The following is a 114,734-nucleotide window of genomic DNA, read 5'->3' as shown; positions in this document are numbered from 1 at the left end:
CCTCCCCCTCCCTCCAGCAGGTGCAGCAGAGAGAATGGTGATTTTTTTAAACTTCAAGCCAAAGCTCCCAAGCCACCATTTGCAGTAAGTAGTGCATTTTGAACTTTAAACCAAAGCTCCCAAGCCACCATTTGCAGTAAATAGTGCATTTCAACTTCAAGCCAAAGCACCCAAGCCACCATTTGCAGTAAGTAGTGCCTTTCAACTTCAAGCAAAGCACCCAAGCCACCATTTGCAGTAAGTAGTGCCTTTCAACCTCAAGCCAAAGCACCCAAGCCACCATTTGCAGTAAGTAGTGCCTTTCAACTTCATGCCACCATTTGCTGTAAGTAGTGCCTTTCAACTTCAAGCCAAAGCATCCAAACAACCATTTGCAGGCAGTGCCTTTTTACTTCAAACAAACCATATTTTCATTTTCAAACCACATTAAGGGTACTCACAGTTGTGTAGACATTTGTTCAGTGTCATTCAGAGCTCGGAGAGACGTGACCCTTGGCTTCATCCATCTTGCAGAGAGTGAGTGAGGCACACCACTTCCTGGTTTTATAGTCCCTCCCCCTCCCTCCAGCAGGGGCAGCAGAGAGAATGGTGATTTAAAAAAAAACATTAATATCTCTCTGATTTATCATCGATGGGAAAAATCCTCCGCACCCGTCAGGCGGAGGGGGGCTCTGTGCGAGGTGGCCAAAAATGATGGCCGTAGGTGGCGGCATTCTGTCGGAAATCGCAGCACAGTAGGCCAAAAGCGGTCAAGATCAGAGATTTAGTAATATAGATAGATAAGGTATGAGGTGTGATTAACCTGCATCATTTAATCTGGTGTCCCTGCATTCAATTCTTGCTTCTTATTCATTATGGTTTCTGTGACCAGCTAGTATAAACTGCAATGTTCATTGCATCATCAAGGAGTTCAATGTTGTGAGGGGGCTAGATTCAGTTCAAACCATCTGGCATTGATAGCTTTATGGCCATAAAATGTATTGGAATCAATGGTGAAAGCCATTCCAGAATGATAGTAGTGTGCTTCAAGCCATGGCTGAGCAAGGGTAGATAAAGTACTGGAAACCTAAATGGATGGGGTGAAATGGAGAGTAGCTCCTCAACAACAGGTCAATGGAAAGCCTACCAATGGAAAGGTACATACTCGAGCGGCATTGGGAGATAGCTGCGGTCAAGGCCATTATGAGGAATTGTGATCTGGATGTTCTGCCACAACATTGGATGTCCTCATGTATATTTTCCAAGCCAATTAATGCATTCCCCAGCATTGAGAATGACTTGTTTCTGCTGGAGCTCAGAAGTGTGAGAGGTGATGTGCATTGAATTATGGACATGGATAATGTGTATGGTCCTGGTCTTTTTCCAGTGTAAGAGTCCAAAACCAGAGGGCATGAATTTACGATGAGAGTGGAAAGATTAAAAGGGGACCCAATTGGCAAAACATTTAAGAGACACATGAACTGGTACAAAACACTAAGGAGGAATTCTGGCGGAATTCTGCAGGTCAGGCAGCATCTATGGAGAGATTGGACAGATGACATTTCGGGCCATGATCCCGATAAGGTGGGATAATAATCCTATCCTGAAACGTTGCCTACCCATTATCTCCACAGATGCAACCTGACCCGCTGAGTTCCTTTCATGCTTTGTTCTGCTTGGATTCCAGCATCTGTAATTTCTTATCTCCATTTGGAAAGGTGCATGGATAGGAATGGTCTTGAGGAATATTGGATCAAATGTAGACAAATGGGACTAACTCAGGTAGGCAAGGGCAAGATGAAGCAGAGGGGCCTGCTTCTGTTTTGTATAACTCTATGATTGACTCTACTCTGGTTTCTGAAATGAATGAGGCTGATATGGGAACTGTAGACGGCTCCACAGATGGAACAGGAGTTGCCTAACATGGATAGCTTTATGTGGTGATGCACCCTTTTGTCATTTTATGGAGACTTCTGTTTGCTCCTGAACTTCTACATATAAATGGGTACGTCATTTTTGAGCATCTCCTTCATTCTACTCTGCATGGTAATCTCCTTCCATGTCAAAGTTTGGAATGCAATGCCAGTAAGAAACTCTGAGAAGTGTTTACAATCAGGGGGCAGACATTTAAGGTAAAGGACAGGAGGTTGAGAACCATCTGAGGAGGATTTGTTTTTCACTCAGGATATTTAGACCCTGGACATGTTGCTCGAGAGGGTGGTGAAAGAAGAGGCTCTTCCAACATGCAAATAGTATCCAGATGAACATTTTAATTACAAAATACGTCAAAGGCTACAGGCCAAGTGCTGGAAAATTGAATTGGAATAGATGGGCAGTTGATACTTCGCATAGGCAAGAAGGGCCAAATGATCTTTCTCTGTTGTGTTTGCCTCTTGACTCTATGACCTTGAACTTTTAGTCCATGCATCTAATTAACTGGTCTGAATATTTAATCACTGCATCATCATTACCAATGATTCATTTGCAGATTATTGCTCTGGATGTCTCTAATGCGCTCCAGTCGAGATACAAGAGTATCTTCTAGATGGTGAGCTGTGAACATGATAATGACCTGGGAGCAGATTAACATTTGAAGCATAAAAGCCATTATCTCCCATACCGATCTGCAGTGCTAGTTAATGGGGATGGGAATGAGAATTATTTAGAGACCTGTGCTGCATTACTGCATTCAGGTGCATATTTATATATATTTTTAGATTATTGACTGCTTAATGCCCCACAGGGTCTGACTAGTTTAGCTAGTCTTTCTGTGCATTTCATGGCCAATTAAATTCTTGAAACAAGCTGGTTTCAAACATTGTTTGGTCTTCCAGGGCTTCCACTGGGAATTCTACATGAGTGAAGATGGACTGCAATGTGCAGAGCATGATGCTGGAAGTGGGGAGGGCCATCGTAGACATCAAATCTGCCAAAGAGCAATTTCAACTGAATTTTTCCAACTCCTGGAGCCATGAGAACAGACTCAAAACTGAGCAAGGATTGCTTTACCTTTGACTGCCTAGGTTGACTGTTGGTGATACAAGGCATGCAGTAATGTCAAGTATTTACGGATAGGAATTGCAGTGTTGAATATTGGTTAATATAGATTATCAGTAGATAATGAACTGTAGTAAACAGAGCAGCAGATAAGGTTGGCAAGGTCTCTTTTGACTCCCATTTCATTTGGGAATATTGTGCTCCCTTCTGCAAGAATGAGAATCCTTCAGTGGTGTTGTGTGAAATGGCTGCTGTGTTTGAATAGCTAAAAATGCAGGTGAATTGCAATGTTAATTCAGCAGTAAATGCTTCATTTTTATGTGTTTACATAGCCAGGTGCTGTGTCTCTGCTGCCAATCCTTTCTACAATGTTCCACAAACTGCACAATGACTTCAAACAGTGGATTTAGTGCTTACCTCCCCGTTAACAAATAGTTGCGTAATGTCAGTCAGTATTGGTTAGTTTGAGCAAATGCATATGATCCATGAAATTATTCCTACTCAGGCATGCTAAAGGGAAAAAGGAACTAACTGCATGCACAGTGAAGCAAGAAAATTACATGGTAATGGCAGCAGGACAAATTGGAATATGTTGCAGTTTAAGTAAATCTGTGATTTATTGTTTTAAAACTTTCAGAAGCTCATACCTCCCCCAATGTTCTTTACAACTAATTTTGATAGAATCATTGTTATCGTGAAAATGTGATAAATTAACTTTTGCACAGAACTCACATAAAAAGCAAAATGATAATGACCAGTGGACCCATTTTTAGGGAGTGGCTGAAGGATAAATATTGGTTGGATCTACCCACAGAATGGGATCTTTTATCTACACTTAGAGTAAAAGAATAGATGGGGCTTTGGTTTAACAGGATCACATTTCCCACAGCAAAGAACACACAACAATTTGGAATATAAACTTAATCGTTTTTGTAAAATGTGACCTCGAATTCATTGTTTTTAGCAAAAATAATTTTGTAAAGTACATTTATTGAGAAAAGTGAGATGAATGTAGACAAATTCTGAACAACAATGTCACCCAGTGTTCAAAACACTGAACTACAGAGACATGGGCTTCAAAATCAAGTGATCATCCAGGCCAGGTGAAAAAAATAACACACAAATGTAAAGGGGAAGGCAATTTCAGATTGAAGACCTTTTGACCTTTTGCAGCATTCTGAGGTGCGGTCGCACATGCTTGCATCACATCCAATGGTTACATAATTCGTTTCTTAGCCGCTTCTACTACATTCTCCAGCAGGGTGGAAGCAGAAAGCAATTCCTGAAGAATTCCCAGTGATGAGGTAATCACCTGAAGATCTTTGATCAACCTGTGGCAATCAATAACCTCATTCAATCCTGATACTTTCAAAACTATATGCACATTTGAAAGACAAAGATCTTATTTTTTAAATTACTACTAGACCCATTGGGCCCGCTCCCCCAACGCAATATTCCACCAAACTGCGCAAGCATGGCTACCACGTTCAAAGTTGTGCCGCTGTCAGCTGAAATTAAGTTAAAGTTAATAAACTGAATAGAGGACCCGTGGAGGCGTTTGTAAAGTAGAAGGAAACTTACCCATGGTTGGGTCTCCGTTGTGCGGCCAGGCAAGTACACGCGAGAAAAAAAAACATGGTGATTTCAAAAAAATTTGGGATCCCATTGTGACGTAATTGGGACGTCGTATGCGGCAAACGAGCTGGGCAAGTGGAAAAGTGATTTTTGTAAAAGTAATTTTTGTAAAGTTTAAAGTGTGAATAACTTGTAAAATATACCATCAATCTGAATGAAACTCGTTTCATTTACATCACAGGACAATGGTAAGGTGGGCCAAAAATTGTAGCGCTATCATGTACCATTTTGGCAGTATTTTGGAGACACGCACAAATATATATATTTGTATATATGTATACACACACACATATATATATAATAATAATAATAATGGATGGGATTTATATAGCGCCTTTCTAATACTCAAGGCGCTTTACATCGCATTATTCATTCACTCCTCAGTCACACTCTGTGGTGGTAAGCTACTTCTGTAGCCACAGCTGCCCTGGGGCAGACTGACGGAAGCGTGGCTGCCATTCTGCGCCTACGGCCCCTCCGACCACCACCAATCACTCACACACATTCACACACATTCACACACAGGCAAAGGTGGGTGAAGTGTCTTGCCCAAGGACACAACGACAGTATGCACTCCAAGCGGGATTCGAACCGGCCACCTTCCGGTCGCCAGCCGAACACTTAGCCCATTGTGCCATCTGTCGTCCTAAATATATATACACACATATATATATATATACAAACAAGATGAGAGTTTTAGTAATATTTTTTTTTAATTTCCAATTGCACTACCCCTGCATGTTGCAATGGCAATTCACCCTCCCCCTCCTGTGAGGTGAAAGGTTGCAACATTGTATAGAAGTGTGTTGGAAGCTGTGAGGAATGATTTAAAGTAAAACTCTTGTGAAAGTTGGCATTGTTAAAGCTTTAATCGCGAATAACTTGTGAAATTTAGGATCAAATCTTAAGTGAACCTGTTCACTGATTAGAGGGGGGGAAATGTGAATCAGAATATGTAAAAATCTTATTGTTACCGCAGGGCCTAGAGTTTTTGCGAAAAAATCTAAAGACACACACACATACAAGATGAGTTTTAGTATATACTAGATCAAGTGGGACCCACACACACACTATCCACCCCCCACACACACTAACCCCCTCTTGATATATTAATATTATTCATTCGCTCCTTTTCCCCCATCTCCTGCCCTATCCACTCACGTCACAGGGGAGGGCTGGTTCCCAAATGCAATACTGCACCACTCATCCCTAGGTCCTAATACTCACCACTCCGTAGAGAGGGGGGGGGGGGGGGGGTAGATAGGGTGTGGTGGTGGAGAGGGAGGGGGGATTAGAGAGGGAGAGGGGATTAGAGAGGGAGAGGGGGCAGGGAGGGGGGGGGGAAGAGAGGGAGGGGAACAGAGAGGAAGGTGGGTAGACAGGGAGATGGAGGGGGTAGAGAGGGAGGGGAGGGGGTATAGAGGGAGGGGGAGGGGTAGAGAGCAATGGGGAGGGGGTGGAGAGAGAGGGGGTATGGAGGGAGGGGAGGTGGAGAGGGAGGGGGGATTAGAGAGGGAGAGGGGGCAGAGAGGGAGGAGGTAGGGAAGGAGAGGCGGGGGTAGAGAGGGAGGAGGCAGGGGGTAGGGGGGTAGAGAGGGACGGGGAGGGGTAGGGAGGGAGGGGGTGGAGAGGGAGGGGAGGGGTGGAGAGGGAGGGGAGGGGTAGAGAGGAAGGGGGAAGGGGTTAGGGGGGTAGAGAGGGACGGGGAGGGGTAGAGTGGGAGGGGATGCAGAGGGAGGGAGGGGGTGGAGAGGGAGGGGAGGGGGAGGGGGTGGAGAGTGAGTGGGAGGGGGTAGAGAGGAAGGGGGAGCACTCCCCTGCCTCCCTCAGCAGTTCCAATTGCAATAGCAATTCGCCTTCCCCCTCTTGTGAGGTGAAAAATTCAGTGTTCCTGTGTCGCAACATTGTAATGAAGTATGTTGGAAGCTGGTAGGAATGATTTTAACAGTAAAAATCTTGTGAAAGTTGGCATTTTTAAAGCTTTAATTATGAATAACGTGAAATATAGGATCAAATCTTAAGTAAACCTGCTCACTGCTTAGAGGGGAAAAATGTGAATTAGAATATGTAAAAATGTACGATCAACGTACGACATACTCTCATCCAATTCAAAACATTACATAGACTATATTATTCAAAAACTAAAATAAATAAACTCTTCCCTAATGTCTCACCCATCTGTGATAAATGTCTGTGTCAAGAAGCTACCATAGCGCATTCTTTTGTTTTTTGTACAAAAATCCCAAAATTCTGGTATGAAATATTTGATATCTTTACATAATTAATCAAAATAAAACTGGTACCAAAACCAGAATGGATCATTTTTGGAATATCGGAAGGTAACCCTGAACTAAACGTGTTTCAGAAGAATTTACTCAATTACGGGCTAATAATGGGAAAAAAGCTCATACTTAAATTCTGGAAAAATGCGCCCACAGCAACAATAAAAATGTGGATATCAAATATGTTTGAAACACTACATCTGGAAGAGATGAGATTCCTCTTAGCAGGCAAAGCAGACCAATTCCAAAAGACGTGGTCTACGTTTTTGGAACTATTACAAGCATGAGGTGCAATAGTAATTAAATAAATAAATAAATAAATAAATGGTACCAGGATCTGGCAACGGGGGGTAAAACAACAAAAACAGACTTGGTTGGTAGTCCCCTTTCTGCGGAGTTTAATGTTATAATAGAGCGATTGTTTCTCCTTTCTTTTTCCTTCTTTTCTAGGGTCTACTTTCTTTCTTTACTTCCTTCTCTAACTTCTTTTCTAAGGGGCTTTCTTTTCTCAACACTCTTGCACCTTCACGACTCTTGCGCACTTTCCTTCCTTTACTTCTATCTTTTTCTTAAAGCTCAAAAAATGAAGCGGTACAAAAAATGTATTAAGACATATGTGTTGTGTATTATTGTAACTTACCGTACTTCTAATAAAAAATAAAAAATTAAAAAAAGAATATGTAAAAATGTTATCATTATCACGTAGTGTTTTTGCGAAACTAAAGACACACACACCCACACACACGGATAAAATGAAAGTTTTAGTATATAGGTCTGTTCCCCCAACGTGCGGTTGTGGGGGGGGGGAGGCGGCATGCAGCGTCACACCCTAACTACCCCCCCCCCCCCCGCCGCACTTACACTAATGGAGGGGAGAGAGAGAGAGAGGGGGGGGGGGAGGAGAGGGGGGAGAGGAGAGGGGGGAGAGGAGAGGGGGGAGAGGAGAGGGGGGGAGGAGAGGGGGGAGAGGAGAGGGGGGAGAGGAGAGGGGGGAGGGGAGAGGAGAGGGGGGAGAGGTGGGGAGCAGGGAGGGAAGGGGGTAGGGGTGTGTGGAGGGGAGGGGGGTTTAGGGGAGGGTCGGTGGGGGAGTGGATGAAGGGGAGAAGAGGGGGGGAGAGGAGCGGGGGGGGAGGAGAGAGGGGGGGAGAGGAGAGGGGAGGGGGAGAGGAGAGGGGGGAGAGGAGAGGGGGGAGAGGAGGGGGGAGAGAGAGAGGAGAGGAGGAGGGGGGGAGGAGGAGGAGGGGGGAGGAGGAGGGGGGTAAGAGGAGGAGGGGGGGAGAGGAGGGGGTGGAGAGGAGGAGAGGAGGAGAGGAGAGGAGGGGGAGGAGAGGAGGGGGGGGAGAGGAGGGGGGAGGAGAGGAGGGGGGGAGGAGAGGAGGGGGGAGAGAGGAGGTGGGGGGAGAGAGGAGGGGGAGAGGAGAGGGGGAGAGGAGAGGGGAGGAGAGAGGGGGAAAGGAGAGTGGGGGGAAAGGAGGGGGGGGAGAGGAGAGAAGAGAGGGGAGAGGAGAGGGGGGAGGGGAGAGGGGAGAGGAGAGGGGGGGGGGGAGTGGAGAAGGGGGGGGGGGGAAGAGGAGAAGGGGGTAGAGAGAGTGCCTTTTTATTTCAACCCAAGCCTCCCAAACAACCATTTGCAGGCAGTGCTTTTTTTACTTTAACCATATTTTCATTTTCAAACCACATTAAGGGTACTTACTCACAGTTGTGTGAACATGTGTTCAGTGTTATTCACAGCTCAGAGAAACGTGACCCTCTGCCTTCCTCCAGCTTGCAGACTAATTGAGGCACACCACTTCCTGGTTTTATAGTCCATCTCCCCTGCCGCCAGCGGGGGCAGCAGAGAGAATGGGGAATTTTGTAAAATCATTGATATCTCTGTCATTTTTCATCGACTGGAAAAATCCTCGGCACACATGCGACGGAGGGGGGCTCTGAGCGAGGTGGCTAAAAATGACGGCCGTAGGTGGCGGCGTTCTCTCGGAAATCGCAGCACAAATCGCCAAAACCGGTCAAGAACAGACTTTTAGTAATATAGTAGATATATAGATAGATTAGACCAAGTGCAGAACCGTTGGGTCTGCTGCCCGCAATCAACAGGAGGCATGGTCCTCCAACTCAAGCCGTTCTGGAACGTAAGATTCCAGCATAGACAGGGGTACATGCCCCTGCCCCCCCCCCCCCCCATGTTTTGAGATGTGGGTGACAATCATGTTCTGTTATCCGGATTTTGAAATTCGGTGAATAAAAAAATCTATTAAAAATCTCAATTTTCCGCGAGACAGTGGGGGTGGGACTGAAGATTGAGTGGGTCGATTAGAGAGAGATGTCAGTCAGCAAGTTGTAGGGGTGAGCGGGACATGATGATTCAGCGCGATGATTGGAGGAGGGAGGTGTCAGTCAAAGTCAGAAATAAGGGGGTGGGACTGTGGATAGAGCACGGAGATTGGAGGAGGGAGACGTCCTGGTGGAGCAAAGATCATAGAGTGGAGCTTGAATCGGCCCATTCGCTGAGCCTTTTATCGCCCGGTGCGGCGTAAAATAGGTCGCGGGATTTTTCCATCGCTCAGCAGTCAAATTGCTGCATCGAGGCGATTGAGGCTCCGATGTTGAAGCCCATGCCGGGCGATGAAAGGTCCCGTGAACGGGCCGATTGATGCCCCACGATTCGGGGCAGACGAAGCTGCTATTGCTGGAGTTCGGTCACCAACCAGGTCAGCCCCCGATGTTACCATCCACAGGGCCCACGGCTGAAGCCTCCAAAGCATCGTGTGTGTGTGTGTGTGTGTGTGTGTGTGTGTGTGTTTGCACATACGGCGCCATGAAATTGTGTCCCCCGCATGGTTTGATAGTGATTTCCGCCCCTGGATTCCAGCACTCCCCTGCCTCCCTCAGCAGTGGGCTTAAAATAAATTCCAATTGCACTTCCACTGCGTGTTGCAATAGCAATTCGCCCTCCCCTCTTGTGAGGTGAAAAGTTCCTGTGTTGCAACATTGTATCAGTGTGTTGGAAGCTGGCAGGAATGATTTTAATGATAAATGTGTATCAGAATATGTCTGCTACCCCAACGGTGTGGTCACCCAACGCAATATTCCACCACTCAGCCGTTCCCCCAATGCAACTTAACCCGTTCCCAAATGTAAGATTCCAGCACTCCCCTGCAGTGGACTTAAAAAAAAATTCCAATTGCACTTCCCTTGCCTGCCGCAGAAGTTCCAACTGCAATACCAATTGGCCCTTCCCCTCCTGTTGTTAAATCCCATTGAAGTGAAGGGTTCAGAGTGTTTCTTTCTTGCAACTTTGTATCAAAGTGTGTTGGAAGCTGTGAGGAAGGATTTTCATAGTAAAATTCTTGTTAACTTTAATTGCGAATAACTTGTGAAATATAGGATGAAATGTTTAGTGAAGCTGATCACTGCTAGCCGAGCCCTTGTAATATCATCAGTTGAAGCTGGTCTTCAGTGAAGCTGATCACTGCTAGCCGAACCAATGTGACATCATCAGTTAAAGCTGGACGTTTTAAATTCAGTCTTTTGATTTTTTAAAAAACTTTAATCAGTAATAAGATTGCAACCTTCACATTGTCCGCCTTGTTTCAACAAATTCAATCAACCTGGCATGCACAATCAAATAAGATCAAATAGAACAAGTCCTACAACGTTAGGCTGTGCATGCCATATGCAAGAAGAAGAAGTAATAAGTCGAGAAATAAAGCATTAAAATGTTCAGTGAAGGTGATCTCTGCCTAGAGGGGAAAAATATCAATCAGAATATGTAAAAATGTAATCGTTGCCGCGTAGTGTTTGTGCGAAGATTTAAAGACAATCACATACACATATACACACATACATATATACACACACAAACAAGATCAGAGTTTTAATGTACTAGACCAAGTGAAACCCATTCCCTAACGCAATATTCCACCACTCACCTGTTCCCCCAACGCAGGATGCAGGATAAACGCAGGCTGCAGGAGTAGGCCATTCGGCCCTTCGAACCAGCACCGCCATTCAATGTGATCATGGCTGATCATCCCCAATCAGTACCCCGTTCCTGCCTTCTCCCCATATCCCCTGACTCCGCTATCTTTAAGAGCCCTATGTAGCTCTCTCTTGAAAGTATCCAGAGAACTGGCCACCACTGCCTCTCAGACAGAGAATTCCACAGACTCACAACTCTCTGTGTGAAAAAGTGTTTCCTCGTCTCCATTCTAAAAGGCTTACCCCTTATTCTTAAACTGTGGCCTCTGGTTCTGGACTCCCCCAACATCTGGAACATGTTTCCTGTCTCTAGTGGATCCAAACCTGCCTCTAGTGTGTCTCATCATTCTAAACTCCAGAGTGTACAAGCCCAGCCGCTCCATTCTCTCAGCATATAACAGTCCCGCCATCCCGGGAATTAACCCTGTAAACCTACGCTGCACTCCCTCAATAGCAAGAATGTCCTTCCTCAAATTAGGGGACCAAAACTGCACACAATACTCCAGGCGTGGTCTCACTAGGGCAATGTACGACTGCAGAAGGACCTCTTTGCTCCTATACTTGACTCTTGTTATAAAGGCCAACATGCCATTCGCTTTCTTCACTGCCTGCTGTACCTACATGCTTACTTTCATAGACTGATGAACAAGGACCCCCAGATCCCGTTGTACTTCCCCTTTTCCCAACGACGCCATTTAGATAGTAATTTGCCTTCTTGTTTTTGATACCAAAGTGGATAGCCTCACATTTATCCACATTAAACTTAATCTGACATGCATCTGCCCACTCCCCCAACCTGTCCACGTCACCCTGCATTCTCATAGCATCCTCCTCACAGTTCACACTGCCACCCAGCTTTGTGTCATCTGCAAATTTGCTAATGTTACTTTGAATCCTTTCATCCAAATCATTGATGTATATTGTAAATAGCTGCGGTCCCAGCACCGAGATTTGCGGTCAGGGCCGGCCTTAAGCCAATTGGACCAATTGCTCCAATTTGGGCCCCGTGCCTAAGGGGGGGCATGCGCTAGAGTAATCTACTCTCGGCTTGGGTAAATTTACCCCAGGTGGAGGGGGGAAGAGAGGAGTGGAGAGAGAGTGGAGGGGGGAGAAAGGGGTGGACAGGGAGGGGGGTGTGAGGGGTGAATGGAGAGGGGGAGGTGGGTCGTTCCCTCATGGTCCCGGGGCAGCGCTCCCGCCCCTCCAGTCGCCATGCTTCACGCACACAGCCCCGGCTCCACCCCTTTCTCTCCCCGGGGAGACGCGGTGAACAATACAGGGAGGGCTAGGCCGGGGGTTGGAGGAACGTTTACAAACCTCGGCCTCAGCTCACATCCGTCCGCCCGGACCCCGGCATCCGCTCCCGCCGCCGGCCCTCTCCCTCCCTCTCTTCCCTTCTTCCCTCCCTCCCACACACACAACACAGACAACTAACCCACACCACACAGACAACTAACACACCACGCACACATCACGCACAAACAACACACTACACACACACAAACACCCCCCCCCCCCCCCCCCAAGTTAGGATGCGGTAGAAGATGGTGGAAAGTGTCAAGAGCTTCAATTTCCTGGACGGGCACATCTCTGAAGATCTCTCCTGGTCCAAAAATACTGATGCTATTATAAAGAAAGCACATCAGCGCCTCTACTTCCTGAGAAGATTACGGAGAGTTGGTATGTCAAGGAGGTTTCTCTCTAACTTCTACAGGTGCACAGTAGAGAACATGCTGACCGGTTGCATCGTGGCTTGGTTCGGCAACTTGAGTGCCCAGGAGCGAAAAAGACTACAAAAAGTAGTAAACACTGTCCAGTCCAACATCGGCTCTGACCTCCCTAATATCGAGGGGATCTATCACAGTCGCTGCCTCAAAAAGGCTGGCAGTATCATCAAGCACCCACATCATCCTGGCCACACTCATCTCCCCGCTACCTTCAGGTAGAAGGTACAGGAGCCTGAAGATTGCAACGACCAGGTTCAGGAACAGCTGCTTCCCCATTGAACTCAACTCAAACAAAACTCTGAACATTAATAGCCCATTATCAGTTTATTTGCACTTTATCTGTTTTATTTATTCATGTGTGTATATATTTATATAATGGTATATGGACACACTGATCTGTTCTGTATTCATGCCTTCTATATTCTGTTGTGCTGAAGCAAAGCAAGAATTTCATTGTCCTCTCTGGGACACATGACAATAAACTCTCTTGAATCTAATGGGTAAGACAGATGACCTCTGGGTGTGGATAGGTACATGCAACTGGGATGTTGTAGCCATTACAGAACCTGGCTAAGAAAGGAATAGGATTGGCAGCTCAATATTACAGGTCCCACAGGAGAGAGATAGGTGGGGGGGGGGGGGGGGGTGCTACATTGAATAAAGAGAATATCATGACAATATTCTGAGATGACATTATTCATGGTTTGTCCAGTAGGGCTATATAGGTGCTGAGAAATTTAAAAAAAGATGGTCACCTTGTTGGGAGTGTACTATAGGCCCCCAATAGTCAACGGGAATTAGAAGAATATGCCAGGAGAGCAATATATGACTATTATTAACACAATTAAATATGCGTGAGTTGTGGGAACATCCAAAATAATAGGTAGGTATTTAGACTTTGTGAAAGATAACTCATAGAGCATATAAACAGGCCCTTCGACCCACTTGCCCAAGATGCCCCATCTACACGAGTCCCACGCCTGCATTTGGCTCTTAACCCTCTAACCTTTCCCAGCCACGTACCTGCCCAAATGTTTTTTATAAAATAAATCTACGATATAAATAACGATACTGAACCAAACGTTGGTCATTGCAAAGGCTCTCGATCCTAGAACCGACTTGACAACAGGAGAGATTGCAGATGCTAGAATCTTGACATATAAACAAACTGCTGGGGGGAAAATACGATTTGGAATCCCGTCCTTCGAAACCTTTTGTTGGACAAACAGTTGTCGTCTTCCCTGATTGCTCGCTGCTTTTCTCCGTGACATTAACACTGAACGTGTCGTTGTGAAGACTCGCAAACGCCCTGCCGCCTCCCTCCCTCCTCATCCCAAAAACCAAGTCCAAAGTTGGAGGGAGAGGTCCCGCCCCCCCCCCCCCCGGATCCAACGATTGGTTGTTTCCGCCTCTCTGCCGGGGCTCCAGGAGGTGAGCAGATGAGCCCATTGGTCGCTATCGCTGTCAATCAGCGGCGCCCTACTTGCCGCCGAGGTCTGGCTCCGCTCCTGCAGTTGGTGAGGCGGCGGCGGCGGCGGCGGCGTCTGCGTCTGCGCGGTGACGCACCTGAGTGCTGCGGCACTGGAGCAACCATGGCACTGAGACGGTGACAGATTGTCGGCAAACACCCCTCCAGACTCACGGTTAGCTCGCTTTAAATCCCCACTCGAAGAGGACTGTCAGCTCCTCTTCGTTTATCATTGTTTACTTTAAAAAAAACTTTTGCATTTTCTTCCAGCGGATGCGCGAGGTACGTAAATAAAGTCCAGCCCGCCCTTGGTGAGGCTGCGGCCTTTCCGGCTAATTCATTAGCGGCAGCTCCGGCATGGATGGACCGCGCACTTTCCCTCTGTCGCTGCGATGGTCGGCAGCTCCACTGCCTCGCTGTTGCTGCAACAGAATCGCTGAAATACAGTGGCTGCACGTTTCGCTGCGGAGTTCCTTAAGTGTTTATCCACGAACCCCTCCCCCTTCGATCAATTGAAGTTAAGAGCGCTAAGTTACAGCAGTTAGTAACACCTTTGCTCTGCAATAATATATTTTGGTTGCATGCCCCTTTTGTACCCCGCACCTACTTCACTCTCATCGATCTATATTTAGTAAAAAAAGGTTTAAATTATGGAGATAATGTGTCTTTAGGTTTATTTTATGTATGTTCCAAGTTAACATTTTTAACATGAAAACACACGAGACTGCAGATAATGGAATCACGAACAAAAAATAAACTGCTGGATGAACTCAGTGGGGCAGGCAGTTTTGTGAAGGGAGACATAAATGCTGGGGTAACTCAGCAGGTCAGGCAGTATATCTAGAGAAAATAAATATGTGAAGTTTCGGCTCAAAACTCTTCTTCAGACCAATTAATTATTATGGGCATGGAGAGTACTTTTGTAATGGGAAATTAATGGATATCTAAGTTAACAAAACCAACATCTATATATATATATATGATCAACAAATTTTGCTTGAGTAACTATGAGCAAATATGGTCCCCATATCTGAGGAAGGATGTGCTGGCTCTGGAGAGGGTCCAGAGGAGGTTTACAAGAATGATTCCAGGAATGAATGGGTTTGCATATGAGCGTTTGACAGCAGTCGCTGGAAGGTTGAGGGCGACCTAATTGAAACTCACAGAATAATGAAAGGTATAAATAAAGTGATTGTGGAAAGGATGTTTCCACTGGTGGGAGAGTCTAGGACCAGAGGTGAAAGCTTCAGAATTAAAGGGCGCTCTTTCAGAAAGGAGGTGAGGAGGAACTCTTTAGTTAGAGGATAGTAAATCTGTGGAACTCATTGCCACAGAGAACTGTGGAGGCCAAGTCAGTGGATATTTTTAAAGCTGAGATAGCCAATTTCTTGATTAGAACAGGTGTCAAGGGTTATGGGGCGAAGGCGGGAAAATGGGGTCAGGAGGTAGAGATCAGCCACGATTGAATGTCGGAGTAGACTCGATGGACCGAATGGCTTAATTCTACTCCTATAACTTGTGAACGTAATTTTAAAGGGAACAATATGTAGTGCGATTTAAAGAAAAAAAAATCCCCTCTCTGTTTAGCAATCTATAGTATTAATTTTCCAGTAACTTTTTATAATGGGAAATTGTGTGTTTTGGTTGAATAGCTTTCACTTTTAATCTTTGGAAAGCTTTATTCAGGCCTCTATAAGCTAGTCTGAGCTAAAGTAACTGCCTTCATCAAAGACTGCATTTTTTTTAGAAAAGTTCCAGGTTATGGATGGGAAAAGGAAGAAATCCAGGTCTAGGATGAAATTATTTGAGAATTATAGCTGTTGACTATTAAAGGGGAAATTACACCCAACTGTCTTCAGATTTATGTTTATCATTATGTATTGATCGTAGAAAAATTACAACACAAGTTATTTCACTTGTGTCCATGCCAATCAAAAGGATACACTCAAGTCAAGTGTTTAATGGTCCTATGTACTGACAATGAAATTCTTATATATAGCACCCTTATGAGTTCCCCACCACCATGAAGCGTTGTCAAATTTGTATGGTCATGGCATCTTGGATGTAATGTTTACGTATAATCAGATGACCTTTTTTTACATTCATGATTTTCTGTTCATAAGAGTGAATCCTTTGCATTTTTATTATCTTACTGTATATATTTTGAATGAATATTGAAATCCATATAAAACACGTATTTGGAGATTGTTAGCGGAGTTGAAAAATATATTCACGTTGTGAGGAAAGATAAAAATTACTGATTTTTTTAGTGCATTTGTATTTCATGTTTTTGGGAGATTATTTTCACTGGCTACTATTATTTTGTGATACGGTTCGTTTTCATGCAAGGATACTTTGTCAAAGTGATTTGAGAGCAATTTTAATGATATTTAAGAATACTTGTATAAATGTTTGGAAAGAGTTGAGAAATATTTGAAACTGCAACTGCAGGACAATTTTAATACTAAAATGCCACACAGCTAAATAGAATCAGCACCATAATGTTTTGTGCTTTTTCTCTGTTTAATTTGAAGGAAACAAAATAAAAGAGCACCAGTTATTTGAGAAGTGCGTGAAGGGAATAAACGTACAGATGATCCTGGATCAACAGGTAACCAAAAACCTGAAAGAGTACTGGGAAAACATCATGGGGAAATTATTGATGTGCATTGCTTCTCAGACTGGTTTTGGTGAATTACAGCACAATTACTTGATCTATTTTTTTTTTTTTTGTTCTATTGACTTGGGTATCCCTTCACCATTGATTAGAAAAGACTCCAGGCCTGTAATAATTTGGTGGAAACTGAACTATTCAGTGTTAACATAATTTTGAACCACACACCAGCAACAGGTTATGATGTGCCAGAATATTCAATTAAAAAATAATTTTAATTTAAGATAGTAATATTTTTATTTCATTAAATGGAGTAAGATTCTCTAGAGATACAGTGCGGAAAAGGGCCCTTTGGGCCTCTAAGTCCGATCACCTCGTACACTAGCACTATCCTACACATTAGAAAAGATGTACAATATTTACCAAAGCCAATTACATACAAACCTGTACGTCTTTGGAGTGGGGGCGGTAACTGGAGCACCCAGAGAAAACCCACATGGTCACAGGGAGAACATACAAACTCCGTACAGACAGCACCCATAATCAAGATCGAACCTTTGACTGGCGCTGTAAGGCAGCAGCTCTACCGTTGCGCCACTGTTCCACCATCTTGCTTAGTTTAAAACGTTCTTATTTGAGGTTGCTGTAATCACAAAAAAAAATGATAAAATTGTTATGTCGCATGTTATAGCAAATTCAGTGGCACGATCCACTGAATTTGTACCAGTTCTTTGTGGAACAGACTTGCCAATACCAATTTACCTCATTTACTCCAGGTATTCCCTCAAGTGCCTATCCAATTTCCTTTTGAAACCACTGACACTGTTTCCTTCCTTCTAGGCAATGAATTCCAGTGTCTAACCTGTCTATGTAAGATAGATGTTCTTTATATTTCTCTTATCCCCAACCCCCATACCATTAGTCCATCATTGTAAATGTCTTTTGTTTCATAATCTGTCTACTGATGGGAACTGCTTCTCTTTATTTCCCATCCAAGTCTGTCATATCTTAAATTGGATTTCTGAAATCTGATGATTATAGCATAGATTTTTGGATTGCTTGGTGCAAATCAAATTTAAATATTGTTTATGCAGCAAAGCTATTAACCATTTAAATTTAATGGAGACATTTACAAAGAGCAAATATCTTGGATTTTAAAAATGATTGAAAATAATATATATACTGTATAACTATGCTGTTTTTTGAACTAAACCACAATCATTTGAAGTAAAATGGAAAAATGCAGTGTTAACTACCTGGCTACCAAGTTTAGATTTTAGTAGCATTTTGCATGTGGCATAATATATGCATTCAAATTAATAAATTGAGAATAAAGCAAAAGCCCATAAATTTATACTGGGATGTAAATGTTGAGAGAGAGATTGATTTTGGGAGATTTGGGTAAGGGCGAACAATAATGCAGCAAAGCGTACAGCTTTAAATTTGTATATATTTTTTCTATACAGGCACTTGTTTATTTTGCTGCTACAGGTCCTTCCCAGAAAGCTTGACATATGTACAACCTGTACAGATGAATAAGCATTTGGGAGACCGGTGGGAGAAATTTGCATCTTCAGTCATGTCGGTCCTCAGTTTGCAGAAATAGCTGGATTATTGAGTTAATTGCGCCCTAGTTTAACACGTTGACCTTGATTGGCCGATGTTTTATCTAAATATATTGCCTGGTAGCTGCTTTTCCCACATTCAAAATATTTCATGTTATGAACAGTTCTCCCGAATACATAATCTTTGGAAGCCATACATAATCTGGGGAGTATCTATTTATTCAGTTCTTTTGTGAATACTCTAGACAAAACTGGTTCAGGGTTTTGCGACCTGTCAAAGATTTCACTGGGCAGCACTTCTCCAGCATGCAATTGTTGGCCTTAAGTCCTAGTGTCTGGGATACTTCAGAACGGCAACGCAGCCCACCACATTCTGATCAGGTGTGTGTGATTCTAGATGGGCCAGTGAGATTTGTCCCCATATTTTTGCATAGTTTGATTTAACATGAAGTACATAATAATGATTTAGTATGATTTTTGCCAGACCAAATGATACTTTATCTTTGAACTGTTTAATGGGGTGAAAGTTTTCATAGATGATAGAACATAGAGAGGAGATGATGTTGCTCTGACGTTCATTCAGCTTTTACTCTGGATATATTTATTCATCACATCAGTGGTCTTTATGTCCTCTTAGTTGATTTTTTAAAATTGATTGATGACAGATTTGTGTACATAATTGTCAGCCAGGATGTTTATTTATTGCTGGTTGGTTTTGTTTCTCAAGTTTATGTGAATCCACTGTCATCTGGCATTTTAACTTGAGATACCATGATATTATTTTGCAATCTTGTACAGGACAGAGGCACGTGAGAGGCTAGAAGTTGGTATGGTGGGTGGTGTGGGAAAGGTTAGCGGACAGGATAGGCAGGTGAAAGGAGGAGAGCGAGGAAGGAGGGTTAGTTTAAACTGCACAAATTTTAATGCAAGGAGCCTGACGGGTAAGGCAGATGAGCTTAGGGCATGGATAGGTACGAGCGACTGGGACGTTGTAGCCATGACTGAAACCTGGTTAAGGGAGGGGCAGGATTGGTAGCTCGATGTTCCGGGGTACAGGACAGACGAGTGAGGGAAAAAGAGGAGGGAGGGGGGGGGGGGGTTGCATTGTTGGTTCTGGAGTATGTCATGGCAGTGGTCAGAGGTGACATTATGGGCGGTTTGTCTTGTGAGGCTATATGGGTGGAGCTGAGGGATGATCACCTTGTTGGGGGTGTACTATAGACCCCCAGAATAGTAAACGAGAATTAGACGAACAAATATGCCAGGAGATTGCAGACAGCTGCAGGTCAAATAAGGTTGTTGTAGTAGGGGATTTTAACTTTCCCAATATAGACTGGAAAAATCAGAATGTGAAGGTATAGGCAGCTCTGTATTTACCGAGGAGAAAGAGTAGGATGGAGGAAATTGGAGCAGTCACTGGAAGAGTTTTGAAGCAGTCCGTGTTACTGTCGAAGAAGTACTGAAAGTACTATCGTGCATCAAGGTAGACAAATCTCCAGGGCCTGATCAGATATATTCAAGGACATTGCGGGAAACTAGCAAGGAAATTGCGGGAGCCCTGGTTGAAATTTATGAGTTGTCCTTAAATACAGGAGAGGTGCCGGAAGACTGGAGGGTGGCAAATGTTGTGCGTCTTTTCACAAAGGGCTACAGGAAAATGCTGGGAACTATACGCCGGTGAGCTTAACATCTGTAGTTGGAAAGTTACTCTAGAGTATTCTGAGGAATAGGTTGTACAGGCATTTGGATGGGCAAGGGCTGATTAGGGACAATCAGCATGGTTTTCTTACGTGGGAGGTCATGTCTCACGAATCTGATTGATTTTTTTGAAGACGTGACCAAAAAGGTCTTTGAGGGCAGAGTTGATGTTGTGCACATGGATTTCAGTAAGGCATTTGACAAGGTTCCGCATGGTAGGCTGCTCTGGAAGGTTAGATCGCATGGGATCCAAGGAGAGATAGCTGAATGGATAGCAAATTGGCTCCATGGAAGGAAGGGTGATGATGGAAGGTTGCTTCTCAGACTGGAGGCCTGTGACTAGTGGTGTGCCTCAGAGTTCGGTACTGGGCCCGTTACTGTTTGTCATCGACATCAATGATTTGGAAGAGAACATACAGGGCAAGATTAGCAAGTTTGCTGATGATACAAAAGTGAGTGGTTTTTGCGGGTAGCCCAGTCAAGAGTGTTTTATTGTCATATGTCCCAGGTAGAACAAGATAGAAAAATGTGGTTAAAATGCACTTGGTCAGATTTTAATAAAGGCCATTTTTATATACTTTGGTTTCATCATGTAGAAATTACTGCATTGTTTATTCACAGCCCCCCCCCCCCCATTTCAGGGCACCATAATGTTTGGGACACAGCAATGTCATGTAAATGAAAGTAATCATGTTTAGTATTTTGGTGCAAATGTGTATTTTTACAATACTGGAGAGATTTTGAGGAACAAGATTATTATTGGGTTTTTTACACCAATACACTGTTTTAACAAAAATCTACCCATCATGTGAAACCTTATAAATAACAGATATAAATTAGATAACTTCAAGATTGATAGTCAAAAACTTTTTTAATGACATCGTTTTATCACCAATTTGGATACAAAAATGACATTAAAAACGGTCACAACGACTGTTATCGGGGTCGGTACCTCCATAAGTTAAACCACGGAGGCTCCAAACCTCTAATGCTTTTCAAAAACCCAACGAGGTATCCTATGGTAGTAGCAGTTTTTGGACGAGATAATTATTTTTTCTTATTTTCCAATTTAATATATCAAAAACATCGTGGTGTCAAAAACGCAACGACCGTTTACGATATATTTTCCAACTTTTTTAAATCAATGAAAAAAATTAGTTGGACATAAACATAGAAACATAGAAATTAGGTGCAGGAGTAGGCCATTCGGCCCTTCGAGCCTGCACCGCCATTCAATATGATCATGGCTGATCATCCAACTCAGTATCCTGTACCTGCCTTCTCTCCATACCCTCTGATCCCCTTAGCCACAAGGGCCACATCCAACTCCCTCTTAAATATAGCCAATGAACTGGCCTCGACTACCCTCTGTGGCAGAGAGTTCCAGAGATTCACCACTCTCTGTGTGAAAAAAGTTCTTCTCATCTCGGTTTTAAAGGATTTCCCCCTTATCCTCAAGCTGTGACCCCTTGTCCTGGACTTCCCCAACATCGGGAGCAATCTTCCTGCATCTAGCCTGTCCAACCCCTTAAGAATTTTATAAGTTTCTATAAGATCCCCTCTCAATCTCCTAAATTCTAGAGAGTATAAACCAAGTCTATCCAGTCTTTCTTCATAAGACAGTCCTGACATCCTAGGAATCAGTCTGGTGAACCTTCTCTGCACTCCCTCTATGGCAATAATGTCCTTCCTCAGATTTGGAGACCAAAACTGTACGCAATACTCCAGGTGTGGTCTCACCAAGACCCTGTACAACTGCAGTAGAACCTCCCTGCTCCTATACTCAAATCCTTTTGCTATGAAAGCTAACATACCATTCGCTTTCTTCACTGCCTGCTGCACCTGCATGCCTACTTTCAATGACTGGTGTACCATGACACCCAGGTCTCGCTGCATCTCCCCTTTTCCTAGTCGGCCACCATTTAGATAATAGTCTGCTTTCCTGTTTTTGCCACCAAAATGGATAACCTCACATTTATCCACATTATACTGCATCTGCCAAACATTTGCCCACTCACCCAGCCTATCCAAGTCACCTTGCAGTCTCCTAGCATCCTCCTCACAGCTAACACTGCCCCCCAGCTTAGTGTCATCCGCAAACTTGGAGATATTGCCTTCAATTCCCTCATCCAGATCATTAATATATATTGTAAATAGCTGGGGTCCCAGCACTGAGCCTTGCGGTACCCCACTAGTCACTGCCTGCATTGTGAAAAGGACCCGTTTACTCCTACTCTTTGCTTCCTGTTTGCCAGCCAGTTCTCTATCCACATCAATACTGAACCCCCAATGCCGTGTGCTTTAAGTTTGTATACTAATCTCTTATGTGGGACCTTGTCGAAAGCCTTCTGGAAGTCCAGATACACCACATCCACTGGTTCTCCCCTATCCACGCTACTAGTTACATCCTCGAAAAATTCTATAAGATTCGTCAGACATGATTTACCTTTTGTAAATCCATGCTGACTTTGTCCAATGATTTCACCACTTTCCAAATGTGCTGCTATCCCATCTTTAATAACTGACTCTAGCAGTTTCCCCACTACCGATGTTAGACTAACTGGTCTGTAATTCCCCGTTTTCTCTCTCCCTCCCTTCTTAAAAAGTGGGGTTACGTTTGCTACCCGCCAATCCTCAGGAACTACTCCAGAATCTAAAGAGTTTTGAAAGATTATTACTAATGCATCCACTATTTCTGGAGCTACTTCCTTAAGTACTCTGGGATGCAGCGTATCTGGCCCTGGGGATTTATCGGCCTTTAATCCATTTAATTTACCCAACACCACTTCCCGGCTAACCTGGATTTCACTCAATTCCTCCAACTCCTTTGACCCGCGGTCCCCTGCTATTTCCGGCAGTATATTTATGTCTTCCTAAGTGAAGACGGAACCAAAGTAGTTATTCAATTGGTCCGCCATATCCTTGTTCCCCATGATCAACTCACCTGTTTCTGACTGCAAGGGACCTACATTTGTTTTAACTAATCTCTTTTCACATATCTATAAAAACTTTTGCAGTCAGTTTTTATGTTCCCTGCCAGTTTTCTTTCATAATCTATTTTCCCTTTCCTAATTAAGCCCTTTGTCCTCCTCTGCTGGTCTCTGAATTTCTCCCAGTCCTCCGGTATGCTGCTTTTTCTGGCTAATTTGTACGCATCATCCTTCGCTTTGATACTATCCCTGATTTCCCTTGTTATCCACGGATGTACTACCTTCCCTGATTTATTATTTTGCCAAACTGGGATGAACAATTTTTGTAGTTCATGCATGCAGTCTTTAAATGTCTTCCATTGCATATCCACCGTCAACCCTTTTAGAATTAATTGCCAGTCAATCTTGGCCAAACTGGTCATCAAAACTAAGAACTGAGCCAAGCTTCAATTTGGCAACACACTGTCTCTTGTTTACCTTTCGTACGGACCAAGTCGCTAACTTCATTCCTTCGTGTCATCTTCGGGTAACTCCCGAACGACCGTTACGGAGACATTGTACTTACTAAAAAATCAGCCCAAATCAAACGTTCTGATGAATCATTGGCCATTGATATAGCTCAAATCCATAAGGTACCGTTTAGATCACATTGGTGAAAATGTTTGCTTTTCACTAATAATGTAACATTCGTTTTCTGGGACGTACGTTTGTGTATGATGTGTAATGCGCATTGCAGTGTTCACTCAGATGGATGCAGTATTCTACTACATGATCAGGTGAATGAAGTGGAAATGGTGTTTGCAATTTTATTGTTCCATGTGGTATTCATAAACATAGAAAGGAATAAGAAATACCTGCACTTACTGTGCCAACCAGGTGGACACCACGTGACAACCGTAACACAAAATGAATTTGTGTATTCTGATGCCATTTTCGGAAACATGCCATCAATATGCTATCTTTTCTTACATTTTTGTTGATACCATGTTAGTCATGAATCCAATAATGTGCTTGTCAACCTTTTTGAAGGAATTTGATATTTGACCCCCTTTCGTTGGACATTTTTGTGTGTAGTATTGTAAAAAGACACATATCCTTTTAGTTTAGATAGAGCATCTTGTCGGCATGGATGGAATGGCCTGTCCCACTTACTCGACTCCCGTCATAGGTCGTTGCAGGTCGCCGAAAATTTTCAACATGCGACCAGAACAAGGTACGAATCTTTGGGCGACTACTCACGACCATACAGGCTTCACCCCGGTGTCGCCTGTCTGGTCGTGAGTTGTCGTCTCAGTCGCCCAAAGAGTCGTAGCGTCTTTCTGGTCGCCGCTGAATTTTCAACATGTTGAAAATTTTTGGCGACCTGCAACGACCTATGACGGGTACTGACATTTGGCATAAAAGTCACGCAAGTGGGACAGGCCCATAAGGCTGAAAGGCCTGTTTCCGTGCCATGTGACTCTAGGTCTGTATTGAAGACACTTCATTAATAACACCAACGGATTACACAGTACTCATAAAATGAGAGGATTTTTCTTTTGATTTGGGATGTGAAAACGTGATCCAATGCCTTGACTGAGGTTTCGGCAAAAGTCTGCTCTGTCTAGGCAAGACCTCCTTGCTTTTCTACTCTAACCCCTTTGCAACAAAGTCGGTAATGACCATCATTTTATTAGTTTAAAAAACAGTTATAGAAAGAGATCGGACTGTCCACAAGTTAGTCCTGAATCCTAAACTAAGAAAATAATAACTCACTTAAGTTGGGTGAGTTCTTTAATGAATATTTCTCACCAGTATTTTTTGGGGATAAAGTCAGGAAAGCTGGGAATACAAGAATGAAAACAATGATGTTGTGAAATATCCTGAGCTTATGAAAAGGAAGGTGTTGATTGTGTTGAGTCATGAAAGTAGATAAGTCTTCCAAGCGTGATCAAGTCTCTCCTAAGATGTTGTGAGAAGTAAGAAGAAATTGCAGGTGCCCAGGCAGAGTTGTTTTAATCTTTAATTTAATCTTAATTTAGTGCCCAACTAAGTAACTGAGAAGTGGGCAGTGAGCCACTTTCTTGAAACATTGTAGTAATTTGCTTGAAAGCACCCCTACAGTGGTGCAGGGTGGGGAGTTCTTGTATTGGTCCCAGTGGTCAATTGATTTCCAAGTCAGGGGGACATGCAACTTGCAGGGTGATCTGCAGATAGTGGTTTTCCATGCACCTACTACCTATATATCCTTCGGACTAAAGGTTGCAGGTTTGAGGGGGTGTGTTGGACTACCTTGGTGAGTAATGGCAGTGCATGTCAAATTGTCTGATACCCTAATGCTGGTAGTGAAGGGACAAATACATAAAATGGTGAAAAGGTTCTTTTTCACGCTGGTGTCAAGTTCTTAAACATTGTTGGAATCCTCCTCAACCAGGCAAGTGATGCAGCATCTCTGCATAAAAGGAATAGGTGACATTTTGTGTCAGAGCCCATCTTTAGACTGAAAGATCTGTTGGGGTTCGGGGGGTGTTGACTGTAGGTGAGAAACGACCATAACAAAACAAGGCTGGTAATAGATAACCTCGGGAAGGGTGGATTCAATAATGGCCCCTTTGTTGGATGTGCCAAGGGCAGATGTGCCAAGGGCAGGGATACTGAAATGCGAACAGTGGAACCAGTAGGATGACCTGGTGATGAGGGGGGGGGGGGGGGGGGGGGGGGTAGGGGGGGGGGGAGGAAGAAATACAGGAGTTACTTAAAATTGGAGACATCAATATTCATACTGCTGGGTTGTAAGCTGTCCAAGCGAATGGTGTTCCTCGAATTAGTTCATTAATGTCATGCCTTCTTCACCACCCTATCTACTTGTCAGGCCACTTTCAGGGCACTGAGGTCTTGAACCCCAAGGTCTCTGTGTTCATCAGAATTCCTTAGCTCCTTGGCTGAGAAATTTGAATTATGACTTAAAATTTTTCCTTTTGTTTTGAAAGTCTTTATTGTTTCTGTTTCATGAGCCATGCAGCAATTGAGTTTCACATCTTACATCATCGTAGAGTTGAACGAAATATTCCTGTACGGATCTTTACAAATTCTCACCACTTCTATGCTGTAATGTTTTGATATCTTCCAATATCTCCACACTGCACAACTTTGTAATTCTGTGCTTCCCCTGCAGATTTTTTGCTTTATCTCCTCTTGATGATGTATTGAATCTCCTGCAGGAGTATGACAACGTCCTTCTTTCTTGAATTAAATGGATTATATCCTTAATAGGGCAGCACAGTGGTACAGCAGTAGAGTTTCTGCCTTATAATGCCAGAGACTTGGGTTCATAAATTCATAAGTGATAGGAGCAGAATTAGGCCATTCGGCCCCATCAAGTCTACTCCGCCATTCAATCATGGCTGATCTATCTCTCCTCCTCAATCCCATTCTCCTGCCTTCTCCCCATAACCCCTGACACCTGTACTAATCAAGAATCTATCTATCTATGCCTTAAAAATATCCATTGACTGTCTGTGGCAAAGAATACTACAGATTCACCACACTCTGACTAAAGACATTCCCCCTGCTCTCCGTCCTAAAGGAACATCCTTTATTCCTCTGGTTCTTTTAAAGTTTTTTTTTAAAGACAGTTAAATAATCTTAGAATATTTGAGTATGATTTGGAAATCATGGTTTGTGCAATATGGAAGTTAAAATCTCAAGGACACAATATGGATAGATGACGAGAAAAGGATTTCAAAGGCACAACTTTCATTGGCTTGTTTTTATAAAAAGGTATCTGTTGCTTATGCCAAGCATTAACAGTTTCAAATATTTGTGCTCCTCTTTGCTTAAACTTTGTGTGGAAATGTTGACATTTTTCTTTAAGTGACAAAACGTTCCCAATGCATAATCCCATGCATAAGTTGCCAATTTCCTCCCAGCCATTGCTGGTGTTTCGTTGCCTGCACTCCTCTGCTGGAGTCCTTGTGGTCCAGCATGGGAGAGTGCAATTGCAGAAATTCCACACACCTTATGGTGAAAAATATATTTTGGTAACCGGGATCATATTGGACGGATCACGGTAGTCTTTATTTTAATTGATGTTAACAATTGAAGGTGAATGTTTATATTTTTAGTGTTTTTAATGTTTGTGTCAATTTGTTGTTAAACAACAACTAAACAGGGTTGTTTAGCTATTTTAAATACTTTGGGATGTGGATATGGATCCATTTAGATTTTAGCAGGTGTTTAATTCCCTCAATCTCGGCTCCTAACGCTATTTTTAACAAAGCATTTCTTACGATTCTTTTATGAAGACAGCCCCAGTTTGTCATGTTCCCAATGTAATGTTGAATTGAATCACCTTTGCATCATCTAAGGCTTTGATAATGTTCTTGAATCAGGGTCATCTAACTGAGGCTTAATTTGTAATTCATGCTGCTTTTGCAATTCCGCTTTTTGAGCTTTTATTGTGTAGATACGGTTTGGGATTCCATATGATTTTAACGTGCTTTACATTTTTGGTGATTGAGGATTTGAACCATTGGTGTCTCCCATCCTTTACTCTTTGAGACTCATGTTGGGAATTCAAGCCCTTCAAATAATTCATCAGTGGATTCTAGCTATTGCCATCTGTGCATTCAAAAGCTATTAAAGGACTATGGGCCAAGGCCTGATGCAGACCATAATATTCTGTCAGCATATATTTTAAGAATGATCAAAGCAAGATATATGGGATAATTTGCTTGAGCCATTTATGGGATCCTATCGTGGTAGTTACATTGTTAAAACAGTTAAAAATTTTATTTTCAGGGTGGAATGTATTCATGTTTCAGTTTTCATAAATGTATGAGCTTTGCCAAATATGAAATTTAATGACAGACGTGTTTGTATTACTCCTCCGCACCTGCCTGAAGTTATCTGCAAACTCAGTTTGCCTCCACGTGGTTTATGCATGAAGTACTAAATTTCAGACATGCACCTATAAAAGTGAACAATTGGCGGGTTTGGGCCACTTACAGTTTAGAGGAAGATTATGCTGGGGGGGTGGGGGGGTGGGGTGGGGGGAGAAGGGGAGAGGGGGAGGCAGTTGAGAATTCAGATGAATAAGCAATTTGAAGGTTTGAACCATGCACGTTGGGAAATCGGGTAGGTACTATTTGGTAGTGAGTTAATCTGCTGCTTGGGCTGAAAATCATAGATGAGCATGAAAGGACTGTCTGCGTAAGATTTATTTTTCATCCTTTATAACATGAGATCATAATTGTAGAGAACATACATTTTAACCCAGCTGTTTGACTGCTGAAGCCTTCTGCAAAAAGTGAAGACTACTGAAAGATATAAAACAGTTTAATAAAGATAGGTGGTTCCTCAAGCTTTCTGTGACAGTAAATCCTATCCTTTCATCCATAATACATAGCTGAGGTAAAAAGGTGGAAAATTCCTGTCTTTTTAGTAATTTGTTTTTCCTTTTTGCCCAGTAATTGTATGTCTGACAATACAATGTCTGGCAATCACTCCCGTTGTGCCAGAATTGATTTCCTTTATCCCTCATTTAGCTGCCTGCAATTTATTAGTAAGTAATCTACAATGGAAATGTGACACCGTCGTGTGACATGTGAAATGAAGTGACATTCCTGGTACATTTCTAAGTATAGGCTGTTGGAAAACCATGCTTTGGCGTGGAAAAAATAATTGGGTCCAATGAATTCCCCTGTTGTGCTTAAGTTATGAGAACTATAAATACATTAGCTATTTTTACTTATATGTGTAATCTTTACATTTTCAACCTTTATATTTGTGAGTGCGGTACATCAATTCCAAGTTAGCGATGGATACCTGGCATTTAGCAGTTGCATTTGCACATTACCAGTAATAATTTCAGTTGAACATGAATAAAAATGAGGAGACAATTTAACTCCTCTGAGAAGCATCTCATGATTTGTCTTGCTACCAGCCAGAAATAGCTTTTGCTAAACCTAAGACATTTTTAACATGGTCGCATGTCGTATTTCAACAACTTCCTGGAAAATGTTTCTTCCTTAAACTTCACAACTGTACAACCATTTTTTCCCCCTTCTTTATTCTCTAGGTGTGAGCAGTGCTGGCAAGATGCATTTATTGCTTCTGCTGCATGCCTAATAGTTTGCTGGCATGGGATAAGCTGTCACATGGGCTTGAAGAATGTCAGTGAACCCATTTTATGGTTTGTCACAATAAAATAACTTTAATAGAAACATAGAAACATAGAAAATAGGTGCAGAAGTAGGCCATTCGGCCCTTCGAGCCTGCACCGCCATTCAATATGATCATGGCTGATCATCCAACTCAGTATCCTGTACCTGCCATCTCTTCATACCTCCTGATCCCTTTAGCCACATCTAACTCCCTCTTAAATATAGCCAATGCTCGAATGCTCTAGCATTTTTGGTACTGCACATAGGAAATACATCTTGTGCTTTTTATTTACTTTTACGTAAACATTGGAAGAATACATTTTATTCCATATCATAAATTTTTGAGTTGGGATTTGTGAATTTGAAAGGAAGAATTTCAGTCATAACACAGGTATACTGTATAAGATAACTATGCCCTTCCGGTTGCTCTAACCAGTTCTGTGAAGTTTTCCTGCAGCATCAAGCTTTTCTCCTCGCCATCAAATGAAAAATAAATTGTTTCAAAATTCAAGATAAAAACAGCAGTGCACTCGGTTATGATGTTTTGAAGTTAACTCCGTTAAGTATCCGGGGAGATAAAGGGAATGCGGAGGAAAATATACTTTTAGCTGACTATATGAGAAATATAATAGAGGATGCGGTAGGGTGATAATTCATCTTGCAATTGTATCTTGTCCAACCAAGCTTTTTCAGGAAGGACCTTCTCAATTTATTTTATTTGAATCAGATAACTGTTCTTCCATTGCTATGAATACTTGTTTCTCCTCCCAAATGGTAAACATTGGATTCAAACTGTAAGATTATTGGCATTTAATCCTTCTTACTTAAATTTACATAGAGAGCCAGCACAGAAATTGGTCATTCAGCTGAACTAGCCCCCCCCCCCCCCCCCAGATATTTATTCATTATCTGACTTTGTCAAATGATAGCCCAGCCATAAATATAGCTGTGCCATTTGCTGCAACGGTTTCATAGTAATTTCACATTGTGAGTAAACAATGGTTTGTCTTTCTCATTTGATTTGGGGATTCTATTGATGCTTTCTACTTTCTCCAAAAATAGGAACATATTCTCCAACTGCTCCTTGATAGGAAAGGCCACCCCTTGTGCCCCTCTTGTCAAAAAAAGGAAAAGGGCATTATCTTTCGTTCCTGACAACTGTTGCCTGTATTTCTGGTACCATACTTGTATCTAGCTTTTTTTCTCCCAGATGATCAAAATTGTATAGGATACCAAGAGTGCTATAACCAGGACCAGATGAAAAGAAAATGATGGTAGTTTGCGCTCTTTCCAGAATCTGAAATTAATATATCATAAGTTTAATAGATATGAATGAAGACTGATTTCTTCCCCAGTATGTTTTCACTACAAAATCATGAAAAAGTGGGGGGAAAATTGTGATTGTATCATTTACTATATATACAGAAGTTAAAGAAAATAAATATCATAGCTGAGTTTTGTCCTTTTTCTTTCCAGAACTTATCAATAAAGATTCTTCTCCGGAAAACACTACACCATGAGTGAAATAAATAGTGAAACTGGATTCTACAGTGTACAAGTTGGTGATTCCACCTTCACGGTTCTTAAGCGATACCAGTCATTGAAACCCATAGGATCGGGGGCACAGGGGATTGTTTGGTAAGTATATTGCCAGCTACTATATATGAAGGTCTCAGAACATAATTAGGTCCCATAGTATGAAAATATTTCAATCAGTATAAATTCCTGAACATCATTGTTGCGCATAATTCTCTCTGCTCTCTCCCCCCAACCCCTTATTTTTATGCATGCTCTGACGATTCACTTTTACTTGTATTCTGTCATGGCTTGTGTCTGTCCTCTTTACCTTATCCCCTCCCTTTTTCCTAAATGTTCATTCACTCTTTATACTTCACCTTTTCCTATTTTGGTAATCCCCAGCCCTTTCATTTCCGTTAACTTGCATTTCAGTTCATCTTTCTTGTGGATGATTTGAAATTGGTTCATGTTCAGCGAAGTACCATTATAATGGAAATACAGTTTTTCAATGCTGTTCTTTCATACTATTTTGCAATGCCTAATTGCATTGAATCACAGCACAGGATGGGCCCTTCGACCCACAACATTTGCGCTGAACATGATGCCAAATTAAACCGATATCATTTGCCGGTACATGGTCCATATCCCTCTCTTCCTTGCATTTCCACGTCCCTATCCAAAAGCTACTTAAATGCCACTATCGGCAAAGATCTTATAGCGGAGCAAGATAGGCTACTCCTGCGAAATGCAATGGGCTGACGTGTAGTACGCTATGGAGGGGATCCTGGGCATTTTTCCACGCCCATTTTAGTAACCTGAGCCTACCTGACCCGACCCGACTCGCAGTGTAATCAATGTTGCGGGGCAACAGTTTATGTGGGTTAGATTCATAAATCTGTCAGTTCATACTGGTAATTGTCTTTTTTAATGTTTTTTAAATCATTTCTTTTTAAATGGCTCACAAGCAGTGTTTGAGTTGATTTTGTAGTAACCGGAACCGACCCGACTCACAGGGTAATTGACATTGCGGGGGAACTTTTTGTGTGTGATATAGGGTTAGATTCATAATTCTGTTAATTCTTGTTAAAGAATAAAATGTTTATAAACACACATACATGAAAATTATATAAATGTATATAATCATATAACACACACAATTATATTTCTTCTGATCCAATAATGAACTTTATTTCTGACTAGACAAGGGACATTAAATAAGAAACATTGTAAATAAGAAACATTGTAAACCTCGACGCAACTTCACACACACTAGGCCTTATCCCCCCCCCCGGCACTCCCTCGCCTGCCCCCTCATTACAATGTCTCCCCCCCCTCCTATCCCCCTCTCCCCGCTGCCCTGCACTTCCTCTCCCGCTGCCCCGGGCCCCGCACTCCCTCTCCCGCTGCCCCGGCCCCCACACTCCCTCTCCCCGGGCCCCACACTCCCTCTCCTCGCTGCCCCGGGCCACGCACTCCCTCTCCTCGCTGCCCCGGACCCCACACTCCCTCTCCCCGGACCCCACACTCCCTCTCTCCTGGCCCCGCTCTCCCGCTGCCCCGGGCCCCGCATTCCCTCTCCCGTTGCCCCGGGCCGCGCACTCCCTCTCCCGCTGCCCCGGGCCGCGCACTCTCTCTCCTCGCTGCCCCGGACCCCACACTCCCTCTCCCGCTGCCCCGGACCCCGCACTCCCTCTCCCGCTGCCCCTGGCCCCGCACTCCCTCTCCCGCTGCCCCTGGCCCCGCACTCCCTCTCCCCGCTGAGGATCCAATCTTTGGCCGGCATGATGGCGGAACAAGATGGCGGGGGCAGGTTGCTATTATGAGTCATATAATCACCCATGAATCCGCCCATGAGCGTACTACACGTTTGCGTGAGAGTAACCCATCTTGCTCTGCTATAAGATCTTTGCTATCGGGGAATGGGCAGGGAAGCTGCTAACTGTTTCCTCTATCTATGCCTCTCATAAATGTATATACTTCTCTCAGTTCCCTTCAACCTCTGCTGTTCCAGAGAAAACAATCATGTTTATCCCACCTCTCTAAAACCCTCTAATCTAATTTAGATGTTGCAATTTTTTTTCCTCTCAGCTTCTCTATATAATTATTTTATGTCTAGATTTTCAGTAATTGGTTTGTTTTGACATTTGCACCGCATATCATCAAAACAATCTTGAAAATGATGGATCCACTGGAAAGAACATGCACCTTATTCCGGGGGTTTTCAGAACATATTGCTGATATTATAATTTAAAAAAATTATATTGTTAATTCAGTAAGCTATTCAGGAAAGGTTCTGATTTTTTTGACAGATAGAAGATTTATTTCATTTTTTTTTAAATTACAGTGCTGCATTTGATTGTATACTTGATGGAAGTGTTGCTGTTAAGAAACTCAGCAGACCTTTTCAGAACCAAACTCATGCCAAGAGAGCTTACAGGGAACTTGTTCTTCTAAAATGTGTAAATCATAAAAATGTGAGTAACTTTTTTGTGTTCCAGTGTCTTGAGAAGATTAAACATGTTGAACATTTAAACTGGATTAAAGCAGTATTGAATGTTAGGCATTTTGTCCCACTGTTTTGAAATGTATCACTTTTAAATACTAGCATTGTGTTTTATATGGTTCAATTGTCACTGATGCAAAGATAATCTGGTTAAATGAAATAGAGTAAATTCACTTTATATGGATATAAATAGGTGCAGGAGTAGGCCATACAGCCCTTCGAGCCAGCTCTGCCATTCAATATGATCATGGTTGATCATCCACAATCAGTACCACGTTCCTGCCTTCTCCCCATACCCCTTGATTCCGCTGGCCCTAAAAGTTCTATCTAACTCTCTTGATTGCATCCAGTGAATCGGCCTCCACTGCCTTCTGAGGCGGAGAATTCCACAATTTCACAACTCTCTGCGTGATAAAGTTTTTCCTAATCTCTGTTCTAAATGGCCTACCCCTTATTCTTAAACTGTGGCCCCTGATTCTGGGCTCCACCAACATCGGGAACATGTTTCTTACATCTAGTGTGTCCAATAATTTTATATAATTTTATAAAATATACTCTCATCCTTCTAAATTCCAGTGAATACAAGCCCAGTCGCTCCATTCTTTAATTATATGACAGTCCCGCCATCCCGGGAATTAACCTCGTGAATATATGCATATATGAAAATTTAGCACAGAGCATCAAGGACAATTGCCATTTCTGTTTGATACTTTTTTACTTAAACTGGGTGCAAGTGAAATAATGCTTTTAGTATTATAGTTTTGTGGTGATACATATACACACACACACACATATATATATATATATATACACACACACACACACACACACACACACACACACATATACTAGACCAAGTGCAGACCGTTGGGTCTGTTCCCCCAACGTGCGGTTGTGGGGGGGGGGGGGGAGGAGGCATGCAGCGTCACACACACTAACTATCCCCCCGCACTCACGCTAATTACCCCCCTTGATATTATATTAATATTATTAATTTGCTCCTTTTACCCCATAACCGCACTATCTACTGACGCATAGCCCCCAACTTGCAGTCACATCTAGAGGGGGCGGGGCGGGGGGGGGGCGGGGGTAGAGAGAGAAGGGGCAGAGACAGAGAGAGAGAGAGAGAGAGACAGAAACACAGAGAGAGGGGCAAGAGGGAGAGGAGGAGAAGAGGAAGGGTGGGTGACAGGGGAAAGGTGGGGAAGGAGGGGAGGAGAGAGAGAGGGTGAGAGTGAGGGGGAGAGAGAGGGGGTGCTGAGAGGGGGGTGAGGGAGAGGTGGGGGGGTGGAGGGAAGAGGGTGGGGGTGTGGAGGGGAGGGAGGGAGGATGGGAGGGGATGGAGGAGAGAGAGAGAGGGGGAGGGGGAGAGAGGGTGTGCTGAGAGGGGGGGTGAGGTGAGGGGACGGAGAGAGGTGGGGAGTAGGGAGGGTGGAGGGAAGGGGGTAGGGGTGTGTGGAGGGGAGGAGGGTTTAGGGGAGGGACGGTGGGGGAGGGGATGGAGGGGAGGAGGGGGAGAAAAGAGGGGAGAGAGAGGGGGGAGGGGAGAGGCGGGGGGAGAGGAGAAGCGGGGGGAGGGGGGAGGAGAGAGGAGGGGGGAGAGGAGAGGCTGGGGGGGAGGAGAGACGAGGGGGGGAGAGGAGAGACGAGGGGGGGAGAGAGAGAGAGAGAGAAAGGGAGAGAGACAGGGGGGGGGCAGAGAGAGAAAGAGAGAGGGATAGGGAGAGAGAGAGGTGGGGAGAGAGAAAGAGAGTGCCTTTTTACTTCAACCCAAACCCCCCAAACAACCATTTGCAGGCAGTGCTTTTTTATTTCAAACTAACCTTATTTTCATTTTCAAACCACATTAAGGGTACTTACTCACAGATGTGAAGAAATTTGTTCAGTGTCATTCAGAGCTCAGAGTGACAGAGACTAATTGACAGAGCTCCATCTTGATGAGAGACTGATTGAGGCACACCACTTCCTGGTTTTATAGTCCCTCCCCCTCCCTCCAGCAGGGGCAGCAGAGAGAATGGTGAATTTTGTAAAAACATTAATATCTCCGTCATTTTACATCAACGGGAAAAATCCTCGGCACACATGCGGCGGAGGGGGGCTCTGAGCAAGGTGGCCAAAAATGACTGCCGTAGGTGGTGGCGTTCTCTCGGAAATCGCAGCACAGAAGGCCAAAACCGGTCAAGAACAGAGATTTAGTAATATAGATACATACACACATATATATATATGTGTGTGTGTATGTGTGTGTATGTATATGTATCACCACAAAACTATAATACTAAAAGCATAATTTCACTTGCACCCAGTTTAAGTAAAAAAGTATCAAACAGAAATGGCAATTGTCCTTGATGCTCTGTGCTAAATTTTCACAGGTAGTACTTGTGCACGATACTCCACCTTGAATATTGAAGTCCATTGATTTCAATGTAATTAAATTTTAAATTTGTAAAGAAGTTATATTGTGCCGCTGCTCTCCAATGGTCCATTCTAAAATTATGATGTGCCATGTATTTTGCGGTATAAAATTTCTGCAAAAATGTAATTCAATAAGCTTTAAAAAATAGTGCATAAAAACTTTCAATTTGGACTAAACACAGTTTTGCATCTCAAACAGTGGAATACTTTGAGAGACAAAGTTGTGCTGTAATGTTTACTTAATGCAGCAGCGAGAAACTATCTGTTAATGCTTGGTTTAACAACAAATTAAAATAATGTATAGATTTAAAAAAAATCCCATATCTACAAAATTGATAACTTAATTTTTCTTGCAGATTATTAGTTTGTTGAATGTATTTACACCGCAGAAGTCTTTAGAAGAATTCCAAGATGTGTAAGTATTTGAGTAAAGTTTAACAAAAGTAATAGATTGTAAATATTGGTTGTGGAGAAACAGTTTCTCGTGAAGTTCGTAAAGGTGTATTTTTAATTCTGTGTCCTGTAGTTACTTGGTTATGGAGTTGATGGATGCCAACTTATGCCAGGTTATCCATATGGAGCTAGACCATGAGAGAATGTCCTACCTTCTTTACCAGATGTTATGCGGTATTAAGCACCTTCACTCAGCTGGCATTATCCACAGAGTAGGTACTCGGGGTTTTAATTTATTCCACTTCTGAATTGTGTTTTAGAAGAAGTATTGTTTTGAAAACAAAGAAAATCATAATTCTATTTTCTAAATTGTAATTTGGGTTTTGTGCATCTTTTGTAAACACCTTATAATCTATTAATGATGCAGGAAGCCAGTTTGTAGTATGACACAATGTTCTTAAACATACTATTAAAGGTTTGAATTGGTTACATTTTATATGCCATTTGAAGTTGGTGAATTCCTGTATATTATCTTTTTAAATGTTTTAGGTGTTTTCTCTTGTTTACAATAGGATTTGAAACCCAGCAACATAGTAGTAAAATCAGACTGCACTCTGAAAATTCTAGATTTTGGGCTGGCAAGGACAGCCTGTACTAATTTTATGATGACGCCATATGTCGTGACGCGATATTATAGAGCACCAGAAGTTATCCTAGGAATGGGATACAAAGAAAATGGTAAGGTATTCCTGCAAGATGTGTTACTTAGAGGACACAAAATGTAGTTGGCATGAATTCCTGAGGTGTTCTTTTGTCAGTTTCTTCCCCCTTTTAGTTCTTTTTGAATTATTGGGCACCCAATTGCCAAGAGTGTTACAAAAAAATCACCCCAGTTTCCATTCTCAATGTGTTGACAATTGGATCTGTGATTTCTAGTAGAAATCACAGCAAAGCCTGATCTATTCACTTAACAAACTCCCACATATTTTTTAACAAGGACGTTCACTAACGATCATTCCAGCCATAGCTTTCCTGTATACCAAATTTGCATGTAGCATTTAAGTTCTGGTCTGTTTATGGCGGGCTTATTCATCTGAAACCGACAATAAATTTTATCATCTGTATGGCTTGTTTTTGTTTAATTCCACATGAAGATAAGGATGTAGGAATAAACATAATTGGCATTGGAAAAAATGAAAATCAAGCCCAATAATCTTATGCCCAGGCAACAGTTTGAGGTTCTGTTCCATGGTCGCTTGGATTGGCAGGGATTTCTCTTGGATTTTCGTCTAGAATTTGCGTTACATAAAGTTTTATTCTCCTCCGTATTTGTTCATATTGGACATTTCCAACATACTCAATTGAAATGACATGTTAACAATTACTAATTAGTCAAAATTAAATAGCATTACAGAACAAAAATGAATGCAAAAATCATAGGTGATAGTTACACCAATTCTGCTGTACTCTGAATTGGGACAGTGGCGTTTCAAAGTTAGGAGTGCTTGTTAGGATGTGCACTTTCTCTTAAGTCCAAAAAAATGGATTGTGTACATTTGATTCAGCTGAATTGCTATTTTACTATCAGTTTGACTCTATGATGTATATTGGTGCTTGATTATCTACTATAATTATATGGAGTGATAGCATAATTTAAGATTGCTGAAAATGTCAATCTTTGTAGGGCCAAAAAGTCACAGGAATAATGCAGACTCGAGTGTCCCATATTTCCCCACCACAATAAGCCCAATCTCCCTTGATTCTGGGCAGGTCAGAACCAGTATGCCTGAAATTGCAGAGGCCTTAAACTTGACATGCTGATGCAAGTCTTAACATTTAATGCCCACGAAAGTGACAGCAAATGAGTTCCAGCCCTGAGTGGGATATTCAGCAGTGCTATTGAGTAGTTGGCTAGTAGGATTGCTTAAATAGTTCAGACCCACACTTTCTCAGGCTGTTTTTTATTTAAACAGTGGGGTGCAGATGATGTGCCTACAACTCTTAATTTAACGAAGCAAAGACAATATGGATGTTGTAGCATTTCTTTAGGAAGCCATATAAGCGATTTCTTCAAGCAGTGGGAAGGGAAGTAGGGTTGATGTGTATTGCACCAAGAGATCTACAGTGTTTGGTATCTGATTCATCTGTGTAAATACAGAAATTGACCGTAATGGTATATTTTCAAAAAGGATTAGCCGTTATAGAATAGTCATTCAAAAAATAATGGTTTTAATGATTGTCAAAATGGCTATGGACTTGAATAAACGTTTCCACACAAGTGATTTAGCATGATGCATTTTTAATATGCCTGATCCTGGTAAAATGTCTTGCCTATATTATTCAGTTCCTTGCAGCTGCATTAGTTTTTAAATTGCAGCTGAATAGGAATTACACTTTTTTATTTTCTTCAAAAACGTAACTTGCAAGATAAGTAGACACGATGTAAATAGCATAGCATCTGGTTCAAAATATCCAGGTAGATACAAGTAAATCAGGAAATTCTTAACTTATTTCTGAAATTAAAATCACAACCTTTGCTATAAAATTCTACCCAATGATCAATTTATTTTAAAAATATTTGATTTTTACTTTAAGATTTGTAAATGCATGAAGCTTATTGCTCAAATAACAAAAACGAGGATAAAGAACATAATTGAGGTTCTCTGGGCTTTTCAGGACCGATGAATTGTGCCATTGTTGCACTTTTAATTGCATTTTGTGCAGTTGCTCAGTGACGTGTTAAATAGAATTTTATTTTCCTTTTTCTGGGTAAACTCCCCCTACGTATACCATACAGTGGATTTATGGTCTGTCGGTTGCATTATGGCAGAAATGGTGATTCACAAAATCCTGTTCCCTGGAAGGGATTGTATCCTTACACATGCAAAAATACATTTGTCCATCCACATTAATGGAAGTGTGTTTATATATATATATATATATATGTGTGTGTGTGTGTGTGTATAAAGATATAAAGATAATAATAAATACATATTGAAACAGCGAGCTTGCTGTCATGCATTTCCCAGGCCCCGCAAGTTGTTAATTGTTCCAATTAATATTCTTTGTCATTGTCACATTATGTAAATTTCAATACATTTTTTATTGTTGCATTTTATTTTCTGAAAGGCATGTTAATTATCCATCATTTCATTTTATTTTCAGTTGATATCTGGTCAGTGGGGTGCATCATGGGAGAAATGCTGAAAGGTTCTGTGCTATTCCAAGGCACTGATCGTATCCTTCCCCAGCCATTTCCGAATCCAGAGTCATAAATGTTGAGGCAAAAAGATCATTACTTTCCCCTCAATTTGAGGACCACAAATATGTTTTAAGGTGAAATAGAGGTTATTTTAGTTTTTATTATTTTCAATGCTTGCCATTCTTGAATGTTTTCTTGTGACGCTCTGTGTACATATTTTTCTTTAAACTGTTCACATACTTGACATTGATACTTTCTCATATACCATATAACCATATAACCATATAACAATTACAGCACGGAAACAGGCCATCTCGACCCTTCTAGTCCGTGCCGAACACGTATTCTCCCCTAGTCCCATATACCTGTTTCAGACCATAACCCTCCATTCCTTTCCCGTCCATATAACTATCCAATTTATTTTTAAATGATAAAAACGAACCTGCCTCCACCACCTTCACTGGAAGCTCATTCCACACAGCCACCACTCTCTGAGTAAAGAAGTTCCCCCTCATGTTACCCCTAAACTTCAGTCCCTTAATTCTCAAGTCATGTCCCCTTGTTTGAATCTTCCCTACTTCCATATACATGAGACATTCTCCTTCCCCACATGGTGTAACTCATAACTTTTGCTGTTTCAACATGTTTTTGCCCAACAAGAGAGCAAGCAATAATTTCTGTATCTAATTGAACCCCACAAAAAAAACTTGATTTAGAAAAATGTTATATTAGCTTAACTCATTAAAGAAAATTAGTTTCTAGGAATTGTTTATAATGTATAAATTATTACATTTAAGATTGTAAAAGGTTTGTGATGCTATTATTTTGCTATTTGAAGGCTTTGCATGCTAATTTAATTTTGTAAGGATGTAAACTAAGTTTCCTGGTTGAGTTCAATAAGATTTTGCAATTTACCCTTAGAGGTGACAAGTGACAGCAATAAAAAAAAGTGATACCTTAAGATTTTAACTAAAAATATAAGTATGTGAAGACCTTTTCTAAATCTTGGATTTGGTGTGCTTTTATTCATCTGGCTTTACTGCTTGTATGCACCTTTTCATATAAAATTATCCACAATCATTTCTAATAGAAATGCTGAGATCTGTTTCATTTTCAATTTTTATTTTAGCATGCATGCATGTCACTGATTGTGCAGAGCTTAGAATATTGATTCCATACCACTTCTAAAATGCAGATGTATCTTAATTAAGCTTTATACTGTTGTTTGACATCAATATTGTTAAGGGCCTGTCCCACTTGCATGCGATTGCATGCGTTTGGCGCGACCAAACGGAAGCAAAGTTCGCGCTAAGTACGCGCGTGACATCATCTGCGTCATACTTACCAATCAGCTGGGCAGGAGGCGGGCCGACTGAATTTGGGCGACGGGCGGTGACGTCATCACGCAACGCCATGCCGGGCGGTGACGTCCTCGCGCTAGGCGTACGCCATCAAGATGCTGCGTACGACCGCAATGCGCCTGCATGCCGACAGCGCGCACAACTCGGCTCTTCTAAGTGGGACCGCATGCAAGTGGGACAGGCCCTTAACTCTATATCATTGGCAATTGCCTGACATGTGATTTGTTGGAAGAAATCACAAGTATTTAGGAACTGCAAGAAAAAAGTCAATCTGGATTGCAACTGATAACATGATGGCATTATATAATGGCAATGGCAGTAAATTTCCAACGTTTACAGTTTTGAGTTTTGTGATCTGTTTAGATTACTGGTGGCTACTAAATGAGTTGTGCAGTACTTATGCAGTATTTTCTCTGTCACTGAAATATTCTCACTTGCTGATGCATATTATTTTATTTGCCCTACCTCAAACATTGGCTTAAATAAGTAATGCAGATAGAATATTTAGACACTATCTTTATTGTCTCGAACTATTTGACCTTTGTTTTATGTGATGCCATGATGTAATAATCCACTAATTAGAGAATTTGAAAGATCAAAACTGATTTATTTATACTGTCATCAGGGAAGAGATGAGAGAAAGATGATCTGTGTAGTGTCTCTGATGCTCTGAAATGTAATAATTAGTTTTTACTGCACTCCTTGAGGGCTTAAAATGATTGTGTAATGCAATCACTGTGGCCTCCTCCCACGAGCAATTAAAACAAGATTACTCAGTTTTTGGGAGAGTTTTAATTGCAAAATTTCCAACTCGGCTGTTAAAGGAAGCAGACAAATCCATCCTTTGACCCCTCCATCTCAAATCAATTTTTTTTTAACCAGAAAATATTTTCCATATCATAAAGTGAAAAAATAATTGTAATTGAACATTTTCCTTAGTGAAGGTACAATACATATCTATCATGCCATAGTAATATATAGTCGTAGAGCGTGAAAACAGGTCCTTTGTGCCAACTTGCCCATGCTGACCAACATGCCCCATCTACATCTGACTACAATTGGCTCATATCCCTCGAAACCTATCCCATCCATGTACCTGCCTAAATGTTTCTTATTGCACAAATCTTACTCGTGTGTAAAATAAAAAATCTCTTCCATCCTATTTTCTTGCTCAGAATAGCCCTATCTATGATCTTGATTCAAAGAGGTACAGAACTGATCATATCCACTTTTTTTTATAGCAGATGTGCTATCTGGGATAAGATTGCAAGAGGCTCTTATTTATCTCTTAAGCATCTCCTGTAGAAAAGCAAATGCTGAAAATCTGAAATAATGCCGTAAAACACTGCAGACAGCAAGTCAGGCCAAATCTGTCGGAAGCTCATTTCATAGTCATAGAGTGATACAGTGTGGAAACAGGCTCTTTGGCCCAGCTTGCCCACACTGGCCAACATGTCCCAACTACACTAGTCCCACCTGCCCGCATTTGGTCCTTATCCCTCCAAACCTAACCTATCCATGTAGTCCATAAATGGTGCCTGGAACTGAACACAATACTCAAAATTCATGATTTTTATTAAAAGAAAAAAGAGTGGAGGACAATGGGAATGCCTGTGATGAGCTGGAGTGCGCCTTAAAACATGCTTGCTATCCAACTTTTCCTCATCCAAATGAATCATCATCAACCAGAAACAAAAATGATGTTTCTTTCTCCTGCTTAACATAAGTATTTCAAGCATTTCCTGTTTTTGCATCCTTAACTTTAACCTGCTTGAACATGTCTGGCTTGATAGTTCCTTTGGGGCAGCTTCCACTTTGGCTCAAATATTGCTATGAATTACTTTGGAATGTCTGATGTATTAAAGACACTTTAAACAGTTGAACTGTTGCAGAAAGTAGTCAGTGTGAGTAGTAGACCTGTGAACCATGGTCGTTTAACTTATTTTTAAATGAGCATGAATCACAGGCACTGTCTTATTTCCAGTGTTTCATTGCATTGAAATCAAAGCTAATCTCATAGAAGCAGTCTATAAAATCTTTCTCCTTCAAAGCTAAAATATAGAAACTAAATATTTTCACTTCTTTTGCAATTTTAAGGTTAATTTTTACTTAAACAGTGTTGACATTTAAAGTAGATTTCTGTTGTGTAGATTAAAATCTAATAAAGAGACATGGTTGAAGTAAAAGGAATATTTTAAACTTTTCAAATATTAGGTAAACTAATAGATCATGAATTGAAATTAAAAGTTACACTGAAAGTTAACATTGATTTATTAATTGCTTTATCCATTTGCCATTTTCTGTAACTTACATTCAGTCCTGCCTTTTCTATATAAAATAAAATGTATTTTGTCCATGTCTCAATATCGGCAAGATCTATTGCTTTTCGAAGCTTTAAATGTTTGCTGAAGGAAATGTTGCTACTTATCTCTCAAATGTTTTATCCCACTTAAGTGATTGGGCTGTGAAATATATTCATCTCCCTGCCAAAAGAATACAAACAAATAATACATATAGGTAGACTATATCATTCAAAAATATTTTCTGTAAATATTTTGTTTGAAAGTTGAAATTCCAAACAGAAAGCAAGATAAGTTTGAGGTAATTTTAAAGTGATTACATTACAAATAATTTTTTTTTAAATCCTTGTGGGCATGAAATCCTGTTAAGCTGTTTTCCTGAGCCAGTTGGCCACAGATATTGATCAATGGAATAAAGTCATTGAACAGCTAGGAACGCCATCGGCGGAATTCATGAAGAAATTGCAGCCAACTGTACGGAATTATGTAGAAAATAGGCCAAAATATCCAGGGCTTGGTTTTGAAACATTATTTCCAGATTGGGTTTTTCCAGCAGATTCTGAACGTGACAAGTTAAAAGGTATGGTTTGCTTTATAAAATAGTATTTGAATCAATTTCAACAATGCTTGTGTTTTAAGACTTCACAAAAGCATCTGTAATAAAATAATTTGTAAACCAGTTGGTGAATATACAGTGTAGCATTATCTGCAATATACCAGTAAAACAAGAAAACATTGTGTTGAAAATCTTGGTTATATCAAATTGATGACATTGACACTATTAACATAGCTCAATTAACTTCGTTATTTCTTGTTTCTTCTGGAATTTTGTAACCAAAATATAATGTAAAAATGAGGCATTGTATTTTGCACACTTTTGTATATGAATAAATTAGTTTCTTTAGGAAACTTTCAGCTCTGGTCACTGTGTTAACATTGTGTAGATTTATTGAAGATTTGGTATGAAATAATCCTTCCTGCAGTATTTAATTGAAGCACATAAAAAAGTAATGCTTTCTAAAATGATGGAATTCTTTTTTTTAAATGCCCGTTTAAAAAATGTTTTTACATTTTTTTTTTTTTTTAAATGCCAGTAAGTCAGGCCAGAGATCTTCTCTCGAAGATGCTAGTGATTGATCCTGACAAGAGAATTTCTGTGGATGATGCCTTACAGCATCCATATATTTCCGTCTGGTATGATCCTTCTGAAGTAGAAGCAGTAAGTAAACTATTTTCAACCATAACTTTTTAAATGAATGATGTCTTCTGATTTATGTTACTTCTTTACTCAAGTACAGTGAAATGAAATTTGAAGTGTTCTTTTCCGGATGACAAAATGTTGTACCCATTCAACAAGACAGGCTTTTCACCACAAGCAACAATGCTAATTAGCATGCTAGCATCCACATGTAACTGATCAGAACGAATCTGTAAACTACTTATTGGGACTATCTTGTTACATTATAAATATGAATTTATATTGGCAATTTTTACCAGTACTTTTTTCATACAACAGTAAAGCTTACTGTAAAATAACATAAATGCTGTAAAATAACATAAAAGTGTAGTATGTGAAGATAGATGACTTCCAAGACATAATAAGTAATCCTGCCTGTTTGGAGGTTAGAGGTGTCAAATTTATTCTTTCCACCAATTTGCCGGTTAATCAGTTTAATTAATTAGCCAATATAACGGAGGTTAACTAAATTCGTGTAATGTTTGTGGTAAATTTAAAAACCACAAAGTCTGAACATGAAGCAAAAGCTCTAGAATTGAAAACTTAAAAAATCATGAAGGTTGCTTCATTTCAACTGCTTGTAATGGTTGTCTGTGACCCCGCCAATGGTCATAACATTTCTAATAAATTTCAACTGTACTTTTCAAACAATGATAAATTTGGAAAGTTATGGAATGCACCAATCCTTATCAAACATTATGTTTGAGAAACACTACAAAAAGTACACATTGACAAAAACTATAATAACTGCTGATAAAACTAAATACATATTTAATCCTATGGTAAAGTCTTTAAAATAAAAATGTTTCTCAATCCACCATTGGCAACTCTTCCTTGTGTCTTTGTAGTTTCTAGTTTCCAACTAAATTGTGTAATTTTCTCTACAAATCTATGTAGAATCTATGATCACTATTCCCTTAAGGCCCCTTAACTAACTGATCGTTTGGCTCCGTTACACATTACCAGACCTAAAATAGTGTGTTCCCTTGTTGATTTCTAACAAATGATCACTTACACAATTCATCTTCCATAGTATTATTGATTTTGTTTTGTTCAGTCTGCATACAAATTAAAGTCACTCATGATTATTCCATTATCCTTACTATAAGCACCTCAAATTGTCTGATTTATGCTGTGCTTTGCTTTACCGCTGTTTTGAGGCTATAATACAATTCCAACCATTATTTTCTGCACTTGCTATTTCTGGGCTCCAAAACCGACACGTCCCTACCATTCCTTGACCTCACCATCTCCATCGCAGGGGACAGACTCCTGAACGACATACATTACAAACCCACTGACTCACATGGCTATCTGGACTACACGTCTTCCCACCCTGCCCCCTGTAAAGACTCCATCCCCTACTCCCAATTCCTCCGCCTACGCCGCATCTGTTCCCAGGATGAGACATTTCATACCAAGGCATCGGAAATGTCCTCGTTCTTCAGGGAACGGGGATTCCCCTCCGCCACCATAGATGAGACTCACACCAGGGTCTCATCCATACCCCGTAACACTGCTCTCTCTCCCCATCCCCGCACATGCAACAAGGGCAGAGTCCCTCTGGTCCTCACCTTTCACCCAACCAGCCGGCAAATACAACACATAATCTTCCGCCATTTCCGCCACCTCCAACGTGACCCCACCACTCGCCACATCTTCCCATCTCCCCCCATGTCTGCCTTCCGCAAAGACCGCTCCCTCCGCAACTCCCTCGTCAATTCTTCCCTTCCCTCCCGCACCACCCCCTCCCCGGGCACTTTCCGTTGCAACCGCAAGAAATGCAACACCTGTCCCTTCACCTCCCCCCTCGACTCCATCCAAGGTCCCAAGCAGTCATTCCAGGTGCGACAAAGGTTCACCTGTATCTCCTCCAACCTCATCTACTGCATCCGCTGCTCTAGATGTCAGCTGATTTACATCGGTGAGACCAAGCGTAGGTTGGGCGATCGTTTCGCCGAACACCTCCGCTCAGTCCGCAATAACCTACCTGACCTCCCGGTGGCTCAGCACTTCAACTCCCCCTCCCATTCCCAATCCGACCTCTCTGTCCTGGGTCTCCTCCATTGCCAGAGTGAGCAACAGCGGAAATTGGAGGAACAGCACCTCATATTCCGTCTGGGGACCTTGCGTCCTTATGGCATTAACATAGAATTCTCCCAATTTGGCTAGCCCTTGCTGTCTCCTCCCCTTCCTTAACCCTCTAGCTGTCTCCTCCCACCGTCCCATCCGCCCGCCCTCGGGCTCCTCCTCCTCCTCCCCTTTTCCTTCTTTCTTTCCCCCACCCCCCATCAGTCTGAAGAAGGGTTTCGGCCCGAAACGTCGCCTATTTCCTTCGCTCCATAGATGCTGCTGCACCCGCTGAGTTTCCCCAGCAATTTTGTGTACCTTCCAAGTGCAGACCTGTTGGGTCTGCTCCCCCAACGCACCCGTTCCCTACCCGTAGCCCCCTCGGGAGTCGTGGTCCTCCAACTAAAGCCGTTCCCGAACATAAGATTCCAGCACTCCCCTTGCCTTCCTCAGCAGTGATCATTTAAAAAAAATCCAGTTGTACTTGCCCTGCGTGTTGCAATAACAATAGCCCTCCCCCTGCTAGTCAAGCCATTGTGACATAAAAAAATTCCAATTGCACTTGCTCTGTGGGTTGCAATAGCAATTCGCCCTCCCCCTTCTACTCGAGCCATTGTGACGTCATCAGTTGAAGCTGGTCGGTTTAAAATTCAAAGTATTTTAATTTTTTTAAACTTTAATCAGTAATAAGTCGAGAAATAAAGCATAAAATGTTTAGTGAAAGTGATCTCTGCCTAGAGGGGAAAAATGTGAATCAGAATATGTAAAAATCTTGTGAAAGTTGGCATTATTAAAGCTTTAATCGCAAATAACGTGTCAAATATAGGATGAAATCTTCATTGAGGCTGGTCTCTGCTAGCTGAGCCATTGTGACGTCATCAGTTGAAGCTGGTGGTTTTAATTTCAAAGTCTTTTCACTGTTTTAGACTTTTAATCAGTAATGATCGCGAATAAGTCGAGAAATAAAGCATAAAATGTTCAGATAAGGTGTGTTCCGGCCCTGACGGGAAAAATGTCAATCGGAATATGTAACAATGTAATCGTTACCGCATAGTGTTTTTGCGAAGATGTAAAGACAACCATATATACACGTAAAAGATCAGACTTTTAATAAGTATATGATAAGACTTGGCCTCTCCATTTTAATCGCATTCTTTGATGTCAGGTTTACCCATTCTATTTTGCCTTCTTCAAAAGTGAATGAAATCTTGGTCAAATTGTAACCCTGTCGCTGTAATGACAATTAGATGATTCTCATTTATTTTCTTGTGCCAATAATCCATGATCTTGTTATTGGTGCAGCACAAGTTGATAGTTGTGTCTGCTATTGTAAAGCAATAAGGCCTTGAGTAGATTGCATCAGGCTGCTCAGTTCGGGATGTTTGTGCTCCGATTGTGGTGTTAATTCCAGTAGCAGAGCACGAGATTAATTGTGCTGGCAAGTTCACTATGGAACTTCAACAAGATTTGGCTCGGTGCGTAAGATAGTTAATATTTTTCATTAATAAAACACATCACATTCAGCATATCTCAACCTAACTAGACCAGTTACAAGCAATAATCTCTTGTAATCTGTGAACATCCTTCTGTAGTTTTGGAGTAGTTACATAACTAATAATATCAGAAGTCCAGTATTGTTTTAAACAGTTAAGCTATAATTCCAATCGAGTGATACACATGTGTACAATTTGTTTTAGTACATAGTATTATAGTTGTTATAAACCTGTGTATCTCAATTATTCTAATAAAGTTTTGTTTTGTGAATTAGCCCCCTCCACAGATCTATGATAAACAATTGGAGGAAAGGGAGCACACTATAGATGAATGGAAAGGTAAGTATTCAGTGGTGTACTTCAGCATTGCAATAAAAATGTCATTTGTTTTATTAAAAGACTGTTTGAAAATGTATTTAAACCAAGCTGGGTCGGCATCGTTAACAATAAAATTCTAGCATGAAGTAGCTGAAGAATTACAATGTATAATTTTCAATTTGTGGGTAATGACTAATTATTTGTTTAAAAGTAGTTGCTGCCACTGTTGCAATGATACAGTTAAAAAAATAGCTGAAGTGCTGGTAGTTCCCTCAAGAGCGCTTAATTGTGATTTTGTCCACAATCATCCAGTTATCCATTGACATTTTTTCCGTGCCTTTCTACCCCAGCACTTAGCATCTATTGCCCTAAAACCAGCATTTGGAACTTATTTCTCTTTCTGTTCTTGCTTCATCTTGTGTTATTTTTTATCTTATTGCTCTTAATACAGATTTTCAGACTGTTGATCCACACCACTCTGCCAACATTGTGACATTTACTCTAGAACGTGTTAGGGTTTTTTTCCCCACATTGTTATTTAGTAGTAGGAAGGGTAGCATAATTTGGACAAAATAAATTCTCAGTTATGGCATACAATTGAGTACTTCTGACAGAATTCATAGGTGGTACATGCTAATTTTTTATTTGACAATATTCTGATAATTAGCAAAGCTGTGCCTAATGGGCCTGTCCCACTTAGGCGACTGCTGGGGACTAATTTTAATGGAATTCACTTACAACGCCTGGCGAGAAACTTGACAGCACCTACGACAGCAAAAATTGTCGCCGAAAATTTTTCAACATGTTGAAAATTTTGTGTCAGTCGCCTGTAGTCGCCCAAAAAATCGCCTAAGTGGGACAGGCCCATTAAATTACTTACTACCATTTTGGAACAGCGCAGCAACAGGCTCTTCAGCCCACAATGCCCATGCCAAACATGATTTCAAGTTAAAACTAATCTTCTCTGCTGTCACGTGATCCAAAGGTTGTTCCCTAAAAGCCTTTTCCCTTCTGTGCAAACTTATTCTCCAGTTAAATGTACCATCGTGATCCATGTTAATGTAGACTCCTCTGCTTGGTTAACAGATATCATGCTTTGTTAGCACTGGTTTTGACTCTCTTAGAGGAAAAGACTGTTGCCCTTATATTTCAATAACTTAATATGCCTGATAGGTGAACTTTGCCTTCGAGTGGCACATCTTCTAGTTTGCTACATTTTTTGCACTACTTTCTTGTTAACTTGATGTGACCAAAATCATATCTATTAGAATCTTGTTTCTGCATTGGATGCCTTGTCCTGGCCTTTCAATTTGAATATTTAAGCCTTCTGGGCTGCTCCAGCAAATGACACATCCCTTCCTCAGATAATTATGATTTTATTCAAAAGTCAGGATTTGATGCTCACAGGATTTGATGCACACTATTCCCCTACCTTAAAATAAATATAATTCTATCCAGATATTCTCTTGGAAGCAAAGGAAACATCTTAAACCCTTTATTAAACTGTAATTATAAGATAACCTTTGACAAAATGCAGGTGGATATCCAGGGAATGGAGGGATGTGGATCACATGCAGGCAGAGATGATTTGTTTAACTTGGCATCATGGTCAGTGTGGACATTGTGGGCCAAAGGCCCTGTTCCTGCACTGGACTACTCTACATTCTAAAATGGAAGCAAGTAATTTAAGGCACAGCTTTAACACCCATTCAAGTAAAACAAGGCAACTGAACTTGGGTTTCGGCCCGAAACGTTTTCTATTTCCTTCGCTCCATAGATGCTGCCGCACCCGCTGAGTTTCTCCAGCACTTTTGTCTACCTTCGATTTTCCAACATCTGCATCCTTCTTAAACAACTGAACTTAACTGTTTTGTCAGTCTATACATTTGTTTCATTTCCAGTGTTCCACTTCTGCTTAACATATAAGATTTGTTTCAGAATTAAAAGAAATAAGCATAGTTTGGGGCTGGAGTGGGGTGGTACTGTATTTAATTTGACGTTTCTTTAATTTCTATTGTTTGAGACACATTTGGAGATTTAACCCGAAATCATGTCTTTAAATGTTTTATTAACAATGGTACAGGAAAAACATGAAATTTATCTGTTGTAGAGATTCAACTTTCCATTTTTCTTCTGAATTTGTAAATAATACAATCTTCAAATTACAATGTTTTGGCAAAATATTGGCTCCAACTTCAATTAACACGTGAACTACGATTTGACTCGCAGGAAATAATTTTAAGTTAATTTATGTGCCATCTGTTGCATCAGTTAACATTTCAATGAACATTAAAGTTTCCACCGTCATAATCACTTGGCATTTAAGGATTATCATTGTTAACTATTATTGTTTCAGAATTGATCTATAAAGAAGTTGTGGACTGGGAGGAAAGGAATAAAAATGGTGTTATTAAGGAACAGCCCTTACCTTCAGGTTGGTGGTTACTTTTGGTTTTTAGTTTTATTTAATCTCTTTGGTGAAGATGTTGGCAAGACCATATTTATTAGCCCTTATTGATTTGAGAAGGAGTTGCAAGTCACTTAGCAATGTTACAAAATTTTGAGATTTTAAAAATCAAGTCTGCAATTTATCCCATCAGATAAAGCATGAAAAGAAGTTTAATTTGACACCCAATTCACTTTCATATCTTCAGTATTAAAAAAGTTATGGCCATTTTCATACTCGGAAATTAGTATCTTGTTCCCTATTGCTTTTCTATTGACTTAACACAAAAGCTGTGATCAAGGACAGTCAAATGGCCATAACTTTATTAAAAATTAAGAGAACCAAAAGAAATTTTCAGTTATTATAGATTGAAGCATCCTGAAACAAATATTAAACAATCTTACTTGGATGACCTGAAATTAAAGCATATAATTAGTTAGTTACCCAATTGTAGCTAATTTCAAAATTCAATTACTAGATCTAAACATCTATCCATTTGTTAAGAAAAGATTTACATTTTTAAATAGCCTAAATGTCCAAATAACATTCACACAAGAATTCACAATATAACATGATTTTAAAATCTCATTGTCATAAATTTATAGGCCAAATGGAAGGAATTTAGTGTTTAATTGCTGTAAATTAATGGCCATTTTAATCATCTTGCGAGTGGGATTTTGTGGAATGCGCTGGTTTGGAACGTTGCGGTTGCAGTGAATTTGAGCCCCATGTCGGCATGAAAAATACTGCCGGTTCGGATGGGCTCCGTCACCTTCTCGCTATTTAAAATTTTGATTAAAGGCATCTTAAGAAGTACTTTTTTAATGTAAAAATAAACAGCCTACCTTGACTTGTCCCCTACGTGAGATCCATCCCGTTGTCGGCGTTCATGGCTTTAGAAGTTAACAATTAAATTATCCAGCGCTAATTTTAATAAACTTAATAAAACGGCAGTCGAAGCGATTTTTCTTTAGCAACTAAGCAGCCTAACAGTGATCGATTTGAATAGGCTGCAGAAAAATCGCATTTTAAACCCGCTCCCCCCTCAAAGGCGCCAAAGTCGCGCACACGGGCAGCGGCAGAACTGCAGCGCCACTGAAGGTAAATTTTGCAACATACCTAAGTCACTGACATCCAAGACTAAACTGGATAGGTACAGAAATGAGATTTATGGGATTCATATGTGCAAAGCCAATGTTGGCAAAATCCAGTTAACTGCAAGGCTTTGTTCTATTTCACAATTTGTAGAGAAGAATCAGCAATTTTGTGTGATGTTGAACTCGTTTACGTTTAGAAATAAGGAACAAAAAAAGTACACAAAGTGCTAGAGTAACTCAGCGGGTCAGGCAGCACCCCTCGAGAACATGGATAGGTGTTGTTTTGGGTTGGGTCCCCTTCTTCAGACAGAAGGGTCCTGACCCAAAGGGTTACCTGTTCGTGTTCTCCAGGAATGCTGCCTGACCTGCTGAGTTACTCCAGCACTTCCTATCCATTTTCAAAATACGTGGAATGGGTACATTACTGGCTATTTTTGCAGAGGACGATGTGTTCTGTAAAAAGAAAAAAAAAGAAGAGACATTTATTCTTACTTCAACTTAGATCTTGTTGTAGTTCCTACTTTGTGGGGTTATGATAATGTTCTTTCTCTCTGCAAATAAAATAATTTTGCTTTGTCAAATTTGGAACCTCCTGACAACATGTCCCAATCTGTGGGACATGAGTGGTTTCAGTAAAGGAGTCATTTAGAATTGTCTTTTTATAGTATTTTCTCTTTTATAGTATTTTATTGGCTGCAACGCTCATTCTACTGTATATACTCATTTTTCATTTAGTGTTATGTCATCCATCTTTGATTTTTATAAGGAAATATGAAATCCCTATAGATGTAGACTACTCGGCTCCTCAAACCAGCATGCTAGATCAAAACTAACCTGATCTTGGGCTCAACTCCAATTTCCTGGCAAGTTTTCATAATTCCTGACTCTTACAGAATCCAAAAATCTATCTGCCTTGGCCATGACTGCCTCCATAGTATTCTGGGATAGAGAATTCCAAAATGCCTCAATACTGTGATTTGAATTACACAATTAACAGTCTGCTATCTTCTCAGGTTTTATTACTTCCTTTGTTTACTTAGAACAGATGCAGCAGTGAATAACAACAACAGTCCCTCTCAGTCTTCCTCCATCAATGACATATCATCCATGTCAACAGAGCAGACTTTGGCTTCCGATACCGACAGCAGCCTCGATGCTTCAACAGGACCACTTGATGGTTGCAGGTGATCAGCCTCCTGACTTCAAACATGAGCATTATCAGAAAGCAACTACTTGGTTTGAGTTGCTTTTAAATTAATGAAACCACATTATGATATATATATATATGTGTTGCATGTACCACAAACACAATGCCTATGGTTTACTGTATGATTGCCTGGCTTTGACACTCATAAAATTTGAAAAGGAAATTTATAATGGAATATGTATTTGTGCAAACTGCTCCCCCCAGCCCCTGATTCAGGTGAGCAGGATGTGGAAAATCTGAAGAATGTGTCCATGAAATGCACCAAACATTTTGTTCTCAGTACTCACCTATTTTTCTTCATTGAAGATTTTAACTACATTCCAAAAATTCTTAACATAATCGTCTGACAGCACTTTTAAAATTTCTAGTAATTATTTTCTTAGCATTTTCAGTATGCTATTGGTAAATGAATGAGATCTAAAGATGCAGTATTGTGGATTTTAGATTGTCTCTACACACATTATTAAAAGTCAATTATTTCTGAAATAATAATTGATAATATCAAGCAAGATAAACTTTTTTATTTGTATGTAGTTGGCGTGAGTTTTTAAATTTTAATGATCTGGATTAGCATGACGATCTAGTTTGAGACCTTGTGAAATGGATTTTCTGATTCGTAGAATGATCTACCTGTAATTTGTTATGCAAAACTGATTTTTGCTCAGCTGACCAAAAAGGACGGAACCCAGCTTAATCTGCATTTTAAAGAAGGGAACAAAGACAAATGGGTTTTAAAGTTACTTGATTGTTAGAGTTTGCATGGAGTTGGGATAAGGATGTCAGTGTTGTTGAGGAACAGTGCTAAAACGTTTTGAGGATGTTGAAACAAAGGATTTTAATGCAAGTTATTTTGGGCCAGCATTTTGGCATTTTTCAAACTTTGTTGCATTTGAACTAAGAAGCCAATATTAACACTTCATGTGCCTTGTAAAGATTTAAATACTTGCAGAATAAGCCAAAGGTTATCCCCAAAAAAACGTTTGTTTAGAAAACTGTCACAGTGTGTATCCCACTAGAGTAAACCCATTAAATCCAGTGTAAATTGCAGTAAAATCCATTGCCTTAAGCTTGTGTGACAATGACAAGCCCGTATGCCTCATGAAAAATACACTGGAGGCAGGAATTTCATCTTGCTGTAAAACTGGATTCTTCAAACCAAAAATGAATTATTTATTATGGAATGTACAGGCAAAATTTCCTCTGATCTGCAGTAAAATTATACACTAAACGTAATGAATTTATTGTAACATTGTACATATAATAGACAGAGGAAATCGTCCCTGACTCTTGTTGGGTTTTCTTTTGAATCAGAAACGTCTGCTTACAGCATTCTGTTATTTAAGGTGAGGTCTGCCTTTATAAGTTACTTGAACAAAATTGTGATTTACGAGACTAACTGCAATCTGTGGAAAGGTGAAATCGTTTTTTTTTATTCGAGAGTTTGTCATGAAGACATTTTTGATTTTCAGCTATTATTACAAAGCCGCTTTTGTCAGTTGGAAGATAAAGGTTTTTAAACAAAAACTACAAGAATTTCAATGCACACATCAAATAGAATTAATCATAATTCAAAGAATATCTGACTCTTTGTACTAGGAGGTGGAGACAGTATTTGAATTATTTAATGTATTCTGCTTTGCTCAGAAATGACTAGTTAAGCATTTGGGAAGCGGAGAATGAAAACTTGCAAATGCACCCTTTAGAACTGTGCTTTGTCGTTTGAATAGCCTGTTTAGGATATTTTGGGTTGAAGGGATGATGCTGTAATGAGTTTCCTGCTTAATTAAAGGAGTTGGAGTATAGATCAATAAACTAATCTGGTGCTGACCTTAGTCACCTGGCTTTTAATAAATAGTGCTATCATTGAATTAAGTGAACAAGTCACCCTTTGAATGGTGAAAATCCATTTCATCTGCCACCCTGCTAAATTCTACTGTGGCAGGATGTCTGAAACGTAGGTAGATAACATTTGATAGAATAAATGAGGTTAATGTATTTTCTTGATGGACATCAGGATAACAGAATACGGGTGGCCTGTACATTTGTGGGCATTATTCTATCCCATAAATTGTTATGGAATTCACAAACGGTTTTAACTTTTCCAGATTCAGGGGCAGCACGGTGGCGCAGCAGTAGAGTTGCTGCCTTACAACGCCAGAGACCCGGGTTCGATCCTGACTACGGGTGCTATCTGTATGGAGTTTGTTCTCCCCGTGACCTGCATGGGTTTTTCCTAGGTGCTCCAGTTTCCTCCTACACTCCAAGGATGTACAAGTTTGTAGGTTAATTGGTTTGGTATAAATATAAATTGTCCCCAGTGTGTAGGATAGTGCTAGTATACTGAGATTGCTGGTTGGTGCACACTCATTGGGCCGCAGGGTCTGTTTCCGCGCTGTATCTCGAAACTAAACTATAAAACAGATCCAGATTCCCCCCCCCCCCTCTTTTGCTGTGTCACTAAGGTATCAAAATCAAGTGTTTAAAATTCAGTTTGCTATATTTTGCAATTAAAGCCTAGATTTGTAAAGTAATCCCCACAATACTATATGCTCATTTGAGATCTTTATCTTGGATAATTTTCTATTAGCTATCAAAAATAGAATTCTAGAAGTTAAAGAAGATTAAGGAGCTTGTTTTGCTTCTTTCAGATTTCATCATGATATACAATTTTAGCACTTTTCCATAATATTAGTTGAGAGTTGGGAAATTTAGATTTTATTGTGTATTCTCAAGACAAAAAATGATGGGAAATATTATGTAACTGTTGGGTACATAAGGGAGAGTTAAAAGATGCAAGTGCAACATTGAAGAAGCGATTAGACAGGTACATGGACACAAAATACTGGAGTAACTCAGTAGGTCAGGCAGCATCTCTGAAGAAAAGGAATGTGACATTTTGGGTCGAGACCCTTTATCAGACCTGAAATGTCACCTATTCCTTTTCTCCAGAGATGCTGCCTGACCCACTTAGTTACTCCAGCATTTTGTGTCTATCTTCAGTGTAAACCGGCATCTGCAGTTCCTTCTTACACACGGGTACATGGATTGAACAGGTTTAGAGGGAAATGGGCCAATATCAGGCAAGTGGGCCTAGTGTAGATGGGACATGTTGGTCAGTGTGGACAAATTGGGCTGAAGGGCCTGTTTCCACACTGTATGACTGCAAAAGCTTGGATTGAATTAAAGATCTAAATTAGTTGCAAGACATTAAGGTCTGAGCAAAATGTAGCTCATAAATTGTAAAATAAAGTAAATTGTTTGAATTAAAGGTGGAGCAGTAAATTAATGTGATCTGTAACTCCAAACCATAGTAGTTTTCAGTTATCTCACAAATCAACTTGCAAATGAATTTCACAATGATTACAATCAATGTTTAAGACTTTGCTTCCTTGCAAAACAGAATGAACTTGAACTGCGGCTTATTTAATATTTAATTTACTAAAATTTATATAATCTATTCCTGTAAAAATATTTTAATTTTAAATCTTAATCTGTGCATAACTAATATTTCTCAGTATTACCAATAGCAACAAAATCATATCCAGAAATGTTTGCTGTGATAAAGTCTCATTCCTACTATGCATATATGTCTGCAAATTTGCTGACATTAATTTAAGCCAGGTTCACTTTTTGATCACTTTAGGAAAAAGTTTACCCTCCCTTTGATAAATTTCTTGTTTCATGGAGAGAATTTAATTTTTCCATGATGCACAAATACCTTTGAAGGGGAGAGATTTAAGAAGGACATTGGGCAACTTTTTCATTCGGAAAGTAATCGGTATCTGGTACGAGCTGCCAGTGGAAGCTACAGAAGTGAACACAATTATGAATTTGAAAACATTTGGACAGATCTATGGATAGGAAGGGTGTAGGGGCCTCTGGGCCAAGTGTGGGCAAATGGGACTAGCCATTATGCCAACTAGGTCAGCACGATCAAGCTTGGCTGAAGGACTTATTTCCATGTTGTATAGCTCCATGACCACTCGTGTTTTGTGATCTAGTTTTAGTTCCAAGGTGATATTGAAACAAGAAAATGAGAACAAAGTCTCAGTAAGTTGTATTGAAATAGTGCCTTGTTTTATCAAAAAGGTTAAAATTGTTTCATTAATTTATTTTTTGAGTAGAGATATTTAGACAAATGATTATTTTGCCATAATTTTAGGTGATCTTTGTTTACCTCTGTTCAGTTGACAGCAGATTAAATCTGGCATAAGTGATCTATCAACTGAAATTTACCACAACGTGCAGAATGAAATGACAAATTTAAAGATGGTGTGGGAAATGTAACATTTTTGCTGTAAAGTATCGATGTTGATTTGTCACAAGGTCTGACTTGTGATGCATGTTCATTTGTTAATTTGCTAGTCTTCTGTAGAAGCTTGCTGTAAAATGCTGAATTCTTCTTTTGCAAATTTCAATTTCTAGCTTTTGCTGCAAAACCATGTGTCATATTTTTCTCTTGTTTCCATTTGAAATATATTTAATTTAGTGAAACTCAACTGCTCACCTGGAATAATTATGGGGCTTTACAATTTGGTGTCATTTTTAAAACATTCGATCTTTGAGAAGTAATGTGGCTTTGAGGCAATGCTATGATAAATTCAAGTGATTGCATCTTTCAGCATGTTTAATATATTCGTTGTGTGCCTAAGCCTCACGCTAGATTGCACAAACTGCACATTAAGGTGGTTTGCACAGAAACTTGATTTGAAAATGTCCTTAAATTGTTTAGAATGATTGTATTAAGAGTGGAAAAAAGATAGGTGTAAAGCTTTTAACTGTTTGTAGCCACTGTAGGTGAATATGTATATGTTTGGTCTCTGTGTGCATCAGGGCTTGACACTAAATCAGAGCTAAATTACATAAGTATCAATGTTTTGTCAATTTCAGGCCCAGTGCTACATAATACTGTGTACCAATTGAATTGTGAATTCTGTGGTACTACCATGCTTATTTTGTGTCACGGTTGTCAAATAATAGCAGCGTCAAGGCCTGATATTTGCAAAGTGTTTTTCTGTTAATGCTCTGAGTCATTTCCATTGAGTAAGCATAATGTTGATAGAAAGGGCTGCTGTTAAGTACTGGTATCCTGAAGCTGTTAATGTTACAAGTGCTTTTAAAGTACTTACTTGAAAATGTACTTGCAACCTAACCAGCTATGTTCCATCATCTGCCTGTTACACGGTGTTTGTGCAATAAGAGATCTTGTATATAAAGATTGTTGCCAATTGACATTCATGCTGGATTTTTTATTTTGATTTCAAGTTTGACATTAGATGGAGCTTTTTTTGTACTGACAAGAATCCTGCTTTGTGTTTTTTTTTAAAAGAAAATATTTTATAGATTACTTTGTTTTTAAAGGAACTATTATGATCAGCTAACGTCAACTGCTCCAGGATATAGAACGGATTAAGATAAATCTGAAGGTTTTTCCAAAAGCAATTTTACCTAAGAGCCTCACTACAGAGGATACACATGTGAATGCAAATAAAACTGTGGTCTTCAAAAACATAAAGGCTTTGAATTTTGATATTTTCTCTTAAGCCATATCCAAAATGTAATATGCATTGTAGAAACCTGCAGATGCTGGTTAATACACAGAAGGATACAAAGTACTGAAGTAACTCAACAGGTCAGACAACGTCACTGGAGAACGTGGAGAGATGACGTTTCCAGTCGAGACCCATCTTCAGACTTGAAATGTGCATTTACATTTACATCTCTGCATTTAAATTTACATTACATTAATATATTTGCATTACATTTAAATATGCATTTACATCTCAATAGTCATTGTATGTTATATTCATTACATTCACATAAGTGTCTCCTCATAAGTATTTCTGAATTCAATTATTTCAGCATTAATCTACATTATTTCTGGATATTTAAATGTAAGACAATTTTCATATAAAGATTATAAAGTCATGTAACTATTACAACTTTGAAATCTGAATCACATGACATGGGTGGACAGAGAGAAAAGGCAAGTCTCTATAGAATATACATAGAAACATAGAAATTAGGTGCAGGAGTAGGCCATTCGGCCCTTCGAGCCTGCACCGCCATTCAATATGATCATGGCTGATCATCCAACTCAGTATCCCGTACCTGCCTTCTCTCCATACCCTCTGATCCCCTTAGCCACAAGGGCCACATCTAACTCCCTCTTAAATATAGCCAATGAACTGGCCTCAACTACCCTCTGCGGCAGAGAGTTCCAGAGATTCACCACTCTCTGTGTGAAAAAAGTTTTTCTCATCTCGGTTTTAAAGGATTTCCCCCTTATCCTTAAGCTGTGACCCCCTTGTCCTGGACTTCCCCAACATCGGGAACAATCTTCCTGCATCTAGCCTTTCCAACCCCTTAAGAATTTTGTAAGTTTCTATAAGATCCCCTCACAATCTCCTAAATTCTAGAGAGTATAAACCAAGTCTATCCAGTCTTTCTTCATAAGACAGTCCTGACATCCCAGGAGTCTGGTGAACCTTCTCTGCACTCCCTCTATGGCAATAATGTCCTTCCTCAGATTTGGAGACCAAAACTGTACGCAATACTCCAGGTGTGGTCTCACCAAGACCCTGTACAACTGCAGTAGAACCTCCCTGCTCCTATACTCAAATCCTTTTGCTATGAAAGCTAACATACCATTCGCTTTCTTCACTGCCTGCTGTACCTGCATGCCTACTTTCAATGACTGGTGTACCATGACAGCCAGGTCTCGCTGCATCTCCCCTTTTCCTAATCGGCCACCATTTAGATAATAGTCTGCTTTCCTGTTTTTGCCACCAAAATGGATAACCTCACATTTATCCACATTATACATTTATATCATGAACATAAACTACAGCACAGGAACAGGAACATCGGCCCACAATATTTGTGCCGTACATGATGCCAAGATAAACAAATCTTATCTGCCTGCACTTGATCCATGCCCTTCCCCTCCCTGTTCCCTGCTTATCCGTTACCATACACTACCATATCTGCCTCTACCACCATGCCCGGCAGTGTGCTTCAGGCACACATCAGCCTGTGTTTTTTTTTAAACTTTCCACACATTTCCATTTAAAACCTTTGGGTTATCTAAAATTGAATTTTACGATGTTCATCCACTGGGTTGTAGACTACTCAGGATGAATGAGGTGGTGTTTTAGTTTGCTTTTGGCCTCCTGTTATTGGGGAAGGCTGAGGACATGGGTTGGAACAGGAAGCAGAGTTGAAATGGCATGCATCTGGGCGCTCAAATTGGTCGCCTCGTCTGCACTTGGTCTCGCCCATGTGGCCTCTACGTTATCACTGAATGCGGTGCGAAAAGTTGGAGGAGGTGCACATGAATCTTTACCTCACTTGGAAGGACAGTTTAGGTCCCTGGATGGTGGTGAGGGAGGTGCTGTAGGGACAAGTGTTGCACAGCCTACAGTTGCAAGGGAAAGTGCCAAATGGGATGGAATAAGGGGATTTGGGTATTGTAGAGAGAGTGGTACCTGTAGAAGATGTGACTAGTGATGGGATCCCATTGAAAGCTGGTGGATAAAAAGGGTGGTAGACAAAATGCTGGAGTAACTCTGCGGTACAGGCAGCATCCCTGGAGAGAAGGAATGGGTGACGTTTTCGGGTCGAGACCCCTCAGACTGATGTCTGAATAATATCTGGATAATGTCTGAAAAATGTCTGGATAAAAAGGATGATGTGCCAGATGCAGAGTGAACGGCCGGACCAAACCAACTCTTTCTGTTCTGCTTTGTCGGGAGGGCACAAGTCTGGAAATGACAGTTGGGGTTCCGTCAATCGGAACAGAAAAGAAGCCACGTTTCCTGAAGGAGGAGGACATTTCAAATGTCCTGAAATGAAAAACCTCATCTTTAGAACAAATGGCAAAAGCGGAGAAACTGAGAGGAAGGGATGGCATCCTTGCAAAACACCACGTTGGAGGAGATGTAAACAAGGTATCTGTGGGAGTTGGTGGAGGTTGAGGGATCCAGAAAAGACCGTACTGTCAGAAATGGTCCAACTGAGTTTGAGAGTAGAGTAAATGCTTGTAGCAACTATATTAAAATCCTAAAAGTTCCACATGAATGCAGAGGTCAACGCCAATGCAATTATCGACATAGCAGAGAAAAAGGTGGGAAGTGTTGCCAGAGTAGGTTTGGAACAAGGACTGTTCCACATAGCCAATGAAAAGACATGCATCCCCTCAACCCCTCCTTATCTGATTCTTCCTATCGCCTGCCAGCTCCTGCCTCGCCCCTCAACTATTTGTTCTGGCTATCTCACCTCCACACTCAATTGTCTTGACTTGAAAGATTGACCATCCCCCTGCCTACATTGCTACTGCCTGATCAACTGAGTTCTTCCAACAGTTTATTTTTGTTCCAAATTAAAAGATCCATACTAACGTATCAATATTTCTGAGAGTACTACCTTCAAAATGAGATGTTAAACCTAGCCCCTGCCTGCCACTTAAAATAGACATAAAAAGGTTCTGGTGCAGTATTTTTTTAACATTGAACAGTATAATTTTTTTTAGGGATAGAAGCCTCATCTGGCAACCTCGGCCAGGATCTCGCCCAGTTTCTTTGCAAGGTTTTTGCAAAATTAGAACCTAGAACTGTACAGCACAGGAACCGTCGCATAAGCCCACCATATTTGTGCCGAACATGATGCCCAGCTGAACCGATCTCATCTGCCTGCACATAATCCATATCCCTCTATTCCCTGATTAGTTTGCAACGTGTTTTTGTTTTCGAAAATAATTTCCCCTCATTTAACCTAATTCTGTGCTCATGATAGGAGTTAATTCTAGTATTCACCTTCTTAAGCACTTCATCTCGGGAATAGTCTTCTTTGGACCAAAAGATCTGAATTCTGGTTGTGTGAATAACTGCCGTTGATGTCAAGGCAGCATTTATCTAGGTGTGATATCGAGGACCCCTAGAAAAACTGAAGTCAATGGGTATTGAGAGGAAGACAGAGGAAGAACGGAGGCTGCTCTCCGATAAATGGAGAGCAGCCTCACACAAAGGATGCTGGGGCGGTGTTTAAGTTTGTCATCCCAACTTCGGGCCGTCACTCGAGTTCCTCAGGATAATGCTGATTTATGTGACCTGTCTTCTGTCATAAGTAGTGGGGATAATGGCTGATGGTTGCACAATATTCCATTTTGTTTATAATCCTCAGAAAATGAAACAATCCATGCCTTCATGCAGCAAATCGAGACTACACAGAAAAAGAGGTAAGCAATTATTATGGCACAGAAGTACTGAGAAATTGTTGGCTCCAACAGTGTCTAATCACTTCTTGAAATCCAAAGGCATAACTATCACTGTCGTAGTTTCAGATGTATCAACATCTTGGGATAACAATTGAGAGAAATCACAGTGACTCAATTCAACCAGCCACATAGACAGATTGGAGGTTGGGTATTATGCATTGCGTGATTCACCTGAGACCCCAAAGGCTCACTGGACAAGTCGGGAGTGTAATGAAATAATTTTCCAGCTTGCCTGAATGTGTGCCACTTCTCAATAATATGCTCAATACCATCTAGGATAATGCAGCCTGCTTGATGGACATCTCCTTCCTTCACTTCCTTCAGTACTGACACACTGCAGCTGTATCTACGAAAGCACTGCAGTTACTGTCAAGGATTATTCCAACAACATCTAAAACTGGAACTTCTACCACAAAAAAGGATAAGGTTGGTAGGAATAGGACAGCACCTGTTCCAAGTCCCTCTTCATGTTGCATGTCCTTCCTTGCCTGAATACCGCCCTCCTTTTCCTAGCGCTCCTAGTTTCACTGATACTCGTGACCTTCCTCTGTTCTTCCTCAGCATCCCTCTTCCAAAACTGTACCTTTCTTCTGTGCCCACAAGAATCACCATCCTAACATCAAATATTGCTTCTCTTTTATATTCCCTATTTTATCAATGTGTTCTTGCTCACCTTAAATCCTACCTGCCTGTTTAACCAACATAAAGTCAGCATAATGCTTCAATTTTGCAATATGACCCCTTGCCTCTGAATGATGAAGTGTGGACAATCCACAAAAATATTGATCTCAGGTCAACATGGGCAATAGATACAAATCTGAAATGCCTGGTATTTATAGATTGTGAGAAAAGTAATGATTCATATTTATGAATACATTTGAACTATAAATGGCATAAGATGTGTCATCAATGACTCTACATCTTTAGGGCAGGTAATTATCAGGCATTAGCTGATAATTGTGTCATTTTCAATTATTTTTGCAGCTCTTCAGATAATGAAGTAGACGATGCCTCAGCAACACAGATTCAATTACAGGAATCTAATGGCAAATAGCAGTTGTGCCACAAAAGCGTCAGGCAAGTGCTACATATGAGGTACTGGACGACTGGAGGGTGCAAAGAAAACCAAGGGCACTATAGGCCAGTGAACCAAACATCAATGGAGGGGATTCTGAGAGACAGAATGTACTTGTATTTGGAAAGACAAGGGTTATTTCAGATTAGTCAATATGGCTTTCTGCGAGTTGCACCAATCTGACTGAGATTTTTTGAAGAGACGACCAAGAAGGCTGATTACATTGACTAAGCCAAGGTTTTTGTCAAGGTCTTGCATGGGAGGTTGGTCTGGAAGGTTAGATTACTTGGGATCTAGGATGAGCTAGCTAATTGGATTGATGGAAAGCGAGGGTGGTAGTAGGGGGTTGTTTTTCAGATTGGAGGCCTGTGACCAGTGGTGTGCTGCCGAGATTGGTGCTGCGTCCACTGTCATATTAATGATTTGGATGAGAATATAGTGGCATGATTAGTAAGTTTGTAGATGGCACCAAAATTGGTGGTGGTAGACAGTAATGGTTGTCTAAAGCTGTCACAGGATCGAGATCAACTGGGAATGTGAGCCAAGGAATGGCAGATTTAACTTTGATAACTGTGATGGGATGTATTTTGGGAATTTGAACAAGGGCAGGACTAACATAATGAATGACAGTGCCTGGGACAGTGTTACAGAACAGAAAAACCTGGGGGTGTAGTTATATTGTTTCCTGAAGATGGTGATATAGGTAGATAAGTTGATGAAGGCGTATGGCCACGACTCAACGCTGGCCAACGATTACCCGTACACTAGTTCTATGGTATCCCAATTTTTCATCTGACATACTAGGGGCAATTTACAGAAGCCAATTAACGTACAAAACCGCATGTCTTTGGAATGTGGGAGGCAACCAGAGCACCTGGAGAAAATCCACATGGTCACAGGTAGAATGTACAAACTCCATACAGACAACACCTATAGTCTGGATCGAACCTGGGTCCTTGGTGCTGTAATGTAGTAACTCTACTGCTGCGCCACTGTGCTATCCTTAAGCCCCTGTCCCACTTAGGAAACCTGAACGGAAACCTCTGGAGACTTTGTGCTCCACCGAAGGTTTTGTGCGGTTCCCGGAGGTTGCAGGTGGTTGCCAGAGGTTGCAGGTAGTGGAAGCAGGTAGGGAGACTGACAAAAACCTCCGGGAACCGCACGGAAACCTTGGGTGGGGCGCAAAGTCTCCACAGGTTTCCGTTCAGGTTTCCTAAGTGGGACAGGGGCATTAGTCTCCCAATAGTCTCCCATTCCAGCTTTAAACCCAGAGACCGGTGTCTCCCACACTGCCAATAAACTCACACAGCCTCGTTCTCTTGTGCCACCTTTTAAAATACTCATTAGTTCACTGTAATGTACTTTGAACAATTCCCCTTATTTAATGACCAATCTCAGGCAATGCATGCTCTATAGCTGTCCAGTATCGCACGTAAATGAAAGCATTGATTGCCTTTTACTGTTCCCACTGATAAAAAAAATTGAGTAATATAACCATTTACATTGTCATCATCAAAGTTGTGTGTGTGTGTGTGTGTTGTAACAAGTATCATGATTAAGCAGCACTATTTCAGCAATTTGACACCAATTATTGACATTTATTAATTTTCATGTGTCTGGTCACTGGTGTTCAAAGTCTATATCATGCTCGATGGATCATTTACATTCCCTGTATTTCCTTACGGAAGTTATTTTGGATTGCAATTTCCCCCTTCAGCTATAGAGGAACAAAGCCAATATTATCTTCCGAAGACTAGCTTTTGCTCTGTCATATGTTATTTTTAGGTGTTTTATTTGTGCTTTATTGAGTGAGTCGGTATTTGCTTTTGGATTGTAGCAAATGCTCAAAGTTTAAACTAAGCTGACAAAATTTGTCTTCCATTGGATGCTACCGAATTTCAGCCAAAATACTTTTACCCCCCATGTCCCCATTTCATATTGTTAGGTCTCATTTATGTTGGAGGCAGTTATACTTGCTTCACCTGTGAAGTTTGGGCGAAGAGTGTAGTGTCACCCTCTTGAAGGATGTTCTGATGTCGGTCGCAGAGATTGAGATCAGAGGGTCGTCAGGGTTTGATGGAGGTCATGTAGATGTGTTATTGTTCTCCTTTTCCAATGTTCATAAAAGTTATTGAGCTCATTTGAAAGTGACGGTTCGATGCTACTTAAGCTACCCGGTATTGCCAAGTAGAAGATGATAGCGTGCAAGCCCTGCCGCACCTGTCGCGTGTCCATCGCCTTAGTTGGGAATTGTCTCTTCACAAGGTCTTTGAACCTTCAGAAGGTCACACCTGAACTTCTTGTCTGGATTGCCAATTCAAACCATCGCTGTGCTGCATCGTTGGATCCCGAGCAGGTGAAAGTAACTTAAATTTCTTACTGAAGACTTGTATCACTGACGTTGCTGTATGACCATTGAAGTGGTATACCAGGCTGGTCCTTCACAGCTGACCTTTATCTTTGCTCCCACGTTTTGCAGTATGGGCCATTGTTTCCAGAGTTTCATGGTGAAATCACATGTCCGATGTTTTTGTACAATTGGGCCAGATTGTTTGAGATCCTTGTTTTGAGATGTTAAATGTAAGACACCTTTTCTAAAATGCCTTAGTAAATGAGTCATTAGTGACATGGGCCTAAGTCTCCAATCGCGCATGTGTGCAAGTATTGTCTGTATATGGAACACATTAACTGAAGTTGGGGTGCCCTTGGTTCCAGAGTGGAATTGAAGCACTGTGCCTGCTGCAACACAGCTCCAGTGGCCAATGTTTGATCCTGATCTCTGGTGCAGTCAGTTCGGAGTTTACGCAGTTTCTGCGTGGCAACATGGATTTCTCTAGGTGCTGCGGTTTCCTCCCATATCTCAAAGACAGGCTGGTTAGGAGGTTAATTGGCTTGTATAAATTACCCCTGGTGTAGGTTGACGGTAGGAGAATCCATGTGGGTTAATGGGAAACGGGTGAGGGGATGAGACTGATGGGATTACTCTGGGAACTGGCAGTGATTTGATGGGCCATTAGATTCCTATGTTGTAACAAAATGTTGATCGAATTGTTTCCCTTTTATCCTGTATATTAGCTCCATTTCAGTGGGAAGTTGTTGGAGGTGGGGCAAGAAGTATCCAAGTCCTATCCAAGTACGTCCAAATGTCTTTTAAACACTACGATAGTATCTGGCAGCTCATCTTTTTGTGCGAAGAAACTTGTACCTCAAAATTCCTTTATATATCTTTCCTCCCACCTTAAACCTGTGCCTTTTAGTTTTGGACTCTTCACACTGACTAGCTGCACCCTCTTAATTTTATTGACCTCAGTAAGATCACCGCTCAGCCTCAGCATTCCATACAATTATACAATTCGATTTATTGTCATTTGGACCCCTTGAGGTCCAAACGAAATGTCGTTTCTGCAGCCATACATTACAAACAAATAGACCCAAGACACAACATAATTTACATAAACATCCATCACATTGCTGTGATGGAAGGCCAAAAAAACTTATCTCTCCACTGCACTCTCCCCCCCGATGTCAGAGTCAAAGTCAAAGTCAAAGCCCCCGGCTGGCGATGGCGAATTGTCCCGCAGCCATTAAAGCCCCGCCGGGTGATGCAAGGCCGCACACCGGGTTCTAGATGTTAGAGCCCCCGGCGCGCGCTCGCAGTCCCGCAGCCATTCCAAGCCGCGCGGGGCAGTGCTGTAAAGCCCCTCTCTAGGAGCTCTTCAACCCCGCAACTCGGGCGGGAGAAGTCGCCGTTGCAGAAGCCCTGAAAAGCGGTCTCCCTCCAGGGACCCGCGGGCTCCCGGTGCCGCCCGCCAAACCCGCAGTTGCAGCCTCCGAATCTCCGGGGGTCGGGTCGCAGCAGTGTCCACCACAGCTCCACCCGCTCTGGACTCGGCCAGCTCCGCGACGGTGAGGTGAGTAGTCGGCACCACAGCCCCCGGTCTTCCTGTTGGAGGCCGCTCCTCGTTGCAGCCCCAACGACAACGGAGACCCGACAAAGAAAAGGTCGGGTCTCCCGTGCAGGGAGAGATTTAAAAGTTACCCCCACCCCCCCCCCCACACCACCCCCACCCCCCCCACACACATACCCCAACAAAAAATAACAAAAACTACATAAAAACATAAGACATAAAATAATAAAAACGCAGACGGACTGCAGAGGCCGCTGCTGACGAGAGTCGCGCCGCCCACCAGTGAGAATAACCCAACGTATCCAATCTCTCCTTGTAAGTAAAGTCCTCCATTCCAGACAACACCCTGGTGAATCTTCACTGTGCTCTTTCCAATGCTACCGCATCCTATAGTGTGCCAACCAAAACTCCCAAGTGCAGCCTGACCAATGTTTTGTAAAGTTGACATCCCAACTCTTATACTCACTGCCTCAGTTTATAGAAACATAGAAAATAGGTGCAGGCGGAGGCCATTTGAACCTTCGAGCCAGCACCACCATTCATTGTGATCATGGCTGATCGTCCCCTATCAATAACCCATGCCTGCCTTCTCCCCATATCCCTTGACTCCACTAGCCCCTAGAGCTCTATCTAACTCTCTCTTAAATCCATCCAGTGATTTGGCTTCCACTGCCATCTGTGGCAGGGAATTCCATAAATTCACAACTCTCTGGGTGAAAAAGTTTTTTCTCACCTCAGTCTTAAATGACCTCCCCTTTATTCTAAGACTGTGGCCCCTGGTTCTGGACTCGCCCAACATTGGGAACATTTTTCCTGCATCTAGCTTGTCCAGTCCTTTTATAATTTTATATGTTTCTATAAGATCCCTCCTCATCCTTCTAAACTCCAGTGAATACAAGCCTAGTCTTTTCAATCTTTCCTCATATGACCGTCCCGCCATCCCAGGGATCAATCTCGTGAACCTACGCCGCACTGCCTCAATCACAAGGATGTCCTTCCTCAAATTAGGAGACCAAAACTGTACACAATACTCCAGATGTGGTCTTACCAGAGCCCTATACAACTGCAGAAGAACCTCTTTACTACTATACTGAAATCCTCTTGTTATGAAGGCCAACATTATGAAGGCATGCACACTTAATGGCTTCATTCTCATTAAAATATCCTGGTGCTTGTTGCTTGAGATATCAAGAGTCTCTCTGCAGGGGATTCCGGCAGTGCATGCTCTGAGAACAACAGCTTGTAAAGGCTGGGAGTGACCTGGTTGTCCGTGAAGTGCTGGCAGAGAATAGCTTTTTGCAGGGCCCTTGAACTTTAAATTTATTGCAGCAACTTTTCCAGCTTTGATCTTCCTTTTATTCAAGGGATGTGGGTATCACTGGATTATATTTAGAGGGATATGGGCCAAACACAGGTAGGTGGAACTAGTGTAGATAGGGCATGTTGGTCGGCGTGGGCAATTTGAGCCGAAGGGCCTGTTTCCACGTTGTATGACTCTGACACTGACAAAGCCAGCATTAATTCAGCATGGGTTTTCTCCGGGTGCTCCGGTTTCCTCATACATTCCAAATTTGTGCAGGTTTCGAGGTTAATTGGCTTCTGTAAATTGTCTCTAATATGTAGGATAGAATGAGTGTACAGGTGATCGCTGGTCGACGTGGTCTCTGTGGGCTTAAGACCCTTTTTCCCACGCTGTATCTCTGGTCTAAGCTATCTAAACTAAAATAATTGTTATTCTTAAACTGCAGAGGCAGTTCTGGAATTTTCTGGAATTATTCTGTGATGAAGATCTTGTCCAGCGTGCCTTTGCATGGCTAGAAGCTACACCGATGCAAAGCATTTAGTCATACTGCAGAGGCAGTTTGGCATCATACACCAGTGTGTCTGGATCACCTACTGGCCAGACCGAGTAAGGACGTAAGATTTCTGAACCAAATGGATTTGGTTAGTGGAACGATAGTGGAAAGGTTTGTGCCGGAGGAGGACGGACCACATGGAAGTGAGGACGCCGCTGCCGGGGGAAGGAACAAAGGAGGACCCGGTGTGGTAGGACTGCCGTAGGGAGGGGGGTGAACAATGGAGGACTCGTCGTGGGGGGACCGCCGTGAGGTGGGGGCGGGGGGGAGAGAACAAAGGGGAACCTGGTGCGGGGGTACTTTGTAAGCGACCTTTGTGGACGACAGTTTGCATACCTTGGGTATGCAGGTAAAGAATTTCACTGTGACATGTCACGTGACAATAAAGCATTTATTTATTCATTCATTCATTAAATAATATGTTAGGAAGAAACTGCAGATAGACATAAAATACTGGAGTATCAGCGGGACAGGCAGCATCTCTGGAGAGAAGGAATGGGAGATATTTCGGGTCAGAAGAAGGGCCTCGACCCGAAACATCACCCATGCGTTCTCTCCAGAGACGTTTCTGTCCTGCTGAGTTACTCCAGCATTGTGTGACTATCTTTGGATTTAAATAATAATCAGGTCTAGTGATTTCAGGATGAACATTACTTCTGTAAACTCCAGGTTTATTTAATTACCAGAATTTAAGTTACCAGCAGTTAGGATTTGATATGATTAAGAAATAACAGCAGATGCTGGTAAATTAAAGGTAGATACAAAATGCTGGAGAAACTCAGCAGGTGAGGCAGCATCTATGGAGAGAAGGAATTGGTGACGTTTCGGGTCGAGACCCTTCTTCAGATGTGATATGAGCTCAGTTCATGGATGCTAGTAATGAATGTAACTATATACCTTCTGCACAAATAAAGAAGAGCATATTAAGAAGCAACAATTTTCCGTCCATGGTGAATAAAGTGAATTCGACCCTGTAATGAACTGCTTCCCATTGAATAGTTGTGTGCTAAATAGAATGGAACTAAGGATAAATTTGCAACATGTCTTTCACCAGCCCAATCAGAAATTAAAATTTCCAGAGGATAAATATAGAAATAGATTCTAATTGAAAATGCTTGGTTATTGCATTAAATTACCTACAATCTCAAAAACTAGTGCTTTCTGATGTAGTCCATTGAACAAAGCAGCCAATTGTAAATGTTCAGGACTTGCTCTGAATGAAGGTTGACAACCTGCCCATTTTAAATGAAGATTTGAAAGTAATCATAATACCCAAAATTTTGAAGGAAATAATTTCCTGTTTGAGAATTGACATTGAGAAATATTGATCTTTCTCCTAAGTAAGAACATTAAATCATACTTTAAATCAACTGGCAAAACAACATGGCCATTAGTCAGGTCACAGACTACCCGCAATCAAGGTCATAGTAATTTAATTAATGTATCTACCTGAATGTTCTGGCTGCTATCCAAGAAGTGGATCTGTTCAGGTCATTGTTCATTCCCATAAACAGATGTTGCATTCCTGATGATCTATAGTGCACATTTTCTGCACAATTTGTTACCCAGGGATCATTTCACTGCAACCTTAATTTGGACTTTAACAATTAAACTATGCTGTTTGCCACCCTTCATGGAGTGCAAACCAAATGAACTGTCTATAGGGGAAAGTTATTGATATCATAGGTTATTAAATAATGGCTTGTCTTGTCGCAGATATGCTAAAAATCTACAGCATAAGATCGCGATATATTCCTCTGTACAACATATCAAAAATTTATCTTGAATCTTTTTTTTCAAAAAATGGGTCATGAATGAAGAGCACTTAAACAATCCTAACTCTGATGTTATGCAGATATAGGGGTTGGGTACCGAACTCTCAGTGTAGTGAAGTAACCATTTCCTCCTTGGGTCCAGAGGAGGAATTCTGCTGAAAATCTATGATATGATACCAAATTATATTAACACTTTTTCTATTGATTTCAGTGACTGAGCTCTCTGAAGTGGTGAATGTATTTGATGGATAGTTCCAAAGAGCTATTTGCTCTGCTGCCAGTGCAAATATGAAATTAGTTAAGTTTAGTGACATAGCATGGAAACAGGCTCTTCAGCCCACTGAGTCCGTGATGATCAGTGATTACCCATATACTAGGTCTATCCTACACACAAGGGACAATTTACAGAAGCCAATTAACCTACAAACCTGCACATCTTTGGAATGTGGGAAGAAACCAGAGCACCTGGAGAAAACCCATGCGGTCACAGGGAAGATGCGCAAACTCCGTACAGACAGCAGCCGTAGTCAGGATCGAGCCTGGGTCTCTGGCGTAAGGCAGCAGCTCTACCACTGTGCCATTTGCCACCCAACGTAGCACTTATTATTGCACAAATCTGAAATTCTCTCGCCAAGAGACTTGAATGCTGGATCACTTGAAATTTCCAAGACCAAGTTCAACATTTTTGTCCAACCCATCCAGTCTTACTTGAGAGTTCATGTGCCTGGATCAATAGTCTAGAACTGTGTCGGGTCCAGTTCAGTCAAGTTTATTGTTGTATGCCCGAGTACAGTGAGGTACAGGTACAGTGGAAAATCTTGCACCAGCAACATCACAGGCTCATTGGCTCAGATAGCAGAAGAAACACAAACTATACATAAATTACACAAATTCTACAAGATTGAAAAAAAATACTATGCTAGAAATGAAGACATCAGTGCAAAAATGCATAACTAGAAAACGAGTCCAGGCCTGGCAAAGTAATATTGTCAAATATGCTTCCCAGTTATCCAATCGTCATTTTAAGATTATTATGTGCTTGGGTGTGACATTTGCATTATGATGTTGGTGTGTGCTAAGGTATCATTAGGTAAAATATAATTCCCTGCCCAAATAGTAAACTTGATGACTCATACAATTACAGTTTTATTTACTACTGCTAACCAATTTGCATCGCCTCTGTGCATTTGCCATTGCTGTAGCCGAAGCAGACAAGGTCATGACTATACAATTTAGAGAGTCTTTTGCGTTTAGTTTAGTTTAGAGATACAGCATGGAAACAGACCCTTCCGCCCATTAAGATGGCTCCAATCAGCGATCAACCATACACTCCTACACACTGAAAGACAGCAACTCTACTGCTGCGCCACTGTGTCACTCCTGTGGGAGAAATCCAAATCAGACGTCCTTTTGCTTTTGATGCATTTTGTCTATTTGTTGTACAAATCATATTTGTAACTCTTGAGATTAAAATTGAGGTTTTCCTGATATTTCATTTAATCCATTCAGCATTGCTTCCCTAAAACCTTCTCCATTGATTCCAGTCAAGCAGAATTGAAGAATCATCCCACAAATGCTTGTTAGATAAACTCCCTTGTTCACAGCTCCTCAAAGGTTAATAGTGTAATGTTGCCTTCTATGTGCTCACAAGATGCAAATAAAAAGCCCTACCAACTGAATATAAGTCTTAGCTGTCTCAAGTGTAATACTGTTTAGTTCCTTCATACATTTAATTATTCTACTTAGTTCTGGTGTCATTCAGCCATTTAAATTCTTCAGCCTGGGTCCAAGCTTAGTTTATTATAGATAAGGGGCCTGTACAGTTTTGAATATTGGAAGTTAATTAATTCACTGCCTGCATTACCTAACATGCCTTTGCTTCACTCCGAGTCAAACATTCTCGGTTCCCAATACAGTTTTCCACCTAAATCCAACAATTGTACATGTGCATTAATTATCCAGTACAATTTAAAAAAACTGCATGGTACAGAGGTAGTACAAATCCGTTCTCCTACTATACATTTTATGCAATAGTATAAATGAAAATGATTATATTCCAAAGTTGCACATTTTGATGGAAATTACCGAATCCATTTTTTTGAAAAATTTCTGAAAATATTCTTAACAAAGAAAAGAAGAAAATTCCCTCCTGCCAACTATTTTATTTAGATGATGGTAACTATAATGCTCTAATCTGGTTCTAATAATCATTTTGTCTTGATAATCATTGTGACATCGTAGATCTGCTCTACACATCTGAGGTACAAAGGAGGCTTTACCCATTTTTAAATGAACGGAGGAGCCAACAGGATTCACCTGAAATCAAGGGCGGAAATCACTATCAAAACATGGGGGGAGGCACAATTTATTCGTGGCCACATGCGCGCGCACACACACACACTCGCAACACACACACTCGCAACACACACACACACACACACACACACACACACACACACACACACACACACATGGCTTTGACCGACTCCGAACTCCAGCAACAGCAGCTTCGTCCGCCCCGAATCGTGGGGCTTGAATTGGCCGTTCACGGCTCCATCGCCCAGCGGGGGCTTCAACATCGGGAGCGTCGATCACCTCAATGCAGCAATTTGACCGCGGGGTGGTGGAAGATCCCGCGGTGATGAAAGGCCCCGCGAACGGGCCGATTCATGCTCCGCTCTATGATCTTTGCTCCAACAGGACGTCTCCCTCCTCCAATCACTGCGCTATATCCTCAGTCCCACCCCCCTTCCGCCTCTGACCGACACCTCCCTCCTCCAATCATCGCGCTGAATCATCATGTCCTGCCCCCCCCTCATTGCCTGTTGACCGACGTCTCTCGTCCAATCGGCGCCGTCGATCGTCAGTCCCACCCCCACTGTCTCGCGGAAAGTGGAGATTTTTAATACATTTCACCGAATTTCAAAATCTGGATTACAAAACATGGGGAGGGGGGGGGGATTGCCCCCCACCTCTCAAAACATGGAGGGGTCGTGTCCCCCCCCCGGGATTTCCGCCCATGCCTGAAATGACATGCACCAGAGTAAAACGAGTTACTAGATTTTTATGTCAGGTACTCTACAGGGCAGGGACGATTGATTTCTTCCAGACTAACCTTTTCTAGTACATTTCTGCAGAGATGGCATGATATAAAACTTTGTTACCGGGATAATTTATTAATCACTTCAACCATTTTGTAGAAAAGCAGTGAACCTTAGCTTGAATACGGATAAATGCTCATTTGCTTCCAACAGGATAATTCAGATTACAGCAGCAGAAAATGAATTCACTTTCTTCTCTCCCAAGGGTCATGTAAAGCCCATATTTAAAAGTGAAACTGTATAGCAACATCTGGCTGAACAAGATTTATAATGCATTAACTAAGAGCATTTCCTTCGGGGATACATATCAATGAGTGATAGAGTATAGCCAAAGTCCAAAAGAAATCTGTATCATACATATTCCTGAAATAAATTTGCTTGCTCATTACTTTTTCAGCCATTTAATTTCAAACACCTCAACATTCATCTGAAGAAAAAAGCTTTTTACTACATCTATTCATCGACATCATGGCTGATCTGTGACCTAACCACATGTATTTGCCTTTTCTCCAAAACCCTCGATTCCATTAATGTTATCTCCGTGGCTGCAGATAAATTGGCCATTTTCACTCCACCAGGACAAAGTATCCACTACTCAGAATTGAAAGCAGCTACTTAAAATCGCCCATTCCAGTTTCAGTCAGAACTGGCTAATTCTGATAGAAACATAGACACATAGAAATTAGGTGCAGGAGTAGGCCATTCGGCCCTTCGAGCCTGCACCGCCATTCAATATGATCATGGCTGATCATCCAACTCAGTATCCCGTGCCTGCCTTGTCTCCATACCCTCTGATCCCCTTAGCCACAAGGGCCACATCTAACTCCCTCTTAAATATAGCCAATGAACTGGCCTCGACTACCCTCTGTGGCAGAGAGTTCCAGAGATTCGTCACTCTCTGTGTGAAAAAAGTTCTTCTCATCTCGGTTTTAAAGGATTTCCCCCTTATCCTTAAGCTGTGACCCCTTGTCCTGGACTTCCCCAACATCGGGAGCAATCTTCCTGCATCTAGCCTGTCCAACCCCTTAAGAATTTTATAAGTTTCTATAAGATCCCCTCTCAATCTCCTAAATTCTAGAGAGTATAAACCAAGTCTATCCAGTCTTTTTCATAAGACAGTCCTGACATCCCAGGAATCAGTCTGGTGAACCTTCTCTGCACTCCCTCTATGGCAATAATGTCCTTCCTCAGATTTGGAGACCAAAACTGTACGCAATACTCCAGGTGTGATCTCACCAAGACCCTGTACAACTGCAGTAGAACCTCCCTGCTCCTATACTCAAATCCTTTTGCTATGAAAGCTAACATACCATTCGCTTTCTTCACTGCCTGCTGCACCTGCATGCCTACTTTCAATGACTGGTGTACCATGACACCCAGGTCTCGCTGCATCTCCCCTTTTCCTAGTCGGCCACCATTTAGATAATAGTCTGCTTTCCTGTTTTTGCCACCAAAATGGATAACCTCACATTTATCCACATTATACTGCATCTGCCAAACATTTGCCCACTCACCCAGCCTATCCAAGTCACCTTGCAGTCTCCTAGCATCCTCCTCACAGCTAACACTGCCCCCCAGCTTAGTGTCATCCGCAAACTTGGAGATATTGCCTTCAATTCCCTCATCCAGATCATTAATATATATTGTAAATAGCTGGGGTCCCAACACTGAGCCTTGCGGTACCCCACTAGTCACTGCCTGCCATTGTGAATAGGACCCGTTTACTCCTACTCTTTGCTTCCTGTTTGCCAGCCAGTTCTCTATCCACATCAATACTGAACCCCCAATGCCGTGTGCTTTAAGTTTGTATACTAATCTCTTATGTGGGACCTTGTCGAAAGCCTTCTGGAAGTCCAGATACACCACATCCACTGGTTCTCCCCTATACACGCTACTAGTTACATCCTCGAAAAATTCTATAAGATTCGTCAGACATGATTTACCTTTCGTAAATCCATGCTGACTTTGTCCAATGATTTCACCACTTTCCAAATGTGCTGCTATCCCATCTTTAATAACTGACTCTAGCAGTTTCCCCACTACCGATGTTAGACTAACTGGTCTGTAATTCCCCGTTTTCTCTCTCCCTCCCTTCTTAAAAAGTGGGGTTACGTTTGCTACCCGCCAATCCTCAGGAACTACTCCAGAATCTAAAGAGGTTTGAAAGATTATTACTAATGCATCCACTATTTCTGGAGCTACTTCCTTAAGTACTCTGGGATGCAGCCTATCTGGCCCTGGGGATTTATCGGCCTATAATCCATTCAATTTACCCAACACCACTTCCCGGCTAACCTGGATTTCACTCAATTCCTCCAACTCCTTTGACCCGCGGTCCCCTGCTATTTCCGGCAGATTATTTATGTCTTCCTTAGTGAAGACGGAACCAAAGTAGTTATTCAATTGATCCGCCATATCCTTGTTCCCCATGATCAACTCACCTGTTTCTGACTGCAAGGGACCTACATTTGTTTTAACTAATCTCTTTCTTTTCACACATCAAACATAAATTCTGATGTAAGGTCAGAACCTATAATGTTAACTTTATTTTTCTCTCCACAGATTCTGCCTGACCTGCCGAGTATTTCAAGCATTCTCTTTTATTTCATAGTTTGACCATATGCAGTGTATTGTATGTTGCAGTTCCACCAATGCTCTCTCTCTGACCCTCTCTCGCTCTCACGCTCTCTTTCTCTTCCTTGCTTAATGATTTACATCGCTTCCCATGGGATCATTTACAGTTAACAAGTCTTTGCCACTTTCTCTCAGCTAACAGCACCATCAATCTCTCTTGGTCTCCAGTCATCTCAGATATATCTGTATTCCCACCCCTCTCCACTTCTATCTTCCCTGCAAATTAAAACATGATTATATATTTTTCTAGTTCTGTTGGAAAATCATTGACCCCAAATATCAACCCCGTTCTCCCCCCATGGTTGATGACTGACACGCTGAACATTTCCAGAAGTTTTTTTAATTCAGATTTCCAGTATCTGCAATTTTTTTTTCTGCTTCTGGACTGTATGATGAATCTCAAAAGATAGGTCCTTAAATTCCTTGTGTGGAAAACACAAATTTCACTATAGCGATATCAAGGCTAAATACTGGTAACGTTTGCCAAATGCTAGGATATGTTTTGGACTCACTTTTATTTTTAAATACGCTATTGTAAGATTTCAAACAACCAGTGCTAAATTAGATGAGGTGATATTGAATAAATTAAACAGTGGGAGTGATTTTCAACTTTGGTTTCCAATTCAGTATCAGAAATCATTCTGATGTACCAGTGATATCAAGAGATTTGCTGTTGTGATTTCTGTATGGATATGCAAAATAGTGAGCAATGCTGCCAATTGTTCCTCGAAAGAAGTTGTTGAAAAGTTGAATCCACTTTCTGTCTTCAGCATTTAACATTTCAGCAGCCCACTAAAATGCCTTGCCAGCAATTCTAAAAGTGTCCACTGATGTTAACAAACACCAAGAGAGTCCAAAATGCCTTGAGAAATCTTGTAAATCTAGGAGCAACAAAAATATTTTACGGAATTTAAATTTTCCTCAGATCTCAGGTGGTATTCTAATAGGCACTGACTTCCAAAACATGTTTCAGAGAGTTCATAGAACATGGAACATAGAGCAGTACAGCATCCAGTAGTATAATTAAGAGATCTGATATTCCACAGGTTTATGTAGAAGTAAACTGAAAATATTTTGGTGATGATTTAAATACGATGTAAATAAAAAGCCCCTCCATTTGCAGTTTAAGCTGTGAGGGATATGATGAAAACTGCTTTAAAATATTGCATTTGTGAATGAAGAATAGAGTTTGGAGAGGGACTAAGAAGATTTAATACTTGAAAATGAGGTAGTTGGAAGAATTATACTCAGATTTGTTTGGGTGCATCCATTTTCTTATATTTATTTGTGGAAGAAAAAAATGGCATTTGGCAGCTGTCATATCACGCCACAATTTTGTCGGCTCTCGGCTTGTAGCTAATAAAATATTTAAGACTTAATGAAGAGGGCTAAGCTCCAATTAAAATTAAATTCAATCACACATTTCAATCAAAGACTTTATTGTAATTCAAAAATGCACCAACAAATGCAAATCTGAACAAAATGTTGTTGCATCTGGCTCAACGTGCAACATAAAATAACAAAAGGATAAAATAGATAATAGTGGCGGCACATTATATCAAGAGTCTGATGGCTCGGGGGAAGAAGCTGTTGCAAAACCTGGCCGTTCTGCGATACCTTTTGCCCGAGGGCAGCAGAGTGAACAGTCCGTGATGGAGATGCGTGGAGTCTTTTATAATGCTGTTGGCCTTGCACGCAATGTCCCGGATTGAAGGAAGAGAAGTCCCGATGGTTTTTTCAGCCGTCCTCACCACTCTGCACGGATTTCCAGTTGGAGACTTTGCAGTCCCCAAACCAGACAGAGATGCTGCTGGTCAAAATGCTCTCTATGGTGCCCCTGTAGAAAGTGGTGAGGACGGGATGGGGGAGGTGGGCTCTTCTCATCCGGTGCAAAAAGTGCAAATGCAGCTGCGCTCTCTTAACTAGTGATGCGATGTTTTGTGACCAGGTCAGACTGTTCGTGATCTGCACCCCCAGGAACTTAGTGCTACTGACCAACTCCACATCGATGTCATTAATGTGTAGTGGTGTATGACTGTGCCGGTTTCTCCTGAAGTCAACGATGACCTCCTTTGTTTTGTCAACATTCAGGATCAGATTGTTTGTGTTGCACCAGTCCACCAGTTGTTTCACCTCCTCCCTGTAAGCCAGTTCATTGTCGTCCCGAATAAGGCCCACCACTGTTGTGTCATCTGCGTACTTCATGATGTGGTTTGTACTAAACCTGGCACAACAGTCGTGGGTCATCAGGGTAAACAGCAGTGGACTCAGGACACAGCCCTGAGGGGAACCGGTGCTCAGAGAGATGATGTTGGAGGTGTTGTTTCCAACCCGCACTGACGGGTCTGTCAGTGAGGAAGTCCAGTAACCAGTTACATAAGGGGGTGCTGAGGCCCAATGAACCCAATTTGCTTACCAAACGCTGAGGGATGATTGTATTGAACGCTGAACTAAAGTCCACGAACAGCATTCGCACATGTGTGTTCTCCTCTAGATGTTACAGGCTCAGGCGGAGTACGGAGGATATGGCGTCCTCTGTGGAGCGGTTTGGCCTGTAAGCAAACTGGAACGGGTCAAGTGTGGAGGGGAGTCTGGAGGTAATATGGTCCCTGACCAGCCTCTCGAAGCACTTCATAATTATGGGAGTGAGTGCTACAGGGCGTTAATCATTGAGACATGTTATTGCGGATTTTTTTGGCACTGGTATGATGGTGGCAGTCTTGAAACACGATGGGACAACAGCCTGGTTCAGCGAGGTGTTGAAGATGTCAGTAAGGACATGTGCCAGCTGATCAGCACATTCCCTGAGCACCCGACCTGGTATGTTATCAGGGCCTGCCGCCTTCCGTGTGTTCACTCCTTTTCGGGTCCTCCGGACATCCACTGTATCAAGACTGAGTGCCTGTTCTTCATAGTGAGGAATTCCTTTTCTCGCAGGTGTGTTGTTGAAAGCCTTGAACCATCCAAAATATTTATTGAGTGATTTCCTAAGTTATCACTGCCTTCACATAGCCAAAAAATATAGCATCTGATGTGTAAGAAGAAACTGCAGTTGCTGGTTTAAACCGAAGATAGACACAAAAAGCTGGAGTGCTTCTGGAGAGAAGAAATGGGTGACGTTTCGGGTCGAGACCCTTCTTCAGACTGGTTAGGGATAATAAGGGAAACTAGAGATATAGACGGTGATGTGGAGAGATAAAGAACAATGAATGAAAGATGCAGAAAAGTAACAATGATAAAGGAAACAGGCCGTTGTAAGCTGTTTGTAGGGTGAAAATGAGAAGCTGGTGCGACTTGGGTGGGGGAGGGGAAATTGAGAGAGAGGGAAATGTGCAGGGCTAGGGGCCAGCGGTAACGTTTTTGAAAGTGGGGATGGTTGGGGGGCTGAGCGATCACTGATCAACCGGCCTTGGCGGTACTTCGTTGAGGAATCGGAGCGACCGAGGGGGGTGGAGGTGTGGCACAATTATTGTTTTTTGTTGTTGCTCGACCTCCAAAAACTGGGGGATACTACAGGCCATCCCCCAACTCAAAAAGTGGGGGGGATATATAATCTCTCTCTCTCTCTCTCTCTCTCTCCCTCTCCCTCTCCCTCTCCCTCTCCCTCTCCCTCTCCCTCTCTCACTCCCTCCCTCCCTCCCTCTTCTTCTCCCTCTCTCCCTCTCTCCCCCTCTCTCTCTCTCTCTCCTCTCTCCTCTCTCTCCTGACTCTCTCTCTCTCTCTTAGGGCCGACTCTCTCTCTCGGGGCCGTCTCTCTCGGGGCCATCTCTCTCTCTCTCACTCTCTCTCTCTCTCTGCCCTCCCTCTCTTCCGCTCGGCAGCTAATCACAGCGCTTCGTTCACTGCCCCAAATCCCGACTGTGAACTGCGCTGTGACCGTTGAGCTGAGGGGAGGGAAGGTTTTGGGGGGGGGGGGGGGGGGCAGTCGGTTTCCGCCATGGCTGGTCGTGGTTTTGCCCAAAGATCCTGGTTTTGCCGCACTCACTGTGCGCTTGTTCTGAGATTCTGGATGTCGGTGGTCCTCAGAAGAAGAGAACAATGCGGGCCCGATAATTTCGGGTTATGGAGCATGTCTCGCCCAAAAAGTGATGGGGCTGCAGCCCCCCACCCCCCCCCCCCCCCGGTTCCGCGGCTCATCGAGGCTACCTAAAGTGAGAGACATCAATATTCGTACCATTCAGCTGTTAGCTGCCCAAGCAAAATATGAGATGCTGTTCCTCCAATTTGCATTTAGCCTCGCTCTGACAATGGAGGAGACCGAGGACACAAAGCTCTGTGTAGGAATGGGAAGGAGAATTAAAGTGTCCAGCAACCGGGAGATCAGGTTGGTTCACGCGGGCTGTGTGAAGGTGTACAGCGAAACGAGCGCCCACCCATGTCGCACTAGCTTCTCATTTACACCCTACTAACCAAAGCTCTGGTATCTTTGCTACTAACAGCTTACAATGGCCGGTTTCCTTTATCATCGTTACTTTTTTGCATATCTTTCATTCATTGTTTTTTATCTCAACACATCACCGTCTATATCTCTTTTCCCTTATCCCTAACCAGTCTGAAGAAGGGTCTCGAGCCGAAATGTCACCCAGTCTGAAGAAGGGTCTCGAGCCGAAATGTCACCCATTCCTTCTCTCCAGAGATGCTGCCTGGCCCGCTGAGTTACTCTAGCTTTTTGTGTCTATTATAGCATCTGATGACTGGCTGTGGTTAAATTAATGATCTACAGGATCCATCATCTTACAATTATCCAAATAAACCTGGAAGAAATTTCCATAGCTACCTGATCATGAGATTTACAATAACTTAATTACCAAGGTGATGGAGTCATCATTTTATTAATAAGATGCTTTAATGATTGCAATTCTAATTTATTGCATGTGTCTGTGACAGTTCACATCACACAAAAAGTTATCCAATTTTCTATTAAACTGGAATCATTAATTGAATGAAAATTACCATCTTCATGTTGGCATTACTCTTCAAATTTGTTCCTTCTGTCCATAAACTGCAGAGGGCGAACAGTCTGTGGTGAGAACTGATTTACAGTTGTCAATGGACCCATAACCTCACTGATAACAGTATGAGCATTACTGGATGGATGGATAGCTACTACTTTACAAAGGAAATTCACTTTGATTTATATTATCTCTTTGGAAATAAGGCTTCAAATATTCTGAATGCTGTGCAAATCGTTATGTTAGAATGGTTCTACACTTCACTTTGGCAGTAAATAAATCAGCATGTAACACTGACCTTGCTACGCATCTAGTATGTGGCTAAAACAGACTGCGCCGCAAACAAGACAAACACACTGTTTCGGAGGATGAAAGAAGAGTAATGGACACTGGGAATTTATTTGTCCGTGATATGATCAGCGGAATGTAAATCATTTTTTTATGGTTTGGCAACTGCTACAAGGCTCATTGAAACCGTTCCAAATAATCAAAGCTCCTGAAATTCATCTTCTGAAAACAGCTGAGTAGCCAGCTTTGCAATCAGCAATATTTCACAAACTGCATCATGATACATAATGCTCTGCAGCCTTCATTTAACATATATATGGTGCCAGAAAAAAGCAAGAATTATGAAAAAGGCGCACCTTTTCAAAAGTGTACATGTCAGTGATACTTAACGTTTGAGCAACCCAGTGTTTTTGAAGAATTAAGTTACAAACATGTCAAAGCTCGTACATATCTTTACAAAGGTGATCATTTGCTTTATCAATTCAGCCATCAGTCCTGGTTTAACTCGGAAGCCTACAATATCACACTGCAGAATTGATAAGGATGTCGTGACTGTCACTTAACAAACTGGAATCATAGATCATCGGATTCATGGTTTCGGATGGAACTTTTGCTGAGACGAGTTGATTTATAGCTTGGAACCAGGATCTAGAAAAAGTGAAAGGGAATTGAATATTGATGTAACATTAGAAATCCTGGCCATGGGACTAAATACCTCTTGTGAACAGTGGGTGGCACTCAAGTGTTGCACTGGAGGTCACCTGCTGACTCGGATGTTAACAAGCCCGACCGTGCAGCTCAAAATGCCCAGCTGAAGAATCACAGCTCCTGCATAGATATCTATTTATATAGATAGATCTACATCTACATCTACATCTACATCTACATCTACATATCTATCTACCTATCTATCTACCTATCTATCTACCTATCTATCTATCTATCTATCTATCTATCTATCTATCTATATCTATATAGATATATAGATATATATAGATATATATAGATATATATAGATATATATAGATATATATAGATATATATATAGATATATATATAGATATATATATAGATATATAGATATATATATATAGATATATAGATATATATATATATATACTAGACTAAGTGGGACCCGTTGGGTCCCAGCATCACACAGGAGGGCTGGTCATCCAACGCAATATTCCACCTCTCCACCAATTCTAATATTGGTGGCCAGTTGGGGGGGAGGGGGGGCTTTCTGGAGCGCTAGTATGGGTGTTATGGGCTGAAGGGACTGGTTTCCAGAAGGCTAGTATGTAAATTGTGTGCCAAATGGATTCTTGGGCTGGCGTCTCAGTCAATCAAGCCTGTTGTGCTGGCAACTCATTCACTCACGGCTGGTGGGCTGGTAGTTGACTCACGGCTAATCCTTGAAATTCTATTTCAAGCAGGGTATAAGGCCACCAAATTCAAGTGCAGTTTCTTACCACTTCTAGCAGGGTGCAAGGCCACCAAATTCAAGTGCAGTTTCATACCATTTGAAGTAGGGTGCAAAGCCACTAAAGACAGCGAGTCGTGACCTCTCCCTCCTCCATCTTGCAGCGACTGAGCCACACCCACATTTCCGGGTTTTATAACCCCTCCCACTGGAAAAGGTGTGGCTTTCATGGAGTGATTGACAGGAGAGAGATTCTCAACATTTAAAAAAAAAACTAATAACACTTTTATTTTTCATTGATGGGAAGAATTCTCTGCACCTGCTCAGCGGAGGGGGACTGAGTAAGATGGCCAAAAATCACAGCCGTAAGTGGTAGCGTTTTATCTAAAATCAATATACAGTGCAAACAGGAAGTGCATTTACAGTAGTGCCTTTTAATTGCAAGCCAGTGCACCCAAGCCACCATTTGCAGTAAGTAGTGCCTTTTAACTGCAAGCCAATGCACCCAAGCCACCATTTGCAGTGAGTAGAAACATAGAAACATAGAAATTAGGTGCAGGAGTAGGCCATTCGGCCCTTCGAGCCTGCACCGCCATTCAATATGATCATGGCTGATCATCCAACTCAGTATCCCGTACCTGCCTTCTCTCCATACCCTCTGATCCCCTAAGCCACAAGGGCCACATCTAACTCCCTTTTAAATATAGCCAATGAACTGGCCTCGACTACCCTCTGTGGCAGGGAGTTCCAGAGATTCACCACTCTCTGTGTGAAAAAAGTTCTTCTCATCTCGGTTTTAAAGGATTTCCCCCTTATCCTTAAGCTGTGACCCCTTGTCCTGGACTTCCCCAACATCGGGAGCAATCTTCCTGCATCTAGCCTGTCCAACCCCTTAAGAATTTTGTAAGTTTCTATAAGATCCCCTCTCAATCTCCTAAATTCTAGAGAGTATAAACCAAGTCTATCCAGTCTTTCTTCATAAGACAGTCCTGACATCCCAGGAATCAGTCTGGTGAACCTACAATTTGCAGTAAGTAGTGCCTTTCAACTTCATGCCACCATTTGCAGTAAGTGGTGTCTTTCAACTTCAAGCCACACCCAAGCCATCATTTGCAGGAAGTAGTGCCTTTCAACTTCAAAGCTCCCAAGCCACCATTTGCAGTAAGTAGTGCCTTTCAACTTCATGCCACCATTTGCAGTAAGTAATGCCTTTTCTACTTCAAGCCAAAGCTCCCAAGCCACCATTTGCAGTAAGTAGTGCCTTTCAACTTCAAACCAAAGCACCCAAGCCACCATTTGCAGTAAGTACTGCCTTTCAACTTCAAGCCACAATTTGCAGTAAGTAGTGCCTTTCAACTTCAAGCCAATGCACACACGCCACCATCTGCAGTAAGTAGTGCCTTTCAACTTCAAGCCACACCCAAGCCACCATTTGCAGTAATAGTGCCTTTCAACTTCAAGCCAAAGCTCCCAAGCCACCATTTGCAGTAAGTAGTGCCTTTCAACTTCAAGTCAAAGCTCCCAAGCCACCATTTGCAGTAAGTAGTATCTTTCAACTTCAAGCCACACCCAAGCCATCATTTGCAGTAAGTGGTGTCTTTCAACTTCAAGCCACACCCAAGCCACCATTTGCAGTAAGTAGTGATTTCAACTTCAAGCAAAAGCAACCAAGCCACCATTTGCAGTAAGTAGTATCTTTCAACTTCAAGCCACACCCAAGCCATCATTTGCAGTAAGTGGTGTCTTTCAACTTCAAGCCACACCCAAGCCACCATTTGCAGTAAGTAGTGATTTCAACTTCAACAAAAAGCAACATTTGCAGTAATAGTGCCTTTCAACTTCAAGCCAAAGCACCCAAGCCACCATTTGCAGTAAGTAATGCCTTTCAACTTCAAGCCATTGCACCCAAGTCACCATTTGCAGTAAGTAGTGCCTTTCAACTTCAAGCCACAATTTGCAGTAAGTAGTGCCTTTCAACTTCAGGCCAATGCACCCACGCACCCCATTTGCAGTAAGTAGTGCCTTTCAACTTCAAGCCACACCCAAGCCATCATTTGCAGGAATTAGTGCCTTTCAACTTCAAGTCAAAGCAACCAATCCACCATTTGCAGTAAGTAGTGCCTTTCAACTTCAAGCCACACCCAAGCCACCATTTGCAGTAAGTAGTGCCTTTCAATTTCAAGCCAAAGCAACCAATCCACCATTTGCAGTAAGTAGTGCCTTTCAACTTCATACCACCATTTGCAGTAAGTAGTGCCGTTCAACTTCAAGCCAAAGCAACCAAGCCACCATTTGCAGTAAGTAGTGCCTTTCAACTTCAAGCCAAAACAACCAAGCCATCATTTGCAGTAATAGTGCCTTTCAACTTCAAGCCAAAGCTCCCAAGCTACCATTTGCAGTAAGTAGTGCCTTTCAACTTCATGCCACCATTTGCAGTAAGTAGTGCCTTTCAATTTCAAGACACACCCAAGCCAAGCCAACCAGGGGGAGGGGGGGGAGGAGGAGGAGAGGAGGAGGGGGGGGGAGGAGGAGAAGAGGAGGAAAGGAGGAGGGGGGGGGGGAGGAGAGGAGGGGGGGGGAGGAGAGGAGGGGGGGCACTTTTTTGCAAGCTTTAGAACCAATAGACATTTTTTTTTGCAAGCTTTAGAACCAATAGACATTTTTTTTGCAAGCTTTAGAACCAATAGACATATTTTTGCCAGCTTTAGAACCAATAGACACATTTTTGCCAGCTTTAGAACCTATACACATATTTTTGCAAGCTTAGAACCAATAGAGACATATTTTTGCCAGCTTTAGAGCCAATAGACATATTTTTGTCAGCTTTAGAGCCAATAGACATATTTTTGCCAGCTTTAGAATCAATAGAGACATATTTTTTGCAAGCTTTAGAACCAATAGAGACACTTTTTTTGCAAGCTTTAGAACCAATAGACACATTCTGCAAGCATTTTAGAACCACTAAGGGCACTTACATTTGAGTAGACATGTGTTCAGTGTTATTCACAGCTCAGAGAAACGTGACCCTCTGCCTTCCTCCATCTTGAAGAGTGAGTGAGGCACACCACTTCCTGGTTTTATAGTCCCTCCCCCCTGCCGCCAGCGGGGGCAGCAGAGAGAATGGGGAATTTTGTAAAAATATTAATATCTCTGTCATTTTTAATCGATGGGAAAAATCCTCGGCACACATGCGGCGGAGGGGGGCTCTGAGCGAGGTGGCCAAAAACGACGGCCGTAGGTGGCGGCGTTCTCTCGGAAATCGCAGCACAGATGGCCAAAACCGGTCAAGAACAGACTTTTAGTAATATAGATAGTTCTATCTATAGATCCATCCGTCTATAAATCTAAACATCTCTCTGAAGATAGTCTGAAGAAGGGTCTCGACCCACAACATCACCCATTCCTTCTATCCAGAGATGCTGCCTGTCCCGCTGAGTTACTCCAGCAATTTTCTGTCTATCTTCGGTGTAAACCAGCATCTGCAGTTCCTTCCCACACATTCTATATATCTGAATATAGATTCTGCATATATATCTACATGCAGAGCACATGCAGGGATAGATAGCAGTACCAGTTAAAAAATCTGCAATTACATGTTCAATTTAATGTAAGGATTGTGTTGTTTAAAATTCCAGAAGGTCTCGTATAATCTGAACGCAGGTTGTAAGATTGCTAAAGTGATGTCCATCCTGCAGGTCTGACGGTGGCATTAGAGAATGATAGGATAGGTTTTGAAGCTTTATTGAGCTTTATTCTATCATTGAGTATGGTCGTGGCTCCATAGCAGAAGTGTCCACGTCATGGGACTGGAAACTCACTCGAGTATGGGAATAAGCGATAGAGTTGCTGCCTTACAGCGCTTGCAGCACCGGAGACCCAGATTTGATCCCGACTACGGTTGCTTGTCTGTACGGAATTTGTACGTTCTCCCCATGACCTGCGTGGGTTTTCTCCGAGATCTTCGGTTTCCTCCCACACTTCAAAGACGTACAGGTATTGTATGTAGGTAAATTGGCTTGGTATAAGTGTAAATTGTCCATGGAGTGTGTAGGGTTGTGTTAATGTGAGGGGATCGCTGGTCGGCGCGGACTCGGTGGGCCGAAGGGCCTGTTTCTGCGGTTTTTCTCTAAACTAAACTAAACTTCCTCTACCGTTTGTATAATCCTCTTCGTTAACATTCCCTTCTAGTACTTTGTGATCATTGCATCGTATTTGGTTTATTCCACTCACCAATTCCCACTGCATAAATTATAAACACGTGGCATCAGAGGAAACGTGTTAGTGTGGATTAAAAACTGGCAGTCCCTTAGAAAGCAGAGGGTTGGAATAAATGGATCCTTTTCAAACTAGAAGGATGTAACAAGGCATCTAACGAAATGCAATGTCAAGCACATAACTAAGGGAATCAAAAGGCAGAGAGAGACTGCAAATGCGCAAAGGTAGAGTTGCTGCCTTACGGCATCAGTGACTCAGGTTCGATCCAGGTACAGAGTTTGTATGTTCTCCCTGTGAGGACGTGGTTTTTTTCCAGGTGCTCCTGTTTCAAAGACATGCAGGTTTGTAGGTTAATTGGCTTTTGTAAATTGTCCCTAGTGTGCAGGATAGAACTAGTGAAGGGGTGATTACTGGTTGGCGCAGACTCGGTGGGCTGAAGGGCCAGTTTCCATGCTGTATAACTAAACTAAAGATAGATACAAGAAGTAACTAAGATCAGGGCTGCCAACATTGGGTGAGAGTTGAGAGTGAGAAATTGGGAGGGAGCGTCGCGACCGAGGGGGGGGGGGGGGGGGGGGGGGGGTGGCGTGTGGGAAGGTGTGTTCCCCCTCCCATAGTAGGCTCCGGAGGCGGCACCAACGCCCCCACTCACCCGGTCCGCTCCTGGCTCCGGGCCGGGGTTAAAACTCCATGGGGTGTGGACAGAGCGGTCGACGGACATAGAGCCGCCCAAGGTGAGGGTGGGAGGTGTGTGCCATGCCTCAGGGGGGAAGGGGGATGGAGGTTGGTGCTGGGACCACCGCCGCCGTGTCTCATCTATCACACCATCTGCATGGGAGAGACTAAACTACTTTTTTTCCCCCCCAAAATCATCCCACAGGCCGGTAGTTTGACAGCCCTGCTTTAAACCAATCCCCTCTAGTGCTTGAATCACATATCCTGGGAAAAAGACTATGCATTTACCTGATATTCCCCTCATGGTTTTTACTCACCTTTAAAACTATTTTTGCTTTATTTTTACCTTTTAGCACCCGCAGATTTTTGAGCGTGAGAAATTTTGTGATCAGCGTGAGAGCATGAGAATTTTGTGAAATGCTTGAGTCTCACGCTCAACGCGTGGGAGTTGGCAGTCCTGCTAATAATGCAAACATTTTATGCAAGTTCCAATTGTTTGGACAAAAATCATTTATTACTGCTTTATAACAGTTAAGTTACTTTAAGACCATTTCAGAAATGATGGCACTCAACAAACAATCAACTAACAAATTAAAGCAAACTAAAAAGAAATAACATGTTCCCTTCCTGACTCGACCTCATAAGTACTTTAACGCTGTTAACAGAGCAAAGCGATATTAATCTCAAGAATCAAAATGGGGAAAGTGGGGGCAATTTTGCTTAAATGGTCATTCTAAGCCCATTCAGATCTTCATAGAGTCAGAATTATACAACATGTACGTGGCTGGCCCAATTTGTCCATAATGATCAAGTTGGCATTCTGTGTGCCCAGGGACTGGCTACCATTCCCAGATCAGCTCGCGTCCCAGGGACTGGCTGCAGTTCTCAGGTCGGCTCGCCTGCCCCGACCCTGCGAAAACGAATTGAAAAAAAACGCGGTTTTTCGGATTACGGGCCGGATTCAGCCCGTGTGCCGTAGGTTGCCGAACCCTGTCCTAGATGTTTGGCCTCTTTGTGGTCCCCCCCATGTTTTACAACCGATTCACCTGGTTAGTTCTATCTCCGGCTGCTTCATGTTGTCAGCATCTGCACCTCCAACCAAGAAAGAAGAGAAGAGAAGTGACGCAACGTCACTCACAGCCGCCAACTGACGCGCTTCCACAGACTGCACAGATCGTTGTGATGTGGCGCAAAAAGACAAACTATGCAGGGACTGAAGACAGCGTGAGAATTCTGTCATCAGCATGAGAATTGGCTGAAATGCGTGACTCACGCTCAAAGCGTGAGGGTTGGCAGCCCTGTCTAAGGCCAGGATGTGACAACAGACGCACAGGGAGACACATACACAAAGGAAGACACACACACACACACACACAGGGAGATAGACACACACACACAGGGAAACAGACACAAACACGCACAGGGAGACAGGCACACACACGCACAGGGAGACAGACAGACACACACACAGGCAGACAGACAGTCAACCGAAGTCAACCTACCTACACCCGCGACAAGCTGCGACCCTGTCGGCGACAAATGAAGACAACTGAAGACTTCTCTTGACACCGGTACTGTCGCTGGTTGGCATAAGATGACGTGGGTTGTTGCCAATGGAAGTCACCGATGTCATCACCTGGCGACAACCAACGCCACCTGGCGTCATCCTGGCGACAACCCACGACAGCACCTACGACAGGAGAAGACAGGCAACGTCAGGCCCTCTGTCGCCGAAAAGGTTTTGAAACATTTCAAAATCCAGCGGAACAAGAAAAAAGTTACGACAACTTGAGGAGGACAACTCACGGCAATACAGGCGTCACCCCGCGACCATGTGTCGACAGCCTATTTTCCGGCTGTCGCCGAAAAAATCACCTAGTGGGACAGGCTCTTTACTTCCGTCTAAACCTAACAAGGAAATTTCAGACATTCATTGTAGGTTCTTGGAGGAGGAGGAGCAATTTTGAGGAGCAGTACAATTTTTGCTGGCAAATGGAGTCCATACAGATACCAGACCGCCTGAATGACTTCAGTTGTGGTGTGCATTGAGTTGAGAAATTAATTTAATAAGTCAGCAGGAAACAGACGTTATAGCTTGAGCACTGAATAGCAGGGAACATTTGGCTTTCTGGTTTTTTAACACAATCAGTTTGATCGGAATAGCATCAAAAGAGATGAAGCAAAATGGCTTCTGGCTGGTAACCTCGGAGATGCCCGTATTGGCCCTGATGCTTCCCATACTGCTGCCCTGATATTTGCCTGACTATTTGCTTTCCATGACCATTGTTGGAATGTGATAGTTTGTACTGTACTAGATGGCGAGGTTATACTGGCACTCTACACTCGGTCTCAAGTCTTGGTTTGCCAGAAACATTAGACGCGGATCATGGTCCTCGGTTTCATTCATTTCAATTTGAGCACCTTCCAGAACAAAGTGGCATAAAGCATCAGACAGGCATGGTGGGAAGCAGAGTTAGCCATGAACACAACGCGCACACACATTCAGGATATGGAATCATTACTGTAGAAAATCAGCACACGGAGAGACTGAATTCAATCTAGTGAACCTTAACCTAAGAAATGGATACGACTCCAACAATATGTGTGGGCCTTCTCCGGGTGCTCCGGTTTCTTTGCACACTCCAAGGACGTACAGGTTTGTAGGTTTATGGCTTTGGTAAAAATTGTAAATTGTCCCTTGTGTGTAGGATAGTGCTAGTGTATGAGGAGATCGCTGGTCGGCGCAGTCTCGGTGGGCCGAAGGGCCTGTTTTCCGCACTGTCTCTCTGAAGCCCAAACAATGTGGCAAACAAAACAGAGAGGGCAGTTTCAGCAAGAGCTCAGCAGGCAAACAAGCACTGAATATGGGTGATCTGTCATGTGGGCTGATTGCTAGTTGGGCAGTAGGTGGGATTCTGTAACTGGATTCAGTGTAGGGGTAATGAAAGGGCAAATCAATCTGGGCTGAAATTACTTATGGCTTTTATTGACCTGCACATTATCAGAAAAGTGGTTCAGCCTTATTCAGGGTGACCTCATGGTTGGATAGGCTTTCAATAAAGCACAGGGCTGACAGCAAGTCACCAGTTACCTGACTTATTGCGGCCTGCAGAATGGTTCTGTGGGTTTGAAAAATAGATTTTAATGGTAAATTAAATAAGTTAACAGAATTTGTAGATAAAACAGTGGAATAATTACCATGGTATGAATAGCATTAAACTCTGTCATATTCAGTCTGATTTTTTTAATGGTCTATGGCGATGAGTTAGGGCTGATTTGAACCAGTCCCTGTGTTTCTCCAGCATCACCTGAGGCCCCTGTAATATTCCTGCAGGTCAAGTTTAATCTTAAAATGTGCTTAGCTATTTGGGGGAAAAGTATTTTCCCAGAAACCATTAAAACAGACAAAAAGTTCCCTTCAATATGCCAATGAAGAACCTGATGCCTATTTTGAACAAAAACTTGAAAATCAATTTGAACTAAACAAAGCAGTCATTCAGTTTAGTGCCCGCCAGGATTATCCAGTCTACACATGCAAAGTAACCAAGTCACCATCAAAAAGCTGAGTTCAAAAATAATTACTCACCGAAATGTGAGCCAGAAGTGGAACTGTTCCCACAAGAAATCTCCGTTTCCAGATTATAGATCCCTGGCCAACATTCCAACCAACTATTTTTTATCCTACTCTGATGGGCTTGAGTTAGCTCGAGGCTCTGGGTCTATTGGGTCCCTGCAGCCCAGTGACATTACGTATGCGAGGCATGCAGTGCAGCATTCCACAAATGAAACATTTCCCCAGCTATGATAAATTGATTCAAGTATACTTTGTTGTCACGTTACCTAGGTACAGTGAAAAGGCTTTGTTTGCAGACAACCTGGTAAAAATCATACAGTAGACCTCACATAGGCAGTACACAAGAGTCACCATGTTTCTGACACTGACAAAGATACAAAAGTTCACCGAACTGTCTTCCGATCTTCTGCTTGCCCACCACATGTCCCCCCATTGTTCTCGATGGTCCCCCACCTGGTCTCCCCTTTGTTCTCGATGGCCTCTCATCGGGTCCCCCCCCCCATCATTCTCAATGGCCTCTCATCGGGTTCCCCCATTGTTCTCGACGGCCCCCACCAGGTCCCACACCATTCTCGGTGATTGTCGTCAATCCAAACCTTCCCTCATCTCTTCCAAACAAGATACTGTGCATTAAAATTCAGATTTATTTTAAAATGCAATTTGTTATTTAATGAGCACAATTAACTGACCTAAATTTAGAACATTTATTTTATTGAAACATAGAAAATAGGTGCAGGAGGAGGCCATTTGGCCCTTCGAACCAGCAAAGGAGAGATTGGTCGGACAGGTCATCTGCAGGCAGAGTATGGTCTGAACATGTCTATGGCTTAAAGCACTTCAGATATTTTGTCTATTGTGAACTAACTTGTCAGTTTCTTTGTTGAACTAAATTAAGGCGCATGTTGCAATCAAAAGCGCTTGAACAATTGGTTGGGAAGAAAGCCAAACTGTAAGAAAAGACGACCATTCATTGTGATCATAGCTGATCATCCACAATCAGTATCCCAAGCCTGCCTTCTCCCCATATCCCTAGATTCAGCTAGCCCTAGAGTTCTCTCTAACTCTCTTCTAAATTCATCCAGTGAATTGGCCTCTACTGCATTCTGTGGCAGAGAATTCCACAAATTCACAACTCTCTGGGTGAAAAGGTTTTTTCTCATCTCAGTTGAGATGAGAAAATGGCATGAGCAATGGCCTGCCCTTTATTCTTAGAGTGTGGCCCCTGGTTCTGGACTCACCCAACATTGGGAAACATTTTTCCTGCATCTAGCGTGTCCAGTCCTTTTATAATTTTATATGTTTCTAGAAGATACCCTCTAATCCTTCTAAATTTCAGTGAATACAGGCCGAGTCTTTCCAATCTTATCTCATATGACAGTCCCGCCATCCCGGGGATTAACCTTGTGAACCTATGCTGCAGTGCCTCAATAGCAAGGATGTCCTTCCTCAAATTAGGAGACCAAAATTGCACACAATACTCTAGATGTGGTCTCACCAGGGGCTTGTACAACAGCAGAAGGACCTCTGGCTTTCCGCAACATCGAGGAGCTCGGGTAAAGATCGCCCCAACAACGAAAGGCTCGAGGCCCCCGACCGCGGGAGAATAAAGAAGGCAAGAGATTGTACTTTTTTTCCGCCTTCATCACAGTGAGGAATGTGGAGGAGTCACTGTGGTGATGTTTATGTTAAAATGGATTTTGTGTCTTCTGGTGCAAAACGTACTTGGCTAAAAAAATATGATTATGAATAACTTACTCAAGGCACATAGTTATTTTCATCAGTGTTGACGTTACTTATGATGATAGTGATTATTACTGATCTTGGCAATTAAAGATATGACGCACTTGGCTCTCCATTAGAAACATCAGATGTTGACTACTCTTGAATAATTGTTTGATTAACTGCAGAAGCACCTTCCATCTCACAGACTTCTGGTATTATTCAAGATATATTTGCTAGTGGTCTAAAGTGGTCAATGTGTATTTTACATAATTTCTCTCCAATTTTCACAAGGTAGGTTCTAGACCTATATCCTCAATGCCCATTTGTGGCGGTTCCTGGGAAGTAAGCTACTCCCTGGTTCACCCCCCCTAGGCACTTAATGGACAGGTTCCTGCCCCCTTCCACAGGCGCCCGCACCGCCACTGAGTTGGATGATCAGCCCATGATCACATTGAATGGCCTACTCCTGCACCTATTTTCTATGTTTCACCTGGCAGTGGTCTCCGGTTCCTGCTCCTGCCATGGTGCGCACACGGGCTGGTCATATCGTACGTCCCCCTGTCCGTTTCGTGCCTCCGGGTCTTGGGGGGGGGGGGGGGGGATGTGGGGGTCCAGTGGCGGTTCCTGGGAAGTAAGCTACTCCCTGCTTCACCCCCCTCGGCACTTAATGGTCTGGTCCGGGGGCGGGGCCCAGCTACGAGTATAAGAGCAGGGGCTCTTAGTGGCAGTTGGTCTTCAGTCTCCCACTGAAGCAGAGACTAGTGTGCTGTACTAATTAAAGCCTGTACAGAATTCTGGGCTTTCCACGCACCCGCTACAATTTCCTCTTTTCTGTTCTGCAGGAAGGTGTTGGTCGCAAACTCTGTCCTGAGGTAGAACTTCTCCTTGTGGCCTGTTTTGTGGCACATTCCCTTTTTAGTTGACTGACTATTTTAGTTGACTGAAAGTTTAGTTTAGTCCGCTGACTGGTTGGCACACAACAAAAGCTTTCCACAGTACCTCGGTACACGTGACAAAAAACTAAACTGAACTAAACTAAGCTAAACTAGCTGTTTCCCACAGTTCCCTTCCAATTTGAACAAGACTCAGTCAGATTCTGGATCTTCTGTTCATTAGCTGTAAAGCAACAATCGTTCCTCGTACAGGTTCTTGGTTTCTTGGTTCTTGGTTTCTTGGTCCTCCAAAATATTCCAAATGGAATTTAAACTGGAGGTGGTGAATGGAGGGCTTAAGCCAGAAAGGGTTATTGGGAAGAAAGAGCTACTTTAAATTTAGTTGCATCTGGTTGGGTAACTCTAGTAGGGTGGAGATTATTCCATGCTTTAATTGTGCAGGGGAAGAACGAATTGCTGTACACATCTGTCTTTGTAGCTGGGATCACAAATTGGATCGAATGCCCTCGTCTGTTCCTAATTGGTTTGGGTTTGGTGTAGGTCTTGTAATCTATGTCGAGCTGACCATTTAACATTTTGTAAAAACAGGTCAAACGGTTCCCAATGATTTGGACTGACTGGCTGGCCATTTGCAGCATTTGTGCTTTTGAATTTAGCAGTAGAGTCCTGTTGTGAAGCACACCTTCATCCCAGAGCATTGGGTAAATGCTGCAATTATATGTTTCACAGTGAGTGCACCCACCTTCCAGATTCCAGCTTCCTCAATACCTCTACCACCAAGCAAACTGACATTTTGCTTCCCCATTGGTTGGTAAATAAGAGTTTATCCATTGCCCTTCATAAATCCTCCAACTGAAACTATCTAAACTCGAGACCACTTTCTGGTAACGTTTCAGGAAATCCACCTGAGGCAAAGTTAGATCTTAATTCCCTTTTTATATATACCGTGGTAGCACGATTCCACATAGATTATCTCCACTACAGCTGCTCCTCGACCTATGATGGGGTTACTTTCCGATAAATCCCTCGTAAATCGAAAATATCTCGTTGAAAACGCATTTAACACAATACGATCACATGACCGGAAGTGACGTGCGGCTCGCTGCCGTTGCCGAGCATTTGCACCATTGTAAAGTCGAAATATCGCAAGTCGAAGCCTCATAAATCGGGGAGCATCTGTATTTGGAATTATTGTCATTCATACTAAGAAGTGTCCATTCCTTTTTCACAGTCGTCAGTTTTGGGATTCATTAAAAGATTTGTTCGTCCCATAAAGCAGCTTGTACAGTTTCTTGCGGATGCTAATTGTGAAAAAACATTGGTTTTCTTTGACACCGTTAGAAACATAGAAACATAGAAAATAGGTGCAGGAGTAGGCCATTCGGCCCTTCGAGCCTGCACCGCCATTCAATATGATCATGGCTGATCATCCAACTCAGTATCCTGTACCTGCCTTCTCTCCATACCCCCTGATCCCTTTAGCCACAAGGGCCACATCTAACTCCCTCTTAAATATAGCCAAAGAACTGGCCTCAACTACCTTCTGTGGCAGAGAGTTCCAGAGATTCACCACTCTCTGTGTGAAAAATGTTTTTCTCATCTCGGTCCTAAAGGATTTCCCCTCTATCCTCAAACTATGACCCCTTGTCCTGGACTTCCCCAACATCGGGAACAATCTTCCTGCATCTAGTCTGTCCAACCCCTTAAGAATTTTGTAAGTTTCTATAAGACCCCCCCTCAATCTCCTAAATTCTAGTTAAATTGGTCATAAGTCCGGACAGATGTAGTTTCGTGAAGACCTTCCTGATGCCATTTTGATGAATAAATTTTGAGATGAGTCAGAGGGTATGATTCATCAACTTTGTTAAAAGTCCCCCTATAATCCCTACAGAACCAAACAGATTTATCGGTTTTAGATTTTACGGGTGTTGTGGCATCATTGTTATTTTCTCTCGAGTATTCAGGGTACCCGGTACATATCTGGATTAAAAGCAGATTAGCTTGGCATTTGGTTTTAAACCTATATAATCGTTGTACTCCTTCCTCTCCATTTATAAATATTGAATCATCTCTTCATGTTGATATAAAGTCTTGATTAAACATAGTTATAAAGTATTCACACTGAATATATATTCCCCATTGATTTCATGCTCTGTTAACTAGAGTCATCGTAAAGGAGCAAAAATAACAAAAAGGATGGAAGAACTCAATGGGTAAGGCAGCATCAGTGGAGGGAATGGACAGACAACGTTTGGGGTTGCCACTTATTTTGACAGTTGGGAACACAACTCAAAACGTTGTTTGTCCATTCCCTTTACAGATGCAGTCTGATCCACTGAGTTCCTCCAGCATTTTGTTTCTTTGCTCAAGATAGCAGCATTTGCAGTTTCTTGTATTATCCTAAAGGAATCTGGCAGTGGATGTTATCAGTAACTATTTTTAAAAGCTTTGCCATATGTTTGTTATTGAAAGTAACACATTCCATTTTTTGTAACATTCTCAAATACTCACTCATGTCAGATTTAATGTGCTTTTAGCCAATCCTACTGAACTATATGTTCATTCCTATGTTGCAGAAGTCCGTGACTGTTTCAGTATTCGTATTGAGGTATCGATTGTTATTTTTTTAGCTTAGAAATCAGTTTTCTTCGATACCATACAATTTAAAATGTCCACTTCAACATTATGCTCACCTTCTTTCTGTGCTTTTCTGCAGATATATTTTTCCTTCACAATACAATACAATACAAAACAGTTTATTGTCATTTGAACCTCAAATGAAGTTCAAACGAAATTTGTTTTCTGCAGTCATACACCAAGAAAAAAAAACCAAGACACACAATGAACACAATTTAGGTTTTGACAAAAGTAGCATTTAGGTTTTGACATAGAGCATGGAAACCAGCCCTTTGCCCCACCAAGCTCACACCAACCATCGATCAGCTATTCACACTTATTCTATGTTATTCCACTTTCTCATCCGCTCCCTGGGATTGGGACAATTGGGAAAATTGGGACAATTTTCAGACGCCAATTAACCTACGAACCCGGAGTTGAAATGTTCTGACTAATTTTGAAAATCCTCATAATAATGGTAGCAAGCTTTACATTGGGAAAAATTGTCATATCTTTTGTACTTCTGTGCTTTGTGGTCCGTGACTCAAAGACTACACTAGAAGGCAATGTGTCAGCATGCCTTCTGGATTTGTCTAAAATGGTGCAGCTTCTCGCTTTCTAATTAACACATTTTTAAACAAACCAGAAATATTTATTGTACTGCTGAAGGCTAAATAAAAATGTCTTCAAGAATGTCAATTTATGACAGATTATCTGTTTAATTTGGGAGTGCTTAAGAAGTATAATATTTGAAATAATTCATAAAATAGGCATTGCACGAACATTTACACTGTGCTGTTATTGTGTCAAAATCTTAATACCGTGTAAGTGAAGTGAAATAATCGTACCTCAGGGAAATCCCGTCACCATCAATAACCGTGATGGCCATCCACAGTAGCTAATAGCAATTGCCTACTGCTAATTAATGCACAAGAATCCAGAATTCTATCTTCTTTCATATCAGAATAATGACTCTTGTAGCTAAGTGATGTGAGCTGAGTTATTACATTTATTTTGGTATCTCGTAAACATTAATTTGTATAAAAATTCCTTCCTTCAGGGATAGATCGTGAAGCTGCATTGTCGGGTAGTTTAATTATCAGCACTTATGCAAACGGCCAGAAATAACCGAACACTGAAGAAAAAATAATTTTGGTGAGGCGATTTAAATTATTATATGGTGCTGAATATTCGTGGGAACTATATGACTATTCCAGTGCATTTGGTGTTTTGGTGTGAAAAATAAATTAGATTATTTATTGGAGCATGTTATGCTGTGAGAGGTCTGTAAATATTGCCAAACTACAAGCCAAGCTAAATCTCAACTGACAGTAACATTTGATTGCTGAGGGAAATTTGACTTCTCAGTCAGAAGCTGTTATATCACTTTTAATTACAACAAACGTGGTTGAAAAATTTCCGCTCTTAAAGTAGAATTTTGGATTTGAGGAGGAGGAGAAGAAGAAGAAGAGGAAGAAGAGGAAGGAGAAGAGGAAGAAGAAGAGGAAGAAGAAGAGGAAGAAGAGGAAGAGGAAGAAGAGGAAGAGGAGGAAGAAGAGGAAGAAGCAGAAGAGGAAGAGGAAGAAGAAGAGGAAGAAGAAGAAGAAGAGGAAGTAGAAGAAGAGGAAGAGGAGGAAGAGAGAGGAAGAAGAGAGAAGAAGTGTGGAGGAAGAAGAAGAGGAAGAAGTAGAGGAAGAAGAAGAGGAAGAAGAAGTAGAGGAAGAAGAAGAGGAGGAAGAAGAAGGGGAGGAAGAAGAAGAGGAGGAAGAAGAAGAGGAGGAAGAAGAAGAAGAGGAGGAAGAAGAAGAAGAGAGGAAGAAGAAGAAGAGGAGGAAGAAGAAGAAGAAGAAGAAGAGGAAAGAGAGAAGAGGGAAGAGAGAGGGAAGAGGAGGAGGGAGAAAAAGAAGAAGAGGAGGAAAGGAAGAGGAAAGGAAGAAAGAAGAAAGAAGAGAAAAAGAGGAAGAGGAAGAGAAGAAAGAGGAGAAGAAGAAGAAGAAGAAAAGAAGAAAGAAGAAGAAGGAGAAAGAAGGAAGAAGAAGAAGGAGAAGAAGAAGAAGAACAACATATAACATATAACATATAACATTTTTATATATGTTAGGAACAAGAATCATGCTGGGGAAACTACAGGCCAATAACAACAAAGGAGGAAGTTTATGCACAGAGTCAGGGTTTGGGCAATGTCCTACATCAGTATTTATCAGTGAGAAGGACATGTACGTTGGTAAACTCAGGGAGAATACTGTACTCTAGGACATGCCTCCATTAGGAAGGAGGAGGTTTCTTGAAAATCATTTATGCGGATAGGTCCCCAGGGTCTGATATTTGGTGGTCGGTTCCAGAAGACATGGAATTCAATGGTAACTTGGTCAGCTGGATTAAAAAAAAACTTTGTTATAGAAGATAAAGAGTAGTGGAAGAGGGGTGTTTTTCTGATTGGAAATCTGTGTTCCACTAGGATCAATGCTGGGGTTGCTGGTCTTTGTAGTCTACTAGACTAAGTGCTAAGTGGGACCCGTTGGGTCCCATGTTCACACGGGAGGGCTGGTCCCCCAATGCAATATTCCACCTCTACATCAATTCCAATATTGCTAGCCAGTGGGGGGGGGGACGGGGGGGGGGACGCTACTATGGGTGTTGTGGGCCAGACGGACTGGTTTCCAGAGGGCTAGTATGGACATTGTGGGCCGAATGGATTATTGGGCTGGCAGCTCAGTCACTCAGGCCTGGTGGGCTGGCAGCTCAGTCACTCAGGCCTGGTGGGCTGGCAGCTCAGTCACTCAGGCCTGGTGGGCTGGCAGCTCAGTCACTCAGGCCTGGTGGGCTGGCAGCTCAGTCATTTAGGCCTAGTGGGCTGGCAGCTCAGTCACTCAGGCCTGGTGGGCTGGCAGCTCAGAAACTGCCAGAAATTCTGCCCAAAACAGGTGAGAGACTCTGTGAGAGAGAAGGCGGAGAGGGTGGAGAATCAATTTTAGACATTTTTCATCTTTTTTCTGCAGATCACAGCAAAGAAAAAGGAAAGTCTATCCTGGCCTGGATCTCACATGGAGCAAATGAAGGGAGGGAGAAAAATACTGGGGTGAGGTTTAATACTTGCAGGGGGAATACTTACTGATGGACCGAAGGGAATCCTGGGCTAGTACAGGCCTGGTGGGCTGAAGGGGCACTTTAAAAAAAAATCTGAGTGAAATCTCAGTGAAAGACACTTTTTCTGGACTTTTCCTGGCCGGACATTTTGGGCAAAGGGGACAGTTTTCTCAGCTAATAGGGGCACCTTGTGGGCCGATATTAGTGGTTTCAGGCAGGCCAAACAACTCATTTCATTTCATTTCCAATTGCATTGCAGTTTCAAGCACAGGGCAGGCCGAATAGCTCATTGCATTTTCATTTCACTTCCATTGTCATTGCAGTTTCAAGCACAGGGCAGGCCTAGCCAAACAGCTGATTGCATTTTCACTTAATTTCCATTGCCATTGCACTTTCAAGCACAGGGCAGGCCCAAGCCAAACCAGCTGATTGCATTTTCACTTCATTTCCATTGACATTGCACTTTCAAGCACAGGGCAGGCTCAAGCCAAATAGCTGATTACATTTTCACTTCACTTCCATTGCCATTGCACTTTCAAGCACAGGGCAGGCTCAAGCCAAACAGCTCATTGCATTTTCACTACATTACCATTGCCATTGCAGTTTCAAGCACATGGCATGCTCAAGCCCATCAGCTCATTGCATTTTCACTTAATTTCCATTGCCATTGCAGTTTCAAGCACAGGGCAGGCCCAAGCAAAACAGCTCATTGCGTTTTCACTTCATTTCCATTGCCATTGCACTTTCAAGCACAGGGCAGGCCCAAGCCAAACAGCTGATTGCATTTTCACTTCATTTCCATTGCCATTGCAATTTGAAGCACAGGGCAGGCCAAACATTTCATTTTCATTAAGGGCTAACAAATCATTTATTCAAGTACATTGCATACTCATAGTGTTCTGTAGTTTCCCACCTCAGATAGAGAGTCGTGACCTCTCCCTCGCCACCTTGCAGACAGACTGAGCCACGCCCATACTTCCGGGTTTTATCGTCCCTTCCCCCCTCCCAGCAGAAGGGGCGTGACCTTCATGGCAATGATTGACAGGAGAGAGAATCTCAAGATGTTTTAAACACTAATAAGTCTTTTATTTTTCATCGATGGGAAAAATCCTCAGGGCCTGCGCAGCGCACTGCGGAGTAAGATGGCCAAAAAACACAGCCATATGTGGTAGCGTTTTTTCTAAAATCAAAGCATAGTGCAAACAGGAAGTGGTCAAGATGAGACTTTTAATTATATAGATATAAATGACATAGATGAAAACATCAGCATTCAGTTTACAGACAACACAAAAATTGATGAGTTCTGGAAAGTGAGGAAGGTTGTTTAAGGATAGAACCGGACATGGATCTATTGGATATTCAGGGGGAGAAATGGCAGATGGAGTTTGAACATGTGTGAGTGATGCATTTTGGGAAATCAAATGCAAAAGGAAAGTATACAGAAAATGCCAGGACTCCGAGGAGCATTGATGTACAGCGAGATCTTAAAATTAGGAAATGGGTTTAAATTAATCCTTGGCAACTGTAGGAGACCTCCAGGCCAACAGGTGGCAGAAGGCCAGGAACATTTCCAAACTAGAATAGCAGCAGGATGAAAGAATCGTTCATGGTTGAATGCGAATAGATAACTTTGACTTGGTCTGAAGGGATTTTAAAATGATGAAGGAATTATATTAATTCACATTGAATTGGCTGCTTGAGGCAGATAAGAATGGTGAAATTGGAAAATAAGCATGAGAAATCCTTCAGGGAAAGTGATTCTTTTCAGAGATTGTATTCAGGAATAGGTTCAGAAAACAAGCAGATTCAAATGCACAATCTGTCAATGGGCACACATTTATTTAAACACTTCTAAAAGTAAAGTAACAAGCTCCTGAATAGAGTATTTATAGATTGTATGTTGTTAGCTAATGGCCAATATAAAATTGCAGCGTTTCTTGCTAAATTATCTTAAGAGTTTGAAATAGAACTTCACAAAAATATTCTTAAATTGTCTGTAACCTTTTCACCGTATCATAAAAGTACACTGTTTAAAAACTCAGTCAAGAAACACTTTCATTAGTTTCACAGTGAGAACAATGCATTAGAATCACTGACTTTGCACTGCATATACTGTATTGGCCACACAGGATATCACTGACAGGAACTTGTACACAGTTCTGCCTTCAGCTATGCATATGCAACCACTGGAAGTTCTCACTAATGTTATTGCAACCGCAAGCTCTGGCCCATTACATTTCTGGATTTAGTTTTCTATCTTGATGACATTGTTTCTGGAAAAAATACACAAAGATGTCTGCCCCAGGAAAGAGTTTATCTTCAAGGGTTGACTCAAGTCCGTATAAGTAGGTTAATATATTTTTTGGGAAATGTCTTTAAGCTATATCTCAATTGGTGGAAAATATGTTTTAATCAAAATCCAATCTCTTTCTAAACCACAATCTAAATCTTTGGTTATATCGTTCAGGAAAAAAATATTAATAGGCATTTATAAAATTATGAGTTGATAAAGGAGAGCCAGAGAAATTATTGAAGGGAAATCTAAGAGTGAAAGCAGCCTAACGTGATTGAGGTTACAGGGAAGGATGATATAGTGAATGCAGGAGATGTCATCTTCATGGATTTTCAGTGCTTTTGACAAGAGTTCCTCATAAAAGCTGATTAACAAAATTGAAGCCCATGGAGAAAATGATTTGTGACCGAACAGTTAAAAACTGATAAATACAGGACACTGTGGGCAAAAGTGTTCCCCAGTGCTCAGTACCAATGTTTTTCTCAATGTATGTTAATCACTTGGATATGGATATGCAGGATGAAATTGAACATTAGCAAATTGCACCAGACATGGAGTCACAGAGCACAGAAACAGGCGCTTTGGTTGTCCATGTCAACCACGATGCCCATTTAACCTAGTCCCATTTACCAACATTTTTTATTCATGTACCTGTCCAAATCTTTTTTTCCAAAATATAAACTTTATTCAGTCTATAAAATATATATACAAAATAAGAACAGTGCTAAAACTCTTCCGACATTCTCAGCTGCTATACATTAATTCATTAGTGTTCTAGGTAGGTAGGGGGCGCTGCAGTGGCAGCAGCCTGTCAGCAGCGCGTTAGTTTTTTTCAACTTTTTATATATTTTTAGTATGTTTTAAAGTATGGTTTTGATGTTTCTCGGTGTGTTTTGTGTGGGGGGGGGGTGGGGGGGGTGTGGGGGGAACCGTTTCGGCCGCCTCCTCCACGGAGAGGCGACTTTTTCCAGGTCGCCTCCCCCGTGGCCTAACAGCAAGGATCGGCGCGGCCTTTCCCGGAGACGCGCCCGGGGCTTCAGCGGCGGGCGCAGCGTGGACTCTCGGCGTGGAGCGGGTGAGCCCTCGCTTGAGGGGAGCGCTCCGTTTCGCTGGCCCGGGGCAGCCGGCAGCCTGAAGCCGCGGTCTGCACAGCTCCAGCTGGCGCGGCGTCTATAGCCCGGGATCTCACGTGGGGGACCCGGGGGAAGGAGAAGCCATCACGGCCGGCCCGCGGCCAACTTCTACCGCAGGTCCGGCATGGACTTACCATCACCCCTGGAGGGGAGCTTCGACCATCGGCCCTGCGGTCTGCGGTGCTTCTGGCTGCGGCGCGGCGGGGACTTTAAATCTTTGACCGCCGGCCTGCGGCCTACACCAGCCTGAAGCCGCGGTCTCCGGTGGGGAAGAGCCGATCCTGGACTTACCTTGCCTTTGACTTTGTCCCTTACCATCTGGACGCCCGCAGCAACGGCTGCGGAGGGTGGAGGTCCCGACCACGGGGGAAAATGGAGGAGGACTGGCCAAGTTCTGTGCCTTCCACCACAGTGATGAATGCTGTGGTGGATGTTTGTGTTATATTTTTATTGTGGTTGTGTGTTCTTTATTATTGTACCGCTGCTGACAACCCAAAATTCCACCGACCCTGGTTGTGTGGCAATAAATTATATCAATCAATCAATCAATCAATTTGGTAGTGTTCACAAAACTATCATTACGCCAGCCACCCTTGCCACCCACGTGGTCCCCTCGGGTGATATCCCTTCCTTTGTTTGATGGGCGTCTCCACCAGACACTGTCCCCCAATGTGCAACAACGGGAGGACTCTAGACTAGCGTTCCTCCCCCACAGAGCCTTGACATTGGCTGCACCGAGCTTCAGTGCATCCCTCAGCAGGTGCTCCTGCAGTCTGGAGCGGGCCTGTCGACAACATTCCCCAAAGGACTTCTCGCTCTGCTGGGAGATCAACACGTTTCGGGCAGACCAAAATACACCTTTCACCGAGTCGATGACCTTCCAGCCAGCACTTGATGTCCATCTCCGAAGGTTTCCCTGAGAACAGTCCGTAAATTACTTCAACCTTTATCTCTGGCATCTCATTCCATATATGCACCACTCTCAGTGTGGAAAAACATTGTTTTTATCAAATCTTTCCCCTTTCACTTTAAACCCACAATCCTAGGTATTGATTCGCCAACCACGGAAAAACACTATGTTCATTCACATTATTATGCCCCTTATCATTTTATGCACCTCTATAAGATCCCCCCTCTCCTTTGCCCCGATGGAGTGTGGTACACAGTAAAGAGGAAGGTAATTGATTTGAAGAGGACATAGATATCCCAGTAGAATGGGACAGATGAAACAGTGAAGTGTGAAGTGATATACAGTGTACTCTCAGCCATTCAGCATCCATGGGGAATGAGGCAGGGAGATGCTGGATGCACGGGAATTACTCAAACACATTAGTATTCCATTATTATTTAACTTTTAAATTAATTGCTGAACTGTATGTCATCTTATCTTTTTCATAATCATAATCATAATAATACTTTCTTAACCAAATATGTTTTGCAACATATGAGGAATTTCATTTCCCATGCAGTCATACCAATAAAAAGCAACAAAACACACAAAATACATTTTAATATAAACATCTACCACAGTGACTCCCCCACGTTCCCCACTGTGATGGAAGGCGAAAAAATAGTTAAATCTCTTCCCTTCTTTGTCCTCCCGTGGTCGGGGGCCTAGAGTCTTCCGTTGACAGTGCGATCTTGACTCCTGTAGCCGGCGGTCAAGCCTTCCGCATCGGGGCAATCAAGCTCCCGCATCAGGGGGATCTCAGCTCCCCTGTGTCGGGTGATCGGACGCCGGGTTGGGGCTAGTCGAACCTCTTGCAACTTGGAGCTTCCCGACATCAGTCTCTACCTGAGACTGCGAGCTCCTTGATGTTAGGCCGCACAGCGACCGAAGATACGATCCGGAGAACAAACGCATCTCCGGCAAGGTAAGAGATTGAAAAAAAGTTTCCTCCGACCCCCTCCCCACCCCCACATAAAACCAACCAGAGAACATTAACACATACTTTTTAAAACACACTAAAAATAACAAAAAGACAAAAAGACAGACAGACCGTTGGCGAGGCTGCCATCGCTGATGACGCCGCCCGGTGGTGGCACAGCAATTCTATATTTTAAGTCTGAAGAAGGGTCTCGACCCAAAACGTTACCCATTCCTTCTCTCCATAGATGCTGCCTGTCCTGCTGAGTTACTCCAGCATTTTGTCTATATTTTAAAACTTGGCAGTATTAACTTAAAATTTTGCAAAAATAAATGAATTGCCAAATCTTTAAAGACGTTCCTACAATTTAGCCTGCAAATGCACTGCCCTAATATATAAAAGTAAATAAACTTGCATTGGAACCCAGCAAGCCAAAATGAGTCTGAAGAAGGGTCTCAACCCGAAACGTCACCTATTCCTTTTCTCTAGAGATGTTGCCTGACTCGCTGAGTTACTCCAGCTTTTTGTGTCTATCTTCGGTTTAAACCAGCATCTGCAGTTCGTTCTTACACAAGCCAAATTCAAAATGATGTTTTGGAAAACAATAATATTGTCTTGTGCCCTCCATAATCTTTGGGACAAAGACCCATCATTTATTTATTTGCCTCTGTACTCCACAATTTGAGATTTGTAATTTAAAAAATCACATGTGGTTAAAGTGCACATTGTCAGATTTTTATTAAAGGTCATTTTTATACATTTTGGTTCCACCTTGTAGAAATTACAGCAGTGTTTATACATAGTCCCCCCCCCCCCAAAATTTCAGGGCACCATAATGTTTGGGATACATGGCTTCACAGGCGTTTGTAATTGCTCAGGTGTGTTTAGATGCCTCCTTAATGCAGGTATAAGAGAGGTCTCAGCACCTAGTCTTTCCTCCAGTTTCATTTGGAAACTTTTATTGCTGTTTATCAACATGAGGATCAAAATTGTGCCAATGAAAGTCAAAGAAGCCATTATGAGACTGAGAAACAAGAATAAAACTGTTAGAGACATCAGCCAAACATTAGGCTTACCAAAATCAACTGTTTGGAACATCATTATGAAGAAAGAGAGCACTGGTGAGCCCGCTGACCCGGACTCTACTCCCCGGGGGCCTCCACCAGTGACTCCACCGATCCTCGCCACTCCACCGCCCACCAGGAGGCCGCAGTTTGCAGCCGTCGCCTTACCTGGGTCCTAGACTCAGCACCGGGCCTGACGTTCTCTGCTGCAGACTCTCACACGATTGGGTCTGACTGTGCTGGGTTCTAGCACTCCCTCCCCCCCCCCCAACACAGGGAACCTCAGTGGGTGTTCCACTGGGTCTTCCCCTCTGTACCAGGTGCTCCAGCTCCTCTCCACGTTAGACACCCGGTGGCGCTGTTGCTAGCTGCCTCCGCCCACGGTCTGGCTGTCTTTTTTTATTTTGTTATGTTTAGAGTGTGTTTTTTTTTGTTTTTTTCGGTATTTTATGTGGGGGGGGGAAAATGGGTAGGGCAAAGGGGAAACTGTCCTTCAGCCGCTTCCTGGCGAGGATGCGGCTATTATCCGAGTCACGTCCTCGCCCCCCTCGCGGCCTACTAGCTGGATTGGCGCGGCCTTTCCTGCCGGGACCGGACCAGAGCTTCAGCAGCGGCGGCGAGGCGCTGGAAATATCGCGGAGCGGGCAAGGCCTTCCTGGGATCGCTGCTTGGAGCTCCGGAGTGCTGGGCATCAAATCTGGCCATCTCAGAAGCTCTGATCTGAGCTTTAAATCGCTCATGCCATTCACTAAAATGTCCCACGTTAGCTGATCAGTTAGCTGATCAATCGGCATGAGTTCGAACCGCCCGCACTGGGCTAGATACATCAACTCAGAAATAAATGAGTCTACCCGTTCGCCAGGAGCTGACGACGAGAGAAGAACCTCGCCCTATCCAAAATGTGGTTTGAGGGCAGGTCACAGATCTGGCTCAGTTTACGCAGCAGGACATTGGGGTCGTCAGGAGATTCAGCTGGGGTTATTACCTGACCGTTAGCATCACGGACTGCTGGAGCATAGCGGAATGTTCTTGATCGACGAAGGGCATCTGGACCCGCAAGGTTGAGCAGGAGAGAAGCCTTGACAGCATCTGGTTCATTTTGGTGTGCAATGTTCATGTAGTGCTGGTAATCAAGTTCAAACGTAGCCCAGCGTTCGCTGATATCCGCATCAAAGACAAGAGGGTCAGGCTTTCAACAAGAGGAGGCCATCGTAAAGTAAAACAAAACTCACCAAATAATAAAAATTAAAAAACCGTTATACAGAAAATGAGGGTTAGACCACTTCTGACACCATGTAAACAAGAGCCAGAGTCAGTGTGTGATTTAAACACATCTTTAATGAGCAATTAGCAGCGTTGAGGACAACAGGTTATCAATGCATCCTGACTGCTCGAATTGAAGTGCTGGGATCGGGTGTTAGTATAAGTGTTATAGAGGGGTGGAGTTAGTGATGTTGGCTTGTGTGTGATTGGCTCACATGCATCATCAATCTACACTTACCCTCAACAACTTTTCCTTTGACTCCTCCCATTTCCTCCAAATCCAAGGCGTAGCTATGGGCACGCGCATGGGCCCCAGCTATGTCTGCCTCTTTGTAGGGTACGTCGAACAATCCTTGTTCGAGGCGTACCGTGGCACTATCCCCAAACTCTACTTCCGCTACATTGACAACTGCATTGGTGCTACCTCCTGCACCCATGCAGAACTCACTGATTTCATCCATTTCACCACTAATTTCCATCCCACGCTCAAATTCACCTGGACCATTTCTGACATCTCCCTAGCATTTCTAGACCTCACTGTTTCCATCGCAGGTAAAAGACTACTGACCGACATCTACTACAAACCCACTGACTCCCATTGCTATCTGGACTACAGTTCTTCCCACCATGCTTCCTGTAAGGACTTTATCCCTACTCCCAATTCCTCCGTCTACGCCGCATCTGCACCCAGGATGAGGTGTTCCAAACCAGGACATCCGAGATGTCCTCATTCTTTAGGGAACGGGGGTTCCCCTCTTCTACTATAGATGAGGCTCTCACCAGGGTCTCCCCTATATCCCGTAGCTCCGCTCTCACTCCCTATCCCCCCCATTCGTAACAAGGACAGAGTCCCCCTTGACCTCACCTTCCACCCTACCAGCCGTCGCATACAACAGATAATCCTCCGACATTTTTGCCTCCTCCAATGGGATCCCACCACTGGCCACATCTTCCCATCTCCTCCCCTTTCGGCTTTCTGCAGAGACTGCTCCCTCCGTAACTCCCTGGTCAATTTGTCCCTTCCCACCCAAACCACCCCCTCCCCTGGTACTTTCCCTTGCAACCGCAGGAAATGCTACACGTGTCGCTTTACCTCCACCCTTGACTCCATCCAAGGACCCAAGCAGTCTTTCCAGGTGAGGCAGAGATTCACCTGCACCTCCTCCAACCTCATCTATTGCATCCGCTGTTTTAGGTGTCAACTGCTCTACATCGGTGAGACCAAGCGCGGGCTTGGCGATCGCTTCACCCAACACCTCCGCACAGTTCGCATTAACCAACCTGATCTCCCGGTGGCTCAGCACTTCAATTCCCCCTCCAATTCCGAATCCGACTTTTCCGTCCTGGGCCTCCTCCATGGCCAGAGTGAGTCTGAACATTGACTTCTCCAATTTCAGGTAGTCCTTGCTGTTTCCCTCCTTCCCCTCCCCTTCCCAGCTCTCCCACAGCCTACTGTCTCCGCATCTTCCTTTCTTCTTCCCGCACCCCCCACCCCTACATCAGTCTGAAGAAGGGACCCGACCTAAAACGTCACTGTTTCCTTCGCTCCATAGATGCTGCCTCACTCGCTGAGTTTATCCAGCATTTTTGTCTAACTTTGATTTTTCCAGCATCTGCAGTTCTTTCTTAAACAACTGGTGAGCTTACTAATCGCAAAGGGACTGGCAGGCCAGAGAAGACCTCCACAGCTGATGACAGAAGTATTCTCTCTATAATAAAGAAAAATCCCCAAGCATCTGTCCGACAGATCAGAAACACTCTTCAGGAGTCAGGTGTGGATTTGTCAATGACCACTGTCCGCAGAAGACTTCATGAACAGAAATACAGAGGCTACACTGTAAGATGCAAACCACTGGTTAGTTGCGAAAATAGGATGGCCAGGTTACAGTTTGCCAAGAAGTAGTTAAAAGAGCAACCACAGTTCTGGAAAAAAGGTCTTGTGGACAGATGAGACGAAGATTAACTTATATCAGTGATGGCAAGAGCAAAGTATTGAGGAGAGAAGGAATTGCCCAAGATCCAAAGCATTCCACCTCGTCGGTGAAACACGGTGGTGGGGGTGTTATGGCCTGGGCATGTATGGCTGCTGAAGGTACTGGCTCACTTACATTCATTGATGATACAACTGCTTATGGTAGTAGCATAATGAATTGCGAGTGTATAGACATATCCTATCTGCTCAAGTTCAAACAAATACCTCAAAACTCATTGGCTGGCAGTTCATTCCACAGCAAGACAATAAGTAAGTAAGTACATTTATTAGCCAAGTATTCACATACAAGGAATTTGCCTTGGTGCTCCACCCACAAGTAACAACATGACATACAGTGACAGTTACGAATGACTCAAAAAACACTAAACATTAATAATAAAACATGAATGATAAAGCACCATTGATCAAGCACGTGAACCAACAAAATACCAGATCAAAGGGAGGCTACAGATTTTTGGCTATTGAGTAGAGCTACTACTCATGGAAAAAAAGCTGTTTTTATGTCTGGTTGTGGCAGCTTTGACAGTCACCTTCCAGAGGGAAGTGATTCAAAGAGTTTGTGGCCAGGGTGAGAGGGGTCAGAGATGTTCTTGCCCGCTCGCTTCCTGGCCCTTGCAGTGTACAGTTCATCAATGGAGGGAAGGTTGCAGCCAATAACCTTCTCTGCTGATCGGACGATTCGCTGCAGCCTCCGGGTGTCGTGCTTGGTGGCTAAGCCAAACCAGACCATGATGGAGAAGGTGAGAACAGAATCTACGATGGCCGTGTAGAATTGGACCATCATTGCTTGTGGCAGATTGTGCTTCCTCAGCTGCCGTAGGAAGTACATCCTCTGTTGTGCCTTTTTGACTGTGGAGTTGATGGTAGCCCCCCACTTAAGGGCCTTGGAGATGATGGTTCCCAGGAACTTAAAATACTCCACAGATGTGACTGGTATTGTTGATGGTGAGTGAGGTGAGGGGAGGGGGAGCTCTTCTAAAGTTTATGATCAATCCAAACATCCCAACCATACTGCTAAAGCAACAAAGGGGTTTTTCAAAGCTAAAAAATTGTCAATTCTTTAGTGGCCAAGTCAATCACCTGATCTGAACCCAATTCAGCATGCCTTTTATATGCCGAAGAGAAAACTGAAGGGGACTAGCCCCCAAAACAAGCATCAGCTAAAGATGGCTTCAATACATGCCTGGCAGAGCATCACCAGAAAAGTCACCCAGCAACTGGTGATATCCATGAATCGCAGACTTCAAGCAGTCATTGCATGCAAAGTAGGTATGTTGCAAAGCGTACCTGAAGCGTCTTTGAAGATCTGCCGCTGAGGGTGTGCGCGATTTTGGCGCCGTTTAGAGGGGGCGGGTTTAAAACGCGATTTTCTCTAAGCTGTTCCAATCGAAAATGTTCAGCCTAGTTAATTATTAACGAAAAATCGCTGGAAGACCTCGTCGCAAAAGCTATTATTAGGTTTAAAGGCCTTGAATAATAGTTATAGTAGTTTAAAAATCAATCTTTAAACCCGCGACCGTCAGCAACCGCAGGGCCTCATAAAGAAAATAGCAGAAGTTAGGTTGTATATTTTTACATTCAAAAGGGCTTCTAAAGATCCTTTTATACAAAATTTAATATTGCGAGTAGCTCAATTTGGGCCCATTATATCGCGCAGTATTTTTCTCGGCATTTGAGGCACAAATCTACCGCAATGTGAACGTTCTAAACCAGCGCGTTCCACAGGGACCCACTGGAAAGCTGATTTAAATGGGCATTTATTTACAGCAATTGAACACTGAATTCCTTCCATTTGGTCTATAAATTAATGTAAATGAGATTTAAAAATCATGTTTTATTGTGAATTATTTGTGAATATTATTTGGACATTTAGGCTATTTAAAAATGTTAATAATTTATTAAGAAATGGATAGATGTTTAGATCTAGTAATTGAAGTCTGAAATTAGCTACAATTAGGTAACTAACTAATTATATGCTTTAATTTCAGGTCATCCAAGTAAGATTATTTTATATTTGTTTCAGAATGCTTCAATCTATGATAACTGAAAATTTCATTCAGTTCTCTTAATTTTTAAGAAAGTTATGGGCTTTTGACTGTTCACGATCACAACTTTTTTGTTATGTCCATAGAAAATCAATAGGGAACAAGATGCTCATTTCCGAGTATGAAAATGGCCATAACTTTTTAAATACTTGAGATATGAAAGTGAATTAGGTGTCAAATTAAACTTATTTTTATGCTTTATCTGATGGGATAAATTACAGACTTGATTTTTAAAATCTCAAAATTTTGTAACATTGCTATGCAAAGGATATGCAACAAAATACTAAACATGACTACTTTCATTGACATGACATTGCTGTACCCCAAACATTATGGTGCCCTGAAACGAGGGGACTATGCATAAACACTGCTGTCATTTCTACATGGTGAAACCAAAATGTATAAAAATGGCCTTTATTAAAATCTGACAATTTGCACTTTAACCACATGTGATATTTTCTACTACAAATCTCAAATTGTGGAATACAGAGGCAAATAAATAAACGATGGTCTTTGTCCCAAACATTATGGAGGGCACTGTAAATACCAGATAAATGAGAGCTCACTATATTTTGGCAGAAGGGACGTGGAGAACCAATATAGACACAACAGCAAAGTTCCAAATGGTGTTCAGGAACAAGGGGGACCTGAGATTTTTATTGCAGTTGGAAGATTGTATCTTGACCTCTGTGTGGAGCAGTAGAGCCTGCAGTGCAGCAGTTTCCATTTGAAGACGAAAACTGCATTTACATCAACAGCTTTTCTTAAAAAAGCTCAGCTCCATTCTTCTGACGAAGACTTGCACTCCACCATTTGAGGTAAATTGTCTGAGAAGCTAAACATAGTATTGGGGGGTACACAAAAAAGCTGGAGAAACTCAGCGGGTGCAGCAGCATCTATGGAGCGAAAGAAATAGGCAACGTTTCGGGCCGAAACCCTTCTTCAGACTGATCAGGGGTGGGGGGGGGGGGCGGGGACAAGAAAGGAAAAAGGAGGAGGAGTCCGAAGGCTGGGGGATGGGAGGAGACAGCAGGGGGACTAAGGAAGGGTATTGGGGGGTATGTTTTACAAAGTAAAGACATTTGGCATAGCATTTTAGGATGAGCATGAATCTAAACAGTTCCAGCAGAATTATGACGACGTGCAATATGAGGAATGTGTGGTCTGAATGTATTTGCATCATAATAGAAGCTGTTCTGTATCATCGTGGATTCTGCAGCATTTGTTGGTTTAAACAGTTTCTTCACGTTTCCGCTACACCTAAAATATTTCTGAACAGGTTTCAAATTATTTTTTCTGGTTTAAATTTATTAACTTTATGTTTAGGAGAAAAGCATTATGTATTGGTGGCTTTTGACATTTCAGTCATTTGCCACTTGCTGCTTTATGAGTGTGTAACATTAGTCCACAGGGGCCATGTTGTGCACAACCTAATTCTATATTCCATGCTGGTTGTTCAGGTTTATTTATGTGCATTTTATTATAGCTGATTTTGACAGCATTAGCAAAGTGGTTTGGTTACTGATGAAAATGCATTCTCCATATATTTGTTATCCCATGAGCTACGGTTGCAAAGAAGTTGACTCATTAAATCCTAGCAACTGAAGTTTTTGTTATTCTTCATTGAATTAAATATACAATCTTTACAACAAGTTTTATTAATGTGGATTTAGCAATAAGCAGGTTGATATTTGTTTTGTTTTGACTGGTATTCTCCCACTGAACTGCCAGGTGCCTGATTGCTTTTGCACACGTTCAGAAGTCCTGTTGTACCATTATCTTAATGAGCTTTCATGTGCGTTGAATAAAATGGAGTCAACATAGAAAACAGGTGCAGGAGTAGGCCATTCGGCCCTTCGAGCCTGCACCGCCATTCAATATGATAACGGCTGATCATCCAACTCAGTATCCTGTACCTGCCTTCTCTCCATACCCCCTGATCCCTTTAGCCACAAGAGCCACATCTAATTCCCTCTTAAATATAGCCAATGAACTGGCCTCAACTACCTTCTGTGGCAGAGAGTTCCAGAGATTCACCACTCTCTGCGTGAAAAATGTTTTTCTCATCTCGGTCCTAAAGGATTTCCCCTCTATTCTTAAGCTGTGACCCACTTGTCCTGGACTTCCCCAAACATCGGGAACAATCTTCCTGCATCTAGCCTGTCCAATCCTTTAAGAATTTTGTACGTTTCTATAAGATCCCCCCTCAATCTCCTAAATTCTAGCGAGTACAAGGCGAGTCTATCCAGTCTTTCTTCATAAGAAAGTCCTGACATCACAGGAATCAGTCTGGTGAACCTTCTCTGTACTCCCTCTATGGCAATAATGTCCTTCCTCAGATTTGGAGACCAAAACTGTACGCAATACTCCAGGTGTGGTCTCACCAATACCCTGTACAACTGCAGTAGAACCTCCCTGCTCCTATACTCAAATCCTTTTGCTATGAGTTAGTGCAGAATCAGTGGAAACTTGTGCTTGGTGAACAGTGCAACCTGTGTTAATGCCATCAGGCAGCCATTTTCATTGAAGATAGACACAAAATGCTGGAGTAACTCAGCGGGGCAGGCAGCATCTCTGGAGAGAAGGAATGGGAGGGTGATGTTTTGGGTCAAGACCCTTCTTCAGACATTTTCATTGATTGATTGATTGACAGAAAGGTACAACATGGAAACAGGTCCTTCCGCCCACCGAGTCCACGCCAACCATCGATCACCCATTCACACTAATTTTATGCTATTCCACTTTCGTATATACTCCCTCCACACTGGGGGAAATTTATAAAGGCCAATTAACCCAGAAAACTGCATGTTTTGGGGATGTGGGAGGAAACCCACGAGTTCACAGGGAGAACATGCAAACTCCGCACAGTTAACACCTACGGCAGGGATTGAGCCTGGTCTCTCGTGCTGTGAGGCAGCAGTTCTTCACAGTTGCACCACTGCGCTTCTCAGCTGCATTTTATTTAAATTAATGGGCCAACCCATAAATGTGATCAGAGCACCTTAACAATATCAAGTTGCACTAAGACTTGGATAATTGTTCAAATGACAAACAAAAAGATTATTTAAAAAAATATATATTTCATGGCTATATTTAATATAAATTTGTTCTTCCAAAACCCACCCTTCATTCTCTCACTCGACCAACCCAACCGCCTCTTCAAACGCTCACCCTAAAAAAATATCTATTGCGCAACATTTAGGTAGCGTTCGGTACTTACTACTTAGTTCACTACTAAGCATCAAACTCCAGGCATAAGGCTTCATTCATCGGTGATTTGAGAATTAAGGGACAGAAGTTTAGGGGTAACATGAGGGGGAACTTCTTTACTCAGAGAGTGGTAGCTGTTTGGAATGAGCTTCCAGTGGACGTGGCGGAGGCAGGTTCAATTTTATCATTTAAAAATAAATTGGATAGGTATATGGACAGGAAAG

General features: G+C 42.2%; 1 protein-coding gene across 4 annotated transcripts; it reads left to right on the top strand.

Annotated features, from left to right (window-relative positions):
• The first annotated feature begins 14,093 nt into the window (after window positions 1-14,093).
• On the top strand, window positions 14,094-82,538 carry mapk9 (mitogen-activated protein kinase 9). Of its 4 annotated transcripts, XR_004413435.1 has the most exons (14): window positions 14,094-14,241; window positions 16,601-16,677; window positions 30,493-30,654; window positions 32,879-33,008; window positions 35,809-35,867; window positions 35,979-36,117; window positions 36,418-36,583; window positions 39,011-39,082; window positions 43,106-43,288; window positions 43,803-43,927; window positions 47,784-47,847; window positions 50,183-50,260; window positions 52,415-52,656; window positions 82,520-82,538. XR_004413435.1 is itself a non-coding variant. In XM_033029408.1 (13 exons), exons 3-13 carry the CDS (start codon window positions 30,533-30,535, stop codon window positions 52,555-52,557), a joined length of 1,281 nt encoding a protein of 426 aa, XP_032885299.1. In that variant the 5' UTR covers window positions 14,094-14,241; window positions 16,601-16,677; window positions 30,493-30,532; the 3' UTR covers window positions 52,558-54,408. The 4 variants fall into 4 exon arrangements, 3 of the variants coding, with proteins under 3 accessions (XP_032885299.1, XP_032885302.1, XP_032885301.1); XM_033029408.1 differs by lacking the exon at window positions 82,520-82,538 and having other exon boundaries at window positions 52,415-54,408; XM_033029411.1 differs by lacking the exon at window positions 82,520-82,538 and having other exon boundaries at window positions 52,410-54,408.
• The last annotated feature ends 32,196 nt before the right edge of the window (window positions 82,539-114,734 follow it).

This window comes from Amblyraja radiata, chromosome 11 (assembly GCF_010909765.2).
Source record: "Amblyraja radiata isolate CabotCenter1 chromosome 11, sAmbRad1.1.pri, whole genome shotgun sequence".
NCBI lineage: Eukaryota > Metazoa > Chordata > Chondrichthyes > Rajiformes > Rajidae > Amblyraja > Amblyraja radiata.
The sequence above is the reverse complement of the archived record's forward strand: the minus strand, read 5'-3'. Positions and strand labels throughout refer to the sequence as shown.

Excerpts from the sequence above, each read along its gene's own strand:
- mapk9 (XM_033029408.1), top strand. The coding sequence starts at position 30,533 with ATGAGTGAAATAAATAGTGAAACTGGATTCTACAGTGTACAAGTTGGT. Across the intron at positions 30,655-32,878 it reads GGGGCACAGGGGATTGTTTG|TGCTGCATTTGATTGTATAC; the intron begins GTAAGTATATTG and ends TTTAAATTACAG. Across the intron at positions 33,009-35,808 it reads AATGTGTAAATCATAAAAAT|ATTATTAGTTTGTTGAATGT; the intron begins GTGAGTAACTTT and ends TTTTTCTTGCAG.